Raw genomic sequence first — 144,179 nt, forward strand, 5'->3', positions numbered from 1 at the left:
TCCATCTTTCATGGTAAGGGTGAGGAACAAAGCTTTCTCTCCTGTCATATGCCTTGAACACCCGCTGTCTAGGTACCAGGACCTTTGTTTCTCTTTTGCCCTTAGGCATACCTGCAGTATTGATCAATTCAGACTTAGGTACCCATATCTCCATGGGTCCTTTTGGGTTAGTTCTGGAGGTTTTACTTTTCCTCCCTTGTACCTTGGGCTGAGTGCTGAGTAGCTTCTGATCATTCAATACTTTAAATTTAACACCTTTGGGTATTGTTTTCTCAGAAGCAACAACTGTTTTGTTCTTTTGACCCTTTGACTTTAGGATTCTAGGTTCTGGTTTGATCAGACTTTGAGGAACAGGTTCTGACCTTTTTAGAATTTTGATCTTTGTAGTCTTAGGATCAGATTTTGTCATAACCTTAGGCTTGAGGTTTTCTGGCTTTGATGTAATCTTAGCCTTAGAACCAGAAGCTTCAGGTTCTGACTGAACAGCAGTTATAGCATCAGTACCATCAGGCACAAAGGTGGATTTCAATCCATCCTTAATACAATTGCAATAGCTTTTGAGACTGTACTCTTTAGATTTCTCTTCAGAGTATCTGATCCCTTTGCCATTGTTTTTGTATATGTTGTAGATCATAGAAGCTACCTTGCTTCTATCGATGCCCGCCATTATAAAATCATCTAAGGCAATTTCATGTTTATTATCAGAACCTTTATCACACTTTTCTTGCAGCTTCTGACAAAGAATCTTGAGTCTGTCTTCAAATGTGGTAGATATGAAGTTAAACCCTCTGAGTTCTTCAGAAGCTTTCAGTTCCAATAGAGTTGTTTCATTAAATCAACATATTTTTCTTTTAAATCAGACAACTCATTGGTTCTGTGTTCAAATAGTGATAAAAGTTCTTTAAGAGAATCAACAAGTTCTTGTCTGGGAATTTTGGAATAGATTAATAGGTCTTTACCCCCCTGTAATATAGGTCATTTCCGGTTTTCACCCTTGTAAAATTTTTATTTTGATTCACCCCCCTGTAAAATATTTTTGTTTTGATTTACCCTCCTTATAGGCCAAACAAAAACCAATTTTTTTTTTTATTCAAAAAATTTTCGTTTTTGTTTGGCCTATTAGGGGGTTAAATCAAAACAAAAATATTTTACAGGGGGTGAATCAAAATAAAAATTTTACAGGGGTGAAAACCGAAAATGACCTATATTACAGGGGTGTAAAGACCTATTAACCCTTTTGGAATATACCTCATTTTCATCTTCTGAATCTGATTCAGCTTCTGATGACACTGTTGCCACTAACCCCATGGCTGCATTTGCATCATCATCTGCTTCTTTTTTATCAAAACCAGATTCACTATCCAGATCTTCCCAGGTCGCCATCAAACTCTTCTTGATTTGCTTTCTGAATTTGCTCGAGCTGAAACTTGGTTTCTTAGGTCTGCTCTTTGACTTTTCCTTCTGAAGATCAGGGCAATCAGCAATGAAATATCCAGGCTTCTTACAGTTGAAGCATCCCTTTTGATCTTCTTTCTTGGAGTTCTTATAACCACCCCTCTTGCTCAAAAACTTCTTCTGCTTCTTTGCCAGGTATTCAAGCTTGTTAGACAGCATAGCCAACTTCACAGATTGATCTTCATCAGAATCTCCATCTGGTGATTCTTCTTCAGATTCACTGGCCTTGTAAGCTTTGTAAGACTTTCCTTTAGATGGTAGAGCAATAGATCTATTCTTCTTAGAGGATTCATGCTCATTCAGACTCATTTCATGTACCTTGAGGGAACTGACAAGATCTTCAACACTCAAAGTGTTTAGATGATCCTTAGTTTCCTCAATGGCAGTTACTTTGGGTCTCCATCTAGAAGGGAAGCTTCTCAGAATCTTGCTTACATGATCAGAAGCAACATAACTCTTCTTCATTATTTGCAGTCCAGATACTAAAGTTTGAAATCTTGAGTACATCTCCTCTATACTCTCATCATCCTTCATCTTGAACAGCGCATACTGATGAACTAGCATGAGTGCCTTTGCTTCTTTAACCTTCTTGCTACCTTCGTAGTTAGCATAGAGTGATGCAAACATTGCCTTAGCAGTGGATTTATCACTCATCTTCATAGATTCAGTGTGTGGTATAGAAGCAACAATGATCCCTCTAATCTTGTGATGCTTTTTGTATAGCTTCTTCTGAGCAGGAGTGTGAATCTTTCTGTCAATAGCAGCACCTCCTTCTTCATCCAAGTCCAAATCATCAACTCCATCTTTAAGAATATCCCACAGCTCTTCGTCTAATCCCATGATGTAGCTGTACATGTTGGTTTTCCACCAAGAAAACTATTATGAATCTCCATTGAACTTTGGAGCTTTTCCAGAATCTAATTTCTTGTCAGATGTACCATAATCATAATTAACCTTATTGTACCTTGTAGATGTAGAAGATTCGGGTTCAGCATACATGTTTTTCTCGGATCTTGATCTGTCACACGGTTAAGTGCTTTGATAACAGAGCAAGCTCTGATACCAATTGAAGGTGAGAAAAACACAAGAAGGGGGGTTGAATTGTGTTTTCTTTTTCTCCTAAAATTCTTCTTCTGATATCAATTCAGAAGCTAGTTGAGAGTGCTTCTGATGTGATGTTCAGAATCAGATATGCAGCGGAATAAAAACAGAGTAGAGAAAAGAAAGAGAGACACAAGCAATTATCCTGGTTCCTTCCATAAACCGGAAGTAGTCCAGTCCCCCTTGCACTTCCAAGGAGATTTCCACTAAGAAATAATCACACAGATTACAACTGCTCAATACTATCTAGTATGAGACTTCCCAAATGTAACATCCTATTTCTATTAAAGCAATTAAACATGCGAATAATTCATATATTCAAGAAATAGATGCTACTTCACCAAATCAAAGAAAACAAAATCGAATCAACGGTCAACATGCATGTATATAAAACCTCATCAGTCGTAGCGGATACAAATCTCATACATCAAACATACATGTCATGTCATCTCAAAAATGCATAAGCATAAAATCTCCAAGTCCGACACGTGGACAAAATCTCAAAGTATGAAAATAATCCAACAAGATCTAGAGCTAACAACAAAACCCTGTATTAGAGCCAACTCTACTCTAAGACCCGATAGCGGAGAAAGCTCCCACTATCCACCAACATCAGGAACTCACCAAGCTACTAAACCTGCACAACGTCTACCCATCCATACAGATAGGCAGGCGGTCCATAACAGATCCACTGGGGGTAAGTATTACATCAACATAATCCAAATAATAGTTAACATGATTATTTCAATATAAACATCATGCACTTGATCAATAATAATATTCTCATATCAATACTTACATCAAACCCCAATATCTCACATTAACAATCATCAATCACATGTGTCATGAACAAATATCAATTCACAGTTATTCATACACAATCACCAATCACATATATCGGGAACAAATATCAATCATATTCCATGAACATTCATTAATCACATTTCATGAACAATCACCAATCATAAGTCATGAACAATCACCAATCACATTTCATGAACAATCAACAATCATAAGTCATGAACAATCACCAATCACATTTCATCAAGTCACATATTCAATTATGACATACTTCATCAACCAATCAAATGCATGCAATGTTCTAGACTCTTCTAGATGCATGCGGTACTGGTCTCACCGATATTTAGGCCGTCGCCCATGATGCCGACAGAACATCATAATCTCACCATTTGGATATATAAAAATATCAGTCTCCATCAGTCATGTATGCATGAACATATGACTCAACAACAATACATATGTTCACACAAACAACTCACCACATTGGATATAAAATCCGTCACCATCAGTCATGTATGCATAAACATATATCTCAACAACAATACATATGTTCATACAAACAATTCACCATATTCTCACCAATATTACTTGCATTTATGCAATCACACCAATAATTCATTACCAATATTTATTTGCATTTATGCAATCACACCAATAATTCATCACCAATATTTATTTGCATTTACGTAATCACACCAATAATTCATCACCACATGCATAATCAATATCATATCATAATAACAATGTATATGGACTCACCAGTATCATCTCATCATTACAATATTTCTCATATACCAAGTTAGAGAACATACAACACCTCATGTTAATATCATATCCAACATATCATAATTCATCCATACATCTCCATTTTCAAAGTAAAACCAAGTAAAATTCAAAGGAACCAATCTCATCCATTTCTGGAAATTTAGTAATCATTAAACAACATTAATCCCATTCCATACAATTCTCATATTCCAAGTAAGAGGAAAATACATCGCCATAAGATAAACATCACATTCAACACTCAACTAACAATCAAATACTTCCATATAGTCATACAAAACTAAATATGAAAGATTTATAAGGTGATTGGCTTAAAAAGATATTTTCATCAATGTTCGTCTCTCTTTAACATTTTACAAGAGTCTTCCATTTTCAAAACCAAAACCAAATAAAACTCAAGGAAACCAATCACTACCATTTTTAGTAATCATATAATCTCTATTCTATCTTAATCCCATTCCATTTCCTTGAAGACCCCATTTTCCGGAAAAATCAACGTTCTTGAGCAATTTTCAAAGTTAAGTTTTGATTTCACAAACCAAGTACAAATTTCATTCAAGGAGGTGTTCCAGCAGGATTAAGTATGAGACTAATGATTATACAAGTTAAAAGAAGTGTTTTAAGAAGTTCAGATTGACCTCCAGAAGCTCAAAACAAAATTTCAAAAGTGCTGGAAAAAGAACTGCTCGCTTAAGCGTCCAAATTCCAGTAGCTACTGTAACTGCACGCTTACCAGCTCGCTTACAGCAAGCTTAAGCGTGCAGTCATCAGACAGCACTTTGCAGCGTCGCTTAAGCGACTAGTCAAAATTCTGCAGACAAAAATGTTACGGGATTCACCCCTTTTTCACCCAAAACTCCCAATTTTGATCTCCCAATGCCCAAACATGTTTCCAAAGATTGTTTATAGGTCATATAACTCACAAGGATACTCAAAAACACATTGAACATGAAAATCAATCTCACTTTTAGCCAATTCACCAAATTATCCATTCACACCAAAACACCAACAACAATTCAAATTTTCATCACCTATTCATGAATATGCATACCCAAGTAGTGAATCATCAACATCAACTGAACAAGAATCATAACTCAATTCACAATGACTTAGCAAAATCCATCAATTGAGCACAATTTTCATAACTTCACATTTTTACATAATTGAACATGTGATTTCACCAACAATCATACAATTATCATCAATTCATGCATACAAACATAACATCACAGTTAGAGCATGAATTTAGCAACAATTATCCATTTATTCAATTCAACCCATATTCATACAGCAAATGAGAAATTGCAATAAATGAACATGATTATGAAGAACACTAACCCCCTTACCTTAGGTTATGATCAATTCAAACTTGAGCTTCACTTTAGCTCCTAATTCTTCAATCTTCAAGTTTCTCCCTTTCTCTAACCCTTGTTCTTCCTTTCTCCCTCTTTCTCTCTCTACCTCTCTCTAACTTGTGAAATGAAATGAATGAATGAATTTCTCTCCAAGTTTAGGTTTAGGTGTGTTCCCACTCAATTGGGCTCAATTCTAGACCCTAATGGGATTAACCCATTCTAACACAATTCTAAAAAGTTTCTAAACACTCAACGGTAATTACTAACAACGGTAAAATATAACCAACGGTCACTAAACGGTAAAAACTAATCACTACACTAGTAACTTAGTAAAATAAGGGTTCTCACAATATATTAAAAATAATTCTCACCAAAATTACCATTTTACCCTTACCCGCCAAATGACCAAAATACCCTTCTAATACGATAATCCATGTAAATGCACCCAACGACAATTAAATACACACAAGCACAAATAATCACACACAAACACATAATAAAAGTAATGAAAATAAATCTAGCTAAAAATCGGGCTGTTACACCAAATGCTCAAGCACGCAGGCGAGAGACTTCCAATGCTCAAGCACTAAAGCAAGAGACTTCTAATCAAACAGAATTACACAGAAAATTGTTTGACTTGAACACTTGATATACAATCAGTGGTGTTCACAATACAATGCAATAAAAGACTCTAGACTTAAGAATTTCTAAGATATATTAAATCAGTACAGAAATTCTAAGTGCTTTTTAGAATCAAATTTGGGAGAGTTTTGGCGCTTTTAACTTGTGTTTATCTCTCTTATGATCTTCAAGTCTTCGCTCCTTTATATAGAGGTGAGTAGAGAGATGTTGAGATCTTTAGCACGTCTAAAGAGTCATTGAGTTCCTTTGATCATCTACTAGTAATCTTTTGCCTGATTTGGGTGTAGTTCTATGAAGGATCAACTTCAAATTCATTCCTATCTTGAAGGAACAATTCTGCAGGCAGAGCTGTTATCTTGTCTTGTAGCGAGGATACACTCAGGGTCGTGGAGGTAGTGGTTGTACACTTGTACTTTGTCAACTCTTCAATGAGGAACAAGCACCCAGTGCTTTTCAAATGAACGTTGGCACTTCCCTTTTGATCGTTCGCTCTCTTAGACGAGGTTAACTTAAAGAGACAGCTCTTATGAGATTTCAGATTGAATCTTCTGATCAACTGTAGCTTCTGGTGATGATATAGCTTCTGATGAAATCTTGCTTCTGATGAACTTTGCTTCTGATGAACTTCTGCTTCTGATGACGTCATCACTTCAGAGGCACTTGTAACTTCAGAAGCACTTTATATCTTCAGACGCAGTTTTCTTCAGATGCTTTAGATTCCTTTGCTCTTTATTGTTCTTCCAATACCTATTGCAATTGAATAACTTTGTCTATGGTCCTGTACACTTGAACAAATATTAGCAATAACCAATTGACAATTTTTAATACCTTGTGTCATACCCCAATTTTTTACCTAAGGCCCCACTGACACATGTCGCTCGACTCTGATCGATCTCTGATTTTTCAGTAAAAAAAATTCGGCAGGGAGATATTTTAAAATACCTCATTTTTTGATTCCGAGTCGGATCCTCTTTTCTCTTTTTATTTTCTTTCCATCTTTTATTAATTTTAATTATAAGATTAGTTACTTTTTTTTTATATTTAATAATTTTTATTTTCCATCTTTTAGTTTTATTTTTCTTAAAATAATTTAGTTTAATTTATTTTTATTTTATTTCGTATTAGATTTATTTTATTTTATTTTATTTCTTTTTAATTAATTAGTGTCCAAAAAAAAAAAACAAAGTGTCAATAGGTCCAAAATAAAATTTACAAGGTCTAAAAAAATTTCAAGTCAAGTGTCAACTTTAACATTCCTTTTTCAAAATTCACCATAATTGTCCATCATTTCCATTAAACCAATTTTCCTTTCTTCATCAATCTCCTCACCTATAAATAGAGCTATCATTCCACACAATTTCACACACCAAAAGTTCTCTTGAGTTGTCAAAGAACTTTTCTCTCTTCTCCCTCTTTAGCTTGTGTTGACGAACTATTCTTTTCTTCTCCCTCTTTTTTATGTCCCTTCGGAATAAGTCCCTTCGGTAATTTTTGTCCCTTCGGTTGTCAATTTCTTTTATTTTCTTGCATTTTATTTCTTTTTTGCATTTTTGCATTTTTTTAATTTCTATTTAGCATTTTAATTATTGTTATTTATTTTCCAGCAATTAGAATGTATTTAGGTCCAATGTAAATATAAATGAGAAAGGTGTGTGGGTGTGTGTGTCCTTTTATTTCTTTACCGCCTTAGATATATCCAAAAATGCAAAAAAATTAGATTAGGGATTTTGTGGTGATCCAACGTCACTAGAAAAATCCACGCGCTTTTATTTTTATTGCTCCGTTAGTTTTAATTTTTATTTAATATTCCAAAAAACAACCAAAAACATGCAAATAATCAAAATCACAAAAATATTTTCATAATAAACCTTGATCCAAATCAAGTGACCGCATTTTTATTTTCTTTTCTTAATCAAACTTCAATCAATTTAACTTTACTTTAAGTCTCTTTTTTCAATATTAAAAAACACAAACAAATTCTCATTTGCCACTTGGCTTTTCATTTTAAAACCTTTTTCAAAACTGATAAAAAACACTCAACAAATCAAACGTCAATTTCTACCCCGAACTACGAGGTTTTGATCCCTCACGGGTACGTAGGCAGAGGACCATGTCCTTCCAAATCATAAAAAATGTAGATAAATTAGGCCTCACTTTCTTTTTCTTTTAATCACTACTTTTTAATTCCTTCTTTTAAACAAAAAAAGCAAGCAAGTTATAGCACGAAAAATAAATAAAATCAAGAGGTTCTCATTGAGTACTACGAATATTTAGGGTGCTAATACCTTCCCTAAATATAACCAACCCCCGAACTCTAAATCTCTTAATATAGGGTGTTTTGAACTTTTTCCCCTTAAAAAAAATGTGTTCAGTCGTGGAAAGAAAAGTGAGTCAAAAGCAAATCAAATAGCCTTGATCTCCGAAAAATGATGCGACACCTTGTTATCATCAAAACTCATTAAGGTTTATTGTAAAACACATTTTGTTCCAACACTAATTCCCAAATTCTCAAAACTAATCCTACAACATGTTAAAGGCAATTTCAGAATAATAGACTTAAGATTAATGAATGTTAGTCCCACCCTTACCTTAGGATTTCGATTGGGCAGTCTCTTCTGTTGGTTCTTCTCTCCTCTTGTTCTCCCTTTTCCAAAACTTGTTTCACGTAAAAACAATTCTAACCTATTTTCTCCTATTTATCTCTTCTCATCTATTTTATCTTATTTAAACATCTTCCACTAAACTCTCTAAATTCTCAAAACAACCCCTCATCATAATATTTATTTTATTTTCAAATCTTATTCTATTAAATAATAAAATAAGCCACTTAATAAATCCACAACACATCACATAATTATTTAAATCACATAAATCATATAATTATACTTTAAACTCAACAAAATAATCAAATAATCAAAGAGGGTGTTACAACTCTCGCTAACTTATAGAATTTTCGTCCTCGAAAATATACCTCATGCAAACAACTATGGATAAGACTCCAGCATCTTACTCTCTAGCTCCCACGTTAAACTTTCACCAGCCGCTCTGTCCCAAACGACTTTCACAAGAGGTATCTCCTTGCCTCTCAATTGCTTCACCTCACGACCTTCAATTCTTACTGGTAAGGTCTCAACCGTAAGGTTATCTCTAACTTGCACATCATCTCTTTGGATCGCATGAGATGGATCCGGAACATACTCCCGAAGTTGCGACACATGAAACACATCGTGCAAATTCGAAAGATGCGGTGGTAAACTAATGCTCGAAGGAACACCATATAGCTTCACAATATTGCGAATGTAAATCTCCGCCAACTGAGATACAGGAAAACTGATATTAATCGGAAAGAAATGAGCCGACTTCGTCAATCTATCTACAATCACCCAAATCGCGTCATTCCCTTTCTGAGTATTCGGAAAACTCATCACAAAATACATGGATATGTTATCCCATTTCCACTCTGGTACATCTAAAGGTGTCATCAACCCTGCAGGTTTCTGATGCTCAACTTTTGACTTTTGACAAATCAAACAGGAATACACAAACTGTGTCACATCGCGTTTCAACCCAGACCACCAAAACAACTTCTTCAGATCATGATACATCTTCGTAGCTCCTGGATGAATACTCAAGCTACTTCTATGACTCTCTTTAAGAATCATTTTCTTCATCTCATCATCGTCAGGAATACAAATTCTGCCTCGCAATCTCAACACTCCATGATCATCGATTTTAAAATCACTATCTTCAGTCTGATTACTAGCAACCAACAAGTCCACAAACATAACATCAATTTTCTGCGCTTCTATGATACTGTTCAAGAATTCACTATCAATGTTTAGCATTCCTATCTTCACACTCTGAGGTGACAATTCACAGACTAAACTCAAATCTCCAAACTGTTCAAGCAACTCAAACTCTTTTACCATCATAGCGGATATATGAAATGTCTTCCTACTTAAGGCATCTGTAACAACATTAGTTTTACTTGGATGACAATTCAACCCAAATCATAATCTTTCAACAATTCAAGCCACCTTCGATGTCTCATATTCAATTCCTTCTGATCAAATGATGAGTCAATAATTAGATATTTTAGTTTAATATTTAGTTTCGTTTTAATTAGATATTAGTTTATTTTATTTTAATATTATTTCCTTTTTGAGCTATTTTACTTCAATTGCATTTTATTATATTTCAGGAATGAATATTTGATGGATTGAGTCTTGGAGCAAAAGAAAGGCGTTTTGGAGCTGATTCGGTACGAAAATACAAAGATTCGGAGACAAAAAGATATCTCCCTCAAGTCAGAAACTTTGCACGGCCCGTGCTAAGGTTCGCACGGCCGTGCCACCTCCCAGGACAACTTTTGCTGCTTTTGCTTAGATTCTAAGCTACTCTATTGGTTTTACCACAAAGCCCTTTGCTTGTGGAACATTCTAGTTATGTAATAGCTTAGATTTTAAGTCGAATGTTACCTAGAGTAGCTAGCCATCACAAATATTCATCTTTTCTTTGGAATTCAATAAGTGACAATTGTCTTTTGAAGAAAAGTTCTTTTCTTTTCTTTTCTTTTCTTGTTATTTACTTTTATGCTTTCTCTCTTCTTCTCCATGTCTACGATGACCATGAGTGAGTAGAATTCTTATGTCTTGGGATTGTTGGATAAGTCTAATGACATAATCCTAATCAAGTCAAGCCTTAAACCTTAACATTATGTAACCCTAGTTTCTCTTCTAAATTCACCGTTTTAACATGGATTAAATATTATCAAACTGTGGAAACGAAAGTGGAGGGTTTGATAATCGTTAATCCAACTATCTAAATGTTAATTCATAAAACGAAAGTGGAGCTTTAATATTCGATCAAGTGAATTTAGACAAGGATTGCGAAACATGAAAATAGTCTAGTGAACCTTGATACTTATAGAGTTTCGAACTTCAAGGATTCTGATAGTAATAAACCATGAAAATAGGCGTGCTTGCTAGAGGAACACACTCACTGATGGGATAAAATCGCAAGTGCACGGTCTTACCGAAGTAGTAATGAAAAGAGTATCGTTCCGACAAGAAGTTGTTTAATTCAATTAACCTTAGTTGATGATTAGAAGAGAATCAAGAATATGAGATTGTTGTTTTCAATTGGTTGAAAGAGAAAATACTAATAATAAAAGAGAGCCTTGGGATCGTTGGTCCGTCATAGGCGACAAAAATCATTCACAAGCCAAGCCATTAAACCTAAACCTTATTTTAGACCTAGTTTCTAAAGACGAGTTTCTCTTAAGCCTATCACATCTCCTATCGGTCTCAGTGAGCGTGTTCCTCTAGCAAGCATGCCTATTTTCATGGTTGATTACTATTAGAATCCTTGAAGATCGAAACTCTATAAGTCTTAAGGTTCACTAGACTATTTTCATGTTTCACAATCCTTGTCTAAATTCACTTGATCGAATATTAAAGCCCCACTTTCGTTTTATGAATTAACATTTGGAATGATGGATTAACGATTATCAAACCCTCCACTTTCGTTTCCACAGTTTGATAATATTTAATCCATGTTAAAACGGTGAATTTAGAAGAGAAACTAGGGTTATGTAATACTAAGGTTTAAGGCTTGACTTGATTAGGATTATGTCATTAGACTAATCCAACAATCCCAAGACATAAGAAGTCTACTCACTCATGGTCATCGTAGACATCAGGAAGAAGAGAGAAAACATAAAAGTAAATAACAAGAAAGTAAAAGAAAAGAAAAGAACTTTTATTCAAAAGACAATTGTCACTTATTGAATTCCAAAGAAAAGATGAATATTTGTGATGGCTAGCTACTCTATTTATAGTTTACATTCGACCTAAAATCTAAGCAATCACTAGAATGTTCCACAAGTAAATAAAAACAGAGTAGCTTAAAATCTAAGCAAAAGCAGCAAAAGTAGTTCTGGAGGGTGGCACGGCCGTGCCAAGCCTAGCATGGGCCGTGCCAAGTTTCTGACTTGAGGGAGATATATTTTTGTCTCCGAATCTTCGTATTTTCGTACCGAATTAGCTCCAAAACCCCTTTCTTTTGCTCCAAGACTCAATCCATCAAATATTCGTTCCTGAAATATAACAATATGCAATTTTAGTAAAATAGCTCAAAAAGGAAATAATATTAAAATAAAATAAACTTAAATCTAATTAAAACAAAACTAAATAACATATTAAAATAGATAATAAATGACTCATCACTCACTGAGACCGATAGGAGATGTGATAGGCTTAAGAGAAACTCGTCTTTAGAAACTAGGTCTAAAATAAGGTTTAGGTTTAATGGCTTGGCTTTTGCATGATTTTTGTCGCCTATGACAGACCAACAATCCTAAGGCTCTCTTTTATTATTATTTTCTCTTTCAATCATTTGAAAACAACAATCTTACATTCTTGATTCTCTTCTAATCACCCACTAAAGTTAATTGAATTAAACAACTCCCTGTCGGAACGATACTCTTTTCATTACTACTTCAGTAAGACCGTACACTTGCGGTTTTATCTCATCAAGTTTTTGGCGCCGTTGCCAGGGAGTCAACTAATTTAATTAACTCTTTCTTTATGATTAGAACTTTCTCTTTTCCTTTTCTTCTACTTTTCTCTTTTCTTTGTTTACCATGAACTTCTTGGGTTCTCAGTTTCTTATGCGAAGAAGTAAAAGTCTCAGAGAATTTATTCTTGAGATTGAAAGATATTTGCATAAAAAAAAGAGAGAGGTATTGCTATGGCTGAACACACTCTCAAAGAGTATGCTACTCCTTCAACGGAAGAGCCACAAGCTATTATCGTGTACCCGACGGTTGAGGGTAACAACTTCAAAATCAAGCCTGCACTACTCAATTTGGTGCAGCAAAATCAGTTCTCTGGATCACCATAAAAGACTTAGTGGCACCATAAAAGAGAACAAAGAAGCCGTAAGACTTCATCTTAACATATACCACTAAGATGTATGTTGATGCAGCTGCAGGTGGAGCCTTGATGAACAAGAACTATACGGAGGCTTACGCATTAATTGAAGACATGGCTCAGAATCATTACCAATGGACCAACGGAAGAGCCATCACCGCCTCTACACCCTCCAAAAAGGAGGCAGGTATGTACTGATGAGTCATTTATTGACTATTTTAATATGCTTTTTAGTTTAGTTTTATTTAGATTTTATTTGATTTTATATTAGTATTATTTCCTTTTTAGGATAGTTTACTTTAAATTGCATTTTATTATATTTCAGGAAAGAATATTGGATGGATTGAATCTTGGAGCAAAAGAAAGGGACTTGGAGCCGATTGGATGCAAAAATATGAAGATTGAGAGACAAAAATATGTCTCCCACAAGTCAGAAGCTTGGCACGGCCCGTGCTAGCCTTGGCACGGCCGTGCCACCCTCCAGAGTGCCTTTTGCTGCTTTTGCTTTGATTTTAAGCTACTCTATTTTTAGCCCAAATGTAATAGCTTAGACTTTAAGTCGATCGAATGCTATAAATAGAGTAGCCATCCATCACAAATATTCATCTTTACTTGGAATTCAATAAGTGACAATTACTTTTCTAATTAAAGTTCTTTTCTTTTCCTTTATTTTCTTGTCATTTACTTTTATGCTTTCTCTCTTCTCCCCCATGTCTACGATGAACATGAGTGAGTAGACTTCTCCTTGTCTTGGGATTGTTGGATAAGTCTAAATGACATAATCCTAATCAAACCAAGCTCTAAGCCTTAATCTTATGTAACCCTAATTTCTTATCTGGATTCACCGTCTTAACATGGATCAACCATTATCAAACTGTGGAAACCAAAGTGGAGGGTTTGATAATTGTTTATCCATTATTCCAAATATCAATTCATAAAACGAAAGTGGAGCTTTGATATTCGAACAAGTGAATTCAGACAAGGATTGCAAAGTCAGCGAAATAGGCTTTGCAATCTTTGGGACATATAGTTTCAATCTTCAAGGGAACTAATAACAATCAAGTCAGCGAAATAGGCTTGGTTGTTAGAGGAACCAAAATCTAATAGTAATCAAGTCAGCGAAATAGGCTTGGTTGCTAGAGGAACATAAGAGAAACTGTCTTGAGAAATTAGGTCTAACATAACATTATAAGCTTATAGTTTTGGTTTGAGAAGGACTTGTCATTTAGAGGAAACCAACGATCCCAAGGCTCTTTTTATCATTATTATCTTTCAAACGCTTGAAAACCCCCAACTTATAATTCTCTTCTCTCTTCTAATCATCTCTAAAAAGTTAATTGAATTGAACTACTCCCTGTCGGAACGATACTCTTTTATACTACTTCGGTAAGACCGTGCACTTGCGGTTTTATCTCATCAAGTTTTTGGCGCCTGTAACACCCCGTTTCCCAATAATCAATTAAATATTCATATTTCAACAATCAGAGTAAAATCCCAACGGGCATGTCACACTACGTCATCAAAATTTCTTAAATAGAATATATAAAAATCTATTTAATTAATCATTCATCATAAAAACAACATTAAACTTGCAGCGGAATATTTTTCAACTTAAATAAACTCCAACAATTATTCTTGGCACAAACGCCTCATCGAAAGAAACCAAATCATCCATAGGGCTACAATAATAATATTTCAAAATTGATACATAGGAGAAATCAAGAAAGTAAAATCCCATCCCACGTATTCAGAGCCCTAGACACAGTGAGCCAACACCTACTACTCAGGATCACCTGCAAGTTACCCATAGGAAGGGCAACATTTTCAAGCAGAAGGGGTGAGATTCTCAAACAATAATATTAATATATAATAACTTCAATGAATCTAACACCCTATTAACATAATGAATCATCAATTAAATATGTACAACATCATTAGCAACATCAACATCCATTGGTAATTAATCCAGCAAATAATGATTCATGCATCCACTCGACTCCACTATAAGACCCATGCAGGACATGACGACTCCCTTAAGACTCCTCAACAAATGCAACTATGCATGTGGTACCATATCAGGGCCGAAGCCCTCACCGTTATAGAATGGTTAAAGCATTCTTTTTATCAGGACATGAGTCCTCCCATTAACACCGCTTTGAACAACATAGTGTTCCACCGCTTTGAACGACAAGGCGTTCCAGGACCGAGGTCCTCACCGTTTTTATGTTTATGCAACTGACTCCACTTGTGTATATCTACATACAACTCAAAAAATGCATATGTACTTATATGACTCACCACCCCTTTAATGCAACATGTTCATCACTTGATTCATGCAATTACAACCTCTCCAAAATTCACAAAATTAACCAATCAATTTAACGTTGTATTATAAGTAAGATTTAATGCCTATACAAGAGTTTACAAGCTAAAGGAAACACTTAGAGGTACTAAAAAGGAACCCTAGTGCACGAAGCAAAGTTCAGAAAAAGGCTAACTAAGGCCCAGTTCGCTTAAGCGAAGGGTAGCTCGCTTAAGCGACCAGCTACAGTAAAATCTGGATTCTTGTTCGCTCACGGTTCGCTCACAAGTTCGCTCAAGCGAACACAATGTCGTATCTAAAGGCATTCTACGCTTACGGCTCGCTCACGGTTCGCTTAAGTGAACGGCTAAAGACAAATTCTGGGCAGCGATTTTGATCGCTCGCTTAAGCGATGGGATGTTCGCTTAAGCGACCATTCATCAGTACAGGGTAAAAACTTACGATTTCAGACTTCTCTCCACTCCAAAAACCCAATTTTAATCCCTTGATCACCCAAAACGTTTTCCAGCGATTGTTTACAGGTCCTATACACAACTAGGCATCAAAGGGAACACAAAACATGCATTAACACATCAATTCAACTCATTCCAACCATCATACACAATTTCTCTCAATTCATTCCACCAGTCCTAATCTCAATCCAATTCAGAATATAGCAGCATTACAGATTAAGAAAATCATACATAACATCAATTATAATCTGTTAAACATAATTCTTACATCTTTCTTTCAAAATCAGTCTCATACCCTAATTCTCAATCTTATACTTAAGAACTATTCAATTAGATTAATTTTCAGGAGTTATATATTATAATCATTGAAAGATAATCCCACCCTTACCTTAGAATTGCAAAGACAAAGAAAACACGGCAATCGATTCTCTAGTTCTTCTCTCTTGGTCTTCTCTCCTTGCCTTAGCTTTTCTCCTCCCCAACTTGTTTTCACGTTAAACAGTTTTTCTCCCCTTTTTCTTTCCTTAACTTTCCAAAACTATAACCTCTCTTTTTTTCATTAAAACCTCCCTTATTATTATTAATTTCTAATTAATCCCTAACCTCCTAAATAATTCTATTATTTCTATTATTCTATTTATATTAAATAAATTATATAAATAAATACTACACACCAAATAAATCACACATATTTTATAAAATACATAAAAGACTCTAAATAATTCCAAAAATAATAAAATAACGACTAGGGCGTTACAGCGCCGCTGCCGGGGAGTAAACTAATTTGATTAACTCTTTCCTTGTGATTAGAATCCTTTTCTCCCCTCTTCTTCCCTTCTTTTCTCTTTTCCTACACTTGACTTTTTGGGTAGCCTTAACAATAATAGATAACATGGCTGAGGAACGCACTCTTGAGGAGTATTCGATCCCTTCTTCGGATAAGCCATGCACTATTATAGTTTACCCGACGGTTCAAGGTAGCAACTTCAAAATAAAACCTGCACTACTAATTCTAGTACAACAAAACCAGTTCTCTGGATCACCTACCGAAGATCCAAATTTACATATCTCAACCTTTTGGAGACTTAGTGTAACTTGCAAAGACGACCAAGAAACCGTCAGGCTACATCTCTTCCCTTTTTCTCTAAAAGATAGGGCCAGCAATTGGTTCAACTCTTTAAAGCCCGGTTCCATCACCTCATGGGACCAACTAAGGCGAGAATTCCTTTGCCGTGGTTTCCCCCCATCTAAAACCGCCCAACTTAGGGGAAAGCTTTACCAATTTACTCAAAAGAACGGGGAATCTCTTTTCGATGTGTGGGAGCGTTTTAAAGAAATACTTAGACGTTGTCCCCATCACGGTCTAGAAAAGTGGTTAATCATCCACACCTTTTATAATGGTCTAACATCTAGCACTAAATTGACTATTGATGCAGCTGCAGGTGGTGCCCTAATGAACAAAGACTTCACAACAGCTTATGCGTTGATTGAGGACATGGCTCTAAACCTTTTCCAATGGACAGAAGAAAAAGTAATCATCGATCCTTCACCCTCTAAAAAAGAGGCAGGTATGGATAAAACCTCTTCCATTGACTATCTATCTACCAAGGTGAATGCGTTATCTCAAAGACTTGATCGCATGAGCATTTGTGCTAGCACACCTACCCTCTCATCTGCTTGTGAAGCATGTGGCCTATCTAGTCATTCTAGCACCGATTGCAACCCAAGTAGTGTTGAGCAGTTAAACTTTGTTCAGAATGGCCAAAGAGTTGTTCAAAAATCTCACATAGAACTTTTAATGGAAAACTATTTTCTTAAACAATCCGAACAGCTCCAAGAGCTCAAGGATCAAACTAGACTTTTGAACAACTCTCTTGCTACTCTCACAACAAAGATAGACTCCATCTCCTCTCACAACAAAACTTCTGAAACTCAGCTCTCCCAGGTAGTTCGTAAGGTTGACCACCCCAATAAAATGAATGTTGTTACACTTAGGAGTGGTAAGCTACTCGAAGACCCCATAAGGGGAACCAAAACCGATGACAGTGAGAAAGAGAGCTGCGAACCACCATCTAGGGAAACCAGGGCAGAAAAAAAAGAACCACGAGTTGAGGAAAACACACCACCTCCCTTTAAACCAAAAATTCCCTTCCCACAAAGGTTTGCCAAATCAAAGCTAGATGAGCAATTGAAAAAGTTCATAGAAATGATGAACAAGATATATATTGATGTGCCTTTTGCCGAAGTCCTAACCCAAATGCCTACATATGCTAAATTTTTGAAAGAAATCCTTTCTAAAAAAAGAAAGATTGAGGAAGGTGAGACGGTTAACCTTACGGAAGAATGTAGTGCCATCATCCAAAATAAATTGCCACCAAAGCTTAAAGATCCAGGCAATTTTTCCATACCTTGTGTCATAGGATCGGAAGTTGTGAAGAAAGCTATGTGTGATCTAGGAGCCAGTGTCAGCCTAATGCCTTTATCCCTTTATGAAAGGTTGGGAATAGGGGAACTTAAATCGATAAGGATGACCCTACAACTAGCGGACCGTTCTGTTAAGTATCCAGCTGGAATCATAGAAGATGTCCCCGTTAAGGTAGGAGAGGTATCCATCCCCGCTGATTTTGTTGTAATGGAAATGGAGGAAGACAATCAAGTGCCAATTCTTTTGGGAAGACCTTTTCTTGCTACTGCAGGAGCTATCATTGACGTGAAAAAGGGTAAGCTTGCCTTTAATGTCGGTAAGGAGACAGTTGAATTTGAACTTGCTAAACTAATGAAAAGTCCTTCCATTAAGGACTCTTGTTGCATGATAGATATAATCGACCATTGCGTGAAAGAGTGCTCTTTAGCATCAACTACACATGATGGTTTGGAAGTATGCTTAGTAAACAATGCAGGTACAAAACTGGAAGGGGAGGCAAAAGCTTATGAAGAGCTGTTGGATAGAACTCCTCCAATGAAAGGTCTAAGTGTGGAGGAGTTAGTAAAAGAAGAACCAGCACTCCTACCCAAGCAAGCACCGAAAGTAGAACTTAAAACACTTCCATCAAATCTAAGGTATGAATTCTTGGGCCCTAACTCTACCTATCCTGTTGTTGTAAATGCAAGTCTCGATGAAGTAGAAACTGAAAAGTTGTTTTATGTCCTCAAGAAATATCCTAAAGCTATAGGGTACACCATTGACGACATTAAAGGAATAAATCCTTCATTGTGCATGCATAGGATACTTCTTGAAGAAGACTATAAACCCTCCATTGAACATCAAATAAGGCTAAATCCTAACATAAAAGAAGTTGTGAAAAAAGAAGTCTTAAAACTCCTAGATGCAGGTGTTATTTATCCAATTTCTGATTCCAAATGGGTTAGCCCCGTGCAAGTTGTACCAAAAAAGGGTGGTCTCACAGTTATAAAAAACGATAAAAATGAATCCATTGCCACTAGGACCGTCACCGGTTGGAGAATGTGTATTGATTATAGGAAGCTTAATAAAGCAACCCGTAAAGATCACTTCCCTCTCCCTTTTATAGACCAAATGTTAGAAAGGTTAGCTAAGCATTCACATTTTTGCTACTTAGATGGTTATTCTCGATTTTTCCAAATACCCATTCACGCTAATGACCAAGAAAAGACAACTTTTACATGCCCCTTCGGGACCTTTGCCTATAGAAGAATGCCTTTTGGTCTCTGTAATGCCCCTGCTACTCTTCAAAGATGCATGATGTCTATTTTTTCTGACTTTGTTGAAAAGATAATGGAAGTCTTTATGGATGATTTTTCTGTGCATGGATCTAGTTTTGATGATTGTTTGACTAACCTTGAAAAAGTTTTGGAAAGATGTGAACAGGTGAACCTAGTCTTAAATTGGGAGAAATGTCACTTCATGGTAAGAGAAGGAATTGTCCTAGGACACTTGGTCTCCGACAGAGGTATAGAGGTAGACAAAGCAAAAATCGAAATTATTGAAAAAATGCTACCTCCCACCTCAGTCAAAGAAATTAGAAGTTTCCTAGGACATGCAGGGTTCTACCGCCGTTTCATTAAAGATTTTTCATCAATCACTAAACCACTAACAAGTCTGCTTCTCAAGGATGCAGACTTTGTCTTTGATGATTCTTGTTTGCAGGCATTTTGCAGGTTGAAAGAAGCACTAATTACCGCCCCAATCATACAACCACCAGATTGGAACTTGCCTTTTGAAATAATGTGTGATGCAAGCGACTATGCAGTTGGAGCAGTGTTAGGACAAAGAAAGGAAAAAAAGATGCATGCCATATATTACGCCAGTAAGACCCTAGATGGGGCACAGGTAAACTATGCCACAACAGAAAAAGAATTGCTAGCAGTTGTCTACGCCATTGACAAATTTCGGCAATACTTGGTGGGATCAAAAATCATTGTTTACACAGATTACTCGGCCATAAAATACTTGCTAAACAAAAAAGATGCCAAACCGAGATTGATCCGATGGAGTTTGCTCCTCCAAGAATTTGACCTTGAGATAAAAGATAAAAAGGGCGTAGAAAATGTTGTCGCTGACCACTTGTCTCGACTTCGGGAGACCAATGAAGATGAGTTACCCTTGGATGATTCATTCCCGGATGACCAACTCTTCTTATTGGCACAAACTGACGCACCTTGGTATGCAGATTTTGTTAATTTTCTTGCAGCAGGAGTATTACCGCCTGAGTTAAATTACCAACAAAAGAAGAAATTCTTCAATGACCTCAAGCACTATTATTGGGATGAGCCCTACCTCTTCAGAAGAGGCTCAGATGGGATTTTCAGGAGATGCATTCCTGAAAACGAGGTAAGTAGTATTCTAACTCATTGCCTCTCCTCTTCTTATGGCGGCCACGCCAGTACACAAAAGACTTCTTTCAAAATTCTTCATTCTGGTTTCTGGTGGCCATCACTTTTCAAAGATGTGCATCTCTTTATCTCTAAATGTGACAAATGTCAACGCACCGGTAGCATTACTAAGAGAAATGAAATGCCTTTGAACAACATCCTTGAAGTAGAAATTTTTGATGTTTGGGGTATTGATTTTATGGGACCATTCCCCTCCTCTTTTGGGAATCAGTACATATTAGTAGCCGTTGACTATGTGTCCAAATGGGTTGAAGCTATTGCCTCCCCCACTAATGATGCACAGGTTGTTATAAAACTGTTTAAAAAGGTCATTTTCCCTAGGTTCGGAGTGCCACGAGTTGTGATAAGCGATGGAGGGTCTCACTTCATTTCAAGACATTTTGAAAAACTTTTGCAAAAACTTGGAGTGAGGCACAAAATTGCGACACCTTATCACCCCCAAACCAGCGGACAAGTGGAGGTCTCAAATAGACAAATCAAAGCTATCCTTGAAAAAACTGTTTCAACCTCTAGAAAAGATTGGTCAAGTAAGCTTGACGATGCCCTTTGGGCCTATCGAACGGCTTATAAAACCCCCATTGGAATGACCCCTTTTAAACTTGTCTATGGGAAATCTTGCCACCTTCCCGTTGAGCTCGAGCATAAGGCCTATTGGGCGAAACCTCAACTTAGACCCCAATTTAGCCGGTGAAAAAAGAAAACTTCAATTAAACAAGCTAGAAGAACTTAGGATAGATGCCTATGAGAATGCCCGCATTTATAAGGAGAGAACTAAGAACTGGCATGACAAGAAAATCATCCAGAAGCACTTCAAATGCGGTGACCTTGTGCTGCTCTTTAACTCTAGGCTCAAGCTCTTTCCAGGTAAATTACGGTCACGATGGTCCGGTCCTTTTCAAGTTCGCACGGTCTACCCTTATGGGGCGATTGAAATCTTTTCTGAAGAAACAGGATCCTTCACGGTTAATGGACAAAGGCTTAAAATCTATAATACCGGAGAAGTAAATGAAGTAGTGGCTGATTTCACCCTTAGTGACCCGCCTTAAGGATTTTTTTTATCCCTATCTTCGTCAAGCTAGTGACGTTAAAAGAACGCTTCGTGGGAGGCAACCCACCAATTTAATTGCTTTCTTTGTTTTCTGTTATTTTTCTTTGTTTTGTAGGTAAGTGTCTGAGATTGATTAAGAAACGCAAGAAAAATCAAAGTTCCAAGAACCAGAAAGGTGGCACGGCCCGTACTTGACTTGGCACGGCCGTGCCAAGTATCACAACCCCATCTTCATAAAACTTGGCAGAATGACGGCATGGCCCGTGCTACAGCTGGCACGGCCGTGCCAACCTGAAGGCCTCCGGAGTTCAAAATTTCGACAAATTGTGAGCTTTCCGCATCCTTTCTCACCTTTTCATTATTTCTTTCGTTTCTAATATCTTAAATCATTGAGGACAATGCTTCTCCTAAGTGTGGGGGGAGCCTAATAAAGTGTCTTTAGTCGTAGTGTTTCCAAACTCCCTTGAACTTTATTCTTTTGTTTTGTTTTATTGTAAAAGGCATGGTTAAGTAGCTAAATTTTATTGAAAATATCATGACACAAAATTTTCATTGTCTCCTCTTATTTTGTTGATCCTTGTACATGAAAGCAAACTCTTGTGTTTTAAAGTCTTCTTGATATACCCACACCTTGTTTTAAAGTGAATAAAATTCTCCAAGGAGAAAAACACAAAGTTGCTTCCCTTGAGTAAATGTATGAATAGGTATTTTAAGGAAACGCGTTTTAATCTTAGTGGTGCATTAACCTTTATAGATTCTCAAAGTGCCAGTAGTATAAGTTGGTATAAGGGAGTTCATAAAAAGCCAAACTAATTCCAAGATCTCATCATTGAATCTAGATTGGGGAAGGAGGTAGGCCCTCCGACTTCCTACGTGAAGATGATTGTTATCTTGAGGAAAAACTTTAAAAAGCATCATTGAATCTAGATTGGGGAAGGGGTAGGCCCTCCGACTTCCTACGTGAAGATGATGTTTTAAGGGATACCATTGAATCTAGATTGGGGAAGGGGGTAGGCCCTCCGACTTCCTACGTGAAGATGTTGTTCCTTAAATAAAGAACTTAAATGTGCAAATGGCAAAGAACAAGGATTCTCAAATACTCCCATCTCTCTTATATGAATTATAGAAGGAATCTTTCTTGGTTGGTTCCTCATAATGCCTATCTTATACAGGAGCAAGAAAAGGGTTGGACTCCACACACACACTCACTTGAAACTTGATCGTTGGGTTGAATAAAAATTACAAGAAATGCTTGAGTTTGTGATTAGTGTACATTTGGGATTTAAGCCCTTGAGGAGACATGTGCTTTAATTGAATTGTCATTTGATATAACTGTTTGTGCTACTGTGTTTATGCCTTTTGCTTGAGGACAAGCAAAGATTCAAGTGTGGGGGAGTTTGATGAGTCATTTATTGACTATTTTAATATGCTTTTTAGTTTAGTTTTATTTAGATTTTATTTGATTTTATATTAGTATTATTTCCTTTTTAGGATAGTTTACTTTAAATTGCATTTTATTATATTTCAGGAAAGAATATTGGATGGATTGAATCTTGGAGCAAAAGAAAGGGACTTGGAGCCGATTGGATGCAAAAATATGAAGATTGAGAGACAAAAATATGTCTCTCACAAGTCAGAGTGTCTTTTGCTGCTTTTGCTTTGATTTTAAGCTACTCTATTTTTAGCCCAAATGTAATAGCTTAGATTTTAAGTCGATCGAATGCTATAAATAGAGTAGCCATCCATCACAAATATTCATCTTTACTTGGAATTCAATAAGTGACAATTGCTTTTCTAATTAAAGTTCTTTTCTTTTCCTTTATTTTCTTGTCATTTACTTTTATGCTTTCTCTCTTCTCCCCCATGTCTACGATGAACATGAGTGAGTAGACTTCTCCTTGTCTTGGGATTGTTGGATAAGTCTAAATGACATAATCCTAATCAAACCAAGCTCTAAGCCTTAATCTTATGTAACCCTAATTTCTTATCTGGATTCACCGTCTTAACATGGATCAACCATTATCAAACTGTGGAAACCAAAGTGGAGGGTTTGATAATTGTTTATCCATTATTCCAAATATCAATTCATAAAACGAAAGTGGAGCTTTGATATTCGAACAAGTGAATTCAGACAAGGATTGCAAAGTCAGCGAAATAGGCTTTGCAATCTTTGGGACATATAGTTTCGATCTTCAAGGGAACTAATAACAATCAGGTCAGCGAAATAGGCTTGGTTGTTAGAGGAACCAAAATCTAATAGTAATCAAGTTAGCGAAATAGGCTTGGTTGCTAGAGGAACATAAGAGAAACTGTCTTGAGAAATTAGGTCTAACATAACATTATAAGCTTATAGTTTTGGTTTGAGAAGGACTTGTCATTTAGAGGAAACCAACGATCCCAAGGCTCTTTTTATCATTATTATCTTTCAAACGCTTGAAAACCCCCAACTTACAATTCTCTTCTCTCTTCTAATCATCTCTAAAAAGTTAATTGAATTGAACTACTCCCTATCGGAAAGATACTCTTTTATACTACTTCGGTAAGACCGTGCACTTGCGGTTTTATCTCATCATGTACGAGGTCTCTGATTATGATCACCTTGCTGCTAAGGTTGATGCCTTAACTCAAAAATTTGAAAAACTTAATGTTAATGTTGTCATACCTTCTACTACATCTCCTCCTTGTGAAATCTGTGGTGTTTTTGGTCATATAGGTGTTGATTGTCAGTTAGGTAGTGTTGCCAATGGTATTGAACAAATGAACTACGCTTAATACAACCAAGGAACAAGATCCAACCAACATTTTTATAAAAATCCTCAAGGTTCCTATGGACAAGTAGCACCACCAGGCTATACAAACAACCAGAGAGTGGCTCAGAAATCAACTTTGGAAATTTTGTTAGAAAATTGCATTATGAATCAAAATAAACAACTTCAAGAGCTCAAAAACCAAACATGATTTCTGAACGACTCTCTCTCCAAACTCAATACCAAGGTAGACTCTATAGCCACACACACCAAAATGCTTGAGACCCAAATCTGCCAAGTGGCCCAACAAGTGGCCACCTCTTCTCAAACACCGGGAGTCTTTCCCGGTCAAATCGAAACAAATCTCAAAGCTCATGTCAATGCTATTTCTCTTGGGGGTAGTAAGTTAGAAGAGACCGTTGCTAAGGCCAAGAGTGCTAAGGGAGAGAGTGTTAAGCTTCTAGGTGAGAAAGATGTGATTGAGAGTGAGAAGCCACTTGACAAGAACAAAGCTCTTTCCCCATTAAGGCTTGTTAAGCTTAACTTAGAGGCTCAATTCAATAAATTCTTAAACATTCTTAAAAAGATTTGCATTAAGATTCCCTTTGCTGAAGCTTTGTCTCGTATGCCTCTATATGCCAAGTTTTTAAAAGAAATTTTTTCAAAGAAAAAGGCTATAGAGCACAATGAGACAATAGCTTTGACAAGCGAAAGTAGTGCAATCATCAAGAAGCCACCTCCAAAGCTTAGAGATCCAGGTAGTTTTGCCATCCCTTGTATGATAGGGAGTGAAACCTTAGACCGAGCCTTATGTGATTTAGGTTATAGTGTTAGCTTGTTGCCCTTATCCCTCTTTATAAGGATGGGAATAGGAGAGTTGAAACATACCGAAACAACATTGAAGTTAGTCGATCGTTCTAGTATCCAACCTGTCGGATATGTTGAGGACATCCCCGTTAAAATAGAAGGGATATACATCCCGACTGATTTCATGGTGCTTGACATAGATGAGGACAATGAGTGCCCTATAATTCTAGGACGACCTTTTCTCGCTACTGCGGGTGCTATAGTTGATGTTAAGTGTAACGCTCCTATTTCTATTAAAGCAATTAAACATGCGAATAATACATTTATTCAAGAAATAGAGATTACGTCTTATTCAAAATTCAAAAACCGATAGACATGTATGTAAACCTCAACAGTTACAGCGGAATATAAATCAGAGTGATCAAATATATACATGCCATGAGCAAATAAATCATATCCAAAAGATAAATCTCAAACCCAAACATCGGGTAGTCATCAACAAAATAATAATCCCAACGAAAAAATAAACAACCTAATCTAGACCGACACGACAAGCCTAGATCAGAGCCGACACGACACCGATATCGGAGGAAGCTCCCGATATCCCAAGCAAAGACTCACCGAGACTACTCCTGCACAACGTCTACTCACCCATACAGGCAAGTAGGCGGTTAAAACCACTGGGGGTAAGCATTACATTATCATAATCCAGATAATAATCAAATCAAATAAATATCATGTACTTGAATAATAATAGTCATGCATAAATACTTATATCACAACTTGATAGCTCATATCCACGTATATCAATCACATGAATAATTATCCAATCATAAATATTCATTCACAACATCAATCATAAACAATCATTGTCAACTTTCATTCTTCTCAATTCATCACCAATCACATATTTCACATAGGACTCATGCTATGATATGCACTTATTGACACATAAATGCATGTGGTACCAAATCTCAACAAGGTCGTCACCTCCGATGGACAAGTCAACATCGCATGTAAGGCTCACCTCTGCCTTACAATAATCTCGAAGTAAAAGATTCATCCCTTTTACAGCAACAACGACTATGATGCATGGACATGTGTAAGGACTCGATAATGCGACAACAAATCACAATCTCAACTCAATATATAGGACAACACCCAATTATATTGATTATCTCCACAACATTGCATTATCAAGAAAACATGCCCACACAAATAAATCATAGTATTCATCATCACACATCAACATATTATCAATAATCAACAATGTCACTCAACATCAACTATATCATATAGTTTCACCAATTCAAGCATTCTCATATTCCAAGTAAGATAGCAAAATATATCTCATGATCATTATCACATCCCAATTACATATTTACATACTCAATTATTCCCTCTAAATACTTCATTAAGCCAAATATCAAGTTTGGAAAAGTTTCACGACTCATAGAAAAAGTTATGCTAAGTTTTCACAAAAATTCACATGACCCATGTGTAGTAATTTGATCATAACTCGAGTTCTAAAAATCATTTGGACCTGAAACCAACGCCATTAGAAAGCTAACAAAATTATCTAAAACTTTCATGTTTACACCAAAGGCCAATTCGAAACAGAAATAGGTGAAAAAGACGCAAGAACGCGAAACAGGAGATGCTGGAACTGGCGCTTCTTGAGAAGCTTCTGGCCTACTTCTGAAGAGTGCTCCTGAAGTACGCTTCTGAAGAGTGCTTCTGAAGTACGCTTCTGAAGTGTGCTTCTGAAGTGTGCTTCTGAAGTATGCTTCTGAAGTGTGCTTCTGGCCTGTTCGCTTACAGCTTTTCCAAAAGTGCGTTTTTCACCATTTCGCGCGTAAAATGCAAACCGTTAATCGGATTTTGATGCCGTTTTCACCTACATGATCCTGACACTTGACTCTAACATAATCTATAAAAATTTCATGTTTCAACCATCCCAAAAGTCATTTTCCAAAACCTCACATAATCACTTATTGGCGAAAACGCTTAAACATCGACATTTCACACGAAAAATCCGTTTTCTCCCAAACGACTCAACTAACATAACCACAACGTGAAAACAGAAATTCTCATAGGTTCAATTCATCCAACAATAACAAAATTTCAGTCAACAACCATATATATATCAAAAAGTTCATTTTGGTCCTTCACATGAACACTTAACTCAACTTCACTAATTTCACAAAACCATCAACAACAATTTATTTCTCATCATCAATCCACAATTAAGTATACCCAAATCATAATTCACTTACAATAGCATCAGTTAACAATAACCACATTAATGGAATATGAATCACATCTCTTTTCAATCAAAGCATATCAAATTTCATCAATTAAGCATAATTTCATAACTTAACATTTATACATACTTTGAAACATGTAATTTCACCCATAAACATACCATAATCATCAATTCAAGCACAAGAAAATAGCATCACAGCAAGAGCACGAATTTAACAACAATTGTTCACCAACCCATTTTCATACAACATGAGAAAATGCAAAGATTGTACATGATTATGATAATAACTAACCCCCTTACCTTTGAAGTTGATTATCTCTAACCCTTGCTTCAATTCAGCTCCTAGGTCACCCAAATTGATTCCTCAAGCTTTCCCTTCAACACTCTTGTTCTTCTCTTCACCTCTTTCTCTCTCTAGGAAAATGTTTTGTGAAGTGAATGATATTTTCTATGACAACCCTAATGTTATCTCCCTTAATGGGCTTAACTCAAAATGCTAATGGGCCTAACCCATTCTAACACAATTCAAAAGTTTCTATACACTCAACGGTAATTACTAACAACGGTAAAATATAACCAACGGTCACTAACGGTAAAAACTAATCACTACACTAGTAACTTAGTAAAATAAGGGTCCTCACCAATTAATAAAATAATTCTCACCAAAATTACCATTTTACCCTTACCCGTCAAATGACCAAAATACCCTTCTAATACGGTAATCCATTTAAATGCACCCAATGACAATTAAATACACACAAGCACATTTAATCACACACAAACACAATTAAAAGTAATTAAAATAAATCTAGCTAAAAATTGGGCTGTTACAACTCTCCCCCCCTAAAAAGAATTTTCGCCCTCGAAAATTTACCTGAAGGAAACAACTCCGGATACGAAACTCTCATCCTACTCTCCGGTTCCCAAGTGGCACTCTCTCCAGTTGGTCCAACCCAAATCACCTTGACCAAAGCAATCTCCTTGCCACGCAAACGCTTCAACTCGCGATCCTCAATCCTAATCGGCAAAGTCTCAACCGTCAAATTATCTCTTACTTCCAACTCATCCACTTGAATCACATGAGACGCATCATGCACATACTTCCTCAACTGAGACACATGAAACACATTATGAAGATTCGACAAAGACGGTGGCAACGCAATCCGGTACGCTACAACCCCAACCTTCTCAATGACATCAAACGGCCCAACAAAACGAGGAGTCAACTTCCTACACTTTAAAGCACGACCAACTCCGGTCACAGGATTCACCCTCAAAAACACATGATCACCAACTTGAAACTCAATATCCTTTCTCCTCTTATCATGATAACTCTTCTGTCTACTCTGAGACGCCTTCATCTTCTCCTGAATCATCTTAACCTTTTCCGTAGTTTCTTGCACAACTTCCGGCCCAAACAAAGCACTTTCTCCGGATTCAAACCAACACAACGGTGTCCTACACCTCCGACCATACAAAGCCTCAAACGGTGCCATACCGATACTAGCATGAAAACTGTTGTTGTAAGTAAACTCAATCAACGGTAAACATTCGTCCCAACTGACACCTTGCTCCAAAACACAAGCTCTCAACAAATCCTCCAAACTCTGAATAGTCCTTTCTGTCTGCCCATCGGTCTGAGGATGGTAAGCAGAACTCAATCTCAACTTAGTTCCTAAAGCAGCTTGCAAACTCTCCCAAAATTTAGAAGTAAACCTCGGATCCCGATCCGACACAATACTAGAAGGAATACCATGCAATCTAACAATCTGCTCAATGTAGATCTCAGCCAACTTCGCTACCGACATACCAGTCTTGATAGGAACAAAATGCGCTGACTTCGTCAACCGATCAACAATCACCCAAATCGAATCGAAACCCTTACTAGTCTTAGGCAACGCTCCAACAAAATCCATAGAAATGCTATCCCACTTCCACTCTGGCACAAACAACGGTTGCATCAAACCCAACGGTCTCTGATGTTCAATCTTCGATTTCTGACAAACCAAACAAGCATAAACAAACTCAGCAATCTCCTTCTTCATTCCAGGCCACCAAAACAACCTTTTCAAATCCTGATACATCTTAGTTGCTCCTGGATGAATACTCAAACTACTTCTATGACCTTCGTCCAAAATTTGCCTCTTAAGCTCAAACACATCCGGCACACAAACTCGATCACGAAACATCAAAACACCAGTCTCACCCAATCTAAAGTCTCCACCTTTTCCTTGATTAACCAACGTCACTCGATTCACGAGTTCCAAATCTTCCTTCTGACCATTCTTGATCTCTTCCAAAATATTGCTTGTCAACTTCAACATACCCAACCTCACACCATCAGGTGTCAACTCACTAACCAAACTCAAGTCTCGAAACTGCTCAATCAATTCCAACTCTTTAACCATCAAAGCAGACATATGCAAAGTCTTTCTACTCAAAGCATCCGCAACAACATTAGCCTTTCCGGGATGATAACTCAACTGAAAATCAAAATCCTTAAGATATTCCAACCATCTTCTCTGCCTCATATTCAACTCTTTCTGATCAAACAAATACTTCAAACTCTTGTGGTCACTGAACACCTCAAACTTAGAACCATACAGATAATGTCTCCAAATCTTCAATGTATACACAACGGCTGCCAATTCCAAATCATGAGTCGGATAATTCTTCTCATGCACTTTCAATTGCCTCGAAGCATAAGCTACAACCTGACGATTCTGCATAAGCACACCACCAAGACCCATCTTAGAAGCATCACAATACACAACAAACGATTCCTTCGGATTCGGCAAAATCAACACCGGAGCTGAAGTCAACCTCTTCTTCAACTCTTGGAAACTCTTCTCACACTTGGCATCCCAAACATAAGCCTGTCCTTTCCGAGTCAACTGCGTCAATGGCAACGCCAACTTAGAGAATCCCTCAATGAACCTCCGATAATAACCGGCCAAACCAAGAAAGCTTCTAATCTCAAAAACAGACTTAGGAGACTCCCACTGCAACACTGCATCAACCTTGGAAGGATCCACAGAAATACCACCCTTAGAAATCACATGACCAAGGAAACTCACTTCCTTCAACCAAAACTCACACTTAGACAACTTGGCACACAACTGGTTCTCTTTCAAGACTTGCAACACAATCCTCAAATGCTCAGCATGCTCTTCCTCAGACTTTGAATACACCAAAATATCATCTATGAACACCACCACAAAACGGTCCAGATAAGGATGAAATATTCTATTCATGTATTCCATAAAGACACCTGGTGCATTAGATACTCCAAATGGCATCACAGAATACTCATAGTGTCCATACCTCGTTCGGAACGCAGTTTTGGATATATCTTCCGCCTTTACTCTAATCTGATGATATCCTGATCTCAAATCAATCTTACTAAACACCTCTGCACCCACTAGCTGATCCATCAAATCATCAATCCTTGGAAGTGGATACCGATTCTTAATCGTCACCTTGTTCAACTGTCGATAATCCACACACAACCTCATGCTTCCATCTTTCTTCTTAACCAACAACACTGGAGCACCCCACGGTGAAACACTCGGTCTAATAAACTGCTTCTCAAGCAACTCTTCCAACTGATTCTTCAATTCACCCAACTCCGATGCAGACATCCGATACGGCGCAATCGAAATAGGACTCGTGCCTGGTACCAAATCAATTGCAAACTCAACTTCCCTCTCCGGCGGTAACTCGGTAATATCCTCTGGAAAAACCTCAGGAAACTCTTGCACTACCGGCAAATCACTAACCCCTTTCTCACCACCAACCTTCAAAGATGCAAACATCATAAACACACAAGCCTCACCATCTAAAGACTTCTTCACTTGCTCCACGGTCAAAAACTTCCTATCTAACTCTTCTACCGGCTTAGAAAAAGTCACACTCCTAGTCAAACAATTAATGCTAACCCCAAAAGCTAACAACCAATCCATACCAAAAATCACATCCATAAGCTTCAACGGAAGACAAACAAGATCCAACTCAAAATCAACATTACCAAAATTAACAGGACACTTAGCACACATAAAAGAAGTAGTCACCGAACCGCTAGCCGGGGTGTCAATAACCATTCCACGCAACAAAGGAGTTACAACCAAATCCAAACGTTCAACACAACTAGCCGAGATAAAAGAATGAGTAGCACCAGTATCAATAATTGCAATCAAAGGAGTACTATTGATAAAACACATACCTCGGATAAGATTATCCGGCTGCTCCACCTCCTCGGCGTTCAAAGCAAACACCTTTCCCGCCGCCTTCTTTGGCTTGGTACACTTGGTACTAATATGACCCTTCTCTCCACAATTGTAACAAGTAGTCTCTCTTGCAACACCTCTGCAATCGACCGCCTTGTGACCCGCTTTCCCACACTTGTGACAAGTAAAATCATTCTTGCAATCACTAGCATAATGACCCATAGCTCCACACTTAAAGCACTTGACTTCCGCCAAACTTGGCCTAGAGCCTCCACCAGCTTCTCTCTTCTTTCCTTTGTCCTTGCTGTAAGGTTTTCCAGCCCCATGTCCTCTTCCTCTCTTTTCACCCTGAGCCTTGTAGTAATTAGACTTAGCTTTCCCAGCATCATCAAACATACGACACTTATGCACCAAAGTATCAAAGTCTCGGATCTCCTGAACACACATGTACTGATAGATGTCCGGCCTAAGCCCACTTTCAAACTTCACACACTTGGAAACCATAGCATCCTCCGCATTGATGTAGGGACAAAACCTTGCAAGCTCCTCAAACTTCGCCGCATACTCGGCCACAGACATACTCCCTTGCTTCAAATTCAGGAACTCCACTTCCTTCCTAGTCCTCAAATCCTCTGGAAAGTACTTCCTCAAAAACTCAGCCTTGAACCTTGTCCAAGTCACAACCTCTCCACCAATCTCAAGTCTTCCCTTAGCATTGGTCCACCAATACTCAGCCTCCTCAGCAAGCATGTGAGTAGCCAACCTCACCTTCTGATCATCACTAGTCACCATAGCACGAAAGATCCTCTCCATGCCTTGCAACCATGTTTGAGCTCCATCCGGGTCGAACCTTCCCTTGAACGTAGGTGGATTGTTTCGCAAGAAACGATCAAGCCTCCGCTCCTCAGCTTCTCCCTCATTCCGACGACCAATCGCCGCTTGCTCATTCGATTGAGCCAAAACCTGAGCCATCGCTGCCAAGGCTTGTGCAATCGCCGCATCATCACGACCTCCTGCCATGTTCGCACTACACAACCATCTAAACGATAAGAAACAACACAACAAAGATTAATCTAAACGCGACTGACCATGGCTCTGACACCAACTTGTAACGCTCCTATTTCTATTAAAGCAATTAAACATGCGAATAATACATTTATTCAAGAAATAGAGATTACGTCTTATTCAAAATTCAAAAACCGATAGACATGTATGTAAACCTCAACAGTTACAGCGGAATATAAATCAGAGTGATCAAATATATACATGCCATGAGCAAATAAATCATATCCAAAAGATAAATCTCAAACCCAAACATCGGGTAGTCATCAACAAAATAATAATCCCAACGAAAAAATAAACAACCTAATCTAGACCGACACGACAAGCCTAGATCAGAGCCGACACGACACCGATATCGGAGGAAGCTCCCGATATCCCAAGCAAAGACTCACCGAGACTACTCCTGCACAACGTCTACTCACCCATACAGGCAAGTAGGCGGTTAAAACCACTGGGGGTAAGCATTACATTATCATAATCCAGATAATAATCAAATCAAATAAATATCATGTACTTGAATAATAATAGTCATGCATAAATACTTATATCACAACTTGATAGCTCATATCCACGTATATCAATCACATGAATAATTATCCAATCATAAATATTCATTCACAACATCAATCATAAACAATCATTGTCAACTTTCATTCTTCTCAATTCATCACCAATCACATATTTCACATAGGACTCATGCTATGATATGCACTTATTGACACATAAATGCATGTGGTACCAAATCTCAACAAGGTCGTCACCTCCGATGGACAAGTCAACATCGCATGTAAGGCTCACCTCTGCCTTACAATAATCTCGAAGTAAAAGATTCATCCCTTTTACAGCAACAACGACTATGATGCATGGACATGTGTAAGGACTCGATAATGCGACAACAAATCACAATCTCAACTCAATATATAGGACAACACCCAATTATATTGATTATCTCCACAACATTGCATTATCAAGAAAACATGCCCACACAAATAAATCATAGTATTCATCATCACACATCAACATATTATCAATAATCAACAATGTCACTCAACATCAACTATATCATATAGTTTCACCAATTCAAGCATTCTCATATTCCAAGTAAGATAGCAAAATATATCTCATGATCATTATCACATCCCAATTACATATTTACATACTCAATTATTCCCTCTAAATACTTCATTAAGCCAAATATCAAGTTTGGAAAAGTTTCACGACTCATAGAAAAAGTTATGCTAAGTTTTCACAAAAATTCACATGACCCATGTGTAGTAATTTGATCATAACTCGAGTTCTAAAAATCATTTGGACCTGAAACCAACGCCATTAGAAAGCTAACAAAATTATCTAAAACTTTCATGTTTACACCAAAGGCCAATTCGAAACAGAAATAGGTGAAAAAGACGCAAGAACGCGAAACAGGAGATGCTGGAACTGGCGCTTCTTGAGAAGCTTCTGGCCTACTTCTGAAGAGTGCTCCTGAAGTACGCTTCTGAAGAGTGCTTCTGAAGTACGCTTCTGAAGTGTGCTTCTGAAGTGTGCTTCTGAAGTATGCTTCTGAAGTGTGCTTCTGGCCTGTTCGCTTACAGCTTTTCCAAAAGTGCGTTTTTCACCATTTCGCGCGTAAAATGCAAACCGTTAATCGGATTTTGATGCCGTTTTCACCTACATGATCCTGACACTTGACTCTAACATAATCTATAAAAATTTCATGTTTCAACCATCCCAAAAGTCATTTTCCAAAACCTCACATAATCACTTATTGGCGAAAACGCTTAAACATCGACATTTCACACGAAAAATCCGTTTTCTCCCAAACGACTCAACTAACATAACCACAACGTGAAAACAGAAATTCTCATAGGTTCAATTCATCCAACAATAACAAAATTTCAGTCAACAACCATATATATATCAAAAAGTTCATTTTGGTCCTTCACATGAACACTTAACTCAACTTCACTAATTTCACAAAACCATCAACAACAATTTATTTCTCATCATCAATCCACAATTAAGTATACCCAAATCATAATTCACTTACAATAGCATCAGTTAACAATAACCACATTAATGGAATATGAATCACATCTCTTTTCAATCAAAGCATATCAAATTTCATCAATTAAGCATAATTTCATAACTTAACATTTATACATACTTTGAAACATGTAATTTCACCCATAAACATACCATAATCATCAATTCAAGCACAAGAAAATAGCATCACAGCAAGAGCACGAATTTAACAACAATTGTTCACCAACCCATTTTCATACAACATGAGAAAATGCAAAGATTGTACATGATTATGATAATAACTAACCCCCTTACCTTTGAAGTTGATTATCTCTAACTCTTGCTTCAATTCAGCTCCTAGGTCACCCAAATTGATTCCTCAAGCTTTCCCTTCACACTCTTGTTCTTCTCTTCACCTCTTTCTCTCTCTAGGAAAATGTTTTGTGAAGTGAATGATATTTTCTATGACAACCCTAATGTTATCTCCCTTAATGGGCTTAACTCAAAATGCTAATGGGCCTAACCCATTCTAACACAATTCAAAAGTTTCTATACACTCAACGGTAATTACTAACAACGGTAAAATATAACCAACGGTCACTAACGGTAAAAACTAATCACTACACTAGTAACTTAGTAAAATAAGGGTCCTCACCAATTAATAAAATAATTCTCACCAAAATTACCATTTTACCCTTACCCGTCAAATGACCAAAATACCCTTCTAATACGGTAATCCATTTAAATGCACCCAATGACAATTAAATACACACAAGCACATTTAATCACACACAAACACAATTAAAAGTAATTAAAATAAATCTAGCTAAAAATTGGGCTGTTACATTAAGAATGGTTGCATTGTTTTTCAAGTGAGTGATGAGATGATAGGATTCGAGTTGGACAATGTTATGAAAGGTCCCACTCTTTATTCTTGTTGCATGATTAAAGGATCATGAGGTGAAAGAACGCTTTTTAGCGTCATCTACACAATATGATCTCTTTGATCCTTTCTAAGGACACTTTCTTAACGTCAAGCTAATGACTATAAAGAAGCGCTTCGTGTGAGGCAACCCACACATTTAACTGCTTTGTTTTGTTTGTTTTTTGTTGTTTTAGGTTATTTTGTAGGTAATTGTCCAAGAACGATTCAAGAAAATGAAAATTTTTGAAGCCCCGGAGCCCAGAACCTTGGCACGGCCAGTGCTCACGCTGGCACGGCCGTGCCAGACCTTGCCTTTCGAAAACCAAGCAAAACTCCAGGAACTTGGCACGGCCGTGCCCGAGTCCAGGTAAGTTTATACACAATTTTTCTTCTTCTTATTCTTCTTCCCTCATTCTCCAACAAAAACATCTCTCTACCCTAAAACTTCTCTCTAAAACCTCCATAACCACAACACTCTAAACCTTCACATCTCCATCAAAACTTCACCAATTCACAAATTTTCTTCACCCAATCAATCACAAACGTCATTCTAATCATAACCCTCCGATCAAAAACAACTTTCATCCACCCAAACCTAAAAACATCCAAATTCGTAGCCCCCATTAACCTAACCCAAAACCCACAAAATCCTCACCAATTCATAAAACCCAACTCCTAAAACTTACTCAAACTTTAACCCCATAACTAAACCGACCCTTTCCACCCAAAACATTCCCTTAAACCAATCTTCATCAAAACCACACCAAAGTCCAACCAAGGTCAAGGAAATGGCTTTCAAAAGAGGTGGAAAAGAGGGAGCAATTTCTTCAGGAGAACCTCCCCCGAAGAAGCAAGTAGCCGCAAAGAATCATGGCATAACATTCAAAAACAACAAGCAATGGGATAGGTATAAAATTCTCATCTCTAAACCTTTACATGCTTGTAGATACCCTGATTCTTATAGCTTGAATGTAATTGGCCTTAGAGACAACGTGTATAACTTGCTAGGTAGATTAGGGTGGATTGCTTTGTTGAGACCTATGAGAGGTTATGAAAATTTCACCTATGAGTTTTTAAGTTCTATTGTTTGTACCAAGGATAAGATGAATTTTAATAACCCCAACCATAGAGTATCTTTCCGGCTTATGAACATTGATTACGAGATGTCTCTCCAACATTTTTGTGATGAGATGGGCTTCGCAAATGCGGGGTTCATCCACGACTCTTGGGATCAAAATCTTAAGTCGGTTGACTATCAACCCGCTGCATTTTGGGAACGTATCACCGGTCTTAGGCAATTTAACACACGTTCCAACAAAGCTAGTAACATTCACAACCCGGTACTTAGATACCTCCAACGGGTTATGGCTTGCACTATTTGGGGAAGAACTGAATTAGGAAACACTAGGACGGATGAACTGTTCATGTTGTGGGCCATGCTTAACAACCACCCCGTTAATACTTGCTTTTACTTGCTTGATTACCTTTCCCTTGTAGGTAATAGGTCTGACGGTAAGGGAGAGATAGTTGTGGGTGGTATCATCACATACATAGCTAGGCAATTGGGAGTGGGTGAGGACCAAGGGATAAACAAAATTGAGGGTAACAATAGGCTTAACATAGAGACCCTTATCTCTATGAACTTCATTAATCATCATACACCCACGTCCTACACACTCTATGACCCTTGTCTATAGTGTATTTGGAAGGCTAGGAATGCGAAAAAAATTCACGATATAAGTGTTTCGACTGATACTATTTCAGAACAGGTTAAAATGCTTTCCTGGAACCGGATGAGATCTGGATATGCAATATCACATTAGTGGACTAACCCTCTAGCTTGTTTAGGAGCTGGCGCTGAGTCAGAAGTACAGGAGAGGTCTGATGGTTACAATCATTACTTCTAAAGTGGGAGTCAGGTAATGCAATGTTTCGAAGGTTTTGGAGTGGTGGTGGTATGATCGGCGTGCCTTTTGAAGAATTTGGAGAAGAAATTCAGTTTTTAGGGAGCACAGTGTTGGTGTGTGGTCCTTGTGTAATCAGTCAGTTGCTTAGTCTGCTCGGGAGTGTAGGAGAGCCTGGGGTGGATTTATTGCACAATGTAGTGGGTGCGTAGCTGAAATATTAAAGCACCTCTTTGCAAGAGGCCGCTTTGAATGATGTTGGTTGTCAAGTCTAAATCTGCAATATTCTGCAGGTTCTGTATGGGGTTATGCTTTATTACTTTGTGTAGGAGAGTTTTGAGGCTTTCTCACGAGGTTTAGGTCGCAGTAGCAAACCATTTTGCTCAGCACCAACTTTCACTTTTCATGATGAATTACTAACATTAGGCTCAACTTGCTTAACAATGGCTTGAGAAAGAACATGAGAGGTACATCATAGTCATAACATAACACTAATTTTTCATCAGAGCAGTTGGCGAAGCTCTTCACTTTTCATGCAGTCTGTGCAACCCAACTCCTTTTAAATTATACCATGATCCATTAAAAATAAGGTGAACGAGGAACTAATTATGTTTTAGAATATTGCAAATTTTAGTTACTATTACTTCCATGTTTGTCTTCTTGAGGCATGTGCTTGCAACAATCTGAATTGAATTTGAACATTTCGAAGAACTCCACAAGTTTGTTATCTAAATGTAAATGTAACAATGATGTTAATATCTAAATGCAACTAATGTCGGTAACAATAAATTCAGGTTTAAATTTTTTGAATCTGGATAAATGTTTTTTCTTAGGACTTTGATATTTTAACCACCAGAAAATTATTTTTTCCTTAATATTTTTTTTAACCACCACAAGTTTCTTATTATTGTATTGCGTATTGATTATTGGGATATTGAAGTCCCAAAATTGATTAATTTAATTAAATTAATTAAATCATTTTTTTGCAACAACAGTGTAGCAAAATATCAATATACCAAGAGGACAATACAAAGGGTCCAAACAGTCGCACTGAAATGTAACATAGACGAATATCATTTTATAGGTAAACTTGGTGTGTAATGTTTATGTTTTTATCGATGTGGGACTCAAGAGTGCTATAAGGTGGGTGTGGAACTTTCTTTCTCTCTTTTTTTGCTCCAAGAGGTATGTTCTTTTTCATTCTCAATTCAATTCAATTCTCTTTTCTTAGTATTATTATTATTATCTCAATGGTGGCTCCTTGGATGAAGATGCTTATATAGGTTCATTCATTCACTATAGAAACTATAAGCCTTTTCATTATCCCATTAGTTTAACTCATGGCATTTTATATCAAACCAGATCCAAAGTTTATACCTGCTTTTTTGGTCTTTGTGCTGAGAATCTGTTAGAATGACGATGATACTTTTTTAGAAGCACATGAAGCACTGCCACATTTAACAAAACCATTTTAAATACATTATGTATTTCCCATGATCATATTATAAGGTCCAAGTCTTCAACTTCAGTAACTAGCACAAATGGAGAGATGGTGTCGTATGAGGAAGAGGATGCAGCGACGACGGGGTTACAAATGCGGTAGCAGCCAGAAGCAGCGACCGCGGGGGGTATTAACGCCCTATAAGGTGGAGACAACATTGAGGCAGTGTTGTAAAAGTCGACAATCCTTTTAATATTGGTAATCCTCTTAAATATATATGTATTCAACAAGCATCAAAGACCTAATAGGAATAGAGGAACTGTCACCACTCATATACTTGACAAGAGCTTCTTGGAGCATGTGGTTGAGATATGAGAGGAAAGAACTTGTATTCTTTTTTGGTCCTATCTAAGGTAGGTTTGGCAAAATTCCGACATTACCTCTTGGGCCACAAATTCATCGTCCGGATTTGATGAGAAGAGTCTGAAGACACTTACGCACAAAACTATTCTCAAACACCTAAGCAACAAAGGTGGCTTCACATGTTCCCTGGCTTTGATTTTGTGATTGAATATAAATCTGGCAAAGACAATACAACATCCGTTGCTTTATCCCGCTCATTCATGATGGCTTTCTCAAACCAGAAATCTCTGTTGCTGCAACAAATGCATCTGGCCATTGCTGCTGATGTTAATTTATCTTCTTTAAAGACACAATGTGCAGATGGTACACAACTTGATCCACGTTATCAGGTTCAGCGTGACTTGCATTTAATGTTAATTCCCTCAGTAGCTTTCTTTATTTACAGCCTATGTCCCTTTGTAATGTGATATATAAGATGCTATCGAATTTGTTTGCTAATAGATTGGTCGGGTGCCTAGATAAATGTGTATCCTTGGAGCAATCAGCCTTTATTGAAGGAAGGTCGATTATGGATAACATACTTATTGCTCTAGAAATTATCCTTGCTATGAAAAGGAAGATGGAGGGGTGAGCTAGCCCTCAAAATTGATATCAGTAAAGCTTATGATCGTGTTGATATGGGCTTTCTTAAGGCTATTCTCGAACGGATGGGATTTGATGGTAAGTGGATTCAATGAAAATAATTATTTAAAAATCAAATTATTCATAAATAATCTAGCAAGCCACCTCATAGTTTTTTAAGAGAAAAAAATTGAAAAAGGACCAACCTTTTAATGATAAAGAAGATAAAATATAAGAAGATAAAGGAACCAAGTAAGAAAAAAAAAAAGGCCTCTAGAGTAACTTTTTTTAGAATTAATTAAACATAAAATTTTGAAATGACAAATAACAATCTGAAAGGAGGGACAATAAGATTTTTATTTGGTTTAATTATATAGTGCAGATGTTTTCTGGGCCTTACAAAATTGACATTTATTTAAAAATGCAATCACTTATAATTCCCAGCAACAAAAGTAATAGATTGGTCCCCAACTATGAGTTAATAAGTGATATACACTCTTATTTTATAGATAAACCTCAGTGCCTGTTTTAACGTATACTCTATGTGGGACTTGTTGTGGTATTACTGCATACCTTAAGAGAAAACCAAAGTTACAAGTCTAAACTCATGCACAAGGTTACAGTAGAAGAAGAAACTCGAATATTTAAAGAAAATAAGTGTCTCACACACATTTATTTCACTTATATATAGGCATAAGTGTCTCATGTGTTCTCTCTACAAAGATGATTCATTCAAGTTTCCATCATTATTTTAAAAATTTAATTGTTAAAGCTTCTTCCGAATTAAAGCCCAACACTAAGGAAAGAATCCATCAGTGAACACTCACTCATGCAATGCAGCATCTATCTATCTATATTGATTTTGAAGAAGGGATGGGTAAGTTGATTATTTGTTCAGCATTCAAATTATACAAAATCATCACATTAATTAGATCTCTATATATTCTAATTGTGAGTATCAAAACCATTCAGCTAGTTTAGTTTAGCACGTACCAATATGATAATGAATTATGATACGAAGTACTTGTCAGATCACATGCCAGTTTCAGTAGAAATAAGGCTTGAAATTTATAGTTTTAGTAAGAATTTTGTCTCATACTATAACCACCTAAGTTTAGTCATTCCTTTTCTTTTTTATTTCTGGTATTGATAGTATGAAACGAAATCTGGTTCTTAACACCAAATTCCTTTTCTATTCTTCTGGATGCGAAATGATAAATCTCCTTTCAATCATGAGAAGCTTCATATAGAAGAGAATTGAAGTCGTGAGATTTATGTGGATTTATAGTCTGCTCAATTCATTGATCTAAGGGTGAATTTTTACAGTGAAATGGTTATGATTCCTTCTCATATGAAAGCATATCTTGTCTAACAGTGCTCTTCTGCTGACAACCCACTCCACTAGATCAGCAGCTGATATTGTTTTCCTTGCTTGGAGCACGGTACACAGTTACCTACAATAGTCGGGATTGGAGATTGATCCTCGTCTGCTGAAGAAATGAGCGGATGAATCTGAGTAGACGGAGTTCCATGATACAGCTTGAGCTTCCTGATGTGAAATACCAGGTGAATCCAAGGGCGCGCATGACCTGATAAAAAAATTGAAGTATGATTGCCTTCTCTTGCATAAGAAAATATCGTTAGACTTTATTCCAGCAGGATGATATGAGGTAGATTATGCTCAGTTGCGTATTAATTTTGAGAGCATTAGTTAGCTACTACAATTCTCGATATAACACGATTCAATAAGGGGATTTGACATGTATCAGGTTCAACATCTGCCCTTCCTCCAGATGATCCAAATCATGTAAGATCTACAACTTCCACTCCTTCCAAATCTTTTCAGAGTTTTATTTTAAGTAAAATTGATAGTATGTATTCAACTTTTTTTTTTTTTTTAAAAAACACCTTTTACCATGTTTTCATTTTTAGCTACTAACCTACAATGAAATGATTCTGATGCAAGCATTGGTACTTCTTATCTTTAAGATAGTTTGTGTGATCTTATGAGCTATAGTATATAGTACCAATTCTATAGCATTTTGTTCTTATGAGCTATAGTATAAAAGTACCAATTCTTCTCTTCAATTGTTCTTTAGTGAGAGATCTAATGGTGATGTTTCTTTTGTGGCAGGATGTAGCTCTTAGGGCTATATGGAAAACATAATTCACTTTCTGTAAGAATAAAAAATCTTTGATAATCAATCAAATCATTTTTTATATAAACGATTGAACCAATTGAGTATTTTAGAGTTGTTTCTTTTGATTGCATTTTTAAATAAATGTCATGTAAAACTCAACATACACAACAATCACTAAAAAAACAATCACTATATATAATTAAATCAACTTAATATTTTTTTTTTAATTCTATATATTTTTTTTTAGTGAATGGGCTTTTATACAGTTCATGTCTGACTGAACTCGCCTCGCGAGTAGATGCACTCGCCATGGCGAGTTGATGTTTCTTCACCAGTGGATTTCTTCCACGTCGGCTATGAAGAGTTTTGGCCGCCTTAGCTCGCCTCGCGAGTATATTGCTTGACATGGCGAGCGCTGAACCTTTACTTTCTGGACCTCCTCGCCATCCACTTGCCATTGCGAGATTTCTCGCCTTACACACGCCATGGCGAGTTAGCCTTTGCATTTCTTCAAGTTTCCTTGCTTCTTAAGTGTCGAGGCATGCATTTTCCTACACAAAAGTTGACATTAGATTTAAAAAGCATAAATGGATGATTCTTCAGTATTTGTGAGCTTTTCACTGGATAACTTGCAAACCAAGTAATCAAAGTGTCTAAATTGTGTATTCTATTTAACTGTTTTCTGACACTTATCACTTCTACCAAAAAAAAAAAATGAGACAATATAAGCTCCAAAAAGTATTAGATTTTTAATTAAATTAATATAATTTTTTTTTTTTTAAAGAAAGGAGTATATCCTTTCATTATCCCGAAAAACAAAGATGGAAGTTGCAAGTGACTAAGAAATTAAATGTAATTCACTTATAACTTCCACCAAGTTCAACGGAATAATGACTAGTGATATACCGAATACTATTAAGATTTGAAGGGAACAATCACAAATACACTATAAGATAAGGTAATACACTAGTATTACTTTTATAGCTAAATTTTTCTGTCAATTATTTACACAGTTTCGATGTGGGACAGCTTAACTCAAGAACAGTGCACACTAGTGTTTTCATTCTTCTTTTCTAGACTTTGTTTCAGCGAAGGTACTACGACTGATTTGAGGTTTGATTTCTTAGATATGTGCCTTTTCATTTTCCATCATAATTTCAATCCATTTTCTATGCTCTTTATTCATTGATTCCTTCTTGATTTTTAAAAGATTGAATCAAACTTCTTGATTGTTTGGTGTCCAGCATCCATTCTTAATAATCTTAATATAGCAATAAACCTATCCTAATTAGTTTATGATATAATGATTTAATGCAAGGTAACAATAACGTTTCAAGATATTAATATGAGCTACAATATACATCGTCAATTCTAAAGCAACCTGAATGATATAATTATGAGCTAAGATATTGCATTTGTTCCATTTAGATGTGTAGCGTCGTAGCAGAACATGATATTGATCACCATTCTTCTCATTAACATCTCATTTGTGATAATAAATTGAAGATTTGTGCATGTTTTTTTCTTGTTGAATTCTTTCACATTCCCCTCCTCAACAATACAAGTATAGGATATATCTTGAAGGCTCACTATGTCTGTGTAGTTTTGTTTGAGTCCGAAATGTGAGGACCATTATACCAATATTGTATGTTAAATAATTGAAACAGAAGTATATTTTTAGTCTGAAAATTCTGTTTTTCAAATTAAAAGTTTACTATTAATTTAGAAAATTTGAGAATTAATTTTTAAACACAGCAAAATGCTTTTTAAACTAATTTAGAAAATACAATTTTGCAAAAAGAGATTTTAAAATAATAACCGTGCACGCGAAAGCTGGCGGTTATAAGTTTAAAATCCGGTAACTAGCGCGTGAAAGCCAACTGTACCTTTAAATTGGTTTTCTACAAAAAATGACTATTTTCCCATTAGAATTGATTATTTTTTTAAATAAAACTTCAAAGTTGTAATTCGTACCACACAAAAGTGGGCGATTACAAGATTCGCCTTCTAACTCCGTGTGTTAAATAAGCGATATCTTTAACTTAATCTTTTCCCACCAAAAAATAATCTCGTTTTAATTTTCATGCATACCTTGAGTGTGGTGGTTTGGTGCAGATGCGTTTCAATTGGATTAATGCAATTGTACTTTAGTACTATTTATTTTTGATTCATTTGAAAAAGATATAATTCATATTATTATGAAATTGTGTTTAAATTGTGTTGAGTTAATCAATTTTAAATTTATCTTTAGAATCTGTTGAGGGCTTTGCAAAAAAGAAATATGATAGAAAAATAAAATCTTTCTTTTATTAATATTTTTGAATTACGATTTAATATGGGTCATGCTAACATATGCCTTAAGGACATAAATTAAAATTTTCCATTTAATATTCACCGTCATTATTATTCAATGATAATTCCCAAGGTTCTAAGTGAACCTAAAATCAATGGCATTTAAAAATGCATCCACTTATAATCTTGGATAATATCTCAAGAATACTGAGTAGTGATATAATTTAGGTGCTCATGTGTATCTTAGATTAACACATGCCAATTTCATTAGAAAATAGAAAATTCAATTTGGTGTATTTTTCATCTCTAAATATGACATGTATACATAAGTTATTGCTGCTATAAGTTTGATCATGTGGAGCTTCACATTAAAAAACTTTTCTTTAAGTCGACAAAGTTCAATATTTTTTTTTACATGAAACATATCCGTACAGGTACCCAATCGCTACATAATTCACTGTTTTTGCAATAATCTCTCAATGGGAAAAAGCTTATGGATCCAATTCCTAAGGCTCTAATAGATAATACATATTTAATTTGCAATCAAGGTGTTAACAATATACTCCCTCCGTTCCTATATATAAGACCCTTTTGCCAAAATCACGGGAATTAAGATAGTGGATATTTGTATTAAAGTTGTTTGTAATCACTATTGTTTTTACAATTTTATCCTTTAAGAAAGAAGGTTAGTTTATGTTTTCAACATATTATTTATTGTTGATTGAAGAAAAAGATGTATAATAAATAGGGGCATGTATGTAAAGAAATAATTAATGTAGTTGGAAATAACAAAGGGGTCTTATAAAAAGAGACAAAAAAAATTGTCAAAAGGGTCTTATAATTAGGGACGGAGGGAGTAATATTTTGTATTCTATGTGTTCAATTGTTGCATGCCTTTTGTTTCATTTGATCTTGAATATCTTGAATTTTAAGTTATGGCAAAATGTAATTGAAAAGATAAAACGGTAATAAATATATGATCTTATGGATATATATATATATATATATATATATATATATATATATATATAATAAGAACAACACATATAATATAATTCGGTGGTTTTATCAGAGAACCGTGAATTGGTTCGCACGAATCGGTTCACGGTTCGTTTGCATGTTGGTTTGCCGAAATTTGTACCAAAATTCGTGCAACTCATCGAACCGAAGTATCATGAACGCGTTTGAGCACCATGAACATTTACGCAAGTTTTAAGCTGTCAAACACACACATGTTCATTTTTTAAAATAAATAAATAAAACTTTTGATTTATTGTTTACTAGCATTCAAAGATCAAATATCTAATATCTAGCTGCAATGGAGAAACTACCACCACTCCTATGGATGATCCTGTTGAGGAGGTGTACTTGCAGAAAAAGTACAATAAGGATTCTAGGGTTAAGAATCGTCTATTAGGGTTTAGACTGAATATTAGATATTTGAGAGTGCTCTTAAGGGTGGTATTTATAGCCTTCTATGGGCTTGGGTTTTGGTTGCTTAGTATCCAAGTAATAAGGGTATTTAGGTATTTTAGGCGATCTCTAGAAGGTTCTAGAGGTTTAGTAAGGCGGCTATCTGGGAATCATGCGCCTTGGGCCTTTGGGATTTCTTCAAGGGCGCTGAGTCCTTTCTGAGGGTCTAAGAAGCCCTTTTGGAGGTCTCTTAGGTCCTTAGGAATATTATGACGGTCCACAGCCCCCAATCACAAGTCTTGGTACAAGGCGTGATGCTTTAAAACTAAAGAATAGATCTAGGCGGGTTTTTAAGTCTGTAGCGTGGCGACGTCGTATAGGATAACGCGCCCAAACTTCACAGACTTTCTGAAGAACCTCTTAGGTCCCTACAGACGGTGTTTAAGCCCCTCCGGTGGGTCCCAAAACTCTTAGGAATATTATGACGGTCCACAGCCCCCAAGCACAAGTCTTGGTACAAGGCGTGGTGCTTTTAATTCTTTACGCGGTCTGGATGTTCTAATACGTTTGGGCGGGATGGTTCCGTTTATGATGTTCCCTTCATCCAACGGTCCATATCTTCTGACTTTTGCTATTCTGATGGCGTATTATTTTTTCGTTCGATCTGTCCCACGTGTCAACGATCCACTGAATCGGCACGTTTTTCGAGAGGTACTTTTTTTCCTTAAAAAGAGGCGGAAACCCTTTCCCTCTTATTTCATTTCGTCGCTTCCGTTTCCTCACGAAGAGAAAAACTTCCTTTCCGTCCTTGACTTGTTTGGTTGCATAACTTAGGTAACTTGTTCGCTCCCTTCCCTTTTTCTTTGTTCTTTTTTATTTATCCATGGTAGTAGTTAGGGAGTGTGATGAGAGAGGGAGAGAACTACCTCCTTCGAACCCTTTAGATAGGCAGACACTGAGATTGCAATGTTTGAAGCATGCCACTCGGGGAAATGGTTTAATCGATTGGAAGGTGTACGATTCCACTTATTTTAGCCATATGACTTTCTCCGATATTTCTAGCGAGAGTGATTGTAGTGAATCTGATGATAGTGATTGTGTTTTGCTATATTCAACCTCAGGAGATCCTCTTGGTCAAGGAGACGTCACGACTTCCCCTTCGTAAATGGTTCGTGGAAAGGGGACTCAGCTTGCACGTCCGGAGTCAGACACAGAATGCTTTTCGGATGACGTTCAGCGATACGAATCTACTTACAACGATCAATCAAAAGTTGATTTTTTTAGGAGTAAAATTATGGTTTCATCCACCATGAGAGAGGAAGATATTATCCTCACACCCTGTCCGCCCGGTGAGAAGGTGTGCACTATGCGCCCGAAAGGGGTAAAAGAAATCTTTCACATGTACGGCGCAGTTCTGGAGGAGTTTGGGGTAAAAATACCTTTTACCCTTTTTGAAATGGATGTACTGCGCCTACTGAATGTTGCTCCTACCCAGATTCATCCTAATAGCTGGGCGTTTATTCGCGGTTTTGAAATTTTATGTGAAGCATTAGACATGATTCCTTCTGCTGGGGTCTTTTTCCACTTTTATGGGACCAAAGGAGTAGATAAAGGTTCCTGGGTTCCCATTAGCGCTCATCCCGGAAAACAGCTCTTCCCCGCCTTTGCTTCTAATTTTAAAAGAGACTGGAAAAAAAGTTTCCTGAGAGTCGAAGCGTCTAAAAATTCCTCAGTGAGTGTCGCCAGTGTGGCGGGTGAGGTAAAGTTTCCTTTAGGGTGGACTGCTAACCCCGTGGCTGTCTCAGGTTACGAATATAAGAAAATGTCCCCTTATGAACAAGACGTAGTTGGTTTCCTAGATCGGATGCTTCACACCGATCTTCGAAAACTTTTGAATAAAGAAGGGGATTCGGAGGATCTTGAACTCTACCTTTGTGAGTTTCAATCGATTTGTATTTTTATTCTTGTGTATATTATTCCTGTGTGACTAACACGCCTTCTCTTTTCTTTTTTTTTTTTTTTTTTTTACACAGTGCCCATGTTGCCTCTATCTGGAAAGGAAAGGAGAAAGTACTTGGAAGCTCTCAAAGAGAAACGTGCTTCCGGGGAACATATAGCGAGTGACCCAGCTGGGGTCATCCTTCGCAAAGGAGCCAAGAAAAGAGAAAACGTTTCCAGTTCTGAACCTGCCGGGGGCGACTTAGATGTAGTGCCGGAGAAAGTTGCTGAGGTTGAAGTGACTGGCGGCGCGGTGAATGACCTGACCCTCTCGCCTGCCAAGAAAAAGATGAAAGCAGGAAGGAAAGGAGGCGGAAGAACCTTGTCGGTTGAGGCAGGTGCGGCTTTTGAAGCCTCGTTCTGGCACCGGGATTTTGACTACCGCCGCTATATGGAGGAGAACGTTCCTTTCTCAGCTGTGGATAAAGATGCTGCTTTCCACGGAAAGTTTGATGAACTAGTGCAAGACGCTGGGACTAGCGCTCTTCGAACTTTGCTGTACATTCAGTCTATGGAGAGAAAACATGAAGCTCTGGAAAAAGAATACCAGGACTCCGTAAAAGATGTGGAAAAGTTTAAGCATAAGGCGACTGCTTTTGAGGAAAGGGTTGAAGGGCTTCTGAAGGATAAGTCCGCTCTGGAGAAGACGGTTGCTGATATGGAGAAGGAGAAATCTTCCTGGGAAGAAGAGAAAAAAACTCTTGAGGCTCAGAATGCCAAGTTACAGGGCGATCTGAACAAAGCTAAGGGCGAAGTGGAAGATGGGAAAATGGCCCTGGTTAGCTTTTTTGAGGACGGGTTCGAGAGGGCAAAATCTCAAGCGTTGCATTTTTATCCAGACTTAGATTTATCAGGTCTGAACTCTTTGAAGATTGTTCAAGATGGCGAGCTAGTGGACGAGCCTTAGAGAACTAGAATTTCGCTTTAAATTTAAAAAAAAAATTGTATCGCTTTTGACTTTTGTTATCTTTTTGCGATGCTTGATGCCTTGTAAGCGAATATTTATCTATCCTTAACAACTTTTAATTATATAACAGTTTTTTTTTTGAGACTGTTTTTATTTCAGTCGCTTGCGACAACGTTTATTTTGTAGTTTTTGGATTCGTGACGATGAGTTAAAATATAACGTTTATTTTGTCAATTTTTTCGTATCGTTGTTTGTCTTTTAAGACTACGATTTTGACCGGGATGATGAGTTAAAATGTCAACCGAATTAGGGCGTCCTCTTAAGGCGGCCTTAACTGGACACAGCTGATGAAGTTTCAAATTCATAATCAACTTTGTTCATAATAAGAACTTTCGCTTATAACCAGATGTTCAAATTGCATAGACGGCCTTCACCATTTATACTTTACGTGAATGATGAGAATAGAATTCTTTGATTACTGTTGAATCTTCTTTTGACTTCTCCTTCATCAGAGCCTTAATAAGGTTGACCCCTTGTTGCAAAAAAAGTACAATAAGGATTCTAGGGTTAAGAATCGTCTATTAGGGTTTAGACTGAATATTAGATATTTGAGAGTGCTCTCAAGGGTGGTATTTATAGCCTTCTATGGGCTTGGGTTTTGGTTGCTTAGTATCCAAGTAATAAGGGTATTTAGGTATTTTGGGCGATCTCTAGAAGGTTCTAGAGGTTTAGTAAGGCGGCTATCTGGGAATCATGCGCCTTGGGCCTTTGGGATTTCTTCAAGGGCGCTGAGTCCTTTCTGAGGGTCTAAGAAGCCCTTTTGGAGGTCTCTTAGGTCCTTAGGAATATTATGACGGTCCAGGAGGCTAAAAGGATAATGGAAAAGTACAAGAAGCAGCATGAGAGTAAGTTATTTCAAGAAAGGAAAACTTTCAAAGAATGGAATTGTCAATCATATATTGTTGGTTTAAATAGGTCTTTCGTCCCTGCAAATATAAGTCATTTGAATTTTCGTCCTTGAGGTTACTAATCCTTCCAATTTGCCACTGCAAATATTAATAATTTGAAAAATCGTCCTGATTACATCTGATTAGTAACTTCAAGGATGAAAATTCAAATGGTATATATTTGCAAGGACGAAAGACCAATTTATGCCAACCACCTCGCCCAATCATCACTTGCCACATGGGCACCACATCGTTAATGACAACCCACGTCAGCAAAAAACCTAATTATGTTCAAAAGTTAAATGATTAATATTTACAGTGGCAGATTTGAAGGATTAGTAACTTCAAGGACGAAAATTCAAATGACCTATATTTACAGGGAGGAAGGACCTATTTAAGCCTATATTGTTTTACTCAATCTTACTTAAAGTGTGCTCAATAACGGTGTTAAAGAAAAGCGCACACGACCTTTAATTTTGATGGGTCAGTTTCATGTACATTGATTAAAAATCTATATAAATAAATATCAAACCAAACAATTTAGATAAGTACTCTTCAATTAGAACATGTCTCAACTCAAACATATATTATAATTATTATTTAAATAGATTCTCTTTGATTAGAAGTAGTAGTTGTTGATGCTCATGATATAAAATGAATATTTATACCTTGATATATATGTGTTACCTACACTAGTTAAAATTAGCAGGCAGATGTTAGCATCTCTAGCTGTACGAATAACTCAAACCACCAAGATGCTTTAGGCTAGTGACCGTCTTCCAATTTACTAAGTGGATTCCTTTGTTATTTGTGTTTTTTTAAATAAAATTTTGAATTGTCCGATCAATACTATCACAAATATTGAGGTAGCCAATTAATCTTATTGTCGTTGTTCATCTGCTACAATTTTGTGCCAAGGATTAGAGTTTTCTCATCACCCCACCCATTTTTTTTTCTGATGAAGAAGAATTTTCGGTTTATTAATATGACTTTGTATTAAGTGGAAAGAGATAATGTACTGAGGGCTTATGGGTTCTAGATCTATGGATTATTTCTTTAATTTATGGGTTGATGATGATTTTTAAAAGGAAAATTGATGAAGATATGCAATGTTGGTGTTTCCTGGATTTTTATTAGAGCCAATACAATTTGAAAAATTGAGATATTGATTGAATTTGATAGGATTTGAAGAAAATAATTTAGTTTTTCTAGGATAGATTTTTTTTCTATGAAAATATTTATTTGAAGGATAAGAAAATAAAGAACCCAAGTAAGAAAAAAAAATATAAAGAAATTTTGTTTAAATTTAATTATACATAATTATTTTGAAATGACAAATAAGAAGTTGAATTAAGAGAATTAAATATTAGACTAAGGAGTAAGGACAGATTTTTCATCAACACTTAGGGGCTGTATTGAATTAAGATTTTGAAGGATTGTTTTGGCAAATAAAATCTTAAAGATTTTAAAAGACCTCATGTGATTGTATTGATTTTTTGAGATTTTAAAAGACTTTATTTAAAAGACTTTTCACAATCAGGAATTTCAAATCAAGATTTGAATGGATTTGTTACATAAACTTGAAGATTTCAAAAGATTTTAAGATTTGAAAAATTTGTATGATTCTTAAGAAAAATTCAATATTAACAGAGTGAATGACTCATGATAAAATAATACTAATAATTGTTGGTTAACAACAAAATAACATAATGTTATCAACAAAAATTATCTGCTAAATATCAAATAATTATTATAAATTAGAAAAACAAATTTACTTAAAAAAGTTACACTTATGAATTTGCAATAGTGAAGAAATACAAGTTTTTTCTTGACTGGGATGTACATTGGATCTCCACACAACAACAATGGTTCTATAAATACAAATTCACTGCATGTTTATAAAAGTGAGAATAAGGTTAAATGCTCCACATGAATAAGGTACATTTGATCTCCACACAACAACGATGGTTCTTAGTATGTAAAATGGACAACATTTTTCTTGATTGGAATGAGCACATAAGGGTAAATAGACAAACGACGAAGGAATAAAAACTTTTTTTTAGAGCAATAATATAAAAATTAAAAAAAATTTCAAGGCTATGTGTGAGAGACATAAAAGTCTCAAGGTTATAGGTGTGAGATTGTTAGTAGGTACACTTTACACTAAACAATCTCACAAAATCCATTACTCACATAGAATTTTGAATACTAATAGACAATTTTTAAGTTATGCAAAATCTCAATTGAATACCACTGGATTTTATTGGACTCATTAAAAATTCTTGAAAATACTAATTGAATACCACAAAAATGTTTTACATTTCTTAAAAAAATCTTGATTAAATACCACAAGACTTTTTTAAAACAAAAAAGTCTTTCAAAATCATTTGAAAATGTAATCACTTATAATTGTAATGCCCAAAAAGAACCGCAACAATTAGCGATATAAAACTAAGAACAAAGGGATAACTTCATCTTGTAACATGGTCCCTTTCTTCAATGTGTATAAAGTTAGATCCACACTCCTATTTTATAAGAAAATATTCCTCTCTATTATTTCACACTTTTGATGTGGGACTTCTAAACTAAAGTTATGGCATACAAGTGCAAAGCATAAGTTGTTTATCATTCAGTGGTTTAGAACATTATTCGAAGGTTATCTATATCATTTGACTGGTTTGTCTTATATATTAAGCTAAGCTAAATTTCATTACTCAATATGTATTTATTTCAACTAATGCAATTGGAAATGTTTCAAATTAGATTTTGCTGCAATAATAGTCTCCCTAACGCTCTTCAATTGTTCGTCTACAACTAGCATTAGATTCACTTGTTTAACAATGGTCCGAGAAAGAACATGAGAGATCCATTGGTCATAATCGACCATTTATATTCTTTACAATGGAACAGTTGGGAAAGCTCTTCACTTTGCATGATCATGATGCACTTCAAAGTTTCACTATAGCTATAACTCTTACTTTTGCATAATCTTGATATATAGTTCAAAGGTTCAACAAGTTCTTGATATTGAATTTTAGACTCTCAAATTGTGTTTCCTAACTTGCTAATGTCTTTGTTTGTTGATTATAACATAGAAGAGGCATGGCACAAGTGAAGTTAGAACTTCTCCGAAGAAACAAAAAGAGCGGAGGAATCTGAGTAGGCAGAGTTCCATGATACAGCTTGAGCTTCGCGATGTGAAATACCAGGTGAATCCATCCGACTTGATAGAAAAATTGAAGTACCATTGCCTTCTCTTGCTTAACAAAATATGAGGTAGATTATGCTTAGAATAGTATTAATTTCGAGAGCATTAATTATTTAACAACTACAATTCTCGACATCATACGATTCAATAAGGTGATCCAAATCATGTAAGATTTACAATTTTCAGAGTTTAAAGCAAGATCGATAGTATGTATTCAATATTTTTTATTTATTTTTAAAAACAACTTTTTACCATGTTTTCATTTTTAGCTATTAACCTACAATTAAATGATTCTTAGGCAAGCATTACTACCATCGCTATTTTTGAACTCAATTTTACGAATAACACCCCCTTTGAACCAGAGAACTCTTCAATTGTTCTTTCGTAAGAGATCTAATGGTGATGTCTCTTTTAGGGCTATATGGAAACTTAATTCACTTTCTGTAGGAACAAAAAATCTTTGATAATCAATCAAATCATTTTTTATATAAATGATTGAACCAATTGAGTATTTTAGAGTTGTTAGTGAACAAACTTCTTTAAATAGTTAGTTGTAAATCTGAATTTTTAATCTGAGTGTGACCTTTCTTAAAAAAAAAAACTAATTTAATATAGGCATAGCAATGGGTGGAGGTGGAAATGGATTTCACCTTTCCCATCTCCATCTTTCCCCCTTTTAAAAGGTGAAAAAGATATAAAATTAAAAAAAAAAATTAAGTTGGTTTAATTATAAATAGTCATTGTGGTGCATCATGTTGGGCTTTTTTACAAGACATTTATTTAAAAATGCAATCACTTGTAAAACCCACCATCAACCACAACAATGAGTTCTTTGCTTATTGTTCATGTCAGTAATATTTATTTTGATTTTGAAAGCAAAACGAGTAGGTTTCGTACTCTAACCAAAGGGTTTGCAATATCATGAGTATTTTCTCAATTCATTCTGCATTCAAAGTGATCTTGCTGAGATTTCATCTGCTTCTCCATTGTTTGGTCATGTTCGTGCTGATTGAGCTTTTGATTTTTCCGAGGTTTCGTTTCACTGAGGTATATCTCAGCAATGTGTATCACCATTGTGTTGCTTTTTCGCAGTAAGGATCTAAACTGAAGCCATATAATACAACAAAAATGTTGCATAAACTGCAAAGAAAAATTGAAGACATGTTAGGGCTGCATAAAATTTTAAAAAACCAAAACGATCAGTCAAACTTGCTTCAAGGTTTGTCTGTGTAGATAATGAATGGTTAAATATCTTTCATTCTTTGTAGTTTTATTGACATTTTTGCTTCGATTTTTAAAGATAATGAATAGTTAGTTAAAAAAATTCAATTAGACCTTCTTTTTTTTTTTTTTTTTATGAATTTTGGCATTTTATGAAGTAGAGTCAAAAGGATTAACTAGATAACATCATTGAAATGCTGCGTCCGTATTGAATTTTGGCATATTATGAATAGGAGAGTCAAAAGGATTAACTGGATAACATCATTGAAATTGAATTTTTATTTCTGTTTTTGTCTTGCTGCACCTGTATTGAATTTATGGCATCCGATTAAGAAGTTTGCCAATTGTTTCTATGGTCCCTATAAGCTGGTCAGAAGGATAGGTGAAGTAAATTTTGAATTTGGTTAAAGTCAAAAGAGGCGACTTTTATGTATAGCTATCATGACTGGTGGATGAAACCGCTCCATTGTATGGCCGTCCACTTGTAATTTTGTTTGTTTGTTTCTTTCGTTGGTGCTTTGCTATGGCTCACATCGTTTCTTTGTAAATACTCTTAATTGGTTATTCTCTTTTGCACGCCTTGTGCGGGAATAACTGATGCAGTTTTATATACATCATTTTCGTTTGTTTAAAAAAAAAATAAAAAAAAATTTGAATTTGGTTTTGGGACTACCTTGGTGCTATGTATGTGCTAGATTGACGAATGTATGAGGCATGAAAAGTATGTTCAAGTAAGTATTTAGTTTGCAGTAGATTTATTACCCTTTCAATATTCTAGCATAAATCACGTTCCCAACATTTCTCAAGGAATAAGCATAACTAAATGCTCCAAACATTAATTACATAAGTAATCTATTGAAATATATGTATAAATAAAAAAATTTGAAAATGTTATTTGAAGGGAGTGGAAGTTGTAGATCTTACATGATTTGGATCATCTGGAGGAAGGGCATATGTTGAAACCTCATACATGATATATCACCTTTTTGAATCGTATCATATGATACCGAGAACTGTAGTAGCTAAATAATGCTCTCAAAATTAATACTCTTCTGAGCATAATCTACCTCATATCATCTTGCTGGAATAAAGTCTAACGATATTTTCTTAAGCAAGAGAAAGGAATCATACTTTAATACTTTTAGCAGGTCATGCGCACCCTTGGCCCCGTCGGATGCTTGGATTCACTCGGTATTACACATTGCAAAACTCAATCCGTATCATGGAACTTTCCCTACTCAGATTCCTCCGCTCTTTTCTTCAGCATACGAGGATCAATCTCCGACCCTGACTGTTCTGGATAACCGTGTGTTGTGCTCCGAGATCACAGTTAATTGAGGAAGTTAGAAATCAAAGGTAATGGGAAAGAGAGTAAAACTAATACTACTAACATTGCAACATCATCAAACATTGCTAAATGCCCCACATCGAATGTTTGTACACAAAATAAAGGAAGATATACCTATAAATTAAAATAAAGGTGTATACCTTTTTACAACTAAAGACGGTCCAACATCAAATGGACAAAGACATAAAGTTCGAATCTGAATATGATTAAAAAATCAAGGCTTCTCGGTCTTAATACGCTTAATCAACTCGAGTGCTTTGGATGAACCATCTTTTGCGACCTTATCACCATCGATGGGACGCTTAGAAACCGTAACATCACGTTTATCTGAGCATCAACGTCACCACCATCACTCATAACTACAATGTCTTGCACCAAACAACCTATCCCATGTACGCTCGCAGCAGGAGGTTCATCTATCCTATCTACGCTCCCAGCAGTAGGTTCATCCAAGTTTTTTCATCAAATCCTGAAAGAGAGAACATTTCTACCTTAGCTTATAAGTCAGTTATAGCATAACGTCACTTAACACAATCAATACATTAAGAGGCAACATTGAAAAACCAATTCAGCATACAAAATCAACTAAACGATCAATCATAGTAGCACCAGTACCCAAAAATAATATTCAGTGAACCATGAAATATACTAACCCAATAGAGAAAACGGGAACATGCAGAATTAATCGTAATAACTTTCACTAAAATAAGATTTCTTACCAACTAACTAATGATTTCTTACCAAACCTCAACACAGAGAAACACGGCGCCGGCGATAGGTAATAAAGAACACAGATCAAAAACGAACTGAAGCAAGCAACAATACCTGAGATCTATGAAGAAAACCCAGGTCAACGAAGCAAACCCCAAATCGCAAAGTTGAACATCATCAGTAAAACGAATTTGGCATGAATCTAATCTCAATCATTGCAAAGCAGCGAAGACAAATAAAAAGCCCTTTGAGTAATATGAATTGAAGGTTAATTGCTTTTATCAGTAGCTTCCTACTGCTGAATTATTCTTTTACGTTTTTACAAAGCAGGAAAAGAGAAACCAAAATTAGTCCCACGCCGACGAAAAGGTGCGGAATGAACTTATTTATAAATTACGAAATATCACACATTTTCAGGGTTGAACATGAGTCATATAAACATAAACATGAACTGAACATGTATTGTTATTATGACATTTCTTCACCCACTTTTTATTTAGCCGTTTTTAAGGTTTTTTTTTTTTGTCTTAATCGCTCTTTTCGTCCTTAAGTTATTATTTGATATAGCTTTGGTTTTAAGTAAAAAAAGATTGTTTAGATACTTTATCTTTATCTCTGTTACATGTTTTGGTCTCTTCCGTTAGTTTTAATAAAAAAACATCAACTACTATTCACTTGTCATTTTGACATTGGCTGAAAAATTTAATTTATTTTCTTCATCTTCTCCACTTAAATTCTTCATCTTCTTCCCCCATTTTCTGGAAAATAAGAACAACACCAACAACACTTTCCTGAAAAAGAAAAAGAAAAAGAAAAAAAGAACAACACCAACAACAAGAACAAACAATAACAACAACTCAATTAGCAGCAACAACAACAAAGAATAAAAAACAAATCTTCAAACAAAATCAAATCATCTTCAATACCTTCATTCATATTCAAACCTAAAATATAAAACATTTAAAAACTCAAATTCATCATCTCAAAAACACTAACAACACTCAATCTACCTCATAAAAAATTGGAAATCGGTGCCGCTCTTCAACCTTGGATTCAATCTGGGTTTTTATTGCTGGATTTTTTCAACTGCTAGTTGTAGTTGTTGTGGATGTTTTGAAGATTTTGGTTGATTTTTCCATTGTTATTGAATCTGGAAAATAAATAAAATAGGAAATAGATATGAAGGTTTTGGTTGATTTGCTTTAGGGAGATTGAGAAATTGAGTTGTTTAGATTGAAAGAGATGTTTATGAATGAAAAAATTGGTTATTGATTAAGTTATGAAATTGATTATGTTTATAGATTTGTTGAAGATGATGAAAACGAAAAAAAATCTGGATTGGTGTGTTGTTGATGATGAAGATCATGAAGAAGAGGATGGAAGGAGAAGGAAGAAGATGAATAATAAAAACCCTAACGTCTTTTTGAATTTTTTAACGGAAGGGACCAAAACAGGTAACAGAGATAAAAATAAAGTACTCAAACAATCTTTTTTCAGGTTTGAATGGAAGTCATATAAACATTTATTGTTACTATGGTATTCTTTAAATCTTTTTATTTAATCGTTTTTTAGTTTTTTTTTTTTTTTTTATAAAAATGAACGATATTCATTCATTCAAATTAATAAAGTACATCGATATAATACAATTTTAAAGTAGGTAAAAACAAAAAGGATAAATCTGCGAACAAACTCGAAGCTTCCATATTAATAGTAAAAAACAGATGATCAGTAAACATGCCTACAAATATTCAAGCCACCGAAATACTCATGTTTCTGGATCTGTAACGTTGATGACACAAAAGTCGTTGATTGAATCTGCACTTGATCAAAACTAATCTTACAACCAGAATCAAATACACACTGCACTAAGAACAGAAATTAAAAACACAACACACAAAGACGGGAAATCAAAATAAATAAAACCGTGCTAGATGATAAAATCACAAAGGTGGGAGGTGGACCGATATCTCAGTACAAACAATTCGGCAAACTTCCTTTGAGATGATACTATTGTGAACAAATCGAGCCGTTGACGGTGTAAGAACCTGGCACAAGGTAGCAACTGATGCCTCCTGAGGGTAAAGCCCATTGTTGATAAAAGGTATGAAAGAAGTCGCCATTTGTGAACCGGCACAGAGTGTCATTCCATTGGTATGCTTCAGCAGTCATGCTTTTTGTTTTATTTTTCTTTGAAAATCCCTAACTTTTGCCTGGACCGCCCTTTTGGGTTTTTAGTCCACCGGGACGCTCTCCATTGCCTAAGCCGCCTTTTTCAGGTTTTCAACTTAGCGAGCTTTGATTTTTTGCATTTCTTTTTCTTTTTGTATTTTTCGACTGTGACAACATCTTGCTCAAAGTAGAGGTCCTCTCCATACTGCTTAGCCATGTTCCTCTTTCGGAATGTAACTGCTCTCGAGGCGGATGCTGATGTACACTTCACCTACCCACGAGTTCAAAGAGAGTGTGTTTGTTGTTCACACTTTTCAAAAGATGTAAAACAAGTTTTGTATTTTGAAAATCTTTGCTTTAAGTATTGCCATAAAAAATAGAAGAAATTATGCAAATAGAATAAATGAGAGTTTCAAATAAATGGGCACAGGCTCAAATTTGATGAATTGAGTGGTGACCTACCAAGGGCATGGCTCCACGAATCTTTGAAAAATTTGGAAAATGGTAAATGTATGCGATGGTACATTGAAAACAATAATCGCTATTCTCCCTAACAACTTTGAATGCCCCTGTTCCGAGTCTTTGATCTGCAGATGCTTCATATCAAAGGTCTTTTGATAGCTGGATGCCCCAAGTGGATTGTGCCCGACCGGATGCAGTTACTTTGTCTTTTGATCCTTAACTTTTGCATAGATTGCCCTTTCGGGTTTTTAATCTATCAGGATAATTATTTTTGTTCATGTCTCTAATTTTTGCCTGAACCGCCCTTTCGGGTTTTCAGTCCACCGAGACGCTCATTTTTGCCTGAGCCGCCTTTTCAGGTTTGCGACTTATCGAGCTTTTATTTTTTGACAAAGTATTACTTGACTGCATCGGCTTTCATAAGACGTGCGAGTTTGTCACCATCCGTAGTTTTAAAAATCATTGCACACGAGCCTTCATAGTTAGGTGTCCACTTGCCCCTGGAGTCTGGTTGGAATGATAGTACCTTTTTGGGCACAAAGTCTCTTTCTTGAATTTCACGGGGACGAACCTTCTTGTTGGAAGTTTGTTTCAACCTCTTTTGACATGGTTGTACAAGGTCGTCAAGCATTTTAAGTTCAATCAAGCTTGGACTTCGGCAGAACTCCTATTGTTGGGACTTCGACCTCCACAGGAAGCACGACCTTCATGTTATATACTTGAGGGAAGGTGGGAGGTTGACTCTGTTGAAATGTGTACTGAAGCACGATATCCGAGCAAAGAGAATGGTAACACCTCGAGCCAGTCTTTGTAAGCGATTGTCATCTTCTGGACTATCTTTATGATTTTTGTTTGTAGTTTTGACGGCTTATGATGCCCCAGTATGTGAGAGTCTTGTCGGGAGTCTCTTCCTTCTCTTCTTCGGCTTCGGATACAAGGAACTCAAAGTTGGAAGAGATTTCATGGTTAATGTGTTCAACGGGTTTATTAATGCATGATTTGATTATTGATTTTGACATGTAAGTACAAGTTATGATTATGCAGATATTTGAGAACGATTAAAGAAGAATTTTTTTGGTTTTTTGTATTACCATTTTTCCAGAAAAAGCACAAAATGAAAACAAAGTCGGGATCAAAACGACCTTTTTATTAATGATGACAATTCTTAAAGAAAAAAGCTCTACAAAAGTTCACTTTCATCTCGGGCGGGACGAAAGAATGTTCTTTTGAAAAGCGAAAAGCAACAAACAAACATTTTTTGAACAAAAAGTAGCGGGAGGAACGTCAACAACGACCCAATTACGGCTAACCACTTCATGTGTCGCAATACTAGCGAATATAACCCAGCAGTGGATTATCTTGCGCGTCTGAACTTAACCTTCGAAAAGCAACATGTTAGCTTCAATCAGCTTCTGGACTTCAATCTTCAAAGAGAAACAGTGTTCGATGTCATGGCCGGGTGCTCCTTGATGGAAGGCACATGAGAGGTCAGCTTGATACCATACTGGCAACTCGTTAGGCACCGGAGGAGGCGTTCTGGTCTTGACAAGGTTCTTCTCGAGCAATATGGGAAGTAGCTTCACATATGTCATTGGGATTGGGTCAAATTGCATCCTTGGATCCTGTTGTTGAGGCTGCTGTTGATGTTGGCGTTCGGGCCCTTGCTGGAAATGCAGCTGATTTTTGCGAAGCTACCAATGAAAGCCACCATAGTACTCAGTCTCTCTAACTCGGCCTGGAGTGTTGTTACCTCTTCACGAATGCTCGTGGATTTCTTGTTCAAACTGATATGTTCTTTCTTTTTGTTTGCACGAGTGTTGTAGGTGCGAGTTGGCTTTGGACGAGGATAGTCGGGACACTTTGGAGATGGATTGACCTTTAGTAGAAAGACACAGTGTAAGACTCTGACTTGAAATTATGAATGCAAATGATGCATGCTATGCTTATGCAAAAATAGAGACATTTTTTTTTGAAGGACTTGTCAAAGTAATTGTAAACTTGATAAGAAACATTGTTTTATTTGAAAATTGTGAAGATGTTGCAATTGGTTCCCTTTTCAAAAGTAAGAACGAAACCAAGGAAAAAATTTCTTAACAAAAGCTAAAGCTTAGTTAAGATTTTTGAAGTTGTATTTCTTGGTGTTCCTTCTTACAAGGACCATATCTTTGATGTTTACAAGAACTTATCTAAGTCCTTCGATATTAGTGAGAGAAAAAAGTTTTTATGAATGAATGCATGTATGCATGTTTATGCTAAAGAACATGGAATGCATGGTGAGGTTAAGTCCACAATGTTGGAGTCAAGGGTAACAACGCCATTTGGTAAGGACTATGGTTTCAAATTGCACTTGTAACAAAGGTTCTACCAAGTTCCCAAAGTCTTTAACCACTTCCGAACATTTATCGGGTGACGGGAGTACTCCCATTCCAATTAACATCCGTCGGAAAGTCTCGTTTGGGTGTAGTATCGCGTATCAACTAATTCAAGAGTACTCTCGATTAGCCACCGCACTACGTCCTAAAAGGCCAGGATGGGTTAAAGGTGACTAAAGGTCCTCAACTTCAATGGTCCCTTGAAAATAGCATGTCAAACATGAGTACTCACGTTGACAACATATACTTCCAAGATCCCTCCGTTGAGTGGGGTTATCACATGTGCCAATACCGAAGAGTACTCTTGGCATGGAACTATGATTATACCACCGTCCTATCTTAAATCTCTCTCAAGCTCGGGTGTAGAGCTTATCTCGCCACTCACATTAAGAAAAAGAGGAAGAAGAAGGGAGCACATATATACACGTATTTCCATCCTTTATTTTTTTGTTTTTGTTTTAAGCAAGTTATAGCACAAAGAATTAAATAAAGCCAAGTTAGGCTCAACCCTCTTAGGGGGTTCCCCAGTGAAGTCGCCATTTCTGTCGCGTCATTTTTCGGAGATCAAGGCTATTTGATTAGCTTTTGACTCACTAATTATTTCACGACTGAACATTTAATTTTTTAAGAAAAAGGGGAAAAAAGTTCAAACTACCCCATTTTAAAAAGATTTAGGGTTCGGGGGTTAGTTACATAAAGGGAAGGTATTAGCACCCTTCATGTCCGTAGTACTCTACGGGAACCTCTTGATTTTTATTTAATTTTTGTGCTATAACTTGCTTGCTATTTTGAAAAAGAAGTTAATGTGATGATTAAAAGAAAAAGAAAGTGAGACCTAATTATCTACATTTTTTATTGATTTGAAAGGACATGGTCCTCTACCTACGTACCCGTGAGGGATCAAAACCTCGTAGTTCGGGGTAGAAATTGACGTTTGATTGGTTTGGTGTTTTTTATTTGTTTTGAAAAAGGTTTTAAATTGAAAAGCCAAGTGGCAAATGAGTATTTGTTTGTGTTTTTTAATATTGAAAAAAGAGACTTAAAGTAAAGTTAAATTAATTGAAGTTTGATTAAGAAAAGAAAATAAAAATGCGGTCACTTGATTTGGATCAAGGTTTATTATGAAAATATTTTTGTGATTTTGATTATTTGCATGTTTTTTGTTGTTTTTTTTTGGAATATTAAATAAAAATTAAACTAACGGAGCAATAAAAATAAAAGCGCATGGATTTTTGTAGTGACGTTGGATCACCACAAAATCCCTAATCTAATTTTTTTTTTTTGCATTTTTGGATATATATAAGGCGGTAAAGAAATAAAAGGACACACACACCCACACACTTTTCTCATTTATATTTACATTGGACCTAAATACATTCTAATTGCTGGAAAATAAATAACAATAATTAAAATGCTAAAAAGAAATAAAATGCAAGAAAATAAAAGAAATGGACAACCGAAGGGACAAAAATTAACGAAGTGACTTTTCCGAAGGGACAGAATAAAGAGGGAGAAGAAAAGAATAGCTCGTCAACACAAGCTAAAGAGGGAGAAGAGATAAAAGTTCTTTGACAACTCAAGAGAAATTTTGTTGTGTGAAACTGTGTGGAATGAGGGCTCTATTTATAGGTGAGGAGGTTGATGAAAAATGGAAAATTGGTTTAATGGAAATGATGGACAATTATGGTGAATTTTGAAAAAGGAATGTTAAAGTTGACACTTGACTTGAAATTTTTTTTAGACCTTGTACATTTTATTTTGGATCTATTGACACTTTGTTTTTTTTTTACACTAATTAATTAAAAAGAAATAAAATAAAAATAAAATAAATCTAATACGAAATAAAATAAAAACAAATTAAACTAAATTATTTAAAGAAAAATAAAATTAAAAGATGGAAAATAAAAATTATTAAATATAAAAAAAAGTAACTAATCTTAAAATTAAAATTAATAAAAGATGGAAAGAAAATAAAAAGAGAAAAGAGGGTCCGACTCGGAATCAAAAAATGAGGTATTTTAAAATACCTCCCTGCCAAATTTTTTTACTGAAAAATCAGAGATCGATCAGAGTCGAGTGACATGTGTCAGCGGGGCCTTAGGTCAAAAATTGGGGCCTTAGGTCAAAAAACCGTTCTGCTTGAAAATGTTGCTCTTCGTATGAGTAACTTGCAGGTAATCAAGAGTAGGTTGCTGGTGTGTGTTATACCCTGATTTTGGACCTAAAAATACTCATTCAAATTTCTTTTTTTAACACTGATATTTGTCAATTCGCTGTTGTTTTACTCTGAATCTTTACTCTCTTTTCATCTGCATATTTTATTGTCTCTGTCTCAAAGTACGTTCAAGCTCGATTTTCTTGCATAAAACTATTCAAAGTGTCTTTTCTTGCATTATAAGTCATTTAAGAGCTCTTTGAAACATCACATTACTTTTTCTTGCATTTTATTTCAAAAATCATACAAAAGGGTATTTCGGTCATTTCCTGCAGTGGAACCTATTTTAGTCCCTGTGTTTGCCTCTGAGTCTTTTCAACTTGTCTGTACAAATCATTGTTGAGTCTTTGTTTAAAAATCATTTCAAAAATTGCATTTGAGTCAGTTTGGGTCAGTTTAGTCCCTAGGGGCATTTTGGTCTTTTCCTGTCAAAATTTCGGCAGGGAGGTATTTTAAAATACCTCATGTCAGTAACTGGTTCATTTTAGTCCTTTTGTTGATTTTATTTTTTGTTTCACTTTACGTTTTGTTCAATTTACCAATTTTAATTCAATTTTATTTTAATTACATTCTGGTCCCTCAAATAGTTTCCAGAATTGCATTTTATTCCAAAAATTCTTAAATTTACTTTTTAGTCCTTTTTTTATATATTGCAGTTTAGTCCTCAATTTCACTTTTTTGCAGAAAGGTCCTTAAAGCACAAATTGCCCAAGGCCGAGCCAAATCAAGTTCATAACAGGTGTCACCATTTCATTGGTCAAGATCACAAGTGGCAGGTTATAAATAGCCAAGTGTCAGAGTCAAGCCATAGAATACACGCCACATCACAAACAAAAATCAGATTCTCTCTCTCCATTCAATTAGATCGAAACCCAGAAAATCATCAAGAACACAGAGAAAAATCACAAACCCTAATTCACAAATTCATCAAAATTCATCCAAATTCAACCGTTTTTCTTGGATTTTCTTACGGTTCTCAGTGATTCATCACTGAATCATCATCATTGAACCATTCCCTTCGCAATTCCAGTGCGAATTCATCACCATCAGGGACGAACTCAAGCACGATCACGAAGGATCTGAGAAGAAGAGGGAAAGAAGATGAAGATCTAAACCGGTGAAGAAGAAGAAGCAAGAACACCGATTTATTTTCGGATTCAAGAACGAAATCAACAACATCATCAAATCGAAGATCTCTGATTCGAAATTTTCCAGAAAATCACAAGTAAACTCAAACCTCATCCCTTCCTTCTCAAGAACATATCAGAGACGAATCGATGTAGATCCTTGAGGTTTTAAAAAGTTTCTTTCAAAAAATTTCAAAAACCTAAAATTATTTTCAAAACCGTAAACAATTTCTCCGATCTACATCAATTCAAAGCTTGCATGCCAATTCTAATATCAGATTTGTGTTTAGATTGAAGAGACGAGTGATTTAGGTTTAGTTTGGGTGAGATCTGGAAATTTAGGTCATCGGAATCTGGAGTTCTCGCCGGAGAAGATGAAGATTCCGGCGGACCTTTGAAGGTTCCGGCCGATCTTCATCCTCTCCGGCCGTTTCCTGCAAAAACCGGCGAGGAGGGAAGAGAGAAGAGAGAGAGAGCGTGCAAGTTAGAGAGAGAAAGAAGGAAAGGAAATGAATTGGACCGGAGTCCGTGTCCTTATATAGGCGCTTAGACCGGTCCGGTTCGCCTTCCTTCATTCTGAGCCCTTAGATCTAGGTCTTAGCTTCCTGGATCAATCTGATGGTCCCTGTGCATCCGGATTTTTGTGAGATTGGGTTGGGCCTATTTCCTGTACGTTTTTGCTTTTTCTTGCTATTTACACCCTGTTTTCTTGCTGATTGAACCCCTACTTGCTCAATTTTTTCTCTCAAAAATTCTAGAAAAATTCCTATTGTTTTTTAATTCATTTTTGATATTTTTTATGATGCTTTTCACATGTTAAAAAGTGATAAAAAATATAGATGTCGTTTTCTTGTTTAATTTGTTCTTTTTGACCTAAATTTTGTGAATTTCTTGCCATATTTTTCTTCATAAGTTTTGGCACATGTTATGAACAATTAGTATGCAATTTTATGATAAATGTGATGTTGATTTTATGACTGTGCTACTGTTTTGGTATGATTTGTGTGTTTCTTGCATGTTAAGCAACTTTTCTTCTCAATATGTCTTGGTTATTTTCACCATTTCTTCACCATTTTATTTCATATTCAATTGATTACTTTTTCCTATCACTCATGTTATATTTTTTCATCTTGTTTTGCTAACATTGTTGACTCATCTCATAGCATCTCACCTCATCATTCTCATTTCTATTAGAATAGGTTTTATTTCTTGCAATTTTTCCTTTTTTTGTATTTCCAATGGTTATGTAATATTTTAGGCTAGTTTAAATTCATCTTTTAAAATTCTTGCAAGACCATAGCATGTATTTAGGACTCGATGTAAAGGACTATGGACACTATAAGTGATGTACACCGACACGAGCACCGACACATGCACACACCCCACATGGATATTCTAGATGCATGATTAGGGAATGTATGTTTAGATGTATGCTTAGGTTTTACAACGCTTAGACAAAAATCATTTTCCCAAAAAAAATGTGAATAACCTCACTTGAAAACCTTTTTTCCAAATTAGGAGTCAAAACTCCTCATTTTTCCTTTTATTTCCTTAAGTAAAAATCTTAATGAATTTTAATCATACTTAGACTCTATTTTGCAAAAAGTAACTAATTCCACCTCACATTTTCCAAATCTCATGCCCTTGAGGCCTCTCATCTCCATTCTTCAAAATTCCTTTTTCAAACCTAAAATCAACCAACAAAAACAAAAACAATTTTCGAGAATGAACTACGTTTGGTTTTGATCCCTTAAAAGGGTACGTAGGCAATGAGTTAAAACTCCTCCAAGCCAAGTAAAATAAAATCTCAATCATCTTCTCTCCCCCATTCTTCACTCAAATAAAACTTCTTTTTTAATAAGTAGGCAATAAAAATAAAGCGTAGAAAGAAACTTAGGAGAACGGTTCTTATGGAATACCATAATCGTTCCGGGTGCTTAACACCTTCCCGTAGCGAAAACGACCCCCGAACTTAGACTCTAAGGGTTTTTCTCAATTTTGCCCTTCCCAAGGAAAAATAGAGAACATCAAAGATTGAAAGGTTCAAGCCTAATTAATGACTTGACACCCGAAAATCGCGATAACAGTGTGCTGTCGTGAGTGGCCTTGCCTCACTGAGTCTTAGGTTGCTCTGATACGTAACGGGAGGGGATCTTTAGTGGCTATTTCTCTTTCCTTTACGTATATGATATGTTTTCATGTTGTTTAACTGAATTTATGAGATGACTTTAAAGAGGCCTGCGTGCCAAGACTTTATTAATGATGATGAACTTATCCGCTGCGAGTATTTGAAATAACTATGTTGAAAGATAATTTGTTAATTATCTCATTTATGATTTTAAGAAGTGTAATATCCCGTTTCATGGTGTTTTACTCTGATAGTTGAAATGAAATTTTTATATTGGAAAAATGGGGTGTTACATTTGGCACCCTGCAAACCAGCTCACGGCATCACAAAATCGTGTCACGATGCCAAATTCGTGTCACGATTTCTCTGTTCTTTCAGACCACAAATTTGAAGCCAAATCTCAACAAATAATATTGGCTTTTTTGATAAAATTAAATAAACAATATGTAGGAGAGAATGCTTTGGAAAAACTGTGTTGCATTTTAGCCAACATTTCTTATTACACTTTTAAGGTTTCTGTCTGTATTAAATTTAAAATGTTTCCAGTTTTCACAAATTCGTAGAGTCAACTCATTAAAATCGATCTACATAATAGATTTGAAACATCAAACAAAAAGACTCAAAAGTAATCTACAAAGTAAGACGTGCAAAGTTGTTGTCTTACTCAAATAACATGACAATTTTGCATATTTGAGTAAAGACAAACATGTAGTAGTTGATTAGGAAAATTGTACCACAAAACGTTGTTCTTTCTTTATTGAATAAAATTACATACCAAGATTTTTAGAATTGAAAACAGTAAAAACATTAAGGGTGGTTTGGTTTGCAAAACAGCAAGTACTTGATAGAACAGTACAACACAAGGCAGAACAGCAAAGGACAAATTTTTTATGGCATTGAGTAATTTTTTGTTTTATACGATTTTTGAGGGGACAAAATGCTATTTTGGTATTTTAGACAACTTGTACGTGAGACAAAAAGTTGTGCTGTGGTTTGGTGAGGGACAAAAATATGAGTTTTTGTCCTGTCCCTTGCCTCCAGTTTGTCCTGTACCTGAAACAGTTTTACAAATCAAACACTGGAAACTAAAGTTGTTATGTCCTGTCCTTGATTTTTTAGCAAATCAAACGCACCCAAAACATGTAAGTATTCAGTTCTCGAAGTGAAATCTCCAAAAGTATCATTCCAACTTCGATGAAATTCATTGTCAATTATATAGTGGAAAGTACAAAAGAAAAATGTATCACCTACCTCAGCACACTGTTCTTTAATATTGTGTTTCAACTTTTCTCCTCGAGGTCTCAGCTTCGATTCTCCAAAAACTTTGCTCACCACCACCATATTATTTGAAGCAGTTGCGAATAGATCAACGGAGAAGCAAGCCTTTTAATCTTTACTTTTTCAGTTAAATGATCAATTGGTGCATTAGAAATCGACGTCGTGTTAACATTCTTATTCAAATTTTATTCTTGTTTACCCATTCAAGAGATTCGACCCGATATCCTCCCATAATATTCTTTTTGTTGTGACCAATCATCATGCAATTGTTTAACAATCCGGCTCAAAGTAAATTGATTCCTTATCTATCACATCTTCAACTATACAAGCATCTTGAGCCAGCCCATAACCTAAATTATACACCATTTCAATTTAATTTATAGCTATTTGCCATCAATTAATATATCTTCTACCACATGAATATCTTCCAAACAAGTCGTTGAAATAAGGATGCTAGCATAATCCATGTGTTATACCCTGATTTTGGACCTAAAAATACTCGTTCAAATTTCTTTTCTACCACTGATAATTGTCAATTTACTGTTGTTTTACTTTGAATCTTCACTTTATTTTCATCTGCATATTTTACTGTCTCTGTCTCAAGGTATTTTCAAATCATGGTTTTGCCTGTGTTTTTCTTGCATAGGATCATTCCAAAGTGTCTTTCTTACATTACAAGTCATTTGAAAACTCTCTGAATCATTGCATTGCTTTTCCTGCATGTTATTTCAAAAATCATACAAAAGGGGTATTTTGGTCATATCCTGCAGTGGAACCCATTTTAGTCCCTGTGTTTGTCTCTGAGTCTTTTCAGCTTGTTTTACAAATTATCGTTGAGTCTTTGTTTAAAAACCATTTCAAAATTGTGTCTGAGTCAGCTTAGTCCCTAGGGGCATTTTAGTCTTTTTCCGTCCAAAATTCGACAGAGAGGTATTTTAAAATACCTCATTGTTGTAATTGGTTCGTTTTAGTCCTTTGTTGGTTTTATTTTAGGTTTCACTTTACTTTTTTTTTCCAATTTACCAATTTTAATTTTATTTTTAATTGCATTCTGGTCCCTCAAGCAAGTTTCCAGAATTGCACTTTAGTCCAAAGCTTTTTAAATTTGCATTTTAGTCCATTATTATTAATTGCAGTTTAGTCCTCAATTTTACATTTTTTGCTGAAAGGTCCTTAGGTCACAACAAGTCCAAGGCCGAGCCTTTTTTCATACATGTCCAGGTGTCACCATTTCATTGGATCTCAAGTACAAGTGGCAGCTTATAAATAGTGCACAATGTCAGAGAAATCCACACAGTGACCCATTCAACCAGTGCCACATCACAAACACGTGAAAAACTTTTCTCTCTTGGCAGTTAGGATCAAAACAGAAAATACACCAAGAACAATTCACAAACCCTAACTTTCAGAACCAAATTTCATCAACAAATTCACCGAAATCGCATCAGTTCTCAGAGATTCATGGATGAATCTTCATCACTGAACTGAAGTCCCTGCAATTCCAGGCGCGAATTCCTCACCGGAGGTGAGAAACTCAAGCACCGATCACAGGGAGAAGAAGAAGAAAAGGAAAAGAGTTTCAAACCGGCGAAGAAGATGAAGAAAGTGAACCGGTGAAGACACCGATTTATTTTCGGTTTCCAAGCAAAATCAACAAAACAGAGCCAAGAATCAAGTTTTTCTAAGAATCTCGTGAAATCTCCGATTAAAAACTCAGGTAAAACTCAAACTTCATCTTTCTTTCTCAAGAACAGTAACAAAGACGAAACTATGTAGATCTGTAGGAGTTTAAACGGTTACATTCAAAAAGTTGAAAAAACTTAAAAATAATTTTCAAAACTGTATGAAAATTCTAGATCTACGTTGTCTCAAGCTTTGTTTGTGAAAATCAGTGTTAGATTCGTGTTTAGGGTTTAGAGGCGAGTAGAAAGACGTAAAAATTTTGAAGTTCTGGTGAGGTTAGAGGTTGCCGGAAACTGGAGATCTCACCGGAGAAGATGAAGATTCCGGCCAGATCTTCATCTTCCCCGGCCGTTCGTTCATGAGTCCGGCGGAGGAAGTCAGAGAGAGATGAGAGAAGTGAGAAGTTAGAGAGAGAAAGGAGAATAGCAAATGAAATAAACCGGTGCTCCCCTCCTTGTATAGGCCAGTGAACCGGACCGGTCCAAGACCAGTCCATTTCCCTTCAATCCTGGCCGTTTGATCCCCTGGATCAATCCTGTGGTTCCTGTGCGTCCGGACCCCTTAGGTTTGGGCTTGGGCCTGTTCCCTTTGGTTTAGCTGCGTTTTTGCTGTTTTCTTGCTATTCACACCTTGTTTTCTTGCTGTTTGAACCACTGTTCGTTCTAATTTTCTCGTAAAAATTCCTAAAAAAAAATTCTATGTGTTTCTTGATACATTTTTGACTTTTTTGTGATGTTTTACATGTTATAAAATTGATAAAAATTATATGTGTTGCTTTCTTGATTACTTTTTCTCTTTAGTTGAATTTCATGCAATTTCTCGTTTTTCCGTTCGTGATATCTTGATCTATGGTATGAATGTCCGATGTGCAATTTCATGATGAGAATGTCGCTGTTTGTGTGTGTGTTTCGCTGTTTTCGACATGATTTGTTAATTTCTTGCCTTGCAACTATTGCATTTCTCTTTGTATTGTGGTTATCGTCGTTATTTTACCGTTTATCCTATATTCCTTTGTTTGCTCTCCTTGCCATATTTTCATGCCTTATTTTACTAACCATTTTTGTTCTATGTCTCATCCATTTTATAGCATTTCATCATTTCACTCCTATTCATTCTTATGTTAAGTGAACATGTAATAGTTCTAGGTAGTTTAATTTCCTTTTAATTTCTTGCAAGACCATAGCATGTAAACTAGGGCAAAGTGTAAAGGACAATGGATTCTCTATAATGATGTACCCCGACACGAGCACCGACACGCACACACGTTGTATGTTTACCGCTTAGATGTATGTTTAGGAAACGCAATACTTAGAAAAAATATCATTTTCCCGGAAATAACTCCATAACTCAAACTTTTTTTTCTCTAATAAACCTTGGAGTCAACACTCCGTTGTATTTTCCTTTATTTTCTTAATCAAAACTTCAATGAATCTTAATTTCTACTTAGACACTCTTTCTTTAATAATTGAACCAACCATTCACTATTGTCTCGTGTCATGCCTTTACGGCCTCCTTCTCTTCTTCAAAACCATTTGCAAAACTTAAAATCAATCAAACACACAAAAACAATTTTTTGAGAGAGAACTACATGGAATTTTGATCCCTTAAAAGGGTATGTAGGCAAGAGGTCAAAACCTCTCCAAGTCCAATAAAATAAAATCTCAAACATTTTCCTCCCTCCGTTCTTAAACTAAATAAATTTTCTTTTCCATAAATAAGCATAAAAATAAAGCGTAGTCATAAACTTAGGAAAATGGTTCCTATAGAATACTATAGTCGTTCCGGATGCTTAACACCTTTCCGTAACGAAAACGACCCCCGAACTTAGAGTTTCAAAGGGTTTTCTCAATTTTCCCCTTCCCAAGAGAAAATAGAGAATATCAAAGATTGAAAGGTTCAAGCCTAATTAATGACTTGACACCCCAAAATCCAGATAACAGAATGGCGACTTCACTGGGGATATTTTAAGCGGGTCACACCTAGTTTTCCGTAGTTTATGTTTACGCTTTATTTTATTGCTTACATATGTGAATATTTGCTTATTTTCGTGTAACGTGTGGGGTGAGAATATCAAAAGTCCTACACCCGGGCTGAGTGAACTTAAGAATAGGTAGAGATATAATCGATAATTCAATCCGGGGGTTGCCTCGTGTATTGGGTTATGCGATCAATCTCACATAGCTGAGGCATTTTGGAGGTGATGTTGTCGGCGTGTGTTGTCATGCTTAGGCACTTTGCTTTCAATTGTTCGACGATGCTATGGACCGTAGTTACCAAACCCATCCTTGGCCTTTTTAGGGCGTAGTGTGGTGGCTAAACCGAGTGTTGTCTCGAGTTTTAGTCGTCACGCGATACTACACTCAAACTAGACCTTCTTGCGAATAAACATGGAACGGACGTTGTCCCGTGCTACCATGATATGCGTAGGAGAGGTTGCAGTTTGGGAACTTCATTAGAACCTTGGTTACTACTATCCTAAGCCCTAGTTTCACCGGACGCCGTGCCCACCCGTGGCTCCTCGACCTTGAAACTCAACCCACCATGTTTTCTCTGTAACTGAAAAACAATCATGCATACATGCATTCATGCATAAAACTTTTCCATGCATTCGTCGAAGGGTTTAAACAAATTAAAATTTTGTAAATAATCGCAGGTATGAAGAAGACTAAGTCCTACAAATTCAAGGAAGTGGATTTGGTTAGCTTAAGGGAGTTGGCACTCAAGGTTAAAAGTCCAACCGATTTCCGACTCCGATATGGTGGTTTGCTTAGCATTCTCCGGACCAATGTTGAAGAGAAGTTGGTACACATGAAGTAGATAAAATAGTCACAAGGAAGGGGGGGGGGGGTTTGAATTGTGACCCTTTAAAAATTATCCTGAAACTTAAAAATGATTCTCAAGTTGTTTACTTGGAATTATGTTAACTTTCTGACTTCAGAATGTTCTGAAGTTCATAAACAAAATTGTTTAATAAAGTATAAGTGTAAGTGTGTGTTGTGTATACTGTAAATAAAAGAGTATAGAGAAGAAAGAAAGAACACACAAAGAGTTATAGTGGTTCACCCAATGTGGGCTAGTCCACTCCCCACAATCCTGTGAGAGTTTCCACTAAGATGCTTGAGATAACCTCTCAAGTCCTGCACCTTACAATCTTGTTCACCTGAACAATTACAATCCTGTATTCTCTAAGCCTCAGCAGGCTTGCACCTTCTTGCTAAGTTAACCACTTAGACTTTTACAACCTTTGCTCAACCTAACACTTTAGGACCTCTAAAAGCTAGATGAGACTTTGTTACAATTTGTATGGAAGTTGGGTGTTTGTGAAACAAACAGTGGAGGAAGAAGAAAAGGTTATCCTACAGATAACAAGAGTATTGATTTGCACTAAGTTGATGAAAGACTTAGAGATTGATCAATTTCAGTTTGCAAAAGCTTCAAACAAAATCAGAGTTGTTTTCTTGTATGCTTTGCAATGGTGCAAGTTTTGCTAAGGCCAAGCCCTCTATTTATAGAGTCCTTGGGCTCATATAGCCGTTGTAGGGTGTCCAATGGTGTTATGCCATGTGTCCTGGGTCCCACAAGCTTTAACTTGAAATTCTGGGCAAACATTCTGATCTCTGATGAACATCAGAATGTTGTTGTGTTCATGATGATCTTCATCTGGGTTCATCACGTTCTTCATCTGGGTTCATCATGTATGAATGAACACATGAAGTTCTGGGCTATGCATATGCTTTTCATATGAATTTCTGGACAATAACCAATGTATGGACTTTTCTTCATACATCAGAATGTTCCTTTCCCAGATTTTGTCTTGGAACCGGTGCAGGAGGATTTAGTGGGATTCTGCATCTTCATGCCCATGCTTTGAGAGATTGTGTTGTCCTTGTTCAGTACCAACTCTCAGACGTGTCTATCTCTTGTTGAACATGACAGATTTGCTTTGCTTTTGCTTTTTGCTTTTCACCTACTATACTGTTCATAAAGTAAGCATGAGCTGAGCTTGAACATTCTGATCATCAGAATGTTCCATCTGTTTCACTTAGGATGATTTGTAAGACTATCATTTGATGTAATCAAATCCTAATAGTGAAACAATAATGAAGAGTAGTGATGATAACATCTAGGATGATATTCCTTTGTGAAATATTCCTAGTACATCAATGTTCATAGTCTTAAATGAACATTGAATGCCTTCTTTGACATAACTCTTGTATATGCCTTTATTGCTTGATTGATCCATGCAAATGTACTTTCCTGGACATATATTCATGTCACATGTGCCTTGCATGACCTTGATCACAGTTCTTGAGATTCTTGGCTTGTATAAGAACAACCTTCTGAACTAGGTTGCTTCTGAACAACCTTCTGAACTAGGTTGCTTCTGAACTGGTTGCTTCTGAACAACCTTCTGAACTAGGTTGCTTCTGAACTTGGTTGCTTCTGAACATTCTGATCTTCGAGCAACATTCTGATCTAACTTTCTGACCTCAGTGTTAGATCATGAATTCAAATGTCCTTTGATTTCTTGATTCTTGGTATGATTCAAACCTTGTTCCTGTCTTAGTAAAACACTCAAGAGCACAAGTTAAATACCAAGGAATTAATCAAAGTCCATTAATTCTTTAATCATATTTGTTTATTATCTTTAAAATTAATTAGGGATTTTTCCTCAACAATCTCCCCCTTTTTGAAGATGATAAACTTATGATTTAGGATTAAGGATTTTGATTATATATATGAAAAATAACAGAGCTTAAAAATTTATTTTAATGCTCCCCCTCATTTTTATAATCCATTATGCAGAGTTTTTAAGAACTTTAAAAAGCTCCCCCTCAATTTCATAATATATTGCATAATATAAAAAATGCAAGATTGAACCAAAATCAATATTCATTCATTGATATAAGACATGAAGTACATTACATGATACATTTGGTTCAAAAAACAAAAAAGAAATTCAAAGTGCATGTGATCAAGCAAAAGCAAAAGATGGAGTTTGTAAACCCCAATAACAATTGATCACCTAGACCTACTTAGGGCCTATAACTAAAGAAAAACTTAAAGACTTTGAATCCTACTTAGGGCCTATAACTAAAGAAAAACTTAAAGACTTTGAATCCTAAAGCTTCTCCCCCTTTTGTCATCTGCAAAAAGGATAGGGAGGAATTCTGAAAAGATTCATGGAGTGGAGTCTCCAGAATCAGAAGAGGGTTCTGCTTCAAAGATGGAGGGGTCATCAAAAACTGGAGGTGGAATAGCCAAACCAGGAGCATGGACTTTGACAGTCCAGTCAGCCAGCACACAAGCAATTTTGTGGGTCTTGGTGGAGACTCTAAGTGCCCTTGAGGCTATCTTCTCTGCTCTTGAAGGCTTAGCAGGTTCAGCAGGACCAGAGGCTTCAGCTTGCTCTCTGTTTGCAGACACAAAGGTGTTGAGAGAGTCAAATAAAGCAGCCATGTTTGGAAGTTTGCTTCTTGTGGTGGTCTTCATTTGTGGTGGTGGTGGAGTGGATGAAGGAATGAAAGGTGGAGTAGGAAGGTCAGAGACCAAGAAGTTGGTAGCACCTGCAACAGAATCCATGGTGGAGGATGATGGGTTAACATTCTGACCATTTTGGGCCATGAGCTGTACCTCCTCAGAGGGCAGAGATCCTGATGCCAAAGGCATGGGATCAACTGACAGCTGGCCATCTGGAGGAAGTTCATTTGAGGCATGCTGATCATCAAGCTCTTGATTGTCTTGATCAGCCATGACATGAATATCTTCATCATTCTGGGCTTCAGTTACTGCAACATTCTGACGGGCAGAAGTTTCAACCTTCTGAGCATTCTGAACAGCAGGAATTTCAACATTCTGACCTTCTTGAGCTTGCTGAGTTGTTTCTTGTCCATCTTGAAACACTTCACTATTGAAGTCAGTGTTGATATCTTCAATATTGAGATCAAATCCAGTTGAGAACTCCACATCTTGAGCTTCTTCTTCAATGTTCATATTTGAAGCTAAGAGCTCAGCCACTTCCTGAGTTTCTCCATCAACATTCTGAGTACCAAACTCAGTATTTTCTTCAACTCTTTGATCATCAGGATTGGAAACAGCATCTTGAGGGATTTCTTCACTTTCCTCAGCTTGATTGACTTTCTCAGCTTCTTTTTGAAGAGATGCATCATCAACCTTCTGAGCATCATCTTCTCCAATCAAGGTTTTGAACTGCGAGCTTCCTTCTTCAACAATCTCCTTTGCAAGCTTGGAGACTTCAGAGAACAAATTTTCTGCTAGTGGAGAGGGAGTTTTGGTATCTGTAATCTCTTCAACCCTTCTTTTCTTCACAGCTTTCTGAACATTCTGATCAGAATTTCTTTTACCAGATCCAGAGGGTCCAGAAGTTTTGGAGGCTGGCATGTTGGATGAAGTAATATGGAGTTGACCTAAGGTCTTGGAAGAAAAGGTCATAAAATCCAGCTTGCGTTTCTCTCCTTCAAGGGGCACTTTTGCCTTTTGAAAAATGGAAGTGAGATGCATTCCATAGGGTAGTCCAGCAGATGTTTGTTTTATGGCTAGGCATGAATCAATCATGTGTTGAATAATGATAAAACACAGATTTAACTTAATCTTTTTCATGAGATGGTAGATGAAACAAAGATCTATGTCAGAGACAAGTTCAAAAGATCCACATCTAGGTAAAAGACAATGCCTAATCATGTTGTGAAGAATTTTGGGAGTATCTTCCAGGTTTGTGGAGTTAAAGGTGTGATTTTCTTTGGTGTATTTAACTATGAGTTTGTTACGGTTAACTCTAGACTCATCAAACCAGAAGCTAGAGTATAGCTGATTACCTTCATTTGGAATTTTGAATGCTTCAGAGACAAATTCCTGAGTCATCTTGATCTTTACACCTTTGACTGATGATATGAGAAACTTCTCATTTCCTGAACTGATAGGTTGGTGTAGAACTCTCTGACCAAGTCTTCATAGGTGTGTTCTTGAAGAGTTATGAAGTTGGTCCATCCTTGAGGTTCAGTGAACTCCTTCATATTCCATGCCTTGGTTTCCAGACTTTCAAGGTTGAAATACTTGGTTCTGCTCATAGGTCTGAGAGCAATTTTCTCAGCCCTAGATGCTTTTAAGGTAGCAGCAAGTTTGGTAATATCTTTACCTTTCCCATGCTTCTTAGAAGAGCCTTTCTCTTCTTCTTTTTCAGCCTTTTCTTCAGATTCTTCCTCTTCACTTTCTTCTTCATCTTCAGAGGTCTTTTCCTCAGATAAGGGCATAGCTTCAGCAGCAATCTCCTTCCTCCTTTGAAGTATTTTCTTTGTAAGTTCCTTATCCCTTTTTGAGGAAGCTTTTACTGATTTCATTGCGTTAGAAAGAGTTTGTTCAGAGTCTTCATCCTCTTCTTCTGGATCTTCCTCTGTTTCATCCTCAGAGTCTTCATCATCACTTGAATCTTCTTTTTCTTCGTCAGAATCTAGATTCACGTGAGATACCTTTGGTTTCTTCAAAGGTTTCTTCATCCTTGTTGATCGTCTGGTAGGTATTGGTCTGGATTTGATGATGGGTTTCTTAGAGGATCTGGTTTTGGAAGATTTGGGATTTTCAGAAGCAGGAATGATTACGTCCTGAAGAATGGTGCGTACAGGGGTTTCACTCAAAAGTTGTTGATCAGAGGTTTGATCAGCAGCGGTGTTGGATGGTGGTGGTTGACAATGTTCTTCAGAAAGTCTTGGGGTAGTTTTGGTTCTAGCCATTTTTTCAGAAAATGAAGAACAGAGCAGTTTTTAATTTTTTGCGAGGAGAGAGATGAGAGGTTAGGAAATGAGATGGAAGTGAAATAATCAGAGTTGGTAACTGATTATATAGACAAAACGTGCAAGAGAAAAAGAATAGTAGTGATATGATGACAGTTAGCATTGGGAAGGATGAAAAACTGTCAAAAAGCAACGCCTAGGAGAGAGAAAGGAAAAAGTAGCCGTTTGGGAAGATGAATGGATTTTGGATGATTTGATGGTTAAGCCATTACATGGTGGTTAAACCTTAAACATGACTTCTTATAACCAAGCATTAAATGCTTAAGATTATGGAGGGATTTTTTGAATAAGTCAAAACAAGATCTCACGCATGAGATTGTTTGACCCAGAATTTGGGTTCTGAACAAAAAAAAGTTTCAAGAACATCATGAATGGATAAACTCAGATGAACATACTTGTGACTGTTCTGATCGTATGAATATTGCAATGAACATTCTGATCATTTGAACATTCTGACCTGATGAACGTTCTGAACTCAGGAACATTCTGAACTCAGGAACATTCTGATGAGAGTGAGATAAAGATGGATCTATCTGATTTGTATCAGATGACATCAAGGGGTTTAGTTTAAGGCCCTTAGTGATCAGTAATCAATCTTTATTGGGATTTTTCATGATTAACAATTTTTCTTTAAGAAAATTGAATCTATCCTCAACAAGGGGTTTTGTGAAAATGTCAGCTAATTGATTTTCAGTATCAACAAAGCTTAATGCAATATTCTTTTTCTGAACATGGTCTCTAATGAAATGATGTTTTATTTCAATATGTTTAGACCTAGAATGCTGAATAGGATTCTTAGAAAGATTAATTGCACTTGTATTGTCACAATAAATAGGAACACTTGTGTACCTTAGAGAGTAATCTTCCAGCTGATTTCTTACCCATAAAATTTGAGAGCAGCAGCTAGCTGCAGATACATACTCAGCTTCAGTTGTGGAGAGTGCAATAGTGTTTTGCTTTCTGCAAGACCATCCAATCAATGCTTGTCCTAAGAATTGACAGGATCCACTTGTGCTCTTCCTCTCAACTTTGTCTCCAGCATAATCAGCATCACAATAGGCTACAAGATCAAAACTAGAACCTTTTCTATACCAAAGGCCAAGATCAGTAGTACCTACTAGATATCTAAAGATTCTTTTAACTGCAGTTAAGTGAGATTCTTTTGCACATGTTTGAAATCTAGCACATAATCCTACTGCAAACACTATATCAGGTCTGCTAGCAGTCAAATATAATAATGAACCTATCATGCCTCTATATTCTTTTTCAGAAATAGATTTTCCACTCTCATCCTTATCTAAACTTGAAGATGGATGCATAGGGGTGCTCATGATTTTTGCCTCATTCATTTTATATTTCTTAAGAATGTCTTTGACATACTTTTCTTGACTTATGAAAATTCCATTTGAATGTTGTTTGATTTGTAAACCAAGGAAAAAACCAAGTTCACCCATCATGCTCATCTCAAATTCACTTTGCATAAGGTTGGAAAATTCTTCACACATTTTTATTTTAGTAGCACCAAAAATGATGTCATCCACATATACTTGAACAATAAGCAAGTCAGTATTATGTGTTTTTCTAAAAAGTGTGGTATCAATTTTTCCTCTTGAAAAACCATTTTCAATTAAAAATGTACTAAGTCTGTCATACCAAGCTCTAGGAGCTTGTTTAAGACCATAAAGAGCTTTTGTTAATTTGAAAACATGATTTGGTTTTTCTTTGTTTATGAATCCAGGTGGTTGACTTACATAAACTTCTTCATTTAGAAAACCATTTAAAAATGCACTTTTCACATCCATTTGAAAAAGTTTAATGCTTTTATGTGCAGCATAAGCAAGAAGAATTCTGATGGCTTCTAACCTTGCAACTGGTGCAAAGGTCTCATCATAGTCAATACCTTCTTGTTGGTTGTAACCTTGAGCAACTAACCTTGCTTTGTTTCTGACAACTTTACCTTCTTCATCAAGCTTGTTTCTAAAAACCCATCTTGTTCCAATGATGGCTTTATCTTGATTATTTGGAACCAAGTTCCAAACTTTGTTTCTTTCAAACTGAGAAAGTTCTTCCTTCATGGCCTTAATCCAAGAGTCATCAATAATGGCTTCATTGATTGACTTGGGTTCCATTTGAGAAATCATTGCCATGTTGTTATCTTGAAAGGACAATCTGGTTCTTACACCATCAGTTGTGCTTCCAATGATTTGATCAGTAGGATGATCCCCTACCATTCTCCAGCTTCTAGGTGGACTTTGAAAAGATTGATCCTGAACATTCTGATCATCTTCTTTCTCTACCGTGTTCTCAGTATTTTGAACTGGAACATTCTGAAGTGTTGGTACTTCAGTGTCTTCATTCTCTTTAGGTTTAGAATGTTCATCATATTCATCAAATATGATATGCATACTAATTTCAACTGTCTGGGTTTTTAGATTGTACACTCTATAACCTTTAGAAGTTGTAGAGTATCCTAAAAAGATAGCTTTATCTGATTTAGGATCAAACTTACCCAATTTTTCTTTATTGTTCAGTATGTAACAATAGCAGCCAAAAATGTGAAAGTAAGATATGCTAGGTTTAATATTTATCCAGAGTTCATATGGGGTTTTGTTAAGAACCTTTCTTATAGAAACTCTATTCAAAATGTAACAAGATGTGTTAATGGCTTCTGCCCAAAAGTAATTTTCAACATTTGATTCATTTAACATTGTTCTTGCCATTTCTTGCAAGGTTCTATTTTTTCTTTCAACAACTCCATTTTGTTGTGGAGTTCTTGCACAAGAAAAATTATGTTTAATACCATTTTCATCAAAGAATGTTTTGAAGGATGCATTTTCAAATTCTTCTCCATGATCACTCCTAACTGTGATGATATTATAACCTTTTTCATTTTGAACTCTTTTGCAAAAGTTTTGAAATGCTTCAAAAGATTCATCTTTATGTTTTAAAAATAGCACCCATGTAAATCTGGAGAAATCATCAACAATAACAAATCCATATCTTTTGCCAGTTAGACTTGCAGTTTGAACAGGACCAAACAGATCAATGTGAAGAAGCTCTAAAGGTTTCTGAGTTGAGATAAACTCAATAGTTTTAAAACTACTTTTTACTTGTTTACCTTTAACACATGCTTCACAGATTCTGTCCTTTTCAAAGCTAATCTTAGGCAAACCTCTAACTAGATCAAGTTGAGAAAGTTTAGCAATGGTTTTCATGCTTATATGACCAGCCCTTTTGTGCCAGATCCATTTGTCTTTTTCAAGAGACATAAAACAAGATTCAGCAGGCATATCATTTAGTTCTAAAACATATAAGTTCTTTCTTCTTGAACCAGAGAAAAACAATTTGTTAGAGGAGGTTTGTCTGACTTCACATATGTTAGGTTTAAAGATAACTTCAAATCCACTATCACACAATTGACTTATGCTAAGTAGATTATGTTTTAAACCTTCCACATACTGAACATTTTCTATTCTAGCAGAGTTAAGATTACCTATAGTACCTTTACCTCTGATTTTACCTTTGTCATTGTTTCCAAATGTCACTAGTCCTCCATCCTTCTTTTCAAAAGTTAGAAAACAATCCCTGTCACCTGTCATGTGCCTAGAACAACCACTATCCAGGTACCATGGTTTTGTTCTTGCACCCTGAGGCAGGACCTACATTTGACAAGATAAAAATTTTAGGTACCCATGTAATGTTGGGTCCTTGAGGGTTAGTTCTTCTAAGAGATCTTTTCTGAAAGTAACATTCTGTCTTTTATGATCAGATTTGTTACAATAGAAACATGTCTTCTTAGCCTTTTCAGCCTTTTGTGAACTTTCTGATCTATTGAGATGAGAACGTTCTGAACTAAGATTTAAATTATTTTGTTTGATAAATTTTTTCTTAACATGACATACTGATTCATTATGTCCATACTTATCACAAAAACAACATTTAACTCTTATTTTAGCTTTAGGTACAAAACTTTCAATAATTTTGCTTGAATCCTTAAAGCCTAAGCCAGATTTCTTAGTACTTTTATTTTGAGATCCTACTATGTTTTGAAAAGTTTCTGTAGATTTTATAAACCCTGTCAGATCCTTTTTCAATGTTTCAACTTCCTTTTTCAAAAGTATGTTTTCCTTTTGTACTTCAGAAGGTACAGACATAATGCCTTTTTGTTTTCTGTTTATCTCTCTTTGTTTTTCTGACATGTCAAAATGAGAATCTTGCAGAATTTTTATGGTCTTTCTAGACTCATCATACTTGTTTTGAAGTATTTCTTTTTCTTCTTTTATCTCAGAAAGTTCTTTGATTAAAGAGTGACATCTATTAGTTAAGAAGTTTGAATCATATAAGAGACTATCAATTTTATTTTCAAGATCTTTATATAGAGAATCAGTTTTATAGATAATTACCTCTTCCTCATCATCTGACTGAGCCATCAGTCCCATGTCTGTATCTGCATCTTCTTGAGAATCTGATTCTTCCATGTCATCCCATGTGATCATTGCTTTCTTCTTGAAGGGAGGTTTTCTTTGAACCTTTTTGATGTCAGGACATTCATTTTTGAAATGTCCAGTTTTGTTGCATCCATAGCAAGTGACTTGACTTTTGTCAGCTTCAGTTTTGATGCTGATGTTGGTCTTTGGAAACTTCTTTCTGATCTGATTTCTTCTCAGCATCATCCTTTGAATTCTTTTAGAGATTAGTGCAAGTTCATCTTCAGCTTCTTCTTCATGAACTTCTTCCAATTCTTGTGGTTCTTGCACATCTTCATCAGCAACTGATGGGGTTTGCTGAGATGCTTTTAAGGCAAGTGTCTTTACCTTCTTCACTGGTTTGTCTCCTTGAAGTACAACTTCATGAGCTCTTAGTGAACCAATGAGATCTTCCAGGTTCATAGATTTTAAATCTTTGGCCTGAGTGATTGCAGTGACCATAGGTCTCCACACACTTGGAAGACATCTCAGAATTTTTCTAATTCTATCATGAGTGGAATATGCCTTTCCAAGAGATCTCATTTCATTTACTATTGTAGTAAATCTTGCATACATCTCATCAATGGTTTCATTTTCACTCATTTCAAAGACTTCAAATTTTCTGACTCCAATGTCAATTCTAGTTTCTTTGACATGAGATGTACCCTCATGATGTATTTTCAGAGTATCCCATACTTCTTTAGCATTTGTACATTCATCAACTCTTTCACTTTCTTCCATGGTTAGTGCACATGATAGAAAGAGTCTAGCTTTAGAGTTTAGTAATACTTGAGCTTTTTCATCTGTTGACCATGCACTTTTTGCTTTGACAGCTCCTTCTTTGGTTGTTGGAACAAAGTCTCCATCTGTGATGACTGCCCACATATCATTGTCTTGAGATCTGAGAAAGAGTTCCATCTTGCCTTTCCAGAAGTAGTAGTTTGATCCATCAAAGAGTGGTGGTCTATTTGAAGATCCTCCTTCAGCTATGTACTTGACTTTAGACATACTTCCTGAATCTTTTCTCTAACACTTGTTTAAGTGTTCAAACCCTTAGAGCCTAGCTCTGATACCAATTGAAGTAGATAAAATAGTCACAAGGAAGGGGGGGGGGGGGGGTTTGAATTGTGACCCTTTAAAAATTATCCTGAAACTTAAAAATGATTCTCAAGTTGTTTACTTGGAATTATGTTAACTTTCTGACTTCAGAATGTTCTGAAGTTCATAAACAAAATTGTTTAATAAAGTATAAGTGTAAGTGTGTGTTGTGTATACTGTAAATAAAAGAGTATAGAGAAGAAAGAAAGAACACACAAAGAGTTATAGTGGTTCACCCAATGTGGGCTAGTCCACTCCCCACAATCCTGTGAGAGTTTCCACTAAGATGCTTGAGATAACCTCTCAAGTCCTGCACCTTACAATCTTGTTCACCTGAACAATTACAATCCTGTATTCTCTAAGCCTCAGCAGGCTTGCACCTTCTTGCTAAGTTAACCACTTAGACTTTTACAACCTTTGCTCAACCTAACACTTTAGGACCTCTAAAAGCTAGATGAGACTTTGTTACAATTTGTATGGAAGTTGGGTGTTTGTGAAACAAACAGTGGAGGAAGAAGAAAAGGTTATCCTACAGATAACAAGAGTATTGATTTGCACTAAGTTGATGAAAGACTTAGAGATTGATCAATTTCAGTTTGCAAAAGCTTCAAACAAAATCAGAGTTGTTTTCTTGTATGCTTTGCAATGGTGCAAGTTTTGCTAAGGCCAAGCCCTCTATTTATAGAGTCCTTGGGCTCATATAGCCGTTGTAGGGTGTCCAATGGTGTTATGCCATGTGTCCTGGGTCCCACAAGCTTTAACTTGAAATTCTGGGCAAACATTCTGATCTCTGATGAACATCAGAATGTTGTTGTGTTCATGATGATCTTCATCTGGGTTCATCACGTTCTTCATCTGGGTTCATCATGTATGAATGAACACATGAAGTTCTGGGCTATGCATATGCTTTTCATATGAATTTCTGGACAATAACCAATGTATGGACTTTTCTTCATACATCAGAATGTTCCTTTCCCAGATTTTGTCTTGGAACCGGTGCAGGAGGATTTAGTGGGATTCTGCATCTTCATGCCCATGCTTTGAGAGATTGTGTTGTCCTTGTTCAGTACCAACTCTCAGACGTGTCTATCTCTTGTTGAACATGACAGATTTGCTTTGCTTTTGCTTTTTGCTTTTCACCTACTATACTGTTCATAAAGTAAGCATGAGCTGAGCTTGAACATTCTGATCATCAGAATGTTCCATCTGTTTCACTTAGGATGATTTGTAAGACTATCATTTGATGTAATCAAATCCTAATAGTGAAACAATAATGAAGAGTAGTGATGATAACATCTAGGATGATATTCCTTTGTGAAATATTCCTAGTACATCAATGTTCATAGTCTTAAATGAACATTGAATGCCTTCTTTGACATAACTCTTGTATATGCCTTTATTGCTTGATTGATCCATGCAAATGTACTTTCCTGGACATATATTCATGTCACATGTGCCTTGCATGACCTTGATCACAGTTCTTGAGATTCTTGGCTTGTATAAGAACAACCTTCTGAACTAGGTTGCTTCTGAACAACCTTCTGAACTAGGTTGCTTCTGAACTGGTTGCTTCTGAACAACCTTCTGAACTAGGTTGCTTCTGAACTTGGTTGCTTCTGAACATTCTGATCTTCGAGCAACATTCTGATCTAACTTTCTGACCTCAGTGTTAGATCATGAATTCAAATGTCCTTTGATTTCTTGATTCTTGGTATGATTCAAACCTTGTTCCTGTCTTAGTAAAACACTCAAGAGCACAAGTTAAATACCAAGGAATTAATCAAAGTCCATTAATTCTTTAATCATATTTGTTTATTATCTTTAAAATTAATTAGGGATTTTGCCTCAACAACACACTCTGGTGCAATTCTATGACCCGGACTTCCGTTGCTTCACTTTCCCAGACTTTCAGTTGGTTCCTACTCTCGAGGCTTATTCCGATTTGGTGGGTTTACCTATAGCCGAGAGGACGCCCTTCACCGGTCCCGGGTCTTCTCTTACTCCTTTGGTTATCGCTAAGGATCTCTATCTCAAGACTTCCGATGTCTCCAACTATCTCGTCACCAAATCTCACATCCGAGGGTTCACTTCAAAGTATCTACTAGAGAAGGCTAATCTCGACACTACTTGTCAAGACACTCGTGAAGCTATTCTTACATTACTTATCTATGGGCTCGTTCTCTTTCCAAATCTTGACAACTTCGTGGATATGAACGCTATTGAGATCTTCCATTCCAAGAATCCGGTTCCTACTTTTCTAGCTGATGCATACCAAGCTATCCATGATCGGACTCTCAAAGGTCGTGGATATATCCTTTGCTGCGTGCCTCTCCTATATAGGTGGTTTATTTCTCACCTTCCGAGCTTTTTCCATACCAACCCGGAGAATTGGTCTTACTCACAGCGGATTATGGCTCTCACTCCTAATAAGGTGATCTGGCTTACTCCCGCCGCTCAGGCTAAGGAGATCATTACTGGTTGTGGGGATTTCCTCAACGTACCTCTCCTTGGTACCCGTGGAGGAATCAACTACAATCCTGAACTTGCTATGAGACAATTTGGTTTCCCGATGAAGGCAAAGCCCATCAATCTTGCTACATCTCCGGAGTTCTTCTACTATTCAAATGCCCCCACCGGACAAAGGGCGGCTTTCGTGGATGCTTGGTCCAAAGTTCGTAGGAAGAGTATGAAGCATTTGGGTGTGAGATCTGGCATTGCTCATGAGGCCTATACCCAGTGGGTGATAGATCGGGCCGAGAAGATTGGTATGCCTTACCCTGCTATGAGATATGTATCTGCATCTGCTCCATCTATACCTTTACCTCTACCTCCCGCGACTCAGGAGATGTATCAGGAGCATCTAGCCATGGAGAATCACGAGAAGCAGATGTGGAAAGCTCGATACAATAAGGCTGAGAATCTGATTATGACTTTGGATGGTAAGGATGAGCAGAAGACTCATGAAAACCTGATGTTGAAAAGAGAGTTAGCTAAAGTCCGGAAGGAACTTGAGGAGAAAGATAAGTTGCTCATGCGGGACCCCAAGAGAGCTAGAGGACGACGTGATTTCTATGCTAGATACTGCGGTTTGGATTCAGAGTCCGAGTCCGACGACCATCCCACCGCTTCCTATGCTTGAGAGTCTTATTTGCCTGTATTGTTAAAATTTCAAAGTCTGCCCATGGCTTAGCACTTTAAAGGGATTTACCTTGTAAAAATTCGTATTGCTTCGCTCGTTAAATAATGTTTACAAAGTTTCTAATTTGTCTAAAACCCTTCGATGACAAATTAGAGTCATTTTTGCATCTGCATTTGTACATATCATGCATCATATGCATCATTCATCGGTCACAAAAAGTTTCCAAGTGCTCATCGCCTCCTGGTTCTTCTGCCACAGTTTGAAAGGTGGCTCGTGCCCAAAAGATTTATCAACCTACCAGAGTTCACCAGACTAGATCATACAGAAGAAGGAATAAGGTAGCCATGGAAGAAGAAAATGCTCAGCTCCGTACCGAGTTAGCTTCTCTGAGGGAAGAATTGGCTAAGGCCAATGACACCATGACTGCTCTGCTAGCCGCCCAGGAACAATCGGCCACATCCATACCGGCATCTACAGGTGTGATCCCAACTACATCTCCCAACGCTCAATTTGCTATGCCAAACGGGTTTCCTTATGGACTGTCACCATATTACTCTCCTAATACTGCAGCTGGCGTTTCTGGTACTGTCAATAATGGCCAGATTCCTGGGACGAACCCTGTCTCTATCAATACCACCTTGCCTCAGACAACGGCCACTGTCACTGAGCCCATTGTGCATGCCATATCTCAAGGTGTTAACATCAACGCGCATCGCGGAAGCATCCCCGTGATTAAAACAATGGAAGAAAGGATGGAGGAACTTGCTAAAGAACTCCGTCGGGAAATCAAAGCTAATCGGGGAAGTAGCGATACTGTTAAGACTCATGATCTCTACTTGGTACCGAAGGGGGATGTCCCTAAGAAGTTCAAGGTTCCGGATTTTGACCAATACAATGGGCTAACTTGTCCATAGAATCACATCCTCAAATATGTCCGGAAGATGGCTAACTACTCAGACAATGATTCACTCATGATCCACTGCTTTCAGGATAGTCTAATGGAAGATGCTGCAGAATGGTATACCAGCTTAAGCCGAGACGACATTCACACTTTTGATGAATTGGCTGCTGCTTTCAAAAGCCACTATGGGTTCAACACCAGACTGAAACCAAACAGGGAATTCCTCAGGTCCCTTTGCCAGAAGAAAGATGAAAGCTTCCGCGAGTATGCATAGAGATGGAGGGGGGCGGCTGCCCGTGTTACTCCTAATCTTAATGAAGAGGAGATGACTCAGACATTCCTAAAGATTCTGAAAAAGGATTATGTCGAAAGAATGATCATCGCTGCTCCAAGTGACTTCTCTGAGATGGTCACCATGGGAACTCGCTTAGAAGAGGCTGTCAGATATGGCATTATTGTGTTTGAGAAAGGTGAATCCTCTGCAAATGCATCAAGGAAGTATGGCAATGGTCATCATAAGAAGAAAGAGACAGAAGTAGGGATGGTATCTGTCGGAACCAGTCAATCCATGGCTACTGTTGCCCCCATCAATGCTGCTCAGCTACCTCCGCCGTATCAGTACATGCAATACTCTCAGCATCCTTTCTTCCCAACATTTTATCACCAATATCCGCCATCGCCGGGTCAACCTCAGGTACCCGTCAATGCCATTGCTCAGCAAATGCAGCAACAGCCGCTGGCTCAACAGCAGCATTGGCTCCTCCGATACCAATGTTGTACGCCGAGCTGCTCCCGACTTTGCTTCTCAAAGTGCACTGCACAACCAGGCAGGGAAAGCCTCCACCTAACCCGTTGCCTCCTAGGTTCCATTTTGACCTCAAGTGCGATTTCCATCAAGGTGCTCTGGGCCATGATGTTGAAGGATGTTACGCTTTGAAGTACATTGTAAAGAAGCTCATTGACCAGGGAAAGTTAACTTTTGAGAACAATGTCCCTCATGTTCTTGACAATCCTCTTCCGAATCACGCTGCTGTGAACATGATCGAGACTCATGAAGAAGTTCCCAGTCTTGACGTCCGTAATGTTGCAACTCCACTGGTACCGCTACACATCAAGCTATGCCAAGCCTCCTTGTTTGACCATGATCATGCCAATTGCCCAGAATGCCGCCATAATCCTTGGGGTTGCTACGTTGTTCAGAATGATATCCAGAGCCTGATGAACGACAATTATCTGACTGTCAGTGACATTTGTGTGATTGTGCCAGTCTTTCATGATCCGCCTGCCAGGAGTATGCCTCCAAAAGGGAGTATCGAGCTTCTAGTGATAAGACTGCCCGGACCAGTACCTTACACTTCTACAAAGGCTATTCCTTACAAGTACAATGCCACCACGATTGAAAATGGAGTAGAGGTGCCCCTGGCGTCCTCAACCGTGATAAGCAACATTGCCGAGGAGACTACAACCCTGAGGAGCGGAAAAGTCCGCCCGCCGCTGTTCCCAAAGAAGACCGCTATACCTACCGCTATACCCAGTGATAAAGTGCTTCCACCAGATGTTTCCCGGCCAGGCTAGTCTATCGAGGATTCCAACTTAGATGAGATTTTGAGGTTAATCAAGAGAAGTGACTACAAGATCGTGGATCAGCTGTTACAAACTCCGTCAAAGATATCCATCTTGTCTTTACTTCTGAGTTCCGCGGCTCACAGAAACACCCTCTTGAAAGTACTAGAACAAGCCTATGTGGACCACGAGGTCACTGTGGACCACTTCGGCAGCATAGTGAGGAATATCACTGCTTGCAATAATCTGTGGTTTGGCGAGGATGAGCTTCCTGAAGCAGGGAAATACCACAATCTGGATCTACACATCTCTATGAATTGCAAATCTGACATGCTATCGAATGTACTGGTGGACACTGGCTCGTCCTTGAATGTAATGCCTAAATCGACTCTTGATTAGTTGAGCTATCGGGGAACTCCTTTGAGAAGGAGTACCTTTCTGGTTAAAGCCTTCGACGGATCCCGTAAGAACGTTCTTGGGGAGATAGATCTGCCAATAACTATCGGTCCTGAAACCTTTCTGATCACGTTCCAGGTCATGGACATCAATGCTTCTTATAGCTGTCTCCTGGGAAGACCGTGGATACATGACGCTGGGGCAGTGACCTCTACCCTGCACCAGAAGTTAAAGTTTGTAAAGAATGGAAAGCTCGTTACAGTCCATGGAGAGGAGGCATATTTGGTTAGCCAGCTATCATCTTTCTCTTGCATTGAAGCAGGGTCTGCAGAAGGAACCGCTTTTCAGGGTTTGACTATCGAAGGTACGGTGCCCAAGAGGGCTGGAGCTGCTATGGCCTCTTTGAAGGATGCTCAGAGGGCTGTCCAAGAAGGTCAAACTACTGGCTGGGGCAAGTTAATACAACTCCTTGAGAATAAGCACAGAGAGGGTCTCAGATATTCCCCAACTTCAGGAGTCTTCACAGGAACCTTCTACAGTGCTGGGTTTGTCAATGCAATTACTGAAGATGCAACTGAATGTAGTCCTGGGCCTATGTTTGTTATACCAAGAGGCATTGCGAGAAATTGGGATGCCATCAACATTCCTTCAATCATGCATAATTCTGAGTAATGTGTCTTGTTGCTTAAGTGTTTTGTTTTTCAAAATAACAATCCTCTCGCTCTGCCCGAAGCGGGAGTGATATTTCTGAAAGGGCGTGTTTGTTTCGGCATCGCCGTTATTAATAAAAATCATCGTTTCTTTCACGGCTTTTTACTTTTAGTGCTTTTTTCCTTGGAAATAATGGTAATGCCAGAAAAAACCAAAACATCTTTATTTTTCTTATTAATTACAAAGATCTGCAAAAAAAAAAAAAAAAAAAAAAAAAAAAAAAAAAAAACCTTTTCTAAAATCATTCAACCATTTTATGCAGTTTGAACCATAATAAACCCGTTGAACATAGTAACCCTACGGTTCCTCCAAATTTTGAATTCCCTGTATACGAAGCTGAAGATGAGGAAGATGATGATATACCATATGAGATCACTCGACTGCTTGAACAAGAGGGAAAAGCCATTTAGCCTCACCAGGAAGAGATCGAGATCATCAACTTGGGTACCAAAGAAAACAAGCGAGAGATCAAGGTCGGTGCTGCTCTTGAGCAGAGGGTTAAAAAGAAGATCTTCCAACTTCTCCGAGAGTATCCGGATATTTTTGCATGGTCATACGAAGATATGCCGGGTCTAGATCCTAAGATTGTGGAACATCGGATACCGACAAAGCCTGAATGCCCTCCCGTTAGACAGAAATTGAGAAGGACTCGTCCAGATATGGCTCTCAAGATTAAGAATGAGGTTCCAAAACAGATTGATGCGGGTTTTCTCATGACAGTCGAGTATCCTGAATGGATTGCCAACATTGTACCCGTGCCAAAGAAAGATGGGAAAGTTCGGATGTGTGTTGATTACAGGGATTTGAATAAGGCTAGTCTCAAAGACAATTTCCCTTTGCCTCACATTGATGTGCTTGTCGATAACACTGCTCAGTCCAAGGTGTTCTCCTTCATGGACGGCTTCTCCGGTTATAACCAGATCAAAATGTCACCTGAAGACAGGGAAAAGACATCGTTCATTACCCCATGGGGCACCTTCTGTTGCAAAGCAATGCCGTTCGGCCTGATAAATGCGGGCGCTGCCTATCAAAGAGGAATGACTACTTTATTTCATGATATGATTCATAAAGAAGTTGAAGTATACGTGGACGATATGATTGTGAAGTCAAAAGATGAGGAACAACATGTTGAGTATTTGACAAAAATGTTCGAAAGGTTGAGAAAGTACAAGCTTCGGCTGAACCCCAACAAGTGTACGTTCGGTGTCAGATCCGGAAAACTGCTAGGCTTCATTGTCAGCCAAAAGGGCATTGAAGTCGATCCTGACAAAGTCTGGGCCATCAGAGAGATGCCGGCACCACAGACCAAAAAGCAAGTCTGAGGTTTCCTCGGGCGTTTGAATTACATCTCCCGATTCATATCTCATATGACCGCAACCCGCGGGCCAATTTTCAAATTACTCAGAAAGAATCAACCTATTGTGTGGAATAATGAATGCCAGGAAGCTTTTGATAGCATCAAAGATTATCTGCTGGAACCACCTATCCTTGTCCCGCCAGTGGAAGGAAGGCCCTTGATTATGTACTTGACAGTGTTAGATGAATCCATGGGATGTGTACTCAGTCATCAAGACGAGACTGGAAAGAAAGAGCATGCTATCTACTATCTGAGCAAGAAGTTTACCGACTGCGAAGCCCGATATACGATGCTTGAGAAGACTTGTTGTGCTCTAGCTTGGGCTGCCAAACGCCTGCGCCACTATTTGATGAATCATACAACTTGGTTGATATCCAGGATGGATCCAATCAAGTATATCTTTGAGAAAGCTGCTGTTACTGGAAAAATTGCGCGTTGGCAAATGCTCTTTTCTGAATATGATATTGTGTTCAAAACTCAAAAGGCAATCAAAGGTAGCATTCTTGCTGATCACCTTGCCTATCAACCTCTTGATGAGTACCAGCCGACTAAGTTCGATTTCCCCGATGAGGAGATCATGTATTTGAAATCAAAAGACTGCGAAGAACCGCTGATTGGTGAAGGACCAGATCCTAATAGCAAATGGGGATTAGTCTTCGATGGTGCTGTCAACGGTTATGGCAAAGGAATCGGAGCAGTCATTGTATCCCCGCAGGGGCATCACATCCCTTTTACCGCCCGGATTCTATTCGACTGTACAAATAACATGGCTGAGTACGAAGCATGTATCTTGGGGATCGAGGAAGCAATTGACATGAGAATCAAACACCTCAACATCTATGGAGATTCTGCACTTGTTATTAAACTGATAAAGGGTGAATGGATAACCCATCATGACAAGCTGGTTCCTTACCGTGATTATGCGAGACGTCTGTTGTCATATTTCACAAAGGTTGAATTACACCATATCCCTCGTGATGAGAACCAAATGGCTGATGCTCTTGCTACTCTATCCTCTACTCGTGATGAGAACCAAATAGCTGATGCTCTATGCTTGAAACAAACATCTTGAAAATAAAAAAGTTTTTGTCTGTTTTGAAAGCAAGCCTGAGCAACAAGGTACAAGCAGGCTCTTCCCCAGGATAGTCTGTGGCCAATGGCAAGAATGAAAAAACAGAATGAAAATGCATGAAAATGAATAGGCTCGCTAAGTTAAAAACCCGAGAGGGCGACTTAGGCAAAAATGAGCACCCCGCTGGATTAACAACCCGAAAGGGCAGTTCAGGCAAAAATGGGGCAATGAAAAGAATTTATTTCCCCGGTGGATCAAAAACCCGAAAGGGCGATCCAGGCAAAAATGGGATGCAATGAAAAATGAAAAATTGAGAAAATGACATGCAAAAAGCATTGACCACAGATGCAACATCCACAGTACACCCAACACTGAAATGCCCAACGATGACGGCATTATCTCCAGCAGAGTCTTCCGAGATTCTATCCCCAACAAGTTGAATAGCTACCTGCCCTCAGCCATGGTCCCGATACGTCTGCCAACGACGTTATATCCAAAGAGGATTTCCAAGAATGTGTGATATAGCACGAGCCACTACGTGCCCAATATTCCAATGTCTTGACTGTCTCTGCGAAACCGTGTCTACAAATAAAACTATTATACCACCCATACATGTTGCATTTCCAATGTCAATTACAGTATCGATTCGATACCTATGTCAAATTCTCTGTCAAGACCTGGTGAGCCAGTGCCATTGGCCCATCTCTAGGATATGTCAATGTCAAGTCAATTTCAATTTATATTTTGTCAAAAACTAATCCCCAATGAATGTGTTTATGTTTGGTCAAGTGGCTAGTTCAAGTCCAAGAACAGCTTGTACCTGTCTATTTGTTTCTGTTCGGTCAAGTGGCTAGTTCAAGTCCAAGATTAGCTTGCACCTGTCTGTTTGTTTATGTCTCCGGTGGAGTAACCAGTTCGCATCCAAGAACAAGCTCGCACCTGTCTATTTGCCGTTGTTTTCGGTCGAGTGACCAGTTCGAATCCAAGAACAACTCGTACCTGTCTGCTTTTCCATGTCCCCAGTCGAGTAACCAATTCGCATCCAAGAACGACTCACACCTGTCTGTCTGCCTTTATTCCCGGTCGAGTGCCCTGCTCAATCCAAGAGTAGCTTGTACCTGTCAGTTTATTTTTTGTGACCTATCTACCCTGTCATCTGCTATCCTGCCAATGTGTACCAATCCCGCGATGGATACGACATACTTTAAATCCAACTCTCGTTTGTCTTGCATTCATAATCCAAATGTTGCATGGCATTCATGATATTCGAAAGTGTACGAGCGTATTTTTACGTCCAAACACAGTGCAAATGTTAGTATTTAAGTATCTTCGTCCCGTCAAGCTAAGGACTCCGTCTCTTGACCCTCCGGACAAAGAAACTTAAATAGGGGCAGCTGTTATACCCTGATTTTGGACCTAAAAATACTCGTTCAAATTTCTTTTCTACCACTGATAATTGTCAATTTACTGTTGTTTTACTTTGAATCTTCACTTTATTTTCATCTGCATATTTTACTGTCTCTGTCTCAAGGTATTTTCAAATCATGGTTTTGCCTATGTTTTTCTTGCATAGGATCATCCCAAAGTGTCTTTCTTACATTACAAGTCATTTGAAAACTCTCTGAATCATTGCATTGCTTTTCCTGCATGTTATTTCAAAAATCATACAAAAGGGGTATTTTGGTCATTTCTTGCAGTGGAACCCATTTTAGTCCCTGTGTTTGTCTCTTGAGTCTTTTCGGCTTGTTTTACAAATCATCGTTGAGTCTTTGTTTAAAAACCATTTAAAAATTGTGTCTGAGTCAGTTTGAGTCAGCTTAGTCCCTAGGGGCATTTTAGTCTTTTTCCGTCCAAAATTCGACAGAGTGGTATTTTAAAATACCTCATTGTTGTAATTGGTTCGTTTTAGTCCTTTGTTGGTTTTATTTTAGGTTTCACTTTACTTTTTTTTTCTTTCTTCCAATTTACCAATTTTAATTCAATTTTATTTTTAATTGCATTCTGGTCCCTCAAGCAAGTTTCCAGAATTGCACTTTAGTCCAAAGTTTTTTAAATTTGCATTTTAGTCCATTATTATTAATTGCAGTTTAGTCCTCAATTTTACATTTTTTGCAGAAAGGTCCTTAGGTCACAACAAGTCCAAGGCCGAGCCTTTTTTCATACATGTCCAGGTGTCACCATTTCATTGGATCTCAAGTACAAGTGGCAGCTTATAAATAGTGCACAGTGTCAGAGAAATCCACACAGTGACCCATTCAACCAGTGCCACATCACAAACACGTGAAAAACTTCTCTCTCTTGGCAGTTAGGATCAAAACAGAAAATCCACCAAGAACAATTCACAAACCCTAACTTTCAGAATCAAATTTCATCAACAAATTCACCGAAATCGCATCAGTTCTCAGAGATTCATGGATGAATCTTCATCACTGAACTGAAGTCCCTGCAATTCCAGGCGCGGATTCCTCACCGGAGGTGAGAAACTCAAGCACCGATCACAGGGAGAAGAAGAAGAAAAGGAAAAGAGTTTCAAACCGGCGAAGAAGATGAAGAAAGTGAACCGGTGAAGACACCGATTTATTTTCGGTTTCCAAGCAAAATCAACAAAACAGAGCCAAGAATCAAGTTTTTCTAAGAATCTCGTGAAATCTCCGATTAAAAACTCAGGTAAAACTCAAACTTCATCTTTCTTTCTCAAGAACAGTAACAAAGACGAAACTATGTAGATCTGTAGGAGTTTAAACGGTTACATTCAAAAAGTTGAAAAAACTTAAAAATAATTTTCAAAACTGTATGAAAATTCTAGATCTACGTTGTCTCAAGCTTTGTTTGTGAAAATCAGTGTTAGATTCGTGTTTAGGGTTTAGAGGCGAGTAGAAAGACGTAAAAATTTTGAAGTTCTGGTGAGGTTAGAGGTTGCCGGAAACTGGAGATCTCACCGGAGAAGATGAAGATTCCGGCGGACCAATGAAGGTTCCGGCCAGATCTTCATCTTCCCCGGCCGTTCGTTCATGAGTCCGGCGGAGGAAGTCAGAGAGAGATGAGAGAAGTGAGAAGTTAGAGAGAGAAAGGACAATAGCAAATGAAATAAACCGGTGCTCCCCTCCTTGTATAGGCCAGTGAACCGGACCGGTCCAAGACCGGTCCATTTCCCTTCAATCCTGGCCGTATGATCTAGGGTTTGATCCCCTGGATCAATCCTGTGGTTCCTGTGCGTCCGGACCCCTTAGGTTTGGGCTTGGGCCTGTTCCCTTTGGTTTAGCTACGTTTTTGTTGTTTTCTTGCTATTCACACCTTGTTTTCTTGCTGTTTGAACCACTGTTCGTTCTAATTTTCTCGTAAAAATTCCTAAATTTTTTTTTTATGTGTTTCTTTATACATTTTTGACTTTTTTGTGATGTTTTACATGTTATAAAATTGATAAAAAATATATGTGTTGCTTTCTTGATTACTTTTTCTCTTTAGTTGAATTTCATGCAATTTCTCGTTTTTCCGTTCGTGATATCTTGATCTATGGTATGAATGTCCGATGTGCAATTTCATGATGAGAATGTCGCTGTTTGTGTGTGTGTTTCGCTGTTTTCGACATGATTTGTTAATTTCTTGCCTTGCAACTATTGCATTTCTCTTTGTATTGTGGTTATCGTCGTTATTTTACCGTTTATCCTATATTCCTTTGTTTGCTCTCCTTGCCATATTTTCATGCCTTATTTTACTAACCATTTTTGTTCTATGTCTCATCCATTTTATAGCATTTCATCATTTCACTCCTATTCATTCTTATGTTAAGTGGACATGTAATAGTTCTAGGTAGTTTAATTTCCTTTTAATTTCTTGCAAGACCATAGCATGTAAACTAGGGCAAAGTGTAAAGGACAATGGACTCTCTATAATGATGTACACCGACACGAGCACCGACACGCACACACGTTGTATGTTTACCGCTTAGATGTATGTTTAGGAAACGCAATACTTAGAAAAAATATCATTTTCCCGGAAATAACTCCATAACTCAAACTTTTTTTTCTCTAAAAAACCTTGGAGTCAACACTCCATTGTATTTTCCTTTATTTTCTTAATCAAAACTTCAACGAATCTTAATTTCTACTTAGACAATCTTTCTTTAATAATTGAACCAACCATTCACTATTGTCTCGTCTCATGCCTTTACTGTAACGCCCATTTTCGTTAATTGTTTATTTAATCGAGTTCAGGCGATTATATTATATTTATATAATATATGCATGATTATGGTATGATTTGAATGATTTACGTTTATGTTGATGATTTATGATGATTTGATCGATGACGTGATAAGTTATGAGTTTTGGAAGATTTGATAAGGATATGAGAATTATTTTATTGTTAAATAAACTAAAGATTTGAAAATAATATAAAATATTTAGTTGAGGGCTGTTTTGATATTTTAGATAGTTTTAGGGGAGAAAGTGAGATAAGATAAGTAATTAAGAAAAGATATAAATAGGGAAGACCTAATTTTTAGAAAAACTGATTGTACGTGAAAACTTTTGGAAAAGGGAGAAAAAGCTTAGAAGGGAGAAGAGCATTGAGAGGGCTGCGATTTCTCCATAACCAGGTAAGGGTGAGACTAATAATTCAATAACGTTGATTGCTGTAATTCTGATGATTAATTGACAAAGTTAGGATTGATTTAGAAAAGTTTTGGAATTAGGTCAAAACCCTAAAAATTGATGATCAAACGGTAAAACTTGATTAGATTGACGAAGAAACCGTCCTTTAACCTTAGAACATGTTTAGGATGGATTATGGAATCAGAATTAGGCTTTGAACCATGTTGTTTGATGGATTTTCGAGAAAACCCTTAGTCTGCCCGAGCTTCTGTTCATCGCTCGCCACGCGAGCCTTTCCCTTCGCCTCGCGAGTTGTTTGGTGCAACTCGCCACGGCGAGCAACCCTTCCTCGCCTCGCGAGCTTAGGCAGAGAGCATGTCATATTTTGTGTTTCGACCCTTTTAGTTGGACTTTGGATGCCTTAGAGTGCCTGAACATGCCTAGTATTGATTAGGAATGAATGTAGGATCAGATTGAACCCAGAACAACACTAGTTGGGAGTTGAGTGGTACTCACCATGGCGAGTAAGAACTCTCGCCTCGCGAGCACAGCCTGAATGTAGTTGCTTGAGTGTTTGTGCGATCTGTGTCGCACGTGTTGATCAAGAGCGAACCCCTAATTGGTATTGAGACCTAATGATGACGTTTAATGCAGTCTGTAGAGTTGTTTAAGTTATGTTGATATTAATTGAACATGAACTAATGTATTGTATATTCATGCAAGATATGAAGGTTTGATAATGATGCAATTTATAAGCTATTGATATAATGATATCATTTTGTTATGTGACTTGTTTATGCTGCTTCCGTTATTTAACTAAGTGCATAAGTATATGATGAAGTTTAGCTCCAAATTACTGGATGCATGTTGATATGTTGATTACGATGTTTTTGTCCATAAGAGTCCATGCATAGCATCTCATTGAGCTTAGTCCTCACCACGATTATTAGGAGCTTTGTCCTCCGCACGTTTTATAGGAGCTTTGTCCTTTGCACGATTAAAGTATATTAATACTTATGATGACGATTGGTACCACATGCATATAAGGAGTCTAGGAGCATTGTCACATTGTCATGATTAAGATGCCTTGTTGATGATGATTGAATATGTAATTACGTGATAAGTGTTTAACAATTATGTTATGTTGTTCATGATAATTGGATATATGATTACGTGATAATTGTTTAGCAATTACGCAATGTTGTTAAAGAAATGATTATGATGTTAATTTATGATTCGCAATTACATTGATTAATGTTATTTTGTTATGAAATCTCACCCCTTCTGCTTGAAAATGTTGCCCTTCGTATGGGTAACTTGCAGGTGATCGTGCTTAGTGTGCAGTTGCCGTTGTGAGTGGCCTTGCCTTCACTGTGTCGTCTAGGTCGCTCTGATACGTAACGGGATGGGGTTTAATGTTATACATGCTTCATTCTCTTACGTGATTAATATGTTATTTTTATCATGTTATGGATTACGATATGAATTGTTTTGATGGGGCCTACGTGCCAAACTGATTTATGATTTCCGAACTAATATTCCGCTGCTATGTTAAGATATTATGCGAAAGTTAAATTGTTATTTAACTGTTTTTGGATTACGTTTCTATGTGATATCCCGTTTATGGTTTTTACTATGATAAATGTTTAAGAAATTTGTATATTGGGAAAACGGGGTGTTACATTTACGGCCTCCTTCTCTTCTTCAAAACCATTTGCAAAACTTAAAATCAATCAAACACACAAAAACAATTTTTTGAGAGAGAACTACATGGAATTTTGATCCCTTAAAAGGGTATGTAGGCAAGAGGTCAAAACCTCTCCAAGTCCAATAAAATAAAATCTCAAACATTTTCCTCCCTCCGTTCTTAAACTAAATAAATTTTCTTATCCATAAATAAGCATAAAAATAAAGCGTAGTCATAAACTTAGGAAAACGGTTCCTATAGAATACTATAGTCGTTCCGGATGCTTAACACCTTCCCGTAACGAAAACGACCCCCGAACTTAGAGTTTCAAAGGGTTTTCTCAATTTTCCCCTTCCCAAAAAAAAATAGAGAATATCAAAGATTGAAAGGTTCAAGCCTAATTAATGACTTGACACCCCAAAATCCAGATAACACCATGTGTACCTTAGTAAGTGTGTCAATCGAAGCCTGCAACTATCGTTCCTTGATTCCATGAAAAGGAATACCATTTACACATACTCGTACTCAAAGCACCTCTTTCATAATCAATAACTAACATCCTCCCATGCCCATTCTCGAAAACCACAAAGAAAATTGTTGAAAAAATCCACGGTGTTATTGATGAACGTCGTCAGAACCTCCTTCCCAAATCCAAAAAAAAATACTTTATTTTGTGATAGCGGGACACTAACACCATCACAATGGAGCCAATTGAAACTCACATTTTAACATACACCTTTCAACAAACTCACTTTATACTCACATGGATCATACCAAATTTATATAGGCCCCACATGATTTGGTTGGACCCATGTGAGTATGAAAAAGGGAGAAGAAGGAAGAAAAAGCGAACGAATTGAGGAAAATTGAATCACAATTCGAAGCAGAAACAAGAAAAAAGATGAAGATGATGAATCTTCAACAAAGAAACGAGAGAAAAGGCTTAAGATCAAAGCTTGAAGAAGAAGTAACAATGACGGAAAACGGTTATAACCGAATCGTAACAAACTCCTCAAGGAGAGAGAGTTACTGATACCATATTATGATGGAACAAAATGAATGAATTATTCTCATTAATTGTGATCAAAGTGTTAGTACAACTTATATAGATGAGTTGAGATACTATAGAAGCTATGCTATACTAACTGTATTCTAACATAACCCTAATACAGTTAAGTAATATGTAACTAACTGATAACTTGTATATCAAGTTATCTCAATAACTACGAGTTATTATCACTAATCTCTTCATTATGCAATAAGAATAACTACAGTTTATAGTTAACACATAATGTGACATAACAATTAATTTAAGACTAAGATCCTAATCATTCATGTCAGATTATATATTTACGAAACGTTACTGCAGTTTACAATAAACGTTACTGAAGTAAATATTTTTTTTTTTTAGAAGATACTGAAGACAAATGATAAAATGCAAAGAACTTTCTTTGTGCATAATATCGCATGGTAGAAATTTCCGTTTAGGATTTAAAAATTAGATTTCTAGCTCTAAATTTTTGTTACTTATTTTAGTTTTGGTACAATTTTTTTTTATACTTATATCTTGACTTTTGATGTTTAAAAAATTCATATGTAGTCCTTACAAAAAAAAATCATATTTAGTTTATCCTATTTTAAACAAATCTAAATTTTTTGGAGGATCATCTTATAATGTTCTAAATATGACTGTAAAATTATTCAAAAATTGGAGAATATTTTATTTGTTAATTAAGAAAACAATTTTTCATTATAAACTATGGATGTAAAATTTAAAAATAATAAAAAGAAGGAAGACCACCATGATAATAGATAATATTCTCATGGTTCATCTTCAACTTCAAATGTGTAAGACATTTTGAAGTTTATAAATAACACTCTATTGCACCGTTAGGTCGATGTGGGACTATTTTCTTTGTGCATAATATCGCATGGTAGAAATTTCCGTTTAGGATTTAAAAATTAGATTTCTAGCTCTAAATTTTTGTTACTTATTTTAGTTTTGGTACAATTTTTTTTTATACTTATATCTTGACTTTTGATGTTTAAAAAATTCATATGTAGTCCTTACAAAAAAAAATCATATTTAGTTTATCCTATTTTAAACAAATCTAAATTTTTTGGAGGATCATCTTATAATGTTCTAAATATGACTGTAAAATTATTCAAAAATTGGAGAATATTTTATTTGTTAATTAAGAAAACAATTTTTCATTATAAACTATGGATGTAAAATTTAAAAATAATAAAAAGAAGGAAGACCACCATGATAATAGATAATATTCTCATGGTTCATCTTCAACTTCAAATGTGTAAGACATTTTGAAGTTTATAAATAACACTCTATTGCACCGTTAGGTCGATGTGGGACTATTTTAAGTCTTTTATTGCTCTTTGAGATTTACATATTCATTCACTTTAGAGAGGACTAGAACATATCTAGTGGATGTACCAAAAAAAAAAAATATATCTAGTGGATATTAAAGTGTTGGTTATTTTCAATTGTTTCTTATTTTTCATATGTAATGAAATAAGGTCTGATTTGTCCATCAGCAATGATATTTAACTGTAATTTTCGTTGTCTTAAAATCGAAAAGCAAAATTAAGAGTTTATTTCATAAGCAAGGAAATTAAGAGCTTTTTATTTTATTTTATTTTATTAAAAGAGGATAATAAAAATGAGGTAAAATACTTCTTTTGGTCTTTTGAGTTTAACAAAAATAGCGAGTTAGTTTTTAAGTTTTGTAAGTTTCAAATAGGTCTTTATTATCCTTGTAGAGATCTATTTGAATTGCACCTTTGACCAAGTCAAAATTAAAAGTTGTAAAAGGAGAATATTTTTTTTTTTTTTAATAATGGCCCAAAATTGAACTATTGAAAGGTTATTGAGCAAAAAGTGTGTTTAAGCTTAATTATGTATCACACATGCATAGTAATAGTTATACATAACATTGTACAGTGTACAATTTTTCGCACAATTGTGCCAACTGCTAAATGGCAAAAATTATGGTGCATAAGCCATAACTTATGTACCATGCATAAGGTCTTTACAGCTAGAGTTGTCAAAACGGGCGGCCCAGCCCGTTTATGGCCGGCCCTAACGGGCTTCGGGCTTTATTGGGTCGGGCCAAAAAGCCCGGTTGAAATATACTACCAGAGCCCCGCCCTTTACGGGCCGCGGGCTTAACAGGCCGGCCCGTATTAAAAATTATATATTTTTTTTATAAAAAAGTACTATAATATACTCCTATAATTTTTTTTTTAATAAATAATATTTTTAATATGTTTAAATAATGCCTAGAACAAAAATAAATTGTAAACATTTTGGTATAAACATCGTAAACTAAACGTCGAGGAAAGCAATTTTAAATAAATTAGATACGTTATAGTTATAGATATTTATATATTCGATCTTTAAAATTATAAATAACGAAACGAGTAAATATAATTTTATATTACATGTATATTTGTGTTAATTCATTGAATTTTCACTTTTATTTATTACTTTGATAATCAACTAAGTAAAGAATTATTTGAAAAATATATATAGTTTATAGGATTTTTTTTGTTATGCGGGCTAGCGGGCTACCCTCGGCCCGTTCAGGCTAGCCCTAACAGGTAGCGGGCTTTTTAGGGCCGGGCTAAAAAGCCCAATTAAAATTCGGGCTCAATATTTAAGGCCCAAGCCCTATAATTAATCGGGCTAAACGGGCCGGCCCATACGGCCCGACCTGTTTTGACAGCTCTATAATTACAGCCATCAGATCAATTGGACACTTGTAACGGACTTCAGCTCAGACCCCACAATCTGATTGCACAAACCCATTCTACAATCACCGCCGAAGCATTCTACGGCTACTTCACGGCGTCACTGAAGCATTCCACCGTCACTGAGTGCGACCCTTGTCCGACGTGGTTTTCCGGCTACTTCACGACGTGATTGCGCCGATTTTCAATGGCGAACCTTGCTCGCCGCTCTGACGTCGTTTTCCGGCTGGTCACGGCACGATTGCGACTTTATTTCACTGTCTAAGGTTGCACGAATTTCACCCTTGCTCGCCGGTCCGACGTCGTTTTTCCGGCTATCGCACTCCAGCAACATTCGTACTGCAATTGAAGAGGTAATCATGTATATGATTTTTGTTGTATTTAGGTTTTGATTCAAATTTCGGATTTTGTTAATTGTTTTCTGTTCTTAGGATCAATTTAGTGATAAAATACATCTAACATCAATTTAGGATCAATTTCTGGCTCTTGTGTGTTCTTAATACATCTTATATTCGCACTGCAATTGTTTTCTGTTCTAATGGTAAACCATTTTCACATCACAATGGTTTTCACATAGTTTTGAGAGTTTAATAAAGTGCTAACAAAGTGCATTGTGGCTTCTAAATCTCTATTTCCATATTACTTGTTATTTTCACTTATATTTCTGGCTCTTGTGTGTTTTTTCCTAACTCAAGCACAAGATGAACATGAGACATATCAATGTCGGCATCAACACACATGATTATATTCAAATAATTCACACACACAACCACATTTTTAATAGCATCAAAATATATTAGAATTTAGAGCCAAATATGTGCTAGAATCAGTATCTCACAAGGATAACAATGAAAACCTAGTATGTATTTGGTACAAAGAATCATCAACACATCCCAAATTCTAAATTCTCAGCATTCGGTGGTGTCATAATAAAGCATAAGTTTCAATGAAAACCTAGTAGTTCTGACACTAATATATTTGTTTGTTCTTAATAGTGTTTGTTGCTGTTTTCAATGGATTTGATATCAACTTCATCTGAGAGTGGACAACTGAGTGTTGAAACTTCGTCACTGATTCATGATAGTTCTCAATGTTACTCCACTAGCAATAAAGAATCATGGAAGTCTTTTGTAACGTCCTAGTCGTTATTTTATTTATTTAGAGTCTTTTATATGATTTTAAATAATATTTGTTGATTATGTGGTGTGTATTATTTTATTATATGGTTTATTTTAATATTAATTAGAATAATGTGAGAATTATTACTATTTTGGTGGTTGGAGAGTTAATTAGGAATTAATATAATTAAGGGGAGTTAAATGAAATAAAGCGGAGTTAATATTTGAGGAGTTAGGAAAAGAGAAGTCAGAAAGCAGTTTACGTGAAAACATACAAGTTTTGAGAGAAAAGGGAGAAGAGCCAAGTAGAGCCAAGAGAATCCAATTTCTGTGCATTTGTCCTTCTGAATTAAGGTAAGGGTGAGGTTTGCTTCAGTAGTATAGTTATTGAATTCTGATTTTGGTTTAACAGGTTTATGGAAGAAATTGAGGATTTTGGGTTTATGTTGAATTCTTTGGTTTTTGGGTGAATTGAGTGTAGGAATCACTGGTTTGATGTTAGAAATAGGTTTTGAGTGCATACAACATTTAGTTTCATATCTGTAAACTAATTTGGGGAGTGAATTTGAGGAAAATGGGATTTTTGGGAAAAACCTACATTCTGCCCATACTGATGTTCATCGCTCGCCCCGGCGAGTAGCTTGTCTCGCCTCGCGAGTGAGCAACTTCATGGCTCGCCTCACGAGCACAACCACTCGCCATGGCGAGCAAGTGACTGAGAGATCATGATTTTTGAATTGTTGTTATAAGCTGTATTTTGGTTAGTTTTGAGTGCCTAAATGATTTTAGAGAGGGCTGGGACAATTTTTAGATTAAAAAGATGAATAGGGAGCTTAAAAATGAAGATTTAGTGAGAAAAATGTCAAAACTCCCGAGAGCACCCTTTTACTCATTCGCCTTGAGTTCACCACGGCGAGTAACCCGTTTTCTTGTGTTCGCCATAGCGAGTAGATGTACTCGCGAGGCGAGTTGCCTAGTTCAGAAGCTGATTGTTATACAATTGAATAGAAATGGGAGAACTTGAATGTATGAGCATGATATGATTAATTGTGTATTTTTCTGGGATTGTTGGATTACTTATGATGATCTGTTGATGACTGTGATGTATGTTTACATTAATTAAATCATACATGTTGTTTAAATTACGGAGTTGTAGGTCATATATATATATATATATATATATATATATATATATATGCATTGTAAGTTGTATGTAGATATACACAAGTGGAGTCCATTACATAAGCATATAAAGCGGGAGGGCTCTTGCCTTGGAACGCCTTGTCGTTCAAAGCGGGAGGACTCAGGTCCTGGAACACTTTAATTGTTCAAATTGGTGAGGGCTTATGCCCTGATGAATGCTTTAACCATTCAATATCCGGTGAGGGCTTCTGCCCTGTAAATCAGTACCACATGCATGTGCATTGTCGCATAGTTGAGGAGTCTTAGCGGTGTTGTCGAGTAGTTGCATGAGTCACTGTTGTTGGTTGTAAATACCATTGTTGTTGATGTGTTGATTATGAAATATATATTTATATTGAATAATTATTATTATGTTAGGCTGTTAGATTCAATTGATGAATTTTATATCTATATTTATTGTTGTGAATCTCACCCCTTCTGCATGAAAATGTTGCCCTTCCTATGGATAACTTGCAAGTGATCCTGAGTAGTAGGTGGTGGCTCAATGTCTAGGGCTCTGATAAGTACGGGATGGGATTTACTTGTTTATTTTCATTCCTATGTATCAATTTTTGGAACATGATGATGTAGCCCTTATTGTTGTTTTAATTACTTTAATGAGGCTTTCATGCCAGGATTTTATGAAGAATTAAACAGTTGATGTTTGTTGTTGTTTTTAATGAAAATATTTCGCTGCAAGGTTTTGGTGAAACTATTAAAGTTTGTTGTTCGTTAAATAGTTTTATATTCTATTTAAGAAATTTTGAAAAGTAGTGTGACATGCCCGTTTTGGTGATATACTCTGATGTTTATTTATTATTTAATTGCTTTGGGATAACGGGGTGTTACATCTTTAGTCTTTCAATCTATTAAAGAGATTGAAGATTTTTATTGTAATTATGCATATGACACTGGATTTTCTATTAGGACTATGTTGAAGTCGAAGAATAATTCACAAAATAAGAAATCAGATAAGGTACATTATGTGCGTTATGTTTGTAACAAACAAGGTTTCAAGAAGGGAAGTTTGCTTAATCCTAACAACAGGCCAACATCAGACAGTCCACTGGTTATTGAGTTTGTGAAAGTGACAGAAAAACCTGAGGAAAGGGTTGGTTGTAAAGCTGGAATATCTTTGAAGCTGGATGAAGTTTTGAATGTGTATAAGATTTATAGATGGGATGTGGCTCACTGTCATCCATTAGATAAACCAGAGCATTTGTGTTACCTAAGATCATTTCGAGAAGTAAATGAAGTTCAAGGACAACTAGCTCTAATAAATTCTAAAGCTGGAAGGTCGATGAGAACGTCTTATGAAGTTCTTGGTCAAGGAGTTGGAGGTACGGAGAATCTTCCTTTTCGGTTTTCAGACTTAAAGAACTATATAATGACAATTCGTCAAAAGGAGATGGTAGTTGGTGAAGCAACTGTTCAAGAATTCTTTAGAAATGAAGCTCTCTCAAAACCATCTTTTTACTATGATATCCAAGTTGATGATGCAGAAGACATAGCTAGCATTTTTTGGGCAGATGGAATTATGCAACTGGATTATTCTCTATTTGGTGATGTCATCATTTTTTATACAACTTACCGAGCAAACAATCAATATCGGCCATTAGGTTAGTATCTTTTACTTCTCTCAGGTTTTTAATTAGTGTTTACTTTCATTGTGTTGTATTTTGCTTTGGCATGGTTAGTATAGGTAGGAGTACATTTTGAACTGCCTAGTGTCTAGGTGTGTCTGTCATATGTGTCCGAGATTGACTGTAAGATTGATAAAGTTGCAGGCATTTTTACTTAGCCAGAAATTGTCTTGTGTGATCGATCTTTAGTACATACTTATTAGAATACTTAGTGTCTAGGTGTGTTTTATCATTGAGTTTATTCACTTCTGAGGCGTGATTTCTTATAATTTGTGATTACAGACTAGCATAAATGCATTATAATTTAGGGTTGGTTTCATTATTTAGTGTAAGTTATATATATGTTGTATTTTGTTCTGATTTAGGTCATTTATTGATCATTATTTCAGCTGCCTTTATTGGTTTTGACAATCATCGTAAGAGTGTTTTATTTGGTGTTGCGCTATTGTACGATGAGACAACAGCTACTTTTGATTGGTTGTTTACAACATTCTCGAAGTGTATGTCCAATAAGAAACCACAGACTATATATACAGACCAGGCTAGTGCGTTATTGTGTTCAATTCCGAATATTTTTCCAGGTGTTTTTCATGGGCTTTGTTCATGGCACATGGCAGAGAACGCAAAGAAAAATCTTGGCTCTCGTGCAAACAGTGCATTTTTCGATAAGTTAACTAATATGATTTCAAATGTAGACGATGAATCAGATTTCGACTATAATTGGGATCAGATGATGAAAAATTGGTTTCAAATGGAAGGTCTACTTCAGACTTTAGGTGGCTTGTCCAAACTTACGGAAATTGTATGCATTGGTCTTCAACTTGGGTCAAGTCACATTTTACAGCTAGTCTGAAAACAACTCAGTTAAGTGAGTCTTTCAATGCTTTTCTTCATGGATTTCTGCAGCCAGACCATTCACTTGTTCGATTCTTTAGTCATTTCAACATTATGGTTCAGAGAATGAGGGATAATCATGCTGAGTTGGACTTCAAGGCTGCAAACACTAGAACAAAAAATAATTATCCCAACAGTCAGCTGATGCGGTCTTTTTGTGGCGCCGCTGCCGGGGACTGTTGATTTATCTCAACAAGGCAATTGCGTTTTTAAATTAGGATTTCTGCAATTTATTTTCTGTTAAAAAAAGTTATCTCTTGTTTCAGTATTCATTAATTATTTTGTATTGTGCAGTGCTACTGAGGTATTTTGCTGTTTATGCGAGGTAGACGTAATTCCGAAGACCTCGAGTACGATCCTGAAATCGAAAAGACTGCACGAGCTAACCGGAGACCTGTCCAGTTGTCAAAGTCAGTTCCACCGGGTACACACACACATATACCAAATCCGACACTTATTGAAACTGAAACAACCACCCCTCCTCCGGTAATCACAATGGAAGAGGGTAACCCACCAGAAGCAAGGCCTAAGTTGGGAAATTATGGGTTAGCAAATCACCGTGGTCGCCTAACTCACGTGTTCAGACCTGCTAATCCTGTTGCTTTTGAAATCAAGGCATCCGTTCAAAATGGATTGAAGGAAAGACAGTTTGATGGTACTGGGACCATCAACCCTCATGAACATCTAAGCCACTTTGCTGAGACTTGTGAGTTTTGTGTTCCTCCAGCAAATGTTAATGAAGACCAAAAGAAACTCAGGCTTTTTCCGTTCACATTAATCGGTAAAGCTAAAGACTGGTTATTGACTTTGCCTAATGGGACTATTCAAACATGGGAGGAATTAGAGCTTAAGTTTCTAGAGAAGTATTTCCCTATGTCCAAGTACTTGGATAAGAAGCAAGAAATAGCAAGCTTCCGGCAAGGTGAAGGTGAATCACTTTATGATGCTTGGGAAAGATTCAATTTGCTTCTGAAAAGATGTCCAGGACATGAGTTTTCTGAGAAACAGTACCTCCAATTCTTCACTAAAGGATTAACTCATAGCAACAGAATGTTTCTAGATGCCTCGGCTGGAGGTAGTTTAAGGGTAAAAACTGATCACGAAGTTCAAATTCTGATTGAAAACATGGCCAGCAATGAGTACCGTGCTAAAGCGAAAAAGAAAGAAAGAGGTGTTTTTGGGGTAAGTCACACTACTTCCATACTAGCTAACCAAGCGGCCATGAATAAGCAAATCGAAATTTTAACCAAGGAGGTACATGCTTATCAATTGTCCAACAAACAACAAGCAGCTGCAATACAGTGTGATTTGTGTGGTGAAGGCCATCCTAATGGTGAGTGTGTGCCAGAGGGAGCTAGTGAAGAAGCCAACTATGTGAACTATCAAAGGCAAAACCCTTACTCCATGAATAAGCACCCTAACTTGAGTTACTCCAACAACAACACCTTAAATCCCTTGTTTCCTAATCCACAACAACAACAACAACCAAGAAAGCCTCCAGGTCTTGAGGAAACAATGATGAATTTCATGAAAATGACTCAAAGTAACTTTGAAGAAATGAAGAAGAGTCAAGACCTTGAAAGGAAGAACAATGAAGCCTCAAGGAAAATGCTTGAAACACAACTTGGACAATTAGCTAAGCAGTTGGCTGAACAGAACAAAGGGGGATTCTCAGGAAATACTCAAGAGAACCCTAAAAATGAAACTTGCAATGTTATCGAGTTGAGGAGTAAAAAGGTTTTGACACCTTTAGTTCCAAAAGTTCCCAATAAAGTTGATGAAAATGTTGTGGACGTAGATGAAAATGTTGAAAATGAGGAAGTAGTTGAAAAAGAGAGTGATCAAGGTGTAGTTGAAAATGAAAAGAAGATAAAAACAGAGGGAGAAAAAAGTGAGAAGTTAATAGATGAAGACTCGATCTTAAGGAAATCTAAGAGCCAAATTTTGAAGGATGGGGATGAACCACAAATTATCCCATCTTATGTGAAGCTTCCCTACCCTCACCTAGCCAAAAAGAAGAAGAAGGAGGAAGGACAATTCAAGAAATTCATGCAACTCTTCTCACAACTTCAGGTGAATATTCCTTTTGGTGACGCTCTTGATCAAATGCCAGTGTATGCTAAATTCATGAAAGAAATGTTAACGGGGAGAAGAAAACCAAAAGATGATGAGAACATCTCTCTTTCCGAGAATTGTAGTGCCATTCTCCAAAGGAAACTTCCTCCTAAGCTTAAAGATCCTGGTGCTTTTACTATTCCTTGCTCCATTGGGCCGGTAGACATCGGAAGAGCTTTATGTGATTTAGGGGCAAGCATCAATTTGATGCCCCTTTCAATGATGAAGAAGCTTGGAGGTGGAGAGCCAAAACCTACAAGAATGACTCTCACTTTAGCTGATCGATCAATCTCCTATCCGTTTGGTGTGCTTGAAGACGTGCTAGTTAAAGTGAACAATCTAATATTTCCTGCTGACTTTGTAATCTTGGATATGGCTGAAGATGAAGATATGCCTCTTATTCTAGGGAGACCATTCCTTGCAACAGGCCGTGCTTTGATTGATGTTGAAATGGGGCAGCTAATGTTGAGATTCCATAATGAACAAGTGGTGTTTAACATCTTTGAAGCTATGAAACACCGAGCTGAAAATCCTAAGTGCAACAGGATTGATGTGATTGATGAAATAGTTGAAGACAATTCTCGTGAACCCAAACCAACACACCCTTTGGAAGAGACAATTGTTAATTCTATAGAGAGTTGTGAACTTATCGAAGATCTTGAGGTGAAAGAATGTGTTAAGCAACTCGAAGCGAATGAGCAGCTGCTTAAACCCACCAAACTTGAAGAAATAAGTAATGAAGGGAAGTTGGGGGCGAAATCATTGAGTAATGAGGAAGAAAAAATTCCAGAATTAAAAGAACTTCCTTCTCACTTAAAATATGTCTTTCTTAGCAAGGATGCTTCAAAACCTGCAATCATCAGCAGCACCTTGACACCCTTGGAGGAAGAAAAATTGATGAGAGTGCTAAGAGAAAATGAAGGAGCTTTAGGTTGGAAGATTTCTGATTTGAAGGGTATTAGTCCAGCTTATTGTATGCATAGAATTCACATGGAGGCTGAATACAAACCAGTTGTTCAACCTCAAAGAAGACTGAACCCAACCATGAAGGAAGTGGTCAAAAAGGAAGTGCCAAAATTACTGGATGGAGGTATGATTTACCCTATCTCTGATAGCTCATGGGTGAGTCCTGTTCATGTTGTACCAAAACAAGGTGGAATGACGGTGGTGGTAAATGAAAAAAATGAGTTAATACCCACCCGTACTATCACTGGTTGGAGAATGTGCATAGACTATCGGAGGTTGAACACCGCAACAAGAAAAGATCACTTTCCATTACCATTCATGGATCAAATGATTGAAAGGTTGGCTGGCCAAGCCTTTTACTGTTTCTTGGATGGGTATTCGGGGTATAATCAGATAGCGGTGGCCCCAGAAGATCAAGAGAAGACTGCCTTTACTTGTCCATTCGGTGTGTTTGCTTATAGGAGAATGCCCTTCGGGTTATGTGGTGCACCGGCAACCTTTCAACGGTGCATGCTCTCCATCTTCTCTGACATGATAGAGAAGAACATTGAGGTATTTATGGACGATTTCTCTGTATTTGGTAAGTCGTTTGACCAATGCTTGTTTCATCTCAATGTTGTCCTTAAAAGATGTACCGAAACTAACCTTATTTTAAATTGGGAAAAATGTCATTTTATGGTAACTGAAGGTATAGTTTTGGGTCATAAAATAAGTTCTAAAGGCATAGAGGTGGATCAAGCTAAGATAGAGGTTATAGAAAAACTTCCTCCACCTATGAATGTTAAGGGGGTAAGGAGTTTTTTGGGGCATGCCGGTTTCTATCGGCGGTTTATAAAGGATTTTTCAAAAATAGCCAAGCCCCTCTGTAACCTTTTAGTTAAAGAAACTGAGTTTGATTTTGTTGCTGAATGTTTAAATGCTTTTTCTTTGATTAAAAACAAGTTGGTGACTGCACCAATAATCATTGCACCTAATTGGGATTTACACTTTGAACTTATGTGTGATGCAAGTGATTATGCTGTTGGTGCAGTCCTAGGCCAACGCAAGAACAAATTTTTTCATGCAATTTACTATGCAAGCAAGGTTTTAAATGAAAGTCAAGTAAACTATTCAACAACTGAAAAAGAGTTGTTTGCGGTAATATTTGCATTGGAAAAATTTCGTTCTTATTTAATAGGCTCCAAAGTCATTGTTTTTACAGATCATGCAGCTCTTAAGTATCTCCTAACAAAAGGGGATTCCAAACCTCGACTTTTGAGGTGGATGAAGGGATTTTAAGAGGGGTTTTTCAAAATTTTAATCCTCTTTGCGAAATAAATTCCATTGAAACGAATCTTGATTAAATCATTAATCACAAATCAAACAGAAACTTAAACACTTTAAGATTCATGCGTTTACCTCTTGAAGAGCAGAACCTTTGTAGAAGAAATATTTCTGATCACGAGCAAAGCAAAGCAGCAATGCCTCTACTCAGTCCACACGAACAGGACTTCTCCGATGACCGGTGCTAGCCAATTCCAACGAAGATTCAGAAAAAACAATGTTTAGAGAATGGCGGCTAAGGTTTCACAACTTTTGTGAATTAGGTTAAGCACCCACAAAACGTTAGTAATGCTTCAACACAAGGGTTCTATTTATAGAATCACTTGTGTGGACAACAAGACAACACTTAAATACACCGTACCTTACGGTGGACCGCGTTTCTCTATTTTTCGTAAATTAAATAATAAAGTCATATTTAATTATTTAATTAATAATAAGTCTCACTTACTATTTTAATAATAAGTCTCACTTATTATTTTATAAATAAGTCTTACTTATTTATTTCTGTCATCTATCTGTCCTTTGTGTGTGACCCTATAGGTTCCCGTAACGTTGACAATAATAATAAATCACATATTTAATATTATAAACAGTGAGCGGTATCTAGCAACACATTACTGCTACCCAAGTGACGAGAATGTCATGTGATATGACGAAACCTTTCTGTGATAATGATCATGTGTATAATTACCCTTTTGCCCTCATGTCTATATTGAACACAGGGCATAGACCGTGTCATCCTTGTCTAGTTCAATATTGGGCCCGTAGACATTTCTCCTGTTATGTAGGAGGGGCAAATTCCATCTAGGTCACTCATGTCCCTCAGCATGATTCATGGAGTACCCATCAACTAACTTTATAGTCATCCTGTTACGGACAACGTTTGAATGGTGACAAAGCACTCGACTCCAACATCTAGGGTACATGGTGGTTTCAGGTCGAAGGGTGGAATACACCACTATCACTATGAGAATATCTTATGACACTTTTCATAACTTTTACTATGTAGTATTCTCATGGCGGATCAATCCAATATAGATATTACTCCTAATATTTATATCTATGTGAAGACTAGATAACTCTTTATCCATGATCTGTGAGATGTGATCATCAGTCTACCTACATAATAGTCTCTATGCTTTAATGATATCCCACTTCTCAATAAAGCTTGACTACGGATACTTTGAGAATAGGTTCCTTATGTTTAATGGGGTCTCACAATTAAGTTATACTTAATGTTCCATTAAACGGACTAACTATTCTAGGGACTTTATTATTTTGAAACAAAACAAAATCAATAAAGAAATGCCTTGTTATTATATATTCACAATATATATTTATATCAATATCATGATACAAAGCCAAAACTAATCAATATAGATTGGCTATTAGGGCTTATTCCAACAGTGGATCCTTTTGTTGCAAGAGTTTGATCTCGAGATTCGTGACAAGAACGGAGTAGAAAATGTGGTGGCTGATCACCTCTCAAGGCTTGAAAACAACGAGGTGACAAAGAAAGAAGGGGCCATCATGGCTGAATTTCCGGATGAGCAGCTGTTTGCAATAAGAGAAAGACCTTGGTTTGCCGACATGGCAAATTTCAAGGCCGGGAACATAATTCCTGATGACATGGAGTAGCATCAAAGGAAAAAGTTTTTCAAGGATGCAAACCACTATTTGTGGGATGATCCTTATCTGTTCAAGGTAAGCACTAACGGTTTGATTCGACGTTGTGTTGCAGGTGAAGAGGTCAAAAACATTGTGTGGCATTGCCATAGCTCAGCTTATGGGGGCCACCATAGCGGCGAACAAACCGCTGCGAAAGTCTTGCAAAGCGGTTTCTGGTGGCCTACTCTTTTCAAGGATTGCCATGATTTTGTGAGGCGGTGTGACAATTGCCAAAGAACAGGTAGTATTTCTAAGAGGAATGAGATGCCCCTAACGGGAATCATTGAAGTTGAACCATTTGACTGTTGGGGCATTGATTTTATGGGACCTTTCACTCCCTCTTCCTCTTATCTCCATATACTTGTTTGTGTTGACTACGTCACCAAATGGGTTGAAGCAATACCATGTGTTGCTAATGATTCCAAGACTGTTGTCAATTTTTTAAGGAAAAATATTTTCACTAGGTTTGGAACACCTAGAGTCTTGATCAGTGATGGGGGGAAGCACTTTTGTAACAACTTTCTTGAAACTGTGCTTAAAAAGTACAACATTAAACATAAAGTTGCAACTCCCTACCACCCTCAAACTAGTGGTCAAGTAGAGGTTTCCAACCGTCAGTTGAAACAAATTTTGGAGAAAACTGTAGCGTCTTCTAGGAAAGATTGGTCTAGGAAGTTAGACGACGCTCTTTGGGCTTATAGGACTGCGTTTAAAACGCATCTTGGGTTGTCACCTTATCAATTGGTCTTTGGCAAAGCGTGTCATCTTCCAGTAGAGTTAGAGCACAAAGCTTATTGGGCCATCAAAGCTCTTAATTTTGATCAAACTCTAGCTGGTAAGAAAAGACTCTTGAAACTCAATGAGTTAGAAGAAATGAGACTTGGTGCGTATGAGAACGCCGTCATTTACAAAGAGAGAACTAAGAAGTATCATGACAAGGGTCTGGTGAGGAGAGAGTTTTATGTTGGACAACTTGTTTTGCTGTTTAATTCCAGGTTGAAACTATTTCCCGGGAAATTAAAATCCAAGTGGTCTGGACCATTTATGATCGAGAGTATATCTCCTTATGGAGCTGTGGAGCTGAGTAAACCTGGAGAACCAGGGACATTTAAGGTTAATGCTCAAAGGATTAAACCGTACTTCGGAGGTGAACTCCCTACACACAAAGCGGGAGTGGTGCTGAATGATCCTTAGGGGTCGTCATAAGTCAAGCTAGTGACGATAAAGAAGCGCTTTATGGGAGGCAACCCATCGGACTTAGATCCGCACAGGTAGTTCTTTCTATTTATTTTTGTATTTAATTACTGCAATTTCTTTTACAAACAAAAACAGCAAAAAGATTTATTTTTTTTAGGAAGTTGAAAAGAAAAAAAAAATTCTCTTAGTCATGACCATCGTGGCACGATATTCTTCATCGTGGCACGATTTGAGAACTTCCGAAAAGAGGATAGCCACTGGAAATATCGTGGCACGAAGTTTCTCAAATCGTGGCACGTTTGCTGGAAGAACTAAGATCGTGGCACGAAGGGTATATGATCGTGGCACGACAGTGGGAATTTCAAACATTTTTGACCGTTACAGAAGGCATCGTGGCACGACTGACCCGTATCGTGGCACGATGGCTGGCCTCTATAAATTCATTCCACGAAAAATTTCTCATTCAAACCAATCTCCCCTACCAAAACTCTGCCAAAATTTCCAATTTTTCTCACAAATTTCGCCCCATCACCAATTTCTAACCTTAACCTCACTACCAACCTTATATAACCTATCAATTTCACAAACAATTCACCTTTTACCATAAATCAAACCAAACCCTAACTCCACAAATCCATAAATTCACCCACCAATTTTCCTCAAACCTAACCAAACTCCACAAATGGCTTCTAACAAACGCACCAGAGGATCCCGCAACACCCAATCAACCCAACCAACACAGCAACCCGGCTATGAGAAATTTTCTGATCCACAATGCGAAGAACGGTTTGAAAAAATTAAGGGGTACAAGTTTGCAGGCGAAAGGAAGTTTGATTTTATCAATCTGCAAAGGTATCCTCAGTTTGAAACAAAGTTTACTGCTTTAGGGTTGAAAGGGTTCAACAATATGGTGGTCAAAGAAAGCAACCGTACAATAGCACTTGAATTCTTTGCTAATGCTTACGGTAAGGAAGATGATAAGGCTGTTGTTAGAGGTAAAAGGGTTGATTACAATCCTGAAGTGATCAATGAATTGTTGGGTTTAAGGGAGCCAGCAGAGTGTCATGTGGAATGGAGGAGATCCAGAAGCCGTAGGAATTTTCCTACTGATGACGAGTTGGCTCAAATTTTGGCTGAAATTGGGAAACATGGGGTCGATTATGTGCGTTCACGAGCAACAGGTTTTCCAACTAGGATGAATGTGGTGGATCTGAAACCAGAGTACAAGGCATGGGCTTCTTTCATTCATTCTACCTTAGAAAGTGTATCTGCTACATCCGAGTTACCCATGGAGAGATTGTATATCTTGGAAGCCATCATTTTTGGCCATGGAATCAATGTGGGGCGACTGCTTAACATGAGTATTCAACAAATGGCTAACTGTGGCTCTTCTGTGACTTTGGGTCATTGCTGCCTGATTAATGCATTGTGTCAAGCTAAAGAGGTTCCGGTGGAACGAGGGGACATAATGTTTAATTCTAAAGGAGACATTGATGATACAGCTATGACAAAGTTTGAGAGGGAACTAGCTAGGCAAGGTCGTCGTGAACCTCAGTAGGTTCAGCCTATGCAGGAGGATGCACCACAACACCCACCACTACACCCAATGTTGCACGATTACATATGTGGTATGGCTAACTGGGCACAGGACACTTCATCCGAGCTTTATGTGAATGGGCCCTATTTTGGAGCGGAACTTTCTCTTGCTGCTGATCAGCACCGTCAGATGCCTCTCCAGGGAAATGCATTTGAGAGATTTAGTACCGAAGAGGCCATGGAGACCTATTTTGTTGATCAAAGAGGACGAGCTCAAGCTAGGGAGCAACGTGTCAGAGCTGACTACGCACGCGGGAAGGCAGCAAGTGAGCAGAGGGCTAGTCAGTTCTATGCTGACATTGAAGGAAACTCCGAGGATGAGCAGTGATGGGTTTTGGAGTTTATGATTGTCTTTTCAGCTTTCCAGTTTTCTTTATTTCTTTGTACTTTTTAATTTTTGCAGACATTGTGTTGATGCATCACTTGTTTAATCCTTAAGCTTGTATGTTTTTCTTTGTTTATTATTAATGAATCTGTTTGTTTTTGGAAACTTATCAGTCTCATAACAGTGCTGTACCAATGATATCTCAAAAGTTCAAAGGAGGATGATGCCTAATATGTTAAAGGGAAGTGTACGGCAAGGAATTAAGTAGCCACAACTTCCAGATACCTCAACTTGTAAGGTTCATAGCCACATTTTTATTTTTATTTTCTTTCAATTTTACATATATGAGTGTTCCATGCAACTGCTGTTTCTAGAACTTGCGATATTTCTCTATGTGTTGATTGGTCTTGTTTTGTACACACTAAAGAAAGTGCTTGGTACCTTGAGCCTTTTTGAGCCTACCTTGATATAATTGTTCAAATACCCTTTGTTAAGCCAATTTGAGCCTTTAGGTATAAATCTTTTGTTTTTCGGTGACGAGCCATGTTACAAACCTAGAAAGCCTTAGGAAGAATGTCCCAAGATTTTATTTGAAGTTAAGGTTTTAGGTTGTGTGAAATGTGCAAGTTGGGGTTGCTTCTGGTATTAGCAACTTATTAAGTTTGGGGTAGGGGATACTAGAGAACTGAGATAAAAGTATTTATAAAAAAAAAAAAAAAAAAAAAAAAAAGAGCAAAAAGCAAAAGGCACTTGTTACATGTGCAGAAAAAAAAAACAGAAAAAAAACAGGAGGAAATTGTTTCAGAGACCAAAAAGATCTATATGTCTCGAAAGAATAGAAAAGTTCTCTAGTATTCTCTTGTTTTAAAGTTGTAAAGGTGTTTAGTGTGGTGTGTTCTTAGTGATCCAAGTACGATGAGCTTAACTTCATTGTTGTCAAACTACTTCCCAAAATATATCCACCTCTCACCTAAGCCCCGTTATAACCCCGAAAAGACCTTTAAAGTGTGTACTTAATTTTGACTTTGATTGACAGTTTAGAAATGTTTCAAGCTTATGGTAATACAGCAGACCTGCATGATGATTGAGAGTACCTATTCAAACATATGTGTGGAGTTGTGGAAATTGTGGTATGAGCTAGGCATCCGGTACATCATTACACCGGAAAGGCGTGAACTTTTGAACATGTCATTGGTTGGTAATCTGTTATATTACTGCAATTTTTCCATTTTCAATTTGATTCCTTGAGGACAAAGAATAGTTTAAGTTTGGGGTTGTGATGATGTTTCATTAACACTAGCTTTTAGTTATGTTTATGTCATTTTTAGGACATTAAGAGAGTCAACTATTTGTAAATCATGGTGAAAGGATACCAAAACAGGAACAGGAGCTCAAAAGAAGAAACTGAGAAAAAGATGAAAAATTCCTAAGAGTTAAGAATCGTGCCACGATGGATCTGGTTCGTGGCACGATAAGTGAACGTGGGACAAAGGTTCAGCACTGGAAATTTCGTGGCACGAAGCAAATTGCAACGTGCCACGATGCTAGGTTTTGTCTGCTGCCACGTAGGATTAATGATGCTATCTTGCCACGATTGGACCGTATCGTGGCACGATGATGGGCTTTCTGGAACTTGAAAAATCTTTCTATATAAGGTGAGATGCGGCCAAGGATTAGGGTTGGATTTTGGAAGTAGGAATTTGAGCATAGAAGACATCAGCAGACCGAAGAACAAGCCCTGAATCTCATACCAACTCATCGTTGGTCCTGATTATGTATGTTCACTGTCTATTATGTTTATAATCGTAAAACCATGAGTAGCTAAACTCTCGGTATGATTGAGCCATGATGAACCGTTGTAATATATGAATTTGTAGTTGATACTCTCTTACTTAATAATATTATTCAGTCTTTATTCAGAATTATTTGTGTTCATTGCTTTTCATATAATTACTCGCATGACTATTATCCCTAGCTTCTTGAATTATATGAATTGATATTAGGAATTGAATGACTATTAACCCTAGCTTTTAATCCTTAATTAATAATTCTGTTTGATTCAACGTAGGAACCTAGAGATAGGAAATTGAGAATCATGACATAGGAATTAACGTTCTTTTATCGCTTCCGCAGTTATTCAATCGGTTTAAGAGATTAAAAGGTTATAACCTAGGAAAAGGTTTTGATTCAAGAGATTGACCAAAACCACTTTGTTAATTCGTCGTAAAGAATGAATAGTAATAAGTAAATAAGGGAGGTAATTACTCATATAGAACAATAGGGGATTCATCGGCTTAATCATTCTTCTTTAATCATCTTCTCAAACAACCTTTATTTACTTTTGTTATACAAAAATCATCTGCCTAGGGCAATCAATATGACTTTTACATATCCTAAAATAATAACGTACTTGCTATAATTGGAATTAATACAGTCCTTGTGGAACAATATTTATTACTACTTCGATAGTTATTGGTACACTTGCCAATTATTTATCACGGTCCGTTTTAAACAAGTACACACCAGCTTGCTTTGCATTTATTCAAAGGTAGTATGACCTTTCCTTCAAATACTATTATGAGGAGGACACAACAAAAGGGTCTGCCTTTAACAAGTTTTTCAAAGTTTTCACAATTGAAAAGGTTGATGATAATTATGATGATGTTGATAATGATAATGACGGGCCTTCCAATGTCGATGTTTTGGATGCAGAACTTCAAGAAAACCTTTTCCCAAGTTTTGAAGATCATAATCGACTTGATGAAAGGGTTGTCACAGTTGACATTAGAAGCAAAAGTTTTAGTTGTTCATGTCGTATGTTTGAGAACAGGGACTTCTTATGTCGACATGTTTTGAAGATCTTGGAGTTCTTAGGTGGTTATGTGCAATATCATTTTTTGAAGACAATACCTGGACAATATGTTTTAAAGCGTTGGACTAGAGATGTGCGTCCGTCTGTTGATAAGTTGAAATCTACCATCAATGTTGGCACTGAAGACACCACTCAAGCACAACGATATCAACAAATTTGTGCTGTTACCGTTCAGCTTTCTACACGTTTTTGTGCAGATCCGGAGGCATCTGAAATTTTTCTCGACGGTGTTCTTGAAGCTGGGAAAAAGGAAGAGGAGTTGCTTCTTTCTAAAGGTATTCGTACAGACCCATCTTCCGTGACGTCATCATCCAAGTCTTCAAAAGGAGCTGCTGTCGGTGAACCATCTGCTGGGGTGAAGTCCACTGCACCAAAGTTCAAAGAAAGACCAAATTCAATTAAGTCAAAGAAGCGACTTAAAAGTGATTATGAAAAAACTAGGGAAAGGCAGAAATTCCTTATAAATCGGAAGAAACAAAAGCGAGATGATGAAGCTTTAAAAAAAACGGTCATTGATTGATTGTTTTTATGTTATAAGTTAGTAATAGATTTTAGGCTTAATTGCACTTTTCCCCCCTATAGTTTGCCAATTGTGAGATTTTGCACCCCGTAGTTTTAAACGAGCGATTTTGCCCCCTTTAGTTTTCCCCCTTTCTGATTTTATGGTCCCCATGACATTTAGTGCTGATGTGTCTGTTTTTTTATCAATTAATGTGTGCCACGTGTGCAATTCCATTTTTTAAAAAATAAAAAAATGATATTTTTTAAATTTTGAGAGAAGGAGGCACGTGGCACACGAAACTCAAAGCTACCAAAGAATATGAAAAATACCATTTTTTTTATTTTTTAAAAAATGGAATTACACACGTGGCACACATTAATTGATAAAAAAACAGACACATCATCACTAAATGTCATGGGGACCATAAAATCAGAAAGGGGGAAAACTATAGCGGGCAAAATCGCTCGTTTAAAACTATGGGGTGCAAAATCGCACAATTGACAAACTATAAGGGGGAAAAGTGTAATTAAGCCTAGATTTTATTGGGAATATTTTGATATGATCTATTGAAAATTATACATTTCACATTCTTTATTGTTATGTATTGATGATTATAGGTTGTTACAAAACCATTAGACAATTAGTTTGGTTTCACATATAACACTATCAAAACCATTAAACCATACTTATGGTTTCAGTAATAGTTTTTATTTAAAACCATTTAAAAATAATACCTGGACAATTATATTTATTTTATTTACCATTTGACAATTATTTTTCTTTCACATACAAGTCTATTTAAATGTTTATCACATTTGTTTTATTACAAAATCATTAGAACCATGTACCAATAATAATTTCATTTAAAACCATTACACCCTTATCTTGGTTTTACATAGAACACTATCAAAACCATGAAACCATACTTATGGTTTCAGTATTCCATACCCCTAAGTTTGTTTCAATTCATCAAAATTCATAAACATCTTTATACAAAAATTCATCTTAAACTTGATACAAATCCAAAAATTCATAAACATCTTTATACAAACTCAATAAAAAAAAAAAAAACATTAACACTAATCCGGTGTTAGCTTTTGAAGCAATTCTTCATAGTATGAAGTTGTTGCCTTCTCCACATAGTTTCTTTTGCTATTGCTTGAGTCGCTCAATATTGTTGAACAAATTCCAATTCTCAAATCCATACTTTTTGCAACCCTGCCATTCTTCCCATGCTTTCTCGTTTTGGACCAATCTTTGAAATATTCTATTTCGGTATTGCCACCATCCCATTCAGCAAGAAACTTCATGCAAAAGACTCCACAACTGTCTTTATCACATTGATTAGGCATCTTTGGTGTTTCCCACTTAAATGTGCTAAACTGGAAAGGCATTGTGATTTTTCTTTTCTTATACAATTCTGTCACAAATGCTTCCACCTCCTTCAGCCATACATCAAACATCTTCTTGTACACAATCGCTTCGCCATTCTTCATGTTCAATGTCTCTCCTTTCAAGCTGTTCCGGAATTGAAATTTTTGGCTCTTGAGATTCACAACGAAGCATACATAATGAAAACCCGGATTCCCAATTAGTGCTGGCGTCATGATCTATTTCATCAGTAAAATAATCAACACCATATAAGTCAAACAATCAATCTCTGCAGAAATTTTCAAAACTAAATTGAGCTGAGTCTTACATATTCTAGACTTGTAGGGTCAATAGCCTTCCAATCCATGTATTTGAACTTTTTCAGTCTTTCAATGAATCTTTTACATGCAACTGAGTTTGTTATATCTAGGGCATCAGGTCTTTCCAAGTCAACCTATTTATATAAAATGACTAAAATCAATTCCAAAAAGACCTAAACAGTATGTAAACTTTTAACATTAATGGAATGTAATGCATACATAATTTATGAATGGTGTAACCAGTCTTGTCATTTTTTCATTTGGTTGACTCCAATTCAAGCAATTGACCCATGCATTTATCACGAAGCATGACACCCATTCATCTTTTTGAAGTGACCACAAGTCTCTCCTTTGTAGAGTGAAAGCATGAGCCTTGTTATCCGAGCAGTACAAAATCTCCTCCCTAAATTATTATAAAACATTTAGGATTTGTACTACTAGAATATTATCTGAGATTACAAGCTGTATGTTATCACGATTTTGGGGTATCAAGTCATTAATTAGGCTTGAACCTTTCAATCTTTGATATTCTCTATTTTTTCTTGGGAAGGGTAAAATTGAGAAAACCCTTAGAAACTCTAAGTTCGGGGGTCGTTTTCGTTACGCGAAGGTGTTAGGCACCCGTAACGACTATAGTACTCTATAGGAACCGCTTTCCTAGCTTTATGTCTACGCTTTATTTTTATGCTTATTTATCGAAAAGAAAGTTTATTTAGTTCAAGAATGGAGGGAGGAAATGTTTGAGATTTTATTTTATTGGACTTGGAGAGGTTTTGACCTCTTGCCTACATACCCTTTTAAGGGATCAAAATTCCATGTAGTTCTCTCTCAAAAATATTTTTGTGTGTTTCAATTGATTTTAAGTTTTAAAAAATGGTTTTAAAGAAGGGAAAGAGGCTGTAAAGGCATGAGAGAAGAAAATGGTGAATGGTTGGTTCAATTATTAAAAAAAGTCTAAGTTGGAATTAGAGTTCATTTGAGTTTTTCTTAAGAAAATAAAGGGAAAATTTAATGGAGTTTTGACTCCAAGGTTTATTAGGAAAAAAAATTTCAAGTGATGGAATTTGCTTATTTTAAAAAAGAATATTTTCCTAAGTATCGCGTTCCCTAAGCATACATCTAAAGCGGTAAATCATCATACAACGTGTGTGCGTGTCGGTGCTTGTGTCGGTGTACATCATTAGAGTCCATTGTCCGTTACATTGGCCCTAGTTTACATTCTATGGTCTTGCAAGAAATTAAAAAAGAGAAATTGAAACTACCTAAATTTACATGCCAACTTTAACATAGAAATTGAAGAGTAAAAATGCCTAAACTACAAGAAATTGAGATGGAGGTGGTAGAATGCTTATGAAATGGATGAAACATGAAGTAAAAAGGTTAGTAAAATGGGGTGTAAAATGATAGAACAAGTGAGCAAAGGAATACGAGATAAACGGTAAAAATGTCAACAATAACCAAAATGTAAAAAAGAAACACATTACTTGCAACACAAGAAACTAACAAATCACATCAAAAACAGTAAAACAAACACATGATCAGAGGCATATTCATCACAAAATAGCATATCAATCATTCATACCATGCCAAGATCTCATGAACAAATTATAGCAAGAAAATTCACAAGTTTAGACAAAGAAAGGGAGCAAATCAATCAAGAAGACATCACATATGTTTTTATCAATTTTTAACATGTAAAAACATCACAAAAATATCAAAAATGCATCAAGAAACATATAGAAATTTTTAGGAATTTTTACAAGAAAATTTGAGCACACAGGAGGTTCACATAGCAAAAACAGAGGGTGCACATAGCAAGAAATAGCAAAAACGCAGGAAACCACAGGGAAAAAAAAAGGCCCAAGCCCAAGCCTATTGGACCTGGACACTCAGGGAGCGTTGGATTGATCCAGGGGATGAAACCATAGGTCTAACGGCCAAGATCAAGGGAAAATGGACCGGACTTGGACCGGTCCGGTTCAGTGGCCTATATATATGTGGAGGCACCGGTTTATTTCATTTGCAACTCTCCTTTCTCTCTCTAAACTCTCACCTTCTCTCACTAGGTTCTTGTCTTCTCTTTTCTCCCCTCGCCGGTTTCTGCAGGAAACGGCCGGAGAGGATGAAGATCGGCCGGAACCTTCAAAGGTCCGCCGGAATCTTCATCTTCTCCGGCGAGAACTCCAGGTTCCGGTTGACCTAAGTTTCCAGATCTAACCCAAACTAACCCTAAACCACTCGTCTCTTCATTCTAAACACGAATTTGATATCAGAATTTGCATGCAAGCTTGGAATCGATGTAGATCGGAGAATTTGTTTACGGTTTTCAAAGATTTTTTTAGGTTTTCAGTTTTTTGAAAGAAACTTCTTGAAACTCCGCAGATCTACATTGATTCAGTCTTGTTGATGTTTTTGAGAAAGAAAGTGAAGTTTAAGTGTTACCTGTGGTTTTAATCGGAGATTTCGAACCGGAATCTTCAGAAAAAGCTTGAATCTGATTCTGTTTGTTGATTTCTTGCTTTAAAACCGAAAATAAATCGGTGTTGTTCCTTCTTCTTCTTCACCGGTTCAATTTCTTCATCTTCTTTCCCTCTTCTTCTTCACTGATTCTCTGTGATCGGTGCTGGAGTTTATCACCGATTGGTGATGAATTCGCGCCTTGAATTGCAGAGAAACCGGTTCAATGATGATGATTCCTTGATGAATCTCTGAGAACTGCGAATTTGATGAATTTGTTGGTGAATTGTGGTTCTGGAAAGCTAGGGTTTGAAGATTGTTCTTCACGTTCTTGGTGATTTTGGATTTTGATCCTAACTGAAAAGAGAGAGAAATTTCTCTCTGTTTGTGATGTGGCGTGTATTGTGTGGCTCTCTGATTCTGACTTGTGCAGTGAATGCACCTTTTATAGGCTGCCAAGTGTGCTTGAGACCCAATGGGAGAGGGACACCTGTAATTGGACTTTAGCTGGCTCGACCTTGGACCATTTGGACTTGGGGACCTTTCTGCAAAATAAGATAATTGAAGGACTGGACTGCAAAATAAGAAAAAGAACTAAAAATGCAATTTTAAAATGTTTGGGACCAAAATGCAATTTCTGAAACTGTTTTGGGATCAAAATGCAATTAAAAATAAAATTGGACTAAAATTGGTAAATTGGACAAAACGTAAAGTGAAACCAAAAATAAAATCAACAAAAGGACTAAAATGAACCAACTACAAAAATGAGGTATTTTAAAATACCTCTCTGTCGAAATTTTGATGGGAAAAGACCAAAATGCCCCTAGGGACTAAACTTACTCAAACTTACTCAAATGCGATTTTGAAATGGTTTTTTAACAAAGATTTGACAATGATTTGTACAGACAAGTTGAAAAGACTCAGAGACAGTTGCAGGGACCAAAATGGGTTCCACTGCAGGAAATGACCAAAATACCCTTCTTGTACGATTTTTGTAAATATTTGAATTAAAATGCAAGAAAAGCAATGCAATGATTCAGAGAGTTTTCAAATGACTTGCAATGTAAGAAAGACACTTTGGATGATCTTATGCAAGAAAAACACAGGCAAAACCATGATTTGCAAATACCTTGAGGCAGAGACAGTAAAATATACAGATGAAAATAAAGTGAAGATTCAAAGTAACACAATAGTAAATTGACAATTATCTGTGGTGGAAAAGCAATTTGGATGAGTATTTTTAGGTCCAAAATCAGGGTATAACAGCTGCCCCTATTTAAGTTTCTTTGTCCGGAGGGTCAAGAGACGGAGTCTTTGGCTTGACGGGACGAAGACACTTAAATATCAACATTTGCACTATTTTTTGGACGTAAAAATACGCTTGTACACTTTCAAATATCATGAATGCCATGCAACATTTGGATTATGAAAGCAAGACAAACGAGAGTTGGAACTATCAAAAGTATGTCGTATCCATTGCGGGATTGGTAGACATTGGCAAGATAATAGATAACAGGGTAGACAGGAAACTAGAAGCAAATTGACGGGTACAAGCTGCTCTTGGATTGAGCTGGGCACTTGACCGGGGATAAAGGCAGACAGACAGGTGCGAGTTGTTCTTGGATCTGAACTGGTCACTCGACCAAAATCATAGACACATAGACAGGTACGAGCTGTTCTTGGATTTGAACTGGCTACTCGACTGGGGTCACGGAAAAGTAGATAGGTACGAGTTGTTCTTGGATTCGAACTGGTCACTCGACCGAAAGCAAAGGCAAATAGACAGGTGCGAGCTTGTTCTTGTATGCGAACTCGTTACTCCACCGGAGACATAAACAAACAGACAGGTGCAAGCTGCTCTTGGATTTGAACTAGCCACTTGACCGAACAGAAACAAATAGACAGGTACAAGTTGTTCTTGGACTTGAACTAGCCACTTGACCAAACAGAAACACATTCACTGGGGATTAGTTTTTTGACAAAATATAGATTGAAATTGACTTGACATTGACATGTCCTAGAGATGGGCCAATGGCACTGGCTCCCCAGGTCTTGACAGAGAATTTGACATAAGTATTGAATTGAGACTGATGTTGACATTGGAAATGCAATATGCATGGATGATATAACAGTTTTATCAGATGTATGGGCACGTAGTATGCATGATTATGCATGTATGAATGCTTGTAACACATGACTATTGGCAGTTTGTAGACATAGTTTCACAAAGACAGACAAGACATTGGAGTATTGGGCACGTAGTGGCTCGCGCTACATCACACATTCTTGGAAATCCTCTTTGGAGATAACGTCGTTGGGAGACGTATCAGAACCATGACTGAGGGCAGGTAGCTATGCGACTTGCTGGGGATAATGCCATCATCGTTGGGCATTTCAGTGTTGGGTGTACTGTGGATGTCGCATCTGTGGTCAATGCTTTTTTGCATGTCATTTTCTCAATTTTTTTCATTTTTTTTTGTTGCATCCCATTTTTGCCTGGATCGCCCTTTCGGGTTTTCGATCCACCGGGGAAATAAATTCTTTTCATTGCCCCATTTTTGCCTGAACCGCCCTTTCGGGTTGTCAATCCAGCGGGGTGCTCATTTTTGCCTAAGTCGCCCTTTCGGGTTTTCAACTCAACGAGCTTATTCATTTTCATGCATTTTCATTCTGTTTTTTTCATTCTTGCCATTGACCACAGACTATCCTGGGGAAGAGCCTGCTTGTAACAGATATTGAAATAGACATCGACATACGCTCACTCATGCACGTCTCGTTTGAATGTACCTTGTTGCTCAGGTTTACTTTCAAAACAGACAAAAACTTTTTTTCAATTTTCAAGATGTTTGTTTCAAGCATTGTCATTATCAAAATAGAAAGAAGATTTTTTTTGTACATAGCTTTGAAAGTAGAGAGAAAATAGAATTTCAAACAAAAGCACAGGCTCGAATTGATGTATAAGAGTGGTGGTCAGCCGAAGGCGTGACTCCACGGATTTACAAAGCTTGGAAAATGGCAATTTTATTGGTTGGTGGTACATTGAACACGGTAACCACTACATTTCCTAGAAACTTTGAATTCGCAAGCACAGAAGCTTCTGATGAAGATGGTCATTAACAGCTGCAGATGCCCCAAGGGGATGGTGGTTTGCCAGATACAGTCATTCGTCTTTTCATTTCAATCTCATTTTTGCATGAACCGCCCTTTCGGGTTTTCGGCCCATCGAAACGCTCATTCTTGCCTGAGTTGCGTACAATCTCAGCGAGCTTTTTCATATTTGTTTTTGTCCCCTATTTTGCCTGGATCGCCCTTTCGGGTTTTCGATCCACCGGGAAGCGCATTTTTGCCAAGGCCGCCCTTTCGGGTTTTCGACCTTCCACGCTGTTCTTTTCATATATCTAGGCAAAGTATTTCTTGACTATATCAGCATTCACAGGATTTGGAAGTTCTACACCATCCATGTGTGTAAGAATTAAAGCACCACCGGAGAAGGCCTTCTTGACAACATAAGGACCTTCATAGTTAGGCGTCCACTTGCCTCTTCGGTCGGGTTGTTGGTTTATCCTCCTTTTCAATACAAGTTCACCTTCCTTAAATTCACGAGGACGGACTTTCTTGTCAAAGGCAGTCTTCATTCTTGCTTGATATGACTGTCCACGAGCCATGGCATCCATACGTTTTTCCTCAACCAGGTTCAACTGATCATACCGGCTTTGGCACCATTCAGCCTCAGATAACTTTGCTTCCATGATCACACGGAGAGATGGGATCTCCACTTCCAAAGGAAGAACTGCTTCCATACCATATACAAGAGAGAAAGGGGTTGCCCCGGTTGAACTGCGCACTGTAGTACGGTACCCATGCAGAGCATAGGGCAACATCTCATACCAATCCTTGTAGGTAGTTACCATTTTCTGGACAATCTTCTTGATGTTCTTATTGGTTGCCTCTACTGCACCATTCATTTGAGGCCTATAAGGAGAAGAATTATGATGTTCGATCTTGAATTCTTTACAAAGAGCTTGCACCACATTGTTGTTCAGGATGGTACCATTGTCGGTAATGATCTTGATGGGAACACCATATCGACAGATGATGTTGTTCCTGATGAACTTGGCTACCACTTGCTTGGTTACATTGGTATAAGATGCCGCTTCAACCCATTTGGTGAAGTGGTCAATTGCCACTAAAATGAAACGATGACCATTTGATGCTTGCGGTTCAATTCTTCCAATCATATCGATGCCCCACATGGAGAACGGCCATGGGGAGGAGATAACATTGGGGGCATGCGGAGGCACATGAATCTTATCAGCATAGATTTGACATTTATGGCACTTTCTGGCGTGTTGGTAGCAATCATGCTCCATGGTCATCCAGTAGTAACCTGCTCGTAACAACTTTCTTGACATAGTGTGCCCCGTAGCGTGGGTCCCGAAGGTACCGTCATGTACATCATGCATTAACTGCTCTGCTTCGTGTTCATCAACACATCTTAACAATACCATGTCGTAGTTTCTTTTGTACAAAATGTCCCCATCTAACAAGAACCTACTAGCCAATCTTCTCAGGGTCTTCTTGTCTTTGTTGGAAGCACCCGGCAGATACCCACGGCTCAGCAAGAACTGCTTGATGTCGTAATACCACGGTTTATTGTCAACCACATTTTAACCAGTCTGATCGATCACGTCCCCAATAGCGAACACATGCGAAGGTCTTTCAAGGCGCTGCACTTTGATTATTGGCACATCATTCCAATGGTTTACTCGAAACATGGAGGATAAAGTAGCGAGAGCATCAGCCATTTGGTTCTCATCCCGAGGGATATGTTGCAATTCGACCTTTGTAAAATATGTCAGCAAACGTCTCGCGTAATCACGGTAAGGAATCAACTTGGCATGGTGGGTCTCCCATTCACCCTTTATCTGGTTGATGACAAGTGCCGAATCTCCATAGATGTCGAGGTGTTTGATCCTCATGTCAATTGCTTCCTCGATCCCAAAGATACACGCTTCGTATTCGACCATATTGTTTGTACATTCGAACAGAATCCGAGCGGTAAAAGGGACGTGATGCCCCTGCGGGGATACAATGACTGCCCCAATTCCTTTACCATAAGCATTGACAGCACCATCGAAGACTAATCCCCACTTGCTATTGGGATCTGGACCTTCACCAATCAACGGTTCTTCGCAGTCTTTTGATTTCAAATACATGATCTCTTCATCGGGGAAATCGAACTTAATTGGCTGGTACTCATCAAGAGGTTGATAGGTAAGGTGATCAGCAAGAATGCTACCTTTGATTGCCTTTTGAGTTTTGAACACAATATCATATTCAGACAAGAGCATTTGCCAACGCGCAATTTTTCCAGTAACAGCAGCTTTCTCAAAGATATACTTTATCGGATCCATTCTGGATATCAACCAAGTTGTATGATTCACCAAATAATGACGCAGGCATTTGGCGGCCCAGGCCAGAGCACAACAAGTCTTTTCAAGCATCGTATACCGAGTTTCACAGTCGGTGAACTTCTTGCTCAGATAGTAGATAGCATGTTCTTTCTTTCTAGTCTAATCTTGTTGACCAAGTACGCATCCCACGGATTCATCAAACACTGACAAATACATAATCAAAGGCCTTCCTTCCACGGGTGGAACAAGGATAGGTGGTTCCAGCAGGTAATTCTTGATGCTATCAAAAAGCTCCTTGGCATTCATCGTTCCATACAATAGGCTGATTCTTTCTGAGTAGCTTGAAGATCGGCCTGCAGGTTGCGGTCATGTGAGATATGAATCGGGAGATGTAATTCAATCGCCCGAGAAAACCTCTGACTTGTTTCTCGGTCTGCGGGGCTGGCATTTCTCGGATGGCACGGACTTTGTCAGGGTCGACTTCAATGCCCTTTTGACTGACAATGAAGCCTAGTAATTTTCCAGATCTGACGCCGAACGTACATTTGTTAGGGTTCAATCGAAGCTTGTACTTTCTCAACCTTTCGAACATTTTTGTCAAGTATTCGACATGTTGCTCCTCATCTTTTGACTTCACAATCATATCGTCCACATATATTTCGACTTCTTTGTGAATCATGTCATGAAACAGAGTAGTCATTCCTCTTTGGTAGGTAGCACCAGCATTTATTAGGCCGAACGACATCACTTTGTAGCAGAAAGTACCCCATAGGGTGATAAAAGACGTCTTTTCTCTATCTTCAGGGGACATTTTGATCTGATTGTAACCGGAGAAACCATCCATGAAGGAGAACACCTTGGACTGAGCAGTATTGTCCACAAGCACATCAATATGGGGTAATGGGAAATTGTCTTTTGGACTGGCTTTGTTCAGGTCTCTGAAGTCAATACACAACCGGACTTTTCCATCCTTCTTTGGCACAGGTACAATGTTGGCAACCCATTCAGGATACTCGACTGTTGTAACGCCCACTTTCGTTTAATCGTTATTTAATCGAGTTTAGGTGATTATATTATATTTATATAATATATGTATGATTTTGATATGTTTTGATAAATTGTGGTGATTTTGATGATTTGATCGATGACGTGTTAAGTTGTGAGTATTGAAGGATTTGATTATGATATGAGATTTATTTTATTGATTAAATAAAATAAAGATTTGAAAAATATTTAGTTGAGGGCTGTTTTGATATTTTAGATAGTTTTGGGGGAGAAAGTGAGATAAGATAAGTTATTAGAAAGAGGTATAAATAGGAGAAGACCTAATATTTTAGAAACTCATTGTACGTGAAAACTTTTGGAAAAGGGAGAAAAAGCTTAGAAGGGAGAAGAGCATAGAGAGAGCTGCGATTTCTTCATAACCAGGTAAGGGTGAGACTAATAATTCAATAATGCTAATTACTGTAATTCTGATGATTAGTTGACCAAGTTAGGATTGATTTAGAGAAGTTTTGGAATTAGGTCAAAGCCCTAAAAATTGATGATCAAACGGTAAAACTTGTTTAGATTGATGTAAGAACCGTCCTATAACCTTAGAACATGTTTAGGATGAATTCTGGAACCAAAATTAGGCTTTGAATCATGTTGTGTGGGGGATTTTTGAGAAAAACCCTAGTCTGCCCGTGCTTCTGTTCATCGCTCGCCACGGCGAGTGATGATCCTCGCCTCGCGAGTGATGAACTTCATCGCTCGCCACGCGAGCCCCTTTCCTTCGCCTCGCGAGTTGTTTGGTGCAACTCGCCATGGCGAGCAACCTTCCTCGCCTCGCGAGCTTAGGCAGAGTGTATGTCATATTTCGTGTTTCGACCTTTTTAGCTGGACCTTGGATGCCTTTGAGTACCTGAACTTACCTAGTATTGATTAGGAATGAATGTAGGATCAGAGGGAACCCAGAACAAGCTTAGTTGTGAGTTGAGTGGTGCTCGCCATGGCGAGTAAGTACTCTCGCCTCGCGAGTACAACCAGGATGAACTTGATTATGTGTTTGTGCGATCTGTGTCGCACTTTTTGGCCCAGAGTGAACCCCTAATTGGTAATGAAACCTTATGATAACGTTTAATGCAGTCTGTAAAGCTATTGAGTTAAGTTGATATTATTTGAGCATGATTAAGGTATTATGCAATATGTAAGATATAATTGAAATGATTATGATTCTAGTAAATTGTTGTTGATATATTGATATCTCCTTGCTGTTATGCGACTTGACTATGCTGTTGCTGTTATTTAACTGAGTAAGCAATGTTTATATATGAATATAATGAAAATGATGACGTTTTGCATCAAGTTATTGAATGCACATGATTACGATGATTATGATGTTTTGTTCATCTGTGTCCATGCATAGCATATCATTGAGCTTAGTCCTCACCACGAAAATTAGGAGCTTTGTCCTCCGCACGTTTTATAGGAGCTTTGTCCTCCGCACGATTAAAGTATATTAATACTTATGATGACGATTGGTACCACATGCATATAAGGAGTCTAGGAGCATTGTCACATTGTCATGATTAAGATGCCTTGTTGATAATGAATGGATATGTGATTATGTGATAAGTGTTATTTGATTATGTTATGTTGTTTATAATGGTTGGTTATATGATTACGTGATAACTGTTTAGCATTTATGCAAAGTTAATAATGGAATGATTGATGTTAATTTATGATTCGCAATTACATTGATTAATGTTATTTTATTATGAAATCTCACCCCTTCTGCTTGAAAATGTTGCCCTTCGTATGGGTAACTTGCAGGTGATCGTGCTTAGTGTGCAGTTGCTTCGTGAGTTGGCCTTGCCTTCACTGTGTCGTCTAGGTCGCTCTGATACGTAACGGGATGGGGTTTTATGATATAACATGCTTCATTCTTTTACGTGAACTGCTTATGTTTTGATAAACTCTTTTGAGATACTTATTGGGCCTGCGTGCCAAAATCGTTTTACGAATTATGATTATGATTTTCCGCTGCTATGTTAAAGATAATTTGTGAAGGTTAAATCATTATTTAACTGTTTTGGATTACGTTTCTATGTGATATCCCGTTTATGGTTTTTACTCTGATAATTGTTTAAGAAATTTGTATATTGGGAAAACGGGGTGTTACAATTGGTATCAGAGCAGGTCGATCCGTCCGGTCAATTAGAGGGTCGTGTCGAGTCTTAGTAATATTTATATTACTATCTTATGTTGTTGTTGCTACTTTTGTAGAATCTCAGAAATGGCTGGAAGGAATGATGCTGCGTTAGCTGCTGCTCTACAAGCTGTTGCCCAAGCTGTGGGACAACAACCTAACGTGAATGCTGGTGCAAATGCTGAAGCTAGGATGTTGGAGACGTTCATGAAGAAGAACCCTCCGACTTTCAAAGGACGTTATGACCCTGATGGAGCCCAGACGTGGCTTAAGGAGATTGAGAGAATTTTCCGAGTTATGCAGTGCACTGAAGATCAGAAGGTGCGGTTTGGTACTCATCAGCTGGCCGAGGAAGCTGATGACTGGTGGGTTGCTATTCTGCCTACCCTCGAGCAGGAAGGAGCTGTGGTGACTTGGGCTGTTTTCAGGAGAGAGTTCCTGAGAAGATACTTTCCGGAAGATGTTCGCGGGAAGAAAGAGATCGAATTCCTTGAGCTGAAGCAAGGAAATATGTCCGTGACAGAGTATGCTGCCAAGTTCGTCGAGCTGTCTAAGTTCTATCCGCACTATACTGCTGAGAATGCTGAGTTCTCGAGATGCATCAAGTTCGAGAACGGTTTGAGGCCCGACATCAAGAGGGCGATTGGATACCAGCAGCTGAGAGTTTTTTCAGGATTTGGTTAACAGCTGCAGGATCTATGAGGAGGATACCAAGGCTCACTACAAGGTAGTGAATGAAAGGAAGGGCAAGGGACAGCAGAGTCGTCCTAAGCCGTACAGTGCCCCCGCTGACAAAGGGAAACAGAAGATGGTCGATGTTAGGCGGCCTAAGAAGAAGGATGTTGCAGAGATTGTGTGTTTCAATTGTGGTGAGAAAGGCCACAAGAGCAACGTCTGCCCTGAGGAAATCAAGAAGTGTGTCCGGTGTGGTAAGAAGGGTCATGTTGTAGCTGATTGCAACCGTACAGACATTGTTTGCTTTAATTGCAACGGAGAGGGTCACATTAGTTCACAGTGTACTCAGCCTAAGAGGGCGCCGACTACTGGTAGGGTCTTTGCTTTGACTGGGACTCAGACAGAGAATGAGGATCGTTTGATCAGAGGTACTTGCTATATTAATAATACTCCTTTAGTTGCTATTATTGATACTGGTGCTACGCATTGTTTTATTGCTTTCGATTGTGTTTCTGCTTTGGGTCTTGATTTGTCTGATATGAATGGAGAGATGGTTGTCGAAACTCCAGCTAAGGGTTCGGTGACTACTTCTCTCGTATGTTTGAAATGTCCTTTGTCTATGTTTGGTCGTGATTTTGAAATGGATTTAGTTTGTCTACCTTTGAGTGGTATGGATGTGATTTTGGGTATGAACTGGTTAGAGTACAACCACGTTCTTATTAATTGTTTTAGCAAGTAAGTGCATTTCTCTTCCGTCGAAGAGGAAAGTGGTGCAGAGTTTTTATCTACTAAGCAGCTGAAGCAACTGGAACGCGACGGTATCTTGATGTTTTCGTTGATGGCTACTTTATCTATTGAGAATCAAGCAGTGATTGACAGGTTACCGGTGGTGTGTGAATTTCCTGAAGTTTTTCCAGATGAGATTCCTGATGTGCCTCCAGAGAGAGAAGTTGAGTTTTCTATTGATCTTGTTCCTGGAACGAAGCCGGTCTCGATGGCACCTTATCGTATGTTTGCTTCTGAGTTATCTGAGTTGAAGAAACAGTTAGAAGACTTGCTTGAGAAGAAGTTTGTTAGACCAAGTGTTTCACCTTGGGGAGCGCCGGTTCTGCTAGTAAAGAAGAAAGATGGTAGTATGCGGTTGTGTATTGATTATCGGCAGTTGAACAAGGTAACTATCAAGAATAGGTATCCACTTCCGAGAATTGATGATTTGATGGATCAGCTAGTGGGTGCACGAGTTTTCAGCAAGATTGATTTGAGGTCAGGTTATCACCAGATTAAAGTAAAAGATGAAGATATGCAGAAGACGGCTTTCAGAACGCGTTATGGTCACTATGAATATAAAGTTATGCCTTTCGGTGTGACCAATGCACCTGGAGTGTTTATGGAGTATATGAATCGCATCTTCCATGCATTTTTGGATCGGTTCGTAGTTGTGTTTATCGACGATATTTTGATTTACTCCAAGACTGAAGAAGAACATGCCGAGCATCTGAAGATTGTTTTGCAAGTGTTGAAAGAGAAGAAGCTTTATGCTAAATTGTCTAAGTGTGAATTCTGGTTGAAAGAAGTGAGTTTTCTAGGCCATGTTATTTCTGGTGATGGTATTGCAGTGGATCCGTCTAAAGTTGAAGCGGTATCACAGTGGGAGACTCCTAAGTCAGTTACTGAGATTAGAAGTTTCTTGGGTTTAGCTGGTTACTATAGAAGGTTTATTGAAGGGTTTTCTAAGTTAGCTCTTCCGCTAACGCAATTGACTTGTAAAGGTAAAACTTTTGTGTGGGACGTCCATTGTGAGAAAAGTTTCGGTGAATTGAAGAAGCGTTTGACGACTGCTCCAGTGTTAATTTTGCCGAAGTCAGATGAACCTTTTGTGGTTTATTGTGATGCGTCCAAGTTGGGTTTAGGAGGTGTACTTATGCAAGAAGGTAAAGTGGTAGCTTATGCTTCAAGACAGTTGAGAGTTCATGAGAAGAATTATCCTACGCATGATCTCGAGTTGGCGGCTGTAGTCTTTGTATTGAAGATATGGAGACATTACTTGTATGGTTCGAGATTTGAGGTGTTTAGTGATCACAAGAGTTTGAAGTATTTGTTCGATCAGAAGGAATTGAATATGAGGCAGCGAAGGTGGCTCGAATTGTTGAAGGATTATGACTTTGGTTTGAATTATCATCCAGGTAAAGCTAATGTTGTTGCAGATGCCTTGAGTAGGAAGACATTGCATATGTCCGCCATGATGGTCAGAGAGTTCGAATTGCTTGAACAGTTTAGAGATATGAGTTTGGTTTGCGAATGGTCACCTCAGAGTGTGAAACTGGGTATGCTGAAAATTGATAGTGAATTTCTGAAAAGTATCAAGGAAGCACAGAAAGTTGATGTAAAGTTTGTGGACTTGTTGATTGCTAGAGATCAGACTGAAGACAGTGATTTTAAAATCGATGATCAAGGTGTGTTGAGATTCCGAGGAAGAATTTGTATCCCAGACAATGAAGAGATTAAGAAGATGATTCTTGAAGAGAGTCATAGAAGTAGCTTGAGTATTCATCCGGGAGCTACGAAGATGTATCATGATCTAAAGAAGATTTTCTGGTGGTCTGGTTTGAAACGAGATGTGGCACAGTTTGTGTATTCCTGTTTAGTTTGTCAGAAGTCGAAAGTCGAGCATCAGAAACCCGCTGGGATGATGGTACCTTTAGACGTGCCAGAATGGAAATGGGATAGTATATCGATGGATTTTGTGACGAGTTTGCCGAATACTCCGAGAGGGAGCGACGCAATTTGGGTTATTGTTGATCGGTTGACGAAGTCAGCTCATTTTCTACCGATTAATATTAGCTTCCCTGTTGCCCAGTTGGCAGAGATTTACATCAAAGAGATTGTGAAGCTGCATGGTGTTCCTTCGAGCATTGTATCAGATAGAGATCCAAGATTTACTTCTAGATTTTGGAAAAGTTTGCAAGAGGCCTTGGGTTCGAAGTTGAGATTGAGTTCGGCGTATCATCCACAGACAGATGGTCAGTCGGAGAGGACAATTCAGTCGCTAGAGGATTTGTTGAGAATTTGTGTTCTTGAGCAAGGAGGAACTTGGGATAGTCATCTTCCGTTGATCGAGTTCACTTATAATAATAGTTATCATTCTAGTATTGGAATGGCACCGTTCGAGGCCTTGTATGGTCGGAGATGCAGAACTCCGTTGTGTTGGTTTGAATCAGGAGAAAGAGTGGTCTTAGGACCAGAGATTGTTCAGCAAACTACTGAGAAAGTTCAGATGATCCAAGAGAAAATGAAGGCGTCGCAGAGTCGACAAAAGAGTTATCATGATAAGCGTAGAAAAGACCTTGAATTTCAGGAAGGAGACCACGTGTTTTTGAGAGTCACTCCTATGACTGGTGTAGGACGTGCTTTGAAGTCAAAGAAGTTGACCCCGAAGTTCATTGGTCCGTATCAGATATTGGAAAGAGTTGGAACGGTGGCTTACCGAGTGGGTTTACCGCCGCATCTTGCGAATTTGCACAATGTTTTCATGATAACTTTGCTTCCATGATCACACGGAGAGATGGGATCTCCACTTCCAAAGGAAGAACTGCTTCCATACCATATACAAGAGAGAAAGGGGTTGCCCCGGTTGAACTGCGCACTGTAGTACGGTACCCATGCAGAGCATAGGGCAACATCTCATACCAATCCTTGTAGGTAGTTACCATTTTCTGGACAATCTTCTTGATGTTCTTATTGGTTGCCTCTACTGCACCATTCATTTGAGGCCTATAAGGAGAAGAATTATGATGTTCGATCTTGAATTCTTTACAAAGAGCTTGCACCACATTGTTGTTCAGGATGGTACCATTGTCGGTAATGATCTTGCTGGGAACACCATATCGACAGATGATGTTGTTCCTGATGAACTTGGCTACCACTTGCTTGGTTACATTGGTATAAGATGCCGCTTCAACCCATTTGGTGAAGTAGTCAATTGCCACTAAAATGAAACGATGACCATTTGATGCTTGCGGTTCAATTCTTCCAATCATATCGATGCCCCACATGGAGAACGGCCATGGGGAGGAGATAACATTGGGGGCATGCGGAGGCACATGAATCTTATCAGCATAGATTTGACATTTATGGCACTTTCTGGCGTGTTGGTAGCAATCATGCTCCATGGTCATCCAGTAGTAACCTGCTCGTAACAACTTTCTTGACATAGTGTGCCCCGTAGCGTGGGTCCCGAAGGTACCGTCATGTACATCATGCATTAACTGCTCTGCTTCGTGTTCATCAACACATCTTAACAATACCATGTCGTAGTTTCTTTTGTACAAAATGTCCCCATCTAACAAGAACCTACTAGCCAATCTTCTCAGGGTCTTCTTGTCTTTGTTGGAAGCACCCGGCAGATACCCACGGCTCAGCAAGAACTGCTTGATGTCGTAATACCACGGTTTATTGTCAACCACATTTTAACCAGTCTGATCGATCACGTCCCCAATAGCGAACACATGCGAAGGTCTTTCAAGGCGCTGCACTTTGATTATTGGCACATCATTCCAATGGTTTACTCGAAACATGGAGGATAAAGTAGCGAGAGCATCAGCCATTTGGTTCTCATCCCGAGGGATATGTTGCAATTCGACCTTTGTAAAATATGTCAGCAAACGTCTCGCGTAATCACGGTAAGGAATCAACTTGGCATGGTGGGTCTCCCATTCACCCTTTATCTGGTTGATGACAAGTGCCGAATCTCCATAGATGTCGAGGTGTTTGATCCTCATGTCAATTGCTTCCTCGATCCCAAAGATACACGCTTCGTATTCGACCATATTGTTTGTACATTCGAACAGAATCCGAGCGGTAAAAGGGACGTGATGCCCCTGCGGGGATACAATGACTGCCCCAATTCCTTTACCATAAGCATTGACAGCACCATCGAAGACTAATCCCCACTTGCTATTGGGATCTGGACCTTCACCAATCAACGGTTCTTCGCAGTCTTTTGATTTCAAATACATGATCTCTTCATCGGGGAAATCGAACTTAATTGGCTGGTACTCATCAAGAGGTTGATAGGTAAGGTGATCAGCAAGAATGCTACCTTTGATTGCCTTTTGAGTTTTGAACACAATATCATATTCAGACAAGAGCATTTGCCAACGCGCAATTTTTCCAGTAACAGCAGCTTTCTCAAAGATATACTTTATCGGATCCATTCTGGATATCAACCAAGTTGTATGATTCACCAAATAATGACGCAGGCGTTTGGCGGCCCAGGCCAGAGCACAGCAAGTCTTTTCAAGCATCGTATACCGAGTTTCACAGTCGGTGAACTTCTTGCTCAGATAGTAGATAGCATGTTCTTTCTTTCTAGTCTAATCTTGTTGACCAAGTACGCATCCCACGGATTCATCAAACACTGACAAATACATAATCAAAGGCCTTCCTTCCACGGGTGGAACAAGGATAGGTGGTTCCAGCAAGTAATTCTTGATGCTATCAAAAAGCTCCTTGGCATTCATCGTTCCATACAATAGGCTGATTCTTTCTGAGTAGCTTGAAGATCGGCCCGCAGGTTGCGGTCATGTGAGATATGAATCGGGAGATGTAATTCAATCGCCCGAGAAAACCTCTGACTTGTTTCTCGGTCTGCGGGGCTGGCATTTCTCGGATGGCACGGACTTTGTCAGGGTCGACTTCAATGCCCTTTTGACTGACAATGAAGCCTAGTAATTTTCCAGATCTGACGCCGAACGTACATTTGTTAGGGTTCAATCGAAGCTTGTACTTTCTCAACCTTTCGAACATTTTTGTCAAGTATTCGACATGTTGCTCCTCATCTTTTGACTTCACAATCATATCGTCCACATATATTTCGACTTCTTTGTGAATCATGTCATGAAACAGAGTAGTCATTCCTCTTTGGTAGGTAGCACCAGCATTTATTAGGCCGAACGACATCACTTTGTAGCAGAAAGTACCCCATGGGGTGATAAAAGACGTCTTTTCTCTATCTTCAGGGGACATTTTGATCTGATTGTAACCGGAGAAACCATCCATGAAGGAGAACACCTTGGACTGAGCAGTATTGTCCACAAGCACATCAATATGGGGTAATGGGAAATTGTCTTTTGGACTGGCTTTGTTCAGGTCTCTGAAGTCAATACACAACCGGACTTTTCCATCCTTCTTTGGCACAGGTACAATGTTGGCAACCCATTCAGGATACTCGACTGTTGTAACGCCCACTTTCGTTTAATCGTTATTTAATCGAGTTTAGGTGATTATATTATATTTATATAATATATGTATGATTTTGATATGTTTTGATAAATTGTGGTGATTTTGATGATTTGATCGATGACGTGTTAAGTTGTGAGTATTGAAGGATTTGATTATGATATGAGATTTATTTTATTGATTAAATAAAATAAAGATTTGAAAAATATTTAGTTGAGGGCTGTTTTGATATTTTAGATAGTTTTGGGGGAGAAAGTGAGATAAGATAAGTTATTAGAAAGAGGTATAAATAGGAGAAGACCTAATATTTTAGAAACTCATTGTACGTGAAAACTTTTGGAAAAGGGAGAAAAAGCTTAGAAGGGAGAAGAGCATAGAGAGAGCTGCGATTTCTTCATAACCAGGTAAGGGTGAGACTAATAATTCAATAATGCTAATTACTGTAATTCTGATGATTAGTTGACCAAGTTAGGATTGATTTAGAGAAGTTTTGGAATTAGGTCAAAGCCCTAAAAATTGATGATCAAACGGTAAAACTTGTTTAGATTGATGTAAGAACCGTCCTATAACCTTAGAACATGTTTAGGATGAATTCTGGAACCAAAATTAGGCTTTGAATCATGTTGTGTGGGGGATTTTTGAGAAAAACCCTAGTCTGCCCGTGCTTCTGTTCATCGCTCGCCACGGCGAGTGATGATCCTCGCCTCGCGAGTGATGAACTTCATCGCTCGCCACGCGAGCCCCTTTCCTTCGCCTCGCGAGTTGTTTGGTGCAACTCGCCATGGCGAGCAACCTTCCTCGCCTCGCGAGCTTAGGCAGAGTGTATGTCATATTTCGTGTTTCGACCTTTTTAGCTGGACCTTGGATGCCTTTGAGTACCTGAACTTACCTAGTATTGATTAGGAATGAATGTAGGATCAGAGGGAACCCAGAACAAGCTTAGTTGTGAGTTGAGTGGTGCTCGCCATGGCGAGTAAGTACTCTCGCCTCGCGAGTACAACCAGGATGAACTTGATTATGTGTTTGTGCGATCTGTGTCGCACTTTTTGGCCCAGAGTGAACCCCTAATTGGTAATGAAACCTTATGATAACGTTTAATGCAGTCTGTAAAGCTATTGAGTTAAGTTGATATTATTTGAGCATGATTAAGGTATTATGCAATATGTAAGATATAATTGAAATGATTATGATTCTAGTAAATTGTTGTTGATATATTGATATCTCCTTGCTGTTATGCGACTTGACTATGCTGTTGCTGTTATTTAACTGAGTAAGCAATGTTTATATATGAATATAATGAAAATGATGACGTTTTGCATCAAGTTATTGAATGCACATGATTACGATGATTATGATGTTTTGTTCATCTGTGTCCATGCATAGCATATCATTGAGCTTAGTCCTCACCACGAAAATTAGGAGCTTTGTCCTCCGCACGTTTTATAGGAGCTTTGTCCTCCGCACGATTAAAGTATATTAATACTTATGATGACGATTGGTACCACATGCATATAAGGAGTCTAGGAGCATTGTCACATTGTCATGATTAAGATGCCTTGTTGATAATGAATGGATATGTGATTATGTGATAAGTGTTATTTGATTATGTTATGTTGTTTATAATGGTTGGTTATATGATTACGTGATAACTGTTTAGCATTTATGCAAAGTTAATAATGGAATGATTGATGTTAATTTATGATTCGCAATTACATTGATTAATGTTATTTTATTATGAAATCTCACCCCTTCTGCTTGAAAATGTTGCCCTTCGTATGGGTAACTTGCAGGTGATCGTGCTTAGTGTGCAGTTGCTTCGTGAGTTGGCCTTGCCTTCACTGTGTCGTCTAGGTCGCTCTGATACGTAACGGGATGGGGTTTTATGATATAACATGCTTCATTCTTTTACGTGAACTGCTTATGTTTTGATAAACTCTTTTGAGATACTTATTGGGCCTGCGTGCCAAAATCGTTTTACGAATTATGATTATGATTTTCCGCTGCTATGTTAAAGATAATTTGTGAAGGTTAAATCATTATTTAACTGTTTTGGATTACGTTTCTATGTGATATCCCGTTTATGGTTTTTACTCTGATAATTGTTTAAGAAATTTGTATATTGGGAAAACGGGGTGTTACAACTGTCATGAGAAAACCCGCATCAATCTGCTTTTGAACCTCACTCTTAATCTTGAGAGCCATATCTGGATGAGTCCTTCTCAATTTCTGCCTGACGGGAGGACATTCAGGCTTTGTTGGGATCCGATGTTCCACAATCTTAGGATCTAGACCTGGCATATCTTCATACGACCATGCAAAAATATCCGGGTATTCTCGGAGGAGCTGGATGATCTTCCTTTTAACCCTTTCCTCTAGAGCAGCACCGACCTTGATCTCTCGCTTGTTCTCTTCGGTACCTAGGTTGATAAGCTCAATCTCTTCCTGGTGAGGCTGAATGGCTTTCCTTTCTTGCTCGAGCAGTCGAGTGATCTCATATGGTATATCCCCCTTCCTCATCTTCGGCTTCGTACACCGGGAATCCAAAATTCGGAGGAAACGTAGGGTTACTGTGCCCAACGTGTTTACTATGGCTCAATCTGCGTAAAATGGTTGGATGATTTTAGAAAGATGTTTTTATGCAGATTTTTTTGAAATTAATAAGAAAATACAGATGTTTTGGTTTTTTCTGGCATTACCATTATTTCCAAGGAAAAAGCACTAAAAAAATAAAAGCCGTGAAAGAAACGACGATTTTTTATTAATAACGGCGATGCCGAAACAAACATGCCCTTACAGAAAATATCACTTTCGCTTCGGGCAGAGCGAGAGGATTGTTATTTTCAAAAACAAAACACTTAAGCAACAAGACACATTACTCGGAAACATGCATGATTGAAGGAATGTCGATGGCATCCCAATCTCTCGTAATGCCTCCTGGTATAACAAACACATGCCTAGGACCAAATCCAGTCGCCTCTTCAGTAATTGCATTGACAAACCCAGCACTATAGAAAGTTCCTGTGGAGACACCTGATGTTGGGGAAAACCCGAGACCTTCTTTGTGCTTATTCTCGCGGAGTTGTATTAACTTGCCCCAGCCGGCAGCCTGTCCTTCTTGGACAGCCTTCTGAGCGTCTTTTAAAGAAGCCATAGCAGCCCCAGCCTTCTTAGGCTTCGTACCTTCAATAGTCAAACCTTGAAAGGCAGTTCCTTCAGCAGATCCAGCTTCAATGCAAGAGAAAGATGACAGCTGGCTAACCAAATATGTCTCTTCTCCATGGACTGTAACAAGCTTCCCATTCTTTACAAACTTCAATTTATGGTGCAGGGTAGAGGTTACTGTGCCAGCATCATGTATCCATGGTCTTCCCAGGAGACAGCTATAAGAAGCATTGATGTCCATGACCTGGAATGTGATCAGAAAATTTTCAGGACCGATAGTCATTGGTAGATCTATCTCCCCAAGAACATTCTTACGGAATCCGTCAAAGGCTTTTACCAGAAAAGTACTTCTTCTCAGAGGAGTCTCTCGATAGCTTAACTGATCCAGAGTCGATTTAGGCATCACATTCAGGGATGAGCCAGTGTCCACCAGCACGTTTGATAGCATGTCAGACTTGCAATTCACAGAGATATGTAAAGCCAGATTGTGATATTTTCCTGCTTCAGGCATCTCATCCTCACTGAACCACAGGTTATTGCAAGTAGTAATGTTCCCTACTATGTCGCCCAATCGATCCACGGTGACCTCATGATCAACATAAGCTTGTTCCAACACTTTTAACAGAGTATTCCTATGGGCTTCGGAACTTAGGAGTAGTGACAGGACGAATATCTTTGACGGGGTTTGTAGCAGCTGATCTACAATCTTGTAGTCACTTCTCTTGATTATCCTCAAGATCTCATCCAGATTGGAATCCTCTATAGATTGGCTTGGTCGGCTCACATCCTTAGTAACAGGAGAAACATCGGTCAGAGTTGCTTTGTCAATGGGTGGGGTGGTAGGTGTAGCTGCTTTCTTTTGGAACAACGGTGGACGGACCCTTCCGCTTCTCAGCGCTGCCGTAGTTCCTTCGGCGATGTTGCTCACCATGGCCAAGGATGCCAGAGGCACCTCTATTCCATTCTCAATCATGGTAGCATTGTACTTGTAAGGGATAGCCTTTTCTGAAGTATAAGGTACTGGTCCGGGCAGCCTTATCACTAGAGGCTCAACATTCTCTTTCGAAGGCATGCTCTTAACGGGCGGATCATGAAAGACTGGCACAATCACACAGACATCGCTGACAGTCAAATAATTGTCGTTCATCAAACTCTGGATGTCATTTTGAACAACGTAGCAACCCAAAGGATTACGGAAGCATTCCGGGCAACTGGCACGATCATGGTCAAACAAAGAGGCTTGGCATAGCTTGATGTGTAGTGGCACCAGAGGAGTTGCAATGTTACGAACGTCAAATCTGGGAGCTTCCTCATATACCTCAATCATGTTCACAGCAGCGTGATTCGGAAGAGGATTGTCGAGGACATGAGGGACGTTATTCTCACGTTATTCTCAAAGGTCAATTTTCCTTGGTCTATGAGCTTTTTTACAATGTACTTCAAAGCGTAGCATCCTTCAACATCATGACCCAGAGCACCTTGATGGAAATCACACTTGAGGTCTGAACGGAACCTGGGAGGCAACGGATCAGGTGGAGGCTTGCCCTGTCTGGTTGTGCAGTGCCCTCTGAGAAGTAGAGTCGGGAGTAACTCGGCATATATCATTGGTATCGGAGGAAAGGTAGG

General features: G+C 37.4%; 1 protein-coding gene, 1 long non-coding RNA gene, 1 other non-coding gene and 1 pseudogene across 3 annotated transcripts; 1 reads left to right on the forward strand and 3 right to left on the reverse strand.

Moving 5' to 3' along the window:
• The first annotated feature begins 16,736 nt into the window (after window positions 1-16,736).
• On the forward strand, window positions 16,737-111,522 carry LOC120580652 (uncharacterized; annotated as a pseudogene).
• LOC120580768 (small nucleolar RNA R71) lies at window positions 17,103-17,209 on the reverse strand. The gene has a single exon (XR_005646526.1). It is a non-coding gene; the product is annotated as a small nucleolar RNA R71 (small nucleolar RNA).
• Window positions 53,755-56,795, reverse strand: LOC25480629 (uncharacterized). The gene is made up of 3 exons (XR_003008428.2): window positions 56,449-56,795; window positions 55,200-56,092; window positions 53,755-54,194 (listed from the first exon to the last, which is right to left on the reverse strand). It is a non-coding gene; the product is annotated as an uncharacterized lncRNA (long non-coding RNA).
• A 9,245-nt stretch (window positions 111,523-120,767) lies between the features above and the next one.
• On the reverse strand, window positions 120,768-121,514 carry LOC120580707 (uncharacterized). The gene is made up of 2 exons (XM_039834796.1): window positions 121,427-121,514; window positions 120,768-121,337 (listed from the first exon to the last, which is right to left on the reverse strand). The coding sequence occupies exons 1-2, from the start codon at window positions 121,463-121,465 to the stop codon at window positions 120,807-120,809; spliced, it is 570 nt and encodes a 189-aa protein (XP_039690730.1). The 5' UTR covers window positions 121,466-121,514; the 3' UTR covers window positions 120,768-120,806.
• Between the last annotated feature and the right edge of the window lie 22,665 nt (window positions 121,515-144,179).

Source organism: Medicago truncatula, chromosome 5 (genome assembly GCF_003473485.1).
Source record: "Medicago truncatula cultivar Jemalong A17 chromosome 5, MtrunA17r5.0-ANR, whole genome shotgun sequence".
NCBI lineage: Eukaryota > Viridiplantae > Streptophyta > Magnoliopsida > Fabales > Fabaceae > Medicago > Medicago truncatula.

Bases quoted from the DNA above. Each gene is read 5' to 3' on its own strand.
- LOC120580707 (XM_039834796.1), bottom strand. From the start codon at position 121,465: ATGGATTGGAAGGCTATTGACCCTACAAGTCTAGAATAT. The intron at 121,338-121,426 runs GTAAGACTCAGC...CTGATGAAATAG, and splicing joins ACCCTACAAGTCTAGAATAT to ATCATGACGCCAGCACTAAT.